General features: G+C 47.1%; 1 protein-coding gene, 1 long non-coding RNA gene and 1 pseudogene across 2 annotated transcripts; 2 read left to right on the plus strand and 1 right to left on the minus strand.

The window, feature by feature from the left end:
• Window positions 1–32835: 32835 nt before the first annotated feature.
• LOC149450329 (forkhead activin signal transducer 3-like) lies at window positions 32836–35795 on the plus strand (annotated as a pseudogene).
• An 18550-nt stretch (window positions 35796–54345) lies between these two features.
• LOC149450330 (beta-1-syntrophin-like) lies at window positions 54346–73147 on the plus strand. Its single transcript, XM_089691997.1, has 4 exons — window positions 54346–54736; window positions 64908–64989; window positions 69831–70038; window positions 72914–73147. The coding sequence occupies exons 1-4, from the start codon at window positions 54346–54348 to the stop codon at window positions 73145–73147; spliced, it is 915 nt and encodes a 304-aa protein (XP_089548123.1).
• A 32396-nt stretch (window positions 73148–105543) lies between these two features.
• LOC149450331 (uncharacterized) lies at window positions 105544–109734 on the minus strand. Its single transcript, XR_016315260.1, has 3 exons — window positions 109643–109734; window positions 107770–107844; window positions 105544–105833 (listed from the first exon to the last, which is right to left on the minus strand). It is a non-coding gene; the product is annotated as an uncharacterized LOC149450331 (long non-coding RNA).
• Between the last annotated feature and the right edge of the window lie 34445 nt (window positions 109735–144179).

The following is a 144179-nucleotide window of genomic DNA, read 5'->3' on the forward strand; positions in this document are numbered from 1 at the left end:
GTCCAGGGGGAACAAGATATAGTGAATTCAGGGTCAGGAGAGAGCAGATATTGTGAATGCGGGTCCGGGGAGAGCGGATATAGTGAATGCTGGGTCTGGGGAGATCGAATATAGTGAATGCAGGGTCCGGGGAGACCAGATATAGGGAATGCAGGGTCCTGGGAAAGCGGCTATTTTGAATGCAGGGTCCACGAAGACCAGATATAGTGAATGCTTGGTCCGGGGAGACCCGATATAGTGAATGCTGGGTCCTGGAAGAGTGGATATTATTAATGCAGGGTCCGTGAGAAGGGATATAGTGCATACAAGGTCTGGGGAAACTGGATATAGTGAATGCAGGGTCCAGGGAGACAGGATATAGTGAATGCAGGGTTCAGCGAGACCAGATATAGTGAATGCTCGGTCCAGGGAGACCAGATATAGTGAATGAAGGGTCGAAGGACACCAGATATAGTGCATGCAAGGTCTGGGGAAACTGGATATTGTGAATGCAGGGTACGGGGAGAATGGATATAGTGAATTCAGGGTCTGGTGAGAGCAGGTATAGTTAATGCAGGGTCCTGTGTCCTATGAGACCAGATATTGTGATTGCAGGGTCCCGGGAGAGGGGATATAGTGAATGCAGGGTCCGGGGAGACAGATATAGTGAATGCAGGGTCCTGGGGGACCAGATATAGTGAATGAAGGGTTTTAGGGGAGCAGATATAGTGAATGCAGATTCCTTGGAGAGCGGATATTGTGAATGCTCGGTCCGGTGGAGACCAGATATAGTGAATGCATGGTTCGGGGATACCAGATATAGTGAATGCAGGGTCCGGGGAGACCAGATATAGTGAATGCAGGGACCGGGGATAGCGGACATAGTGAATGCGGGGTCCGGGGAGAGCGAATATAGTGAATGCTGGGTACAGGGAGACCAGATATAGTAAATGCAGGTTCCTGGGAGACCAGATATAGTGAATTGGGGGGTCCTGGGATAGCAGATATAGTGAATGCGGGGTCTGTGGAGAGTGGATATAGTGAATGCAGGGTCTGAGGAGAGCAAAAATAGTGAATGCAGGGTCCAGGGAGACAAGATATAGTGAATGCAGGGTCAGGGGATAGCAGATATAGTGAATGCGGGGTCCAGGGAGAGCGGATATAGTGAATGCAGGGTCTGGGGAGAGTGGTTATAGTGCATGCAAGGTTCGGAGAGACAGGATATAGTGAATGCAGGGTTCGGAGAGACAGGATATAGTGAATGCAGAGTCCAGGGAGACCAGATATAGTGAATGCAGAGTCCAGGGAGACCAGATACAGTGAATGAAGGGTCCAAGGACACAAGATATAGTGCATTCAAGGTCTGGGGAAACTGGATATTGTGAATGCAGGGTAGAGGGTGAATGGATATAGTGAATGCAGGGTCTGGTGAGAGCATGTATAGTTAATGCAGGGTCCTGTGAGACCAGATATAGTGAATGCAGGGTCTCGGGAGAGGGGATATAGTGAATTCAGGGTCCAGGGAGACCAGATATAGTGAATGCAGGGTCTTAGGAGAGCAGATATAGTGAATGCAAGGTACTGGAAGAGCGGATATTGTGAATGCTGGGTCCGGGCAGACCAGATATGGTGAATGCATGGTCCGGGGATACCAGATATAGTGAATGCATGGTCAGGGGAGACTGGATATAGTGAATGCAAGGTCCGGAGAGACTGGATATAGTGAATGCAGGGTCAGGGGAGAGTGGATATAGTAAAAGCAGGGTCCAGGGGGAGCGGATATAGTGAATGCAGGGTCCGGGGAGAGCAGGATATTGTCAATGCAGGGTCCGGGGAGACTGGATATAGTGAATGCAGGGTCAGGGGAGACAGGATATAGTCAATGCAGGGTCCGGGGAGAGCAGATATAGTGAATGAAGGGTCCAGGGAGAGCAGATATAATGAATGCAGGGTACAGGGAGGAGTGTACGGATGACGTCACAACGTTACCATTCATCGGGCCAGCAGTTATAGTACTCTGTATGCGGCTCCTGGAACGACATTCCAGCAGGCAATAGCATTCATTAAGTGGCCCCGTGCTTTGCCTGGCATTACATTACAGATGGGGTCTGGTTTGAGCATGTACAGGACTCTGCTGCTGAGATGATACTGCCATCTAGTGTCTAATCAGTACATCACTGGATGTTCATCATACCTGGTGCAATATACACCTCCGGAACGTGAGTGCATTTCTTATGTTTAATTGATGAATAAAAGTGTAAAAGGATAAAGCACTATGTGGAGTTCTTTGTAATGAGGAATACGGCTGATACAAAGACGCTTATCAGGAGGGAGATTACTTTGGAGTCCTCATTCAGCAAGCTGATCTTCTGAGTCCAAATGGGACCAAAAGTGCAGTTAGACGTAACATTGTATAATGTGCGGTCACACTGCGTGAGGTGAGCAGATATATGGTGGAGGATGTCTTTGCACGGGAATTGATGACAGATGCACATATTTTTCTTTATCCAGATGAGGGTTCAAAGAAGTACACTTTATTGATTGAACTTGAGATTTTGAATGACTTTTGCTTGATTCATACTTAAAAAATACTTTTTGATTTTTTTTTTGTGGTCCTTGTTTATATATATATATATAGTTTTATTTACTTAATTCTTTTTCAATAATTTTTATTTTATTATTTATTTTTTCACTTTGCTTTTTGATATATAGGAATTGGGCAATTGTTTCATGTAGCGCAGCATTTTTTTCACTTTATAATATGATAGTGAATGGAGGGTCTGGGGGGACCAGATATAGTGAATGCAGGGTCCGGGGAGAGCAGATATAGTGAATGCAGGGTCAAGGGAGACAGATATAGTGAATGCAGGGTCCGGGGAGAGCAGATTTAGTGAATGCATGGTCCTGTGAGACCAGATATTTTGAATGCAGGGTCTCGGGAGAGGGGATATTGAGAATGCAGGGTCCGGGGTGAATGTATATAGTGAATTCAGGATCCGGGGAGAGCGGATTTAGTGAATGCAGGGTACGGGGAGAGTGGATATAGTGAAAGCAGGGTCTGGGGAGAGCAGATACAGTGAATGCAGGGTCCTGTGAGACCAGATATAGTGAATGCAAGGCCCTGGGAGAGGGTATATAGTGAATGCAGGGTCTTAGGAGAGTGGATATAGTGAATGCAGGGTCCTGGGAGAGGGGATATATGAATGCAGGGTCCAGGGAGACCAGATATAGTGAATGCATGGTCTTAAGAGACCAGATATAGTGAATGCAGGGTCCTGGTAGGGGGGATATATGAATGCAGGGTCTGGGAAGACCAGATATAGTGAATGCAGGGTCCGGGTAGACCAGATATAGTGAATGCAGTGTCCTGGAAGACCAGATATAGTGAGTGCAGGGTCTTAGGAGAGTAGATATAGTGAATTCAGGGTCCTTGGAGAGTTGATTTTGTTAATGCAGGGTCCGGGGAGACTAGATATAGTGAATGCATGGTACGGGGATACCAGATATAGTGAATGCTGGGTCCAGGGAGACCAGATATAGTGAATGAAGGGTCCAAGGACACCAGATATAGTGCATGCAAAGTCTGCGGAAACTGGATATTGTGAATGCAGGGTACGGAGAGAATGGATATAGTGAATGCAGGGTCTGGTGAGAGCAGGTATAGTTAATGTAGGGTCCTGTGAGACCAGATATTGTGAATGCAAGGTCCTGGGAGAGGGGATAAAGTGAATGAAGGGTCCGGGGAGACCAGATATAGTGATTGAAGGGTTTTAGGAGAGCGGATATAGTGAATGCAGGGTCCTGGAAGAGCGGATATTGTGAATGCAGGGTCCGGAGAGACAGGATATAGTGAATGCAAGGTCCAGGGAGACCAGATATAGTGAATGCTGGGTCCAGGGAAACCAGATATAGTGAATGAAGGGTCCAAGGACACCAGATATAGTGCATGCAAGGTCTGGGGAAACTGGATATTGTGAATGCAGGGTACGGGGAGAGTGTATATAGTGAATGTTGGGTAGGGGGAGAATGGATATAGTGAATGCAGGGTCTGGTGAGAGCAGGTATAGTTAATGCAGGGTCCTATGAGACCAGATATAGTGAATGCAGGGTCTCGGGAGAGGGGATATAGTGAATGCAGCGTCCGGGGAGAGCGGATATAGTGAATGCAGGGTCCGGGGAGACCAGATATAGTGAATGCAGGGTCCGGGGAGACCAGATATAGTAAATGCAGGGTCCGGGGATACCAGATATAGTGAATGCAGGGTCTTAGGAGAGCGGATATAGTGAATGCAGGGTCCTGGAAGAGCGGATATTGTGAATGCAGGGTCCGGGGATACCAGATATAGTGCATGCATGGTCAAGGGAGACTGGATATAGTGAATGCAGGGTCCGGAGAGACTGGATATAGTGAACGCAGGGTCAGGGGAGAGTGGATATAGTGAAAGCAGGGTCCGGGGAGACTGGATATAGTGAATGCAAGGTCTGGGGAGACAGGATATAGTGAATGCAGGGTCCAGGGAGAGCAGATATAGTGAATGCAGGGTCCTGTGAGACCAGATATAGTGAATGCAGGGTCTCGGGAGGGGATATAGTGAATGCAGGGTCCGGTGAGCCTTGATATAGTGAATGCAGGGTCCGGTGAGCCTTGATATAGTGAATGCAGGGTCCTTGGTGAATGGATATAGTGAATGCCGAGTCCGGGGAGTGCGGATATAGTGAATGCAGGGTACGGGGAGAGCAGATATTGTGAATGCAGGGTCTGGGGAGAGCAGATATTGTGAATGCAGGGTCCTGGGATACCAGATATAGTGAATGCAGGGTCTTAGGAGAGCGGATATAGTGAATGATGGGTCCGGGAAGATCGGATATAGTGAATGCATGGTCCGGGGATACCAGATATAGTGAATGCATGGTCAAGGGAGACTGGATATAGTGAATGCAGTGTCCGGAGAGACTGGATATAGTGAATGTAGGGTCTGGGGAGACTGGATATAGTGAATGCAGGGTCAGGGGAGAGTGGATTTAGTGAAAGCAGGGTCCGGGGAGACTGGATATAGTGAATGCAGGGTCCTGTGAGACCAGATATAGTGAATGCAGGGTCTCGGGAGGGGATATTGTGAATGCAGGGTCTGGGGAGCCTGGATATAGTGAATGCATTGTCCTGGGTGAATGAATATAGTGAATGCAGAGTCCGGGAAGAGTGGATATAGTGAATGCAGGGTCTAGGGAGAGCAGATATTGTGAATGCAGGGTCCTGTGAGACCAGATATAGTAAATGCAGGGTCCTGGAAGAGCGGATATATGAATTCAGGGTCCAGGGAGACCAGATATAGTGAATGAAGGGTCCGAGGACACCAGATATAGTGCATGCAAGGTCTGGTGAAAATGGATATAGTGAATGCAGGGTACGGGGAGAGTGGATATAGTGAATGCAGGGTACGGGGAGAGTGGATATAGTGAATGCAGGTTCTTGGGAGAGCAGATATAGTGAATGCACGGCCCAGGGAGAGAAGATACAGTGAATGCAGGGTCCTGTGAGACCAGATATAGTGAATGCAGGGTGTCGGGAGTGGATATTGTGAATGCAGGGTCCGGTGAGAGTGGATATAGGGAATGCAGGGTCCTGGGTGAATGGATATAGTGAATGCAGGGTTCGGGGAGAGCGGATATAGTGAATGCAGGGTCTGGGGAGAGCAGATATTGTGAATGAAGGGTCTGGGGAGACTAGATATAGTAAATGCAGGGTCCTGGGAGAGTGGATATATGAATGCAGGGTCCAGGGAGACCAAATATAGTGAATGAATTGTCCGAGGACACCAGATATAGTGCATGCAAGGTCTGGGGAAAATGGATATAGTGAATGCAGGGTACGGGGAGAGTGGATATTGTGAATGCAGGGTACAGGGAGAGTGGATATAGTGAATGCAGGGTATGGGGAGAGTGGATATTGTGAATGCAGGGTACAGGGAGAGTGGATATAGTGAATGCAGGGTACGGGGAGAGCAGATATAGTGAATGCAGGGTCCGGGGAGACCTGATATAGTGAATGCAGGGTCCTGGGAGAGGGGATATATGAATGCAGGTTCCGGGGAGACTAGATATAGTGAATGCAGGGTCCAGGCAGACCAGATATAGTGAATACAGGGTCTGGGGAGAGCAGATATAGTGAATGCAGTGTCCTGGGAGACTGGATATAGTGAATGCAGGGTACGGGGAGAGCAGATATAGTGAATGCAGGGTCTGGGGAGAGCAGATATAGTGAATGCAGGGTCCGAGTAGAGCGGATATAGTTAATGCAGGGTCTGAGGAGTGCGTATATACTGAATGCAGGGTCCGGGGAGGAGTGTGCGGACTTTAGCATTCATCGGGACAGTGGTTATATTACTCTGTAAGCGGCTCCTGGAACGACATTACAGCAGGCAATAGCATTCATTAAGTGGCCCCGTGCTTTGCCTGGCATTACATTACGGATGGGGTCTGGTTTGAGCATGTACAGGACTCTGCTGCTGAGATGATACTGCCATCTAGTGTCTAATCAGTACATCACTGGATGTTCATCATACCTGGTGCAATATACACCTCCGGAACGTGAGTGTATTTCTTATGTTTAATTGATGAATGAAAGTGTAAAAGGATAAAGCACTATGTGGAGTTCTTTTAAATGAGGAATACGGCTGATACAAAGACGCTTATCAGGAGGGAGATTACTTTGGAATCTTCATTCAACACGCTGATCTTCTGAGTCCATATGGGACCAAAAGTGCAGTTATAGAGAAGAACACTTTAATGATTGAACTTGAGTTTTTTAATGACTTTTGCTTGATTCATACTTAAAAAATACTTTTTGATTTTTTTGTGGTCCTTGTTTATATATATATATATAGTTTTATTTACTTAATTCTTTTTTCAATAATTTTTATTTTATTATTTATTTTTTCACTTTGATTTTTGATATATAGGAATTGTGCAATTGTTTCATGTAGCGCAGCATTTTTTTCACTTCATAATATGATAGTGAATGCAGGGTCTGGGGGGACCAGATATAGTGAATGCAGGGCCCTGGGAGAGCGGATACTGTGAATTCAGGGTCCGGGGATAGCGGATATAGTGAATGCAGGGTCCGGGGAGACAGATATAGTGAATGCAGGGTCCGGGGAGATCAGATATAGTGAATGTAGTGAATGAGGAAAGACAAAACAGAGGGCGCACAGGCCTAGTGCATTACCATATAAAATGTTTATTAAAAAATAAAGTAGGTGTTGTACTCACAAACGACAATATAGTCAAGGCACATCATAAAGAACAGCTGGGTCAACACCGCGCTGAGTAACAGTCCGCAATAGGGAGTTTAGACATCCAAAACTGACGCGTTTCGAGGACTTGCCTCTTCCTCAGAGCCACTCCCCGGTCCATTTGAGGGCAGCAAGGTGTGCATGTTCCAGGACATTCTTAATGTGGTTGTAGCCTGCATCGAGTCCATCCCCAAGCGCAGGAGCATTTGTGTTTGATAGTGAATGTAGTGTTCGGGGAGACCAGATATAGCAAATTCAGGGTCCGGGGAGAGCAGATATAGTGAATGCGGAGTCTGAGGAGAGCGAATATAGTGAATCCAGGGTATGGGGAGACCAGATATAGTGAATAGGGGGGTCCTGGGAGACTAGATATAGTGAATGCAGAGTCCGGGGAGAGCGGATATAGTGAATGCAGGCTCTTCGGGGACCAGATATAGTGAATGCATTGTCCTTGGATAGTGGATAAAGTGAATGGAGGGTCCTGGGAGAGCAGATATAGTGAATGCAGAGCACAGGGAGACCAGATATAGTGAATGCAGGGTCCTGTGAGACCAGATATAGTGAATGCAGGGTCTCAGGAGAGGGGATATTGTGAATGCAGGGTCCGGGGAGAGTGGATATAGTGAATGCAGGGTCCGGGGTGAATGGATATAGTGAATGCAGGGTTCGGGGAGAGCGGATATAGTGAATGCAGGGTACAGGGAAAGTGGATATAGTGAATGCAGGGTCTGGGGAGAGCGGATATTGTGAATGCAGGGTCTGGGGAGAGTGGATATAGTGCATGCAAGGTCTGGGGAAACTGGATATAGTGAGTGCAGGGCCCGGGGAGGAGTGTGCGCATGACGTCAAGACATTACCATTCATTGGGACAGCGGTTATAGTACTCTGTAAGCAGCTCTTGGAACAACATTACAGCAGCAATAGCATTCATTAAGTGGCCCCGTGCTTTGCCTGGCATTACATTACGGATGGGGTCTGGTTTGAGCATGTACAGGACTCTGCTGCTGAGATGATACTGCCATCTAGTGTCTAATCAGTAAATCACTGGATGTTCATCATACCTGGTGCAATATACACCTCCGGAACGTGAGTGCATTTCTTATGTTTGATGAAGAAAAGTGTAAAAGGATAAAGCACTATGTGGAGTTCTTTGTAATGAGGAATACGGCTGATACAAAGACGCTTATCAGGAGGGAGATTACTTTGGAGTCCTCATTCAGCAAACTGATCTTCTGAGTCCAAATGGGACCAAAAGTGCAGTTAGACGTAACATTGTATAATGTGCGGTCACACTGCGTGAGGTGAGCAGATATATGGTGGAGGATGTCTTTGCACGGGAATTGATGACAGATGCACATATTTTTCATTATCCAAAGAAGGGTTCACATAAGAACACTTTATTGATTGAACTTGAGATTTTGAATGACTTTTGCTTGATTCATACTTAAAAAATACTTTTTGATTTTTTTGTGGTCCTTGTTTATTTATATATATATAGTTTTCTTTACTTAATTCTTTTTTCAATAATTTTTATTTTATTATTTATTTTTTCACTTTGCTTCTTGATATATAGGAATTGTGCAATTTTTTCATGTAGCGCAGCATTTTTTTCACTTTATAATATGATAGTGAATGCAGGGTCCGGGGAGACAAGATATAGTGAATGTAGCGTCCGGGGAGACCAGATTTAGTGAATGCAGGGTCTGGGGAGAGCGGATATAGTGAATGCAGGGTTTGGGGAGAGCGGATATAGTGAATGTAGGGTCCTGTGAGACCAGATATAGTGAATGCAGGGTCTGGGGAGATCAGATATAGTGAATGCATGGTCCGGGGAGACCAGATACAGTGAATGCAGGGTCTTAGGAGAGCGGATTTAGTGAATGCAGGGTCCTGGGAGAGTGGATATTGTGAATGCTGTGTCCAAGGAGACCAGATACAGTGAATGCAGGGTCCTGGAAGAGCGGATATTATGAATGCAGGGTCCAGGGAGAGCAGATGTAGTGCATGCAAGGTCTGCGGAAACTGGATATAGTGAATGCAGGGTCCGGGGAGACAGGATATAGTGAATGCTGGGTCCAGGGAGACCAGATATAGTGAATGAAAGGTCCAAGGACACCAGATATAGTGCATGCAAGGTCTGGGGAGAGTGGATATAGTGAATGCAGGGTACGGGGAGAGTGGATATAGTGAATTCAGGGTCCGGGGAGACTAGATATAGTGAATGCAGGGTCTTAGGAGAGCGGATATAGTGAATGCAGGGTTCTGGGAGAGCGGATATTGTGAATGCTGGTTCCGGGGAGACAAGATATAGTGAATGCACGGTCCGGGGATAGCAGATATGGTTAATGCAGGGTCCTGTGAGACCAGATATAGTGAATGCAGGGTCTCCGGAGAAGGGATATTGTGAATGCAGGGTTCTTGGGATAGTGTATATAGTGAATGCAGGGTCCGGAGTGAATGGATATAGTGAATTCAGGGTTCGGGGAGAGTCGATATAGTGAATGCAGGGTACGAGGAGAGTGGATATAGTGAGTGCAGGGTCCGGGGAGAGCAGATATAGTGAATGCAGGGTCCTGGGAGAGGGGATATATGAATGCAGGGTCCAGGGAGACCAGATATAGTGAATGAAGGATCCGAGGACACCAGATATAGTGCATGCAAGGTCTGGAGAAACTGGATATAGTGAATGCCGGGTCCGGGGAGAGCAGATATAGTGATTGCTGGGTCTGGGGAGAGAGAATATAGTGAATGCGGAGTTCGGGGAGAGTCGATATAGTGAATGCAGGGTCCGGAGATAGTGGATATAATGAATGCAGGGTGTGGGGAGAGCGGGTATAGTGAATGCATGGTCCAGGGATAGCAGATATAGTGAATGCAGGGTCCGGGGAGAGCAGATATAGTGAATGCAGGGTCCGGGGAGAGTGGATATAGTGAATGCAGGGTCCAGGGAGAGAGGATATAGTGAATGTAGGTTCCGGGGAGACCGGATATAGTGAATGCAGGGTCCGGGGAGACAGTATATATTGAATGCAGGGTCTGGGGAGAGCAGATATAGTGAATGCAGGGTCCGGGGAGAGCAGATATAGTGAATGCAGGGTCCAGGGAAGGCAGATATAGTGAATGCAGTGTCCGGGGAGACTGTATATAGTGAATGCGGGGTCCGGGGAGAGCAGATATAGTGAATGCAGGGTCCGGGGAGAGCAGATATAGTGAATGTAGGCTTTGGGGAGTCCAGATATAGTGAATTCTGGGTCCGGGGAGAGCGAATATAGTGAATGCAGGGTCTGGGGAGAGCAAATATAGTGAATGCAGGCTTTGGGGAGTCCAGATATAGTGAATTCTGGGTCCGGGGAGAGCGAATATAGTGAATGCGGGGTCCGGGGAGAGCTGATATAGTGAATGGAGGGTCTGTGGAGAGCGGATATAGTGAATGCAGGGTCCAGGGTTTAGTAACACTTTCACACCTGTGCGTTTTCCATTGTGCTTTGCAGAAATGCACAGCAGTCCATTGAACATGATTTCCTATAGGACACGTTCACATCTCTGCATTTTCACCCGAAGCATTTTTTGAAAAGGTTCAGGGACTTTTTTTAAAATGCTGCATTTTTGGTTCTATAGATTTCAATGGAGACGCTGCAGAAAAAAGTAAAGTTTGGTGGAGGGGAATTATGGTGTGGGTTTGTTCCTCAGGGATTGGTCTTGGCCCCCTAATTCCAGTGAAGGGAACCCTTAAGGTGACATTTTGGACAATTTCATACTCCCAACTTTGTGGGAGGAGTTTGAGGATGGCCCCTTCCTGTTCCAACATGACTGCACACCAGTGCACAAAGCAAGGTCCATAAAGACATGGAGGAGCCAGTTTGGGGTGGAGGAACTTGACTGTCCTGCACAGAGTCCTGACCTCAACCCCATAGAACACCTTTGGGATGAATTACAGAGGAGACTGCGAGCCAGGCCTCCTCCCCCGACATCAGTGCCTGACCTGACAAATGTGCTTCTGGAAGAATGGTCAAACCCAGTGGCGTGGTTAGGGGATTCTGCAGCAGACCTGGTGGTCCCATAGTGGATGAGGCTTCTGGGGGAGGTTGAGGTGTAATGTGGGTCACCTGGTCCTACAGTAGAGATTGGGGGCACTATGGAGGGCTGGGAGCTCTACAGCAGGCTGGGGGGCACTGTAGACACTGTGGGCTCTTGGGGGGGCACTGTGTGCCTCAATAGAAGGTTGTGGGTAGCAATGGGAGCTGGGAGACACGAGGATCTACAGCTGGCCGGAGGCCCGGGAGAGGGGAGGCCGTGGTTCGGCAGTGGGACACAGCCTATTGGTTGAGAACTACGGAATTGTGCGACCAAATTGCTTTGTTTTTCCAAACGGTACATGGCTGATATATATATATATTCCTCGTCACCTGCAATTAATGAACGTGTCCCACAGAGCTTTCATATAACCCCTTTTCAGCCCCCGCTCCCCCTACAATCCCCCTATCTCACATAGATACACATACTGGAGCCAATTACCCACCCAGCATGGCATGGGTGTGGGGAGAAACTCATGCAAGCACCAGGAGACCAGGCAAACTCCATGCTGGAAATGTGAACCAAGGACCCCAGCGCTGCAGGGCAGAAGTGCTAACCACTATGCCACTGTGAATATGGGGCCCCTTACAATGATATATGTGTGCTTTCCTGTACGGTGTGCAAGGGACAATTCAGCTGTTTATATTTGTGCTCTGCCTTCTATGGAATGGCTTGCCACAGGTATGGCAGCCTCTTTGCAATGGTGGTGGTGGTGGGGGGGGGTTAGATTTTTGCAGGATTTATGCAGGACGCTGCAACAACACCCAGGAATCATGATGGATACTCTACACAGCGTGTTCACAGATTACATAGTAATTACATAGTTGGTCTGGCTGAAAAAAGACAAAAGTCCATCCAGTTCAACCATTAAAAAAAAAAAAGTGATAATCCTACACCCACAGTTGATCCAGAGGAAGGTAAAAAACCCAGCAAAGCATGATCCCATTTTTCATTTTAAAATTTCTAAAACAAATATTTTATATTGATGGGGAATGAAAACATAAAACAGTTTAATATGTATATAAAAAAAACAAATGTGAGATTACAATCGGCCCGAAACCATTCAAATCTCCTTTAATTTCCATTAAAAAGTGCAGCATCTCAAACCTCCACTAGGTGTCTCCCTACTACAGGTTATACCATACACTATATTGCCCCAAATATTGGTCGGCCGGGGGCTCCATTCACAGCCGGGCGTTTTGAATAGGCAGAAGCGCCGTGACGCCGCCTGCGATTTCATACTCTGCTGGAAGGACAAACCGCACCACTCAGAAGCCATTCTTTTTGATGGCACCTAAAATCGCAGTGTGGTCCTGCCGCGATCGTCGCATGGTAAATCGAGGCAAATCGCATCACACGAGGCCTGTCTCCCAATAGAAGCTCCTGCTCCTTTTTTGAACAACAGGCTTCACGTTGATGCGGTTTGCCACAATTGTAGCACAATGTATCGCATGACAATCGCGGCAGGACCGCAAGCCCGATTTTGGGTGCCATTAAATGAATGGCATCTGATATTTGAGTTGTGCGATTTGTCCTTTGGGCCGAGCGTTTTGAAATCGCAGGAAGAATCGAGGCAAATCTGCCCGTTAATCAAAATGCCCGGGTATGAATGGAGCCTTAGTACCGGTCACACCGCCATGATTTGGGAATTAAAATCTCAACTGAAATCGCACCTAATGGATGTGAATATCGGTGTCTTACACCCCAATCACATCGGGTGTAATTTGCATGACATGCGACTTGCAAATCGTATGCCAAGTCGCACCCTATTGTCCGCAATTGGAGCGGTCATATCCGTGCGATTCCGACTTGGTCGGAGCCGCATCTAAAGTAGTACATGCACTACTGTTGGTGCGATTTGTATAGATATCTGTGTCAGATGTCTTGCAAGTCGCACCAGAAGTTGGCAATTCACCTGACTTCACTGTAAGTCGCACGATTTCAAAGTCAGGCTTGATGTGACCGGGGGCTTAACGTGTGCGATTTGCTGCGGCGTGATTTCCAAAGTAGTTTATCACATGACTTTTTCTGCAGTTTTGTTGCGATTTCACCTACACAGAATAGAATGGAAATCGCTCTGCAAATCGCAAGAAATTGTTGAACATCTTCACAAGTAGCAATAGTGCCCGGTCACACCGGTGCGATTTCAGGTGCGATTTGGGAATTGAAATCCCATCTAATGAATGTGAATGTCGGTGTCTTAACATTTGCAATTTGCTGCGGCGCGATTTCTAAAGTAGTTCTTGAATTACTTTTTCTGCAGTTTTGTTGCGATTTCACCTACATAGAATAGAATGGAAATCGCTCTGCAAAAGTCGCAATAAAGTCTTCAGAATTTGCACACAAATTGCATGATTTCAAATCGCAGCCGTGTGACCGAAAATCACTAATGACTGAAAGGAAAGCTTGCCTGGCTGGTATGGTCAGGGATTTTTTCCTCAGAAAATAGGTGCAGGTGCCCCTCCCCCCACTTCCTTTCACATCACTCCTTGTCTCCGCCCCCTACCCACCTCCAAGCACCGTCTCTATTGTTACTGGTAACAAGAAAAGCAGTAAAATAGATACACTATAGCCAGGAACAATAGACCCCCAGCAACAATAGATCCCCAAAAACAAAATACCCCTTCCTCCAACAACAACAATCCCTGGCAACAATAGATCCCCAACAACAAATACCCCCTGCCTCAGCAACAATAGATCCCCAACAACAAATACCCCCTGCCTTAGCAACAATAGATTCCCAACAACAAATACCCCCTGCCTCAGCAACAACAGATCCCCAACAACAAATACCCCCTGCCTCAGCAACAATAGATCCCCAACAACAAATACCCCCTGCCTCAGCAACAATAGATCCCCAACAACAAATACCCCCTGCCTCAGCAACAATAGATCCCCAACAACAAATACCCCCTGCCTCAGCAATAATAGATCCCCAACAACAAATACCCCCTGCCTCAGCAACAATAGATCCCCAACAACAAATACCCCCTGCCTCAGCAACAATAGATCCCCAACAACAAATACCCCCTGCCTCAGCAATAATAGATCCCCAACAACAAATACCCCCTGCCTCAGCAACAATAGATCCCCACCAACAAATACCCCCTGCCTCAGCAACAATAGATCCCCAACAACAAATATTCCCTGCCTCAGCAACAATAGACCTCATACAGCAACAATATATCACCTGCAACAAAATACCCCCTTCCCCCAGAAGCAATAGATCTTTCACAAGAAAATACCCCCTTCCCTCAGCAACAGTAGACCTCCCATGGTAACAATTGATCCCCAGCAAAAAAATACCCCCCTCCCCCAGCAACAATTGACCTCCCACAGCAACAATAGATCCATTGCAACATAATACCCTTCCTCCAGCAACAATAGATCCACCACAACAAAATACCCCCTGTATCAGCAACAATAGATCTCCCACAGCAGCAATAGATCTTCGTCAACAAAATACATCTTTTCCCCAGCAACAATAGATCCACAGCAACAAAATACCCCCTCCCCAGCAACAATTGACCTCCCACAGCAACAATATATCTCCTGCAACAACAGATACACCACAACAAAATACACCCTTCCCCCAGCAACAATAGATCCCCAACAACAAAATGCCCCCTCCCTCAACAACAATAGACCTCCCACATCAACACTTTTCTAACTGCATTGTGCCAAGTGTAAAGTTTGGTGGAGGGGGGATTATGTGGGGGGAATGTTTCTCAGGGGTTGGACTTGGCCCCCTAGTTTCAGTGAAGGGAACTCTTAAGGCGACATTTTGGATAATTTCATGCTCCCAACTTTGTGGGAGGAGTTTGGGGATGGCCCCTTCCTGTTCCAACATGACTGCGCACCAGTGCACAAAGCAAGGTCCATAAAGACATGGAGGAGCCAGTTTGGGGTGGAGGAACTTGACTGACCTGCACAGAGTCCTGACCTCAACCCCATAGAACACCTTTGGGATGAATTAGAGCGGAGACTGAGAGCGACCCATTCTTTCACCAATGTTTGTAGAAGCCGTCTGCATGCCTAGGGGCTTGATTGTATACACCTGTGTCCATGGAGGGGATTGGAACACCTGAATCCAATTATTTGGAGGGCGGGCCCAATACCTTTGGCAAAAGTGTGTGTGTGTGTGTGTGTTCATGACCAACCAAAAGTGATCCAAGAAAGGAAAACCAGAGGACCGGTGCCAGGGTCATGGATGACAAGACTCATCTATGTGGGGAGCAAAGGTTGGCCTGTGTAGACTGATCCAATTAGTTCTAATTGCTGAAATCCTTAATACTGGTTCAGACAGAAAAGTGTCCGAACACCCAGAGTGCATCACACCTTGTTGTGTATGGGGTTGTGTAGCTGCAGACTGATCAGGGTGCCCATGCTGACCCGTGACCACAGACAAAAGTGCCTACAATGGGCACATGGGCATCAAAACAGGACCACAGAGCAATAGAAGAAGGCGTCTTCGAGGTTGACTTGGCCTTCAAATTCTTCAGATCTCAACCCAATCATACATCTGAGGGATGTGTTGGAAAAACAAGTCCAATCCATGGAGGCCCCACCTTGCAGTTTATAAGACTTAAGGGATCTACTACTGAGGGCTTGGTGCCATATACCATAGCATACCTTCAGAGGTCTAGTGGAGTCCATGCGGCAATATGTTAGTGCTGTTTTGTTGGCAAAAGGGCTGTTCTGGCAACAAAAGAGAACCTCCTCAATATTAGCTGGGTGGTCATTATGTTATGGCTTACAAATTATTATGTAACCAGACAGTTTTAGACCACATAGAAGTTACACCATCTATACTATTATATATAACTTATAGCCGACCATACAATTGCTATGGGGGTCCAAAAGGGTCTGGTTATATAGTGATCTGTGCAAGTAGCAAAGCATTTGGGAAATCCATTTGGATACAATAAATATATTTATAGTTTGGAACCCTCGCTATGATTGCTATGCAAGCAATTATTATCCAGCAAGAACGCAGTGACCTGACATCATACTAGCAGGGAGGTTCCAGAATATCCTTCACAAGGGTTATACTGGAGAAAGAGTAGTAAATGCTTGGAATGGACTTCCAGCGGGGGTAGATAGTCAACAGGAAGTGAATTTTGAAGACTGGTGAAGTAAAGGAGGCCTTTAGGGTCCATTCACAGAATTCCACCCTTATGGACAGCTAGAAAGATAATTTGTGTCATGCAGCTGACTCTTCCAAGTTGCCTTGACGCTGAAACTCTATAGGCACCATCAAATGAAAGGTCAGTCAGTCCACAACTCAAGGAACCCCTAGCAACCTCTGAAGGAACCCTAGTAAGTGCTTGGAATGGACTTCCAGCGGGGGTAGTCAGTCAACAGGAAGTGAATTTAAACATTCTTGGGATATACATAGATCTATACTTGCCATCTCTCTTCTATATAGTCTAGATCAGCCTTTCTCAACCTTTTTACCCTCAGAGGAACCCTTGGACATATTTTCAGGTCTTCGGGAACCCTTTCTAAAACCAATTCTTTGGTGGCCAATGGGAAAAATGTCCCCCATACAGTAGCGGTCAGAATGTCTCCCTCAGACAACAAAAAAGATAATTGGTGTCATGCTTTTGACTGTGTCAAGTGGCCTTGACCATGGAACTCTGTGGGCACCATCAAATGAGAGGTCAGTCAGTCCACAGTTCAAGGAACCTCTAGCAACCTCTGAAGGAACCTTAGGGTTCCATGGAACCCTGGTTGAGAATGGCTGTTCTAGATAAACTGCCCTTGAGTTGAAGACTGGAGAAGCAAGGGGGGCCTTTAGAACCCATTCACACCATTTCGATGCAGCATAGTGGTGGTCAGAATGTCGTCCTTATGGACAGCTAAAAAAGATCAATGGTGTCATGCAGCTGACTCTGCCAAGTGGCCTTGATCCTAAAACTCTGTGGGCACCATAAAATGAGAGGTCAATTAGTCTACAGCTCAAGGAACCCCTAGCAACCTCTGAAGGAACCCTAGTTGAGAATGGCTGTTCTAGACAAACTGTCTTTGAGTTGAAGACTGGAGAAGAAAGGAGGCCTTTAGGGTCCATTCACAGAATGTCACCCTTATGGGCAGCTAGAAAGATAATTTGTGTCATGCAGCTGACTCTGCTAAGTTGCCTTGACGCTGGAACTCTATGGGCGCCATCAAATGAAAGGTCAGTCAGTCCACAGCTCAAGGAACCCCTAGCCACCACTGAAGGAACCGTAGGGTTCCACGTAACTCTGTTGAGAATGGCTGTTTTAGATAAACTGCCTTTTTGTTGAAGACTGGAAAAGCAAAGGGGGCATTTATGGCCCATTCTCACCATTCTGGTACATTAATGTGTGGTGCCTAGGGCAGGTTATTCATTTTGAATAGGCTGCCTAACCCAACAAAATGGTGTCTGTAATATTTCTGGCAGTGATCAACACAGCAACTCACATTAGAGCATTGTACTGGGCTTCAACATCAGTCAGAAGGGTTACCATCCAGAAAGCATGGCACCGCATTTCCCCAATGCATGTAATGTGCAATGCGTGCCTTAAAGCAAAGCAATAATGTGAATGGGCCCTTATGATTCTGTTATGGGTCCCCAAAACATGTAGTTATATCCCTTGTGTAAATTATTACCAACATTTTCTGCTAATTAAAAACAGTTTTTATAGGTTGGCAATTTTATGCTTAATTTTGAGTTTTTGTACATATATAATACATTATTTCTTGGGATTATTGTTACTAATTATATATTGAAGTTAATGTAGTGGATACATAGTGTATTCTGCAGATATAAAATGTACTTCACGGTATTACTTTATATCAGGGGTCTCCAAACCACGGCCCGCGGGCCACATGCTGCTGGCTACAAGATGTTATCTGACCCATAGCGGATGTGCACAGTCTCTGCTCTGATGGGGTCCCTGATGTAAGGGGGGACTGCTCTGTAAGGGGCCATTCTGATGGACGCTCTGATGTAAGAGTAGCTATGATGGGGGCCCTAATGTAAGAAGGGACTCTGTTGGGGACTTTGATGTAGAGGGGACACAGATGGAGACTAAGTGGGAATCTGATGGGGGCTCTAATAGGGACTTTGATATAAGGGGGCTATGATGGGGCCCCTGATGAAAGGGGGAATCTGATGGGAAATGTAACGTAAGAAGGGGATCTGATGGGGACCCTGAAGTGAGAGGGGACTCTGATGAGGACCCTGGTGTAAAAGGAACCCTGAGGGAACCCTGATGTATGTAAAACTCTGATTGGGACCCTGATGTAAGATGGGGCTCTGATGGGGACCCTGATGTAAGGGGGGACTCTGATAGAAAATTTGATGTAAGAGGGGGCTCTGATGAGAGAGGGGACTCTGATGAGGACACTGATGTAAACGGAACTCTGAGGGAACCCTGATGTAAGGGAAAACTCTGATGGGGACCCTGGTGTAAGGGGAAACTTTGATGGGTACCCTGGTGTAAGGGGAAACTCTGATGGGGGCCCTAATGTAAGAGGGGACCCTGATGGGGACTTTGATGTAAGAGGAGACTCTGATGGGGATTAAGAGGGGAATCTGATTGGGGCTCTAATAGGGACTTTGATACAAGAAGGGCTTTGATGGGAACCCTGATGTAAGCGGGGACTCTGATGGGAACTTCGATAAAAGAGGGTGCTCTGATGGGAACTTTGATATAAGAGGGGGCTCTGATGGGAACCCGGATGTAAAAGAAACTCTTATGGGGACCCTGATGCAAAGGGGACTTTGATGAGAAAAGTGCAGAATGAGTGTATTTTTGTTTGACCTTTATTAATGGCTCAGGTTTAGTTGAAATGTCTTTGCTTTGCTTTAGTGAAGTTCTTTCTCTGTTGTGAATCATATTGTGCCAATTACAAAAAAATAGTCAAAGGAAAACATATTCATTCTCTTGTAAATCATATATTTTTTAGCCCGCAGATATTGGCCCTCATACTGAAAAGTTCAGAGATCCCTTTATATGGTTTGGACATTGATAGCTCAGTAACTATTTCCTGACATTTCTATTGGTTAGCGGTGAGATGAACTATTATTCTCCTGTATGGTATATATACTACTGAGTTGTCTTCACACATTGAAGTCTATATTGCTCACAATCTATAAGGGGAAAGCACATATTAAATTCATGAGATTTGTCATAAAATAATAATAAAAAAAGAATAAATATTGAAATAAAATATCAATTTCCACATTTATAAAGATTCCTGCAGGTGTATTATTTGTATTTTGAATTCCTGGGATATTCTCTCCTGACAATGAGATGTTGTGATGATTGTACACATTGAGTAGAGGTATACCTAGTGGGAGAGGAAAGAAGAAAAAAAAAGGGGGGGGGGAGGGGAGTAAGGGGGAGCGAAAGGGGAAGGGATGGTTTGTCTTGTGCAGGTGGGGTGGGGACTGATCTAGCCTGAATTCCATACTAACTTATAGGCCTTCTATGTTCATCTAGAGATAATAACTCCTTTCTGGGGGGCTCAGCAGAGAATACTTGTGTCCATCAGTCAATTTCCACCTTTAGAAAAATTCCTGCAGGTGAATTATTTGTATTTTGAATTCCTGGGATCTCCTCTCCTGACAATGGGATGTTGTGATGGTTGCACACATTGAGATACATGGCAATCTGCATAACAGGCACTGTTTATGAACAAGGCTCCAGGCCTCCCTCACCATGGTTGGGGCTGTTGAGTTGTAAATGAAGGTTGGAGGCAGACAGGGAGTGAAGACTATTCATGGAGGGGGAGGAGTGTGTGTTTCCCCCTGATGGGATACATCAGGAGAACATTGGGGCTTTGATGAATTACTTTAGACTTCTGGCATGTACTATTTACTGTAAACAAGATTCAGGCTGAGAAGTGAGACTCCTCAAGGCACATTATGGAAAGTCACTTTCATAAAAGTCATGGAACTGATCACAGGAATGGTGTCAGAATTGTCAAATTAGCAATCAATATTCCGTGTTCTTGTGTAAATGGTAAACTGAGAATACTGACATTATGCCTCAACACATTTGTATCTGATTGTACTATCTTCTTTAGATCTACTAACAACTATGTAGTGCAAGGGGCTTGCCTGATTGGATACAAATTGAATGGATAGAGAAGGTAGGTCCTAACATTATAGAGTTTTGGTAAATATGAAGTTGATTCTACAATGCCCCAAACTCTTTCCGGCCCTGCTTGCTATGGACATGGAGCCTGTTGTGGAGGCACCTCATGTCTCGCTCAACATTAGGAGTCATTTGATTGGTTGGCTGGAGGTCCTGTATGCGGACTATTTCCTGCTCTTCCTAAATGACCTGGGCCTTTCCCTTCAAGGAGACCTGCAAGGCTTACAAGTCTTTTAACAGAAGTTAGGAGCCTCCAGGTCAATCAGACTAAGTACCTGTTGTTCCCTGTAGACCCCAGCACCTCCAAAGCCCCAAACACCCAATGGGAATATTGGACGAATGATTGTCTGGTTTTTTTTGCAAGCTAGCCTCCATATAAAAAAATGAAGAGGTTATGAAAACTCTCCTAAGACAAGACAGGATCCTTTAGAGATACTACATCTAAGAGATGTGGACTATTATCTTACAATGTGGTGTGAAATATAACACCGAAACTCCATTAATGGTATCCTTGCACCTTTTGATATTACATTTAGGAACTGTTCAAAGCTTTTTGAAAATTTTCCTACCATACTTCTCTGCTCCTGACTGTCCAGGGACATCCTTATTTTAAAAAGATTTTTGATACAACATTCTATACCTGTGGGCTACCATAGCTTTCAAAAAGGGTTCTTTTAAGTGCGACTCTTTAACGTTTATGCAATTTTAATTGACGATGATCTTTTTTGCAATACAAAATAAAGATTTTTTTCCCTTTTTATATATATTTTTTTCATTTTAGATATGTGGTCATAATACTTTCTAAACAAGAATGAAGGTAAAAAAATCCAAAATGTTAAATTGTCACCTGGACAGGTACAGAGGGAAATCATCATCCAATGGGACAAGCTGTTCTAATGACAACTGTCTAAAGCTGGCCGTACTCTAGTGGATTTTCAAACTAATGTTTGTATGAACATTCGTTTGATACATTCAATATGTTGAAGAATGCCATTCAAAGATACTTCAACATTTCTTTTGCTTTTAATAGTTGATTTTGGAATTAATACATTTTCCTGAACAAAAAAAAAAACACATACACTGTTAGAAATTAGGTTTTTTTTAAAAAAAACCTTTTCCATCCTGCTCCTTTCAGTTTTGTAGTCACTGCGGGCAAAAACAAATGTTGCTTTTACCCCACTAAAACTAGCCATAGATGGGTAGAATTTAAATAACAATTCTTGGGAAAAGAAGGTTCTAAAGTTCATTTGTTTCTCTAATCATTAGTGGGGACAAATTGATGTTCATTTTTGACTGCAGTGAGGAGAAAATTCGAAGGAGCAGGATGGAAATTTTTCTCGAACAAACAAAATTCCTAACGCCTAGTATACATGAAAATCGGACAAACAAAAACCAACGATTGTCCGACAATCTGATCGTTAGTACTCAGCTTTCGAGAGCCGATCACGACAGCTCATGCAAAATTGTTTGAAGGGACGAACATGAAAAAGCTTTATTGTAAGATAACAGAATAAATGATTTTTGTTTAATCAGTACAGTATTTGTCCTGGAGTGACCGAGAATGTACATGATGGGAAACCTGAAAACAATCCGGAAGGAAAAAAGGGCAATAAAAACAATCTTCGTATATTTATTTATTTCAGGAACTTATATAGTGCCGTCAATTTACACAGCACTTTACATATATATTGTACATTCACATCAGTCCCTAACCCTCAAGGGGCGTACAATCTAAGGTCCCTAACTCACATCCATACATACACATACTAGGGACAATTTGGACAGGAGCCAATTCACCTACCAGCATGTCTTTGGAGTGTGGGAGGAAACCCGAGTAACCGGAGGAAACCCACACAAATATGCCGCGACGCTCTGAACAGGTATAGCCAAAGGCGTAGTAAACAGAGGAGGTCACAAGTACATGACATCCCTTCTGATTACACACGGGTACATGACTACACACATGGGAAGTTGTACTGGGTTCAAAGAGAATTTCGGTATGCTTAGTAGCACTCTCATATTCGATGTGAGAGTAGCATGCAAAACACCACGAACGGTCGCTCGCCTGATTTTCTCATGGTGCGTACTAGGCATAACACTGTGTGTGGTTTGCATTCAGTAAAGTCCATTCCTTTTGAACCGCTTGCCCACCGCCCTATAGCAGAAATACTGCCACAGTACTTACGTGATTTCAAATTTCCCGGGTAGGGAGCACGCACACCGTACCCACGCCGCCATCGCTGGCCTCAGCTTTTGATCATTGGGTCCTGGCCGGTGATTCCCCTACCGGCACCCGGCGATCGCCTAGTATCACTGATGGGGGAGAGGTCTGTATGCAAACAATATAGATCTCTCCCCTGTCAGCTCCTGCACACTGCTTTGTATTGCAAGAGCAGAGCCATACAAAGCAATGTGCTGACACAAGCACACACATGGTGCACAGTTAACCCTTTGATCTCCACAGATCTTAACCCCTTCCTGCCCAGTTCCATTAGTACAGTGTCAGTGCTTTTTATTAACACTGATCACTGTATTGGTGTCACTGGGGATGTCAGTGGCAGTTAGTCAGTCCCCCCCCCCCCCCAGTGTCAGAATGCCGTCACAGTCTCACTATAAGTTGCTGATCGCCGCCATTACTAGTATAAAAAAAGAAATATCAGTATATATACCGCCATTGTAAATGCTATAACTTTCACGTAAATTATTTAACTTACACGTATTGGGATTTTTTTTAGCAAAGACATTTATGATGAAATTTGATTTTTAATTTTTTTTACTGGATATTTTAATAGCAAAAAATCAAAAATATTGTTTTTTTTTCTCAAAATTGAAGGTCTTTTTTTGTTTACAGCACAAAAAATAAAAAACCACAGAGGTGATCAAATACCACCGAAGAAAGCTTCATTTATGGGGTAAAAAAACATAAATTTCATTTGGGTGCAGCGTTGCATGACGGCACAATTGTCAGTTCAAGTAAGGCAGCGCTTCATCGCAAAAAATGGCCTGGTCAGGAGGGGGGGGGGGGGGAATCCTCTGGAGGGCAAGTGGTTAAAATCAAGCAGACTAATTTGCTCCTGCCTGACTTTTCCATGGTTCCCCCCCCCCCTTTTTTTCTCTCTCTTTCCCTTTCTCACTCCTCCTCTTTCTCTCCTGTGCTTTTGGACTTATTGCTCTTTCCTATCTCTTTGTCTTTCTTTTTTTTTGTTTAAACTACAGGGGGGTTGTGACATTTGTGTGCACTGAGTTGCCCTGTACACTGCCTTGGGATTGCATTTTTCCCTGTACTATTTTGGAATTTACACATTCTTGTATCGCTTTTGATACCTTTCTTCTGTATTTTGTGTATGTTTATATGGATACATGATACGTGTCTTCTGCTGTTCTGTTGTTTTAAATAAAAATCGAATTTGAAAAAAAATAAAATCAAGCAAACTAAATCTTTCGAATGACAAACACATTTTCTGAGAATTTTCATACAAAGTTCCTATTCCTAGTCTTCCTATTCCTTCTGTACTGAAATGTATTGTAATTGTATTGTCTCCCTTCTATTGTAAAGTGCTGAGCAAACTGTTGGCGCTATATAAATCCTGGATTAATAAAAAAGTTGTTGAATAATTTTTGCTCAGAATTCTATTCATTTATGGTCAGCCTAAAAAACAATTCAGAACACAACATTTTTGAATTAAGTTCTAAATAGAAACATAGAAAAATGTCAGAAGAAATAAGTCTGAGTGGTCCATCGAGTCTGCCTGTTTTTTTTGTTTTTATTTAAACTAGCTTTTTAATTTTTTTCGTGTTTTTTTTTTTCTCTTTTTTTGTTAACATTCTTTGTCTGAGTATAGATCTATGCTTGTCTCAAGCATGTTTGAAGCCATTTACTGTTGACTGGTTCACTACCTAGAAAAGTGAGGGTAGAAAAGGACTGAGTGGTCCATCAGGTCTGACCAGTTTTTTTTGTTTGTTTTTTGGGAGGGGGGGTTGTTTTGGTTTTGCCCCAAGCATGTTTAAGCCATTTACTGTTGACTGGCTCACTATCTCTTTTGGGAGTTTCTTTTAAGCATCAACTACCCTTTCAGTAAAATAATACTTTCTAAGGTTAGTTTTGAACTTTCCTCCTCCAGTTGAAGGTCATGTCCCGTGTTCTTGATCTTGGCTCCATAATAAAAATCCTGCCCTCCTGAGCCGTATTCACCCCTTTCATGTGTTTAAAGGTTTCAATCATGTCTCCTCTTTCCCTTCTTTCCTCCAGACAGACTGTACATATTAAGTTCCTGAAGTTGCTCTTGATATGTTTTATCTCCCAGACCTTTCACAACTTGTTTTACCCATCTCTGGACTCGTTCTATCTTATCAATATCTTTTTGTAAGTGAGGTCTCCAGAAATGGACACATGGGGGGGATATTTACTAAAACTGGAGCACTCTGAATCTGGTGCAGCTGTGCATGGTAGCCAATCAGCTTCTAACTTCAGCTTGTTCAATTAGGCTGAATTCATAATGTAAATGGGGTATGTAGCGCTAAAGAACAGATAACAAGCAAGGAGGGTGTCACCATATATAGTAACAATAAAATAGTTCATATAATGTAGCAGGAAGGAAGATGGATATGATCCAATGAAGGAGCAACAAGGACACCTTTGAACAGCAGCCACTGTTCAAAGGTGTCCTTGTTGCTCCTTCATCCAGGATGGAGACACCCTAAGTGGCCAGATCACCAGTGCTGCTGACCTCCTGCAGCATCTTTTCATCAACAGAGCAATGGAGTTGCATACCAGACCCTTAACCAAGACCGCGGTGGAGTTCATATGAGGAGTGAGTGGAATCATCTAGCCCTGCAAAGCGATTTAGGAGTTCTGGAGGATATAAAGGGGGTTTAGGATCCCTTTAAATTCTAAAAGGCGCATAACTCACCAACATCTGTAAAATCCATTTATTGGAGTTCATTGAGGGCTCACCTCAGAAACTGGATTGGGAGAAGATCAATTTGAGAGGAGTATCAGGAAGATGACCATACTTACCAGCATATCCCCTTGGGAGAGAAAATGCTTATCTAGACCTAATAACTCATGTTTTAGGTCCAATTTCTGAGGCAAGCGCATAGGAGCTTTGCAAGGTGGTGATCTGGATTTAAGAGCCAGAGAGGGCCTGGACAGCGTTAGACCTGTTGACCCAGATGTCCTCATATGACCAGATGTTGCCCATGCTGCTGACCAGACCGTGATGCCCGGTTGCTGTTTATTTGCATACAATGCTCACATTGTGTGTACTTGTGGTAAGCGCACAACCTCACTAATTTTTTCTCACTCCATTGAACGGGATTTGGAACATCATTGGATCATATCTTCCTTCCTGCTACATTATATGAACTATTTTATTGTTACTATATATGGTGACACCCTCCTTGCTTGTTATCTGTTCTTTAGCGCTACATACCCCATTTACATTTTACATTCTAAGGTATTGAGGATTACCCTGTATGTTAGCTGCTTACCTGATCTGTTTGCGCTCACTTACCCACCCCCTACATATAGGCTGAATTCATACTTGAGCGTTTTGTAGTTCGAAGCTCCAAAAAAGCTCAAACTTAGAAAAAATCAATTGTTCTCTATGGTGCCTGTCTGCAAAATCAGGTGTGAACAGGCACCATAGAGAATAATTGATTTTTGAAAGGTTTGAGCTTCTTTGGAGCTTTGAGTTTCAAGCTACAAAATGTTCAAGTGTGAATGCAGCCTTAAGCTTAGGCAATAAAACCTGGAAGCGGATTGGTTACCATGCAGAGTTCTGGTGAGGTTCTATAAGTGTATGGCCAGCTTAAGAGTAGATTTCCATCTGTTCTGAAAGATGTCCTGTGTTGTCTAGATTATGGGTCTCCAAACTATGAACCTCCACATGTTGATGTACTACAAGTCCCATGAGGCCTTGCAAAACTTTGACAGCCACAGGCAAGACTTGCAGTCAGAGGCATGATGGAACTTGTAGTACTTCAACAGCTGGAGGGCCATAGTTTGGAGACCCCTGGTCTATAGTATAGGAAGTGAAAAGAAATCTTTTCACCATTTTCTACTCTATCCAAATTTTTTTTTTTTTTTACTTTTTATACATTTTTATATAAGGTTTTGGACAAAGTGTGGAAGATCTTCCATTAATGAAGGCAGACAGTAAGACATCTGGACATAGGTTTGCTATATGGTGTGAATCCTTGTGAGCTATTATGAATCCAATAGGTGTTTTAAATACTAATTATATGCTAATCTTTAATGTGTGGTGCGCTGGCACTTGCACAAACTCACTTAGTGGTGTCAAATCAATATAAATGGTATTTAAAGTGCCGCGCTCCTATTATTGTGCATATGTATCTCTAAATCCACTCTACGCTTGTTAAACTCAATCAATGAATATATAAATCATATATAAATCATAATAATAATCATGAGTGATAAACCATAAATTAATCAATTCAATGAAATTATTACCAGTGAATTACCAATACACACATCATAACCTAGATGTGTGTAATGAAAAATGTTGAACCTTAATATAATGTGAATATTAAGTGAATATTGAAAATACATATAATTAGTGCCATTCTAATTATATAAACAATCCAGTAATAATTGTGCAACTATACACTCCCATGTGCACGTGCATAAGTGTGATGAAAATAATTTAAATAAAAGTCTTTATAAAGAAGTGCCAAAGTGAGGGTGATTCCTTGTTTCCTCTCGCCAGGTGTCTTATGATCTTCCTATGCGCTCACCTTTATGTTTGCCTGAAAGAATTCAGGCAAATACGCTTTTTGATCCTTCCAGGATCGATGAATAAAGGCTCTGTATTATAGATGTGCCAAGGTGTGGATGTAGGTACTCCTGTACTCTCCTCTTTCTCCTTTATTCCACTGCTCATATATCAATTGTGAGACCAGCTTTATCTCCTTATTCCCCTCCAGGGGTCATCTCCTTCTCATTTTCCTCCTTAGACGCCGCTCCACATCCGGCTTTTATATCCCGTTATACCGGGTGACGTTCCTCTACTAGAGGAACGTCACCCGGTATAACGGGATATAAAAGCCGGATGTGGAGCGGCGTCTAAGGAGGAAAATGAGAAGGAGATGACCCCTGGAGGGGAATAAGGAGATAAAGCTGGTCTCACAATTGATATATGAGCAGTGGAATAAAGGAGAAAGAGGAGAGTACAGGAGTACCTACATCCACACCTTGGCACATCTATAATACAGAGCCTTTATTCATCGATCCTGGAAGGATCAAAAAGCGTATTTGCCTGAATTCTTTCAGGCAAACATAAAGGTGAGCGCATAGGAAGATCATAAGACACCTGGCGAGAGGAAACAAGGAATCACCCTCACTTTGGCACTTCTTTATAAAGACTTTTATTTAAATTATTTTCATCACACTTATGCACGTGCACATGGGAGTGTATAGTTGCACAATTATTACTGGATTGTTTATATAATTAGAATGGCACTAATTATATGTATTTTCAATATTCACTTAATATTCACATTATATTAAGGTTCAACATTTTTCATTACACACATCTAGGTTATGATGTGTGTATTGGTAATTCACTGGTAATAATTTCATTGAATTGATTAATTTATGGTTTATCACTCATGATTATTATTATGATTTATATATGATTTATATATTCATTGATTGAGTTTAACAAGCGTAGAGTGGATTTAGAGATACATATGCACAATAATAGGAGCGCGGCACTTTAAATACCATTTATATCTGGACATAGGTTGTACCCCGATCCCACTCCATCCAAAACTCTGCTTCCTCTTCAGACTAAATTCATTTTCCACTTTTACATAAAACAGTTTTGGCCGGAGTTACTTGACTTGGTTTATTAAAGGCAAATAGGCTGTTCACTTTGCAGGATAATATACTCCAAGTGTGATGAGTGAGGTGAACTGGATGGACTTTTGTCTTTTTCAGCCAGACTAAGGCTAGCCATACATTATACAATTTTCTTACACTTTTCTGTCCAATTTCTGCCCAAATTCCTATAGATTTACCTTCAACTATGTAGTGCAAGGGCTTGCTTAATTGGATACAATTGAAAGTGTTGTTTAGGTTTGACCTCATATTATATAGCTTTTGGTGAGTCTAAAGCAAAATTCTCCAGAACATTGTATAATGTATGGCCAGCCTTTGGCTGGCCATATATTATACAATTTTCTTCAGGATTTTGGTTTAGATTTACCAAAAACCATTTAATAGGAGATTACACCTAAACACTTTCAATTGTATCCAATTAGGCAGGCCCTTGCACCACATAGTTGATGGTAAATCTAAAGGAAATTGGGCAGAAATTGAACAGGAAATTGTAAGAAAATGGTATAGTGTATACAATATTAGGCTGGCCATACATTTTACAATTTCCTTGAGATTTTTGGTTTAGATTTACCAAAAATAATAAATATAATCGAAGGTCAAACGTAACAACACTTTCAATTGTATCCAATTAGAAAAGCCCTTACACTACATAGTTTCAGGTAAATATAAAGGAAATTGGGCAGAAATTGGACAGAAAATTGTAAGAAAATTTATAGTGTATGGCCAGTCTAAGGCTGGCCATACACTATACAATTTTCTTTAAAAAATTGCTTTAGATGTACCTAAAACCATATAATATGAGGTCAAACCTAAACAATACTTTCAGTTGTATCCAAGTAGGTGGGCTCTTGCACTACACAGTTGAAAAAAAAACTAAAGAAAATTGGGCAGAAATTGGACAGAAAATTATATAATGTATGGCCATCCTATCTATGTAGCTATGAATCTCTGGACTTCCATCATTCAATCATGTGTATGCGAAAATACAGTTTTTTAAAAATATTATTCTTACACATGGTTGGGTTTTTTTTTTTAAAGTGAATATTTACCATATTCACTAAGTTAAAGGAAAATTCCCTTGCAAAGTGACCAACTGTTTGCCTTCAGCAAGTCAACCCCCACTGCGCCCAGTTCTGGAGACCTCACTTACAAAAAGATACAGATAAGACAGATGGAGTCCAGAGATGGGCAACAAAAATGGTGAAAGATCTGAAGGACCAAACATATCAGGAGAGACTTCAGGAACTTAATATGTCCTGCCTGGAGGAAATAATGGAAAGGTTGGACATGACTGAAACCTTTAAATCCATGAAGGGGGTGAATAAGGTTCAGGAGGGCAGGAATTTTCAATATGAAGGCAAGATCAAGAACAGGAGGACATGGACTGAAACTAGAGGAGGAAAGTTTTGTGTAAATCTTAGAAAGTATTATTGTACAGAAAAAGTACAGAACAGACTTCCAGCGGAGGTAGAGATCTATACAATTTGAAAAAAGGAAAAGAAAAAAATTCAAAAAAAAAAACAAAACAAAAAATAGAAAGGTGCACACTTGCTAGGTTGCTTTGTCTTTCACGGTTTCTTTGTTTCTACCCTTTCAACTTGTAATAAGTAGGATCAGTGAGGTTTATTGACTAAAGCTGGTTCACTCAGAATCTCCTGCACTTCTGCATAGAAACCAATCAGCTTCCAGTTTTTATTTCTAAAGCCTAATTGAACAAGCTGAGGTTAGAAGCTGATTGGCTGCCATGCACAGATGCACCAACCAGTTGAACCAGCTTTAGTAGATCAACCCCACAGTCACTATAGCCTAATAATGGTCAGTTTTATATAATTCAATTTAATATGTGGCCTTTGTTATTTTCCTTCATTTATATAATAGCACACAACACATTACATCAGGGTTCCTCAACCATGGATCCCCCAGAGGTTGCTAAGGGTTCCTTGAGCAATGAGCAATTTCTGCCTCTCAGATAAGTTCACTCTGACACCAATGATCTTTTTATCTGTAAGGGGGGGGGGGTTCTTCCCAATGATCACAAGAGTATAGAGCGGGGGTCTCCAAACTATGGCCCTCCAGGTGTTGAGGAACTGCGAATCCCATGAGGCCTTGCAAGACCCAGACAGCCACTGGCAAGACTCCCAGAGGCAGAGGCATGATGGGACTTGTAGTACTTCAACAGCTGGAGAACCATAGCTTGGAGAACATTCTTCCGACTGACCTAATGTATCAGGAGTTGTATATATAGTAATTATTAGCAAGAGTTCCCTGAGACCACAACATTATTTCAAGGGTTCCTCTGCATTGAAAAGGTTCAGAAAGGCTGCATTCCTGAACAAAATGTAACTTTTCAGGAGCTGAGCTCCACTTGGAATCTATCCATTAATAATAGATTATATTATCTGAAATGTGGCACCTAATGGTTACAATTGTGCCATGCCAGCAGCTCCAAAATTAATTTCCCCGTATTTATAAACTGACATAAGAATTTTAATATACATTTTGCTTGAGACAGTATATTTATCATTGCTGGGTATATAATTCCATAGATTTTTTCCCCTGCTCCGCGTTCTTTCTCCACTGTGTTCACCAATTGCAGATTGTTCTGGGAAATATTGAGCTGCAATACATGTCCTTAATTATAACATATAAGATAGAAAATTCAAGGTATGTCTATCATAGATATAAAATGGCCATTTTGTTACTGGGGTGTCAAATGTTTTGAAAACATTTCTGCTACAAGCAAGAGAAATAAAGTAGCTTCAAAACTGATCCCCATAACCCCTAAACCAATAAGTAATATGGATTAATTAACTCTCATTAATAATACATATGTAATGACCATTAAGTAAGAATTATTAATATTAATCAATTATTATGTACATAGTTACATAGTTAGTCTGATTGAAAAAAGACAAAAGTCCATCCAGTTCAATCATTAAAAAACAAAACAAAAACTATGTAGTCATAGTTACCCATTCAGTGTTAATTTGGTTATTAGTAATACACCTCCCATGTTTAAAAGTCCAAAATATTGTAAAATAATAAATCAAACAAACAGAAAACAATTGCAAATTTGTGTAAAAAGGCCAATTCTAATTTAATGAATGTACTCCCTAAAGTTACCTTTCCAAGTTTAAAAAATAAAAGTAATTACCAAATGCAATGTGCTTGTAAATGTGAAATGGATAGTTAAAATGATTTAAAAAATAAATATAAAACAGTTTAATTCAGGGTTGAAATCTTTAACAGAGTTTGATGGATAAAAAGTAGCTTTGAAATAAAGTCAACTTTAAGATTAGGTATGTATGCCAAAAAAAGTCATTCTAAGCTTGGTAACTTTTAAAAATCTAAAGTTAAAACAAATATATAAATATATTTTAATTAGTAACCAATCTAAATTATTCAAGTGATATACAAAATCTGAAACACTATATCCACAAGTATGCACACCCTATATACAAGGTGAACTAGGTATATGCAAATAATATACATGCCAGCAGCAAAGGATATACACACCAGCAGCAAATAGTCTACACAACATATACATAACAATCATACCACACCACAGCCCTGAAATTTCTATAACCTCCACTGAATGGAGGGATGGGGACCCTCTACAGAAAGCTAGGTGTTGCCCTATTCTCCTAAAGGGGACATTTACATCATAAAACCAGGGTGGGGGTCCCAGCCTTATGTATATCTGGCAACCCCCAGACTTCCAACACACTTGACAAAACATTGAGTTATCCACATCCCCTCTACATGCCTGTCTCTGACCCCAACAACTTGGACAGAATGCTGCCCGACCTCGAGAACTGCCCTGGAGAGGCCAGTGGAGACCCCAAAGCCCCCGACTCAAATGACCAGCACGGCAAGAAGAGCAAAAAGAAGAATTATCAAAGATATGCCAAACCACCATACTCCTACATGGCCATGATTGCCATGGTCGTCCAGAGCGCCCCCGGGAGGAAGCTCAAACTTTCCCAGGTAACTAACCCCCATTACGGGGTTTCTTTGGGCTTTACTGCAAATAAGGGCAGGGGAAGGGGGTGACATTGAGACCAGCTCAGAATAAGGACCAGTCAGAGGGAAAGTCTTTATTTTCAGAAAAAAATAGTTTAAGGAGAAAATTAATCTCTGGTAGACTTATGAAGGCTGAAACAAAACATACCAAATAGTAAAAATAGAAGTAGGGTGAATTTTCTGTTTTTATTACTGATGGGCTTTAAAGGAAACATTTCTGGGCAAAAAACATGGAGGCTTTCAACGTCAAACCTCTTCAGAAAATTGCTGGTTTCAAGCCAAAATCAATGCATGCATGTACAAAGAGTTCTGTCTTTACCATGACTTCAATTGCTATATGCCCATATTAGAAAGTATTGTATGATAGATGGGCTCCTGGCATATTCAGAAGGTCTGCAGAGGTGTCCTCCTAAGTGTTTCAGTGCAGGTTTCCTGGTGAGGGTCAAAGTCACAAATGGAGCTAAGTATTACTTATATAATGTGATAGATATTACGTATCTGGGTTTATGGTTATGCTCATTCGCTTATGACTATATTTTTTCCTTGCAGATCCTCCAAGAGCTCAGCAGCATCTTCCCTTTCTTTAAGGGGGATTATCAGGGCTGGAAGGACTCTGTCCGACACAACCTCTCCTCCAATGATTGCTTCAGAAAGGTAAGGACTTGGTGCTCCTGTGATGTGATGGTGGTGGTGGGCTCTTAAGGTTCTAATCCTGCAGAATAGTCCTTGTATTAAAATGTGAATGTGATAATATGAGAGTGTGCCCAGAGCCCTGTTGCCTCTCAACTTCCCACATCCCCCTCCCCCCCCCAAGACTCCTTGAGAGCTCTCCTGCCTCAATAGTGTTGACTTGCCAACCTCCAACAGTGTCCCCCAAGCTCCTAAGGTGAACCCCAGGCCCTGCAAAGCTCCCAGTCTCCTGGAGAGACCATCAACCCTCCCATCTACTCCCAACTCCCTCCAAAAGCCTCATCCCCTACAAGGGCATCAGATCTGCTCTAATTCCCTCCAGAACCCCCAGTCCCCCACAGTGACATCCAGCCCCAGCCAAAGCTTTCCAGCATTTTTTGTATTCCCATAATTTAATTGTGTGACTATAGACTTTTTGTTTCTACTGTTTGGTCATAGAAAATTCTGGAAGAATTTACCAGGCCCTGGTCTCAGTACGGTTGTGAACACTTTTTGTATGGTAGCTTGGAATATTTTCTGTATCCCGTACTCTGGATTTGTTCCATTTCTGTTGGGGGTCTGTCAATTGTCTATTTATAACTAATTGTATATTTATGGTTTGATGTATATTGGTAATTGTCTATTTATAGAGCTGTTGAGGAATTTTATTTTTTCTGGCCATATTTTTACAATTTATGAAGACCTCCAAGCAGGAGGGGAACTTCATTTAAATTGTTCTTTTCATGTTCAAAAGTCTTTGTTTTTTTTAAATTTAAAGTTTTTTTTCTTTACACTAATGTTTTTATACATCATCGCTGGAACTTTCTGCTTTAAATGTTTGTGAAATTGACAATGGCAGCATTGTGAAATACTGTCATAGGGAAAGTAACAATTTTTTCCTGCTCATTATAAATCATCCCGCAGACTCAAGGAGAGTAATATTTTACCCAAACATAAACATAATTTTACCGATTATTTTTATAATTTCTCCTACTGTGGGCTCAGCGCCTCCAGCACTGCTGAGTGACACAATGGGAATCTGGTGTCACTGGGTGATGTTTGGGATTGTTTGGAGTCCCATGTGCTACAGACATTGTCCCAGGATGACACACCCAGTATGACCCAGTGAAGGGAGCTTCATTTGCAATGTCTTCAAATACAACTCAGATACCCAAAACAGAGCAACTATTGTATCTACTCCATGGGGGGGATTTACTAAAGCAGGTGCACTCAGAATCTGGTGCAGCTGCGCATGGTAGTCACTCAGCTTCTTACCTCTGCTTGCTCACTTAGGCTTTGTCAGTAAAACCTGGAAGCTGATTGGTTTTTATGCAGAAGTGAACTTGATTTTGCACTCTCTAGCTTTAGTAAATAAACCCCGGTATGTGTAGATGTCCACTCTGCTTCATTACTCTACCTTGTGTTTTTACCCTCCCTCATCCTCCCACTACCAAACACTAATTCTACCTATTGCATCATTATATTCTTCATATGGCCACCCCAGGGCATTGTCTCCTCCACCCCAGGGCATTGTCTCCTCCACCCCAGGGCATTGTCTCCTCCACCCCAGGGTATTGTCTCCTCCACCCCAGGGCATTGTCTCCTCCACCACAGGGCATTGCCTCCTCCACCCCAGGGCATTGTCTCCTCCACCCCAGGGCATTGTCTCCTCCACCCCAGGGCATTGTCTCCTCCACCCCAGGGTATTGTCTCCTCCACCCCAGGGCATTGTCTCCTTCAGCACAGGGCAATGCCACCACCTCTACTGCAGGTCTGACCCCCTTCCTTTCAGCTCAGGGTATTGTCTCCCCCCCCCCCCCCCCCAGCGCTAGGCATTGCTCTATCTTCTGGTGCAGGGAATTTGCAGATTGCCAGAAACATCACAGGAGGGGCAGAGACGACACTCCAATAGGCTGATTTTTGTATTTTGTATATTTGTGTATACTTAGATTTATATTATCCATGTAAAATATAACCATTTATGATAATAGGAGCAGATCCGGGGAAATTATTTGTCTGTATTATAAATAGGCCGTAAGGATCGGTTCCCCTGACCCGTAATAGATTTGTGTGAATTTGCTGTGCCGGCCTACGCCTCTAATGTCTTCTCACTCTTTGCAGGTCCTAAAAGATCCACTAAAGCCGCAGGCTAAGGGCAACTGCTGGACGGTGGATGTGAGCCGAATTCCCGAGGATGCCATGAAGCTGCAGCATAAGAGAGGCACCCAGCAAGAAGCCTACCCTCCTGACCTGGCTCCTTATATCCTGCATGGACAGCCCTACAGATCTGTAGACTTTTACCACCCCCATCTTTCAAATGACAATATTGCGGTCAGATCAGATGCAGAGGCTGGTCCCTCAGTAGAAACCCAACCCCCAAATATAAATCCTGCCGCAACATTCCCAGCGATCTTATGGAACCTTCCCACATCTTATTCAACATTTGTAGCCCCTAATGTTGTGGCCCCTCCCAGCATACACCCTCTCCTGCTTTACCCCAACTTCCCCTCTTCCTCTCGGTATACCTACATGCCTACCCCATACTCAAGCTCCATCCATGCAGAGCGGAGGGATGTTTACACTCCCAGTCTGATGCCCTCAATGCCTCCCCCGCCCAGAACCTCCTCTTCAGATTTCCCTCCCAATAATCCAGTCTTTGACATCCCCGAGTATCCACAACATGGGGGCTACATGCATACTCAAAATGTCTATGGCCAGCAATTTACTCAGGGTGGGGTGTACCCAGGGTACAGACCCAATGGTTTCTGATTGGCCGGTTGCTGAGACAAGGCTGGTCTTGGGCTAGTCACTTTTGCCTCAAGGACTAGCTGCACTTCAAGCCTTACCCAGTGATGTTGGCACCCATCGTGGCACATGGCCTGGTGAGGTGGCATCAAACATGACCTACAGTCCAAAGGCATTAGTCTACAATATATATATCAGTCATTTTCTGTCTTGTCTGTCTCTTTTTACTTCAAATAAATTTGAATTTGTTTTTTAATCTCAAGTGATATCAACGCTTCGTTTTTGTTTTGTTTTTTTAAATAACAAACATGTCATACTTACCTTCTTTGTGCAGTGGTTTTGCACAGAGCAGCCCGGATCCTGTTCTTCTCAGGTCCCCCACTGGTGTTCATGGCTCCTCCCCCTTGATCAGTGCCCCCAATAGTAAGCCTCTTGCTATGGGGGCACTGGGGCGTGCTCACTCCTGAGCCCCATACTGTGCATTCATAAGATACATAGAGCCGCGATTTGGTCCCGCCCTGGACTCTCTCCTCATTGACTCCCTGGCTGTGATTGAAAGCAGTGGGAGACAATGGCTCCAGCTTCTGTGTTTCAGCCAATGAGAATAGAGACCTGGGACCCGTGCACATAGCTGGATCAAGAGGGGGTTCAGGTGAGTATTGGGGGGGGGCTGAGGGGGAGCAGCACAGAAGGCTTTTTACCTTCAAGCATAGAATGCATAAAGGTGCAAATCCTTCAGCCTTTACAACCACTTTAACTTTTTCTAGTTATATACTCTGTAAAAAGTACTTTGGAAGATAAGATCGGTACTTTATTGTCACTGTAACGGAAATCACAATGAAATTCTAAAAAAACAAAAAAAAAAAAACAAAACAAAAATTCCACACACATGTGAACATATAACATTCTCAACATACACACATGTGAACATATAACATTCTCAACATACACACACGTGAACATTGCCCCCCTCCCCCCCATATAAAAGCCTAAAAGACACCCCGACCACAACATCAAGCCAAGTCACTTGGAGCGAGATAATATTACTCAGAGTGACCATTTAGGGCCTTGATAGCTCTTGGAAAGAAACCTTCCTCGAGTCGTTCTGTCCTCACCTTTTTCTTTTTTGAACCTCCTGCCAGACGGTTTCCAGGTTTAGTTTATATTTACTAAAATAATTGCATTTCCTTGTTCTGTGTACTGTGGGAGACCAGATATAGTGAATGCGGGGTCCAGGGAGAGCGGATATAGTGAATGCGGGGTCCGGGGAGAGCGGATATAGTGAATGCGGGGTCCAGGGAGAGAGGATATAGTGAATGCGGGGTCCGGGGAGAGCGGATATAGTGAATGCGGGGTCCGGGGAGAGCGGATATAGTGAATGCGGGGTCTGGGGAGAGCGGATATAGTGAATGCGGGGTCCGGGGAGAGCGGATATAGTGAATGCGGGGTCCGGGGAGAGCGGATATAGTGAATGCGGGGTCCGGGGAGAGCGGATATAGTGAATGCGGGGTCCTGGGAGAGCGGATATAGTGAATGCGGGGTCCGGGGAGAGCGGATATAGTGAATGCGGGGTCCGGGGAGAGCGGGTATAGTGAATGCGGGGTCCGGGGAGAGCGGGTATAGTGAATGCGGGGTCCTGGGAGAGCGGGTATAGTGAATGCGGGGTCCTGGGAGAGCGGGTATAGTGAATGCGGGGTCCGGGGAGAGCGGGTATAGTGAATGCGGGGTCCGAGGAGAGCGGATATAGTGAATGCGGGGTCCGGGGAGAGCGGATATAGTGAATGCGGGGTCCGGGGAGACCGGATATAGTGAATGCGGGGTCCGGGGAGAGCGGGTATAGTGAATGCGGGGTCCTGGGAGAGCGGGTATAGTGAATGCGGGGTCCTGGGAGAGCGGGTATAGTGAATGCGGAGTCCGGGGAGAGCGGGTATAGTGAATGCGGGGTCCGGGGAGAGCGGGTATAGTGAATGCGGGGTCCGGGGAGAGTGGGTATAGTGAATGCGGGGTCCGGGGAGACCGGGTATAGTGAATGCGGGGTCCGGGGAGAGCGGGTATAGTGAATGCGGGGTCCGGGGAGAGTGGATATAGTGAATGCGGGGTCCGGGGAGAGCGGATATAGTGAATGCGGGGTCCGGGGAGAGCGGATATAGTGAATGCGGGGTCCGGGGAGAGCGGATATAGTGAATGCGGGGTCCGGGGAGAGCGGATATAGTGAATGCGGGGTCCGGGGAGAGCGGGTATAGTGAATGCGGGGTCCGGGGAGACCGGGTATAGTGAATGCGGGGTCCGGGGAGAGCGCGTATAGTGAATGCGGGGTCCGGGGAGAGCGGGTATAGTGAATGCGGGGTCCGGGGAGAGCGGGAGCTGATATTGACAGATTTAAATGCCTGATGCACCTCGTGTTCCTGTACCACAGGTGCGGCATCACCCATGTAGGAGCTGAAGAAATTGTGTTTGCCGGGGTACTGCATCCTCAAAGTGTGAGAAAAATCTGTTGAATTCCTCAGCCCGTTGGATATTAAAATGTGCACCCTGGTGAGTGTTCTCTCTGTGGTTTAGGATATCCTGTATCCCTCTCCAACCTTCCCGTACATCATTCCCTCTGCAGTATTCTGCAATTTTATTTTTATAAACTAATTTGGCCTCTTTTATGCCCCTCTTTAGGTTTGCTCTAGCAACACTATACTTCACCGTATCCCCATTCCTAAAGGCACCATCCCGTTCTCTCAAGAGACAACGCACTCTCTTGGTCATCCAGGGCTTCTGATTAGGAAAATCCTTGATATGCTTCCTAACCAGGGGCGTAATTACCACAAGGCAAACAAGGCACTTGCCTAGGGTGGCATTTTTCAAGGGTGCAGCACCTCCCCCCAGAAGAAAGGATGGAAGAAGGGATGGACACGCGCACTGTGGGAACCAATTGGGATCCGAGAGAAACTGCTTGATGGTGTATGTAGAGCCAGACTTTTGTTCTCAGAGATGTCTGGAGCTGTGAAGATGAGTGTCTCTCTATCACTGGGGGGGTAGTGGAAGGCTCTTCCCGGTGGGGGGCAGAGGTGTTGGTCAATGTCAGGCTCTCTCCCTGGGAGGGGGAAGGGGGGGTTGTGTTGGTCGGTGTCCCTGGGGGCAGATGGTTGTGTTGCCTAGGGCAGCATGAAACCTAAATACAGGACTGCTCCTAACTGTAACAAAGTCTACACAAGTGCTGATGTAACTCAGTATTGTATCAGTGTACGTATTTAGGTCTAGTGATGGGCTGAACACCTCCCCTGTTCGGTTCGCGATTGAACATCCAAACCTACAGAATGTTTGACCGCGAACAATTTACGGAGCGGTATCTTACCACCTCTGAGTATGTGGAAGGATCCCGCTCAGTTACTAATATCCGGCATGAGTTATATTATGAAGTCACGCGGTATTATAGTAGTGAGACATTCCATTATTAGTATAAAAAAAATAATAAAATCCCAGTATCTTTCCCGCCATTTGTAAACGCTATAACTTTCACGTAAACCAATTAATTTACACGTATTGGGTTTTTTTTTTTTTTAGCAAAGACATGTCGCAGAATACATTTTGGCCGAAATTTATGATGAGATTTGATTTTTACATTTTTTTTTTACTGGACATGTTTTATAGCAAAAAGTCCAAAATATTGTTTTTTTTCCTCAAAATTGTCAGCCTTTTTTTTTATAGCGCAAAAAAAAAACAAAAAACAGGCGATCAAATACCACCGAAAGAAAGCTCAATTTGTGGGGGAAAAAAAGGATGTAAATTTCATTTATGTACCGTATTGCATGACCGCGCAATTGTCCGTTAAACTAGCACAGCGCTGTATAGCAAAAAAAATGGCGTAAATTGCAGAATCTATACCATAGTTTATAAAACAAAATGAATGAGCGCAACTGGATTAGTTAGGTAGAAAAAATGAAAATAAAATGACAAGCTGCTAGCATAAAAGGTATACCTCAGCACCTCAGTAACAGATTTAAAACATTGAATATGCAGCGCTAGATGTTATATGAAACCATGATTCATTTATAATAAAACGAGATTAATATAGTCCCAGATAAAGAGTCCTCCAAAAACAAAATTAGTATATATCAGAAATGCTCCATAAGGTGATCAAGAAGTCCACCAAGTAGCCAAACTGGTCAGGTGAGAAAATAGCAAATTCCTTGTAGTAATGGTTTTATAATGTGCTTACCAGAACTTCATACAAACTGCGCGTTGTATGTATATAATCTGTAGAAAACATCAGGGTCTGGTCACCTGTATGATGTCATCAGAACGCCTTGGCGGACTCTCAGAGATGATATTTAGTCACGCTCCCGGTCCACCTCAGGACTCACCAATGGGTCCACCGTCGCTCAGACACTAGATGTTGATCCACCTTAAGGAGGCTCGTGTAATAACAAGCCAGGGAAGCAAGATGGTGCTAATAGTGTGATATAGCCTTTATTAAGTAAAATCCAAAAATATTCAAAAAGAAGCAATCACATCAGAGCATAATATCCTGTAGGTAATCCATAAGCATCAAAAAGCAAGGTCAGCGTCGCATTGAGGGATTCCCCTGACATGTTTTGTGTAAATCACAGGTTTTCAAAGGGGTGCAGCATTGCATGACCGCGCAATTATCAGTTGAATTAGTGCAGCGCCGAGTAGCAAAAAGAGGCGTGGTCATTAAGGGGGGTAAATCCTCAGGAGGGCAAGTGGTTAAACCGGCATGGGGTTCTCCCTCCCATCCATACCAAGCCCTTTGGGTCTGGTATGGATTTTGAGGGGAACCCCCACACCAAAATTTTTTTAAAAATGGCGTAGGGGTCCCCCCTAAAATCCATACCAGACCCTTATCTGAGTATGCAGCCCAGCAGATCAGGAAAGGGGGGGGGGTACAAGTGAGCACCCCCCTGAATCATACCAGGATACATGCCCTCAACATGGGGGAGGTGCTTTGGGGCAGGGGGGCTCTCCTTCCCCCAAATAACCTTGCCCCCATGTTGATGGGGACAAGGGCTTCCTCCCCACAACCCTGGGCTGTGGTTGTGGGGGGGGGCTTATTAAAATCTTGAAGCCCCCACCAAATCCCCCCCCATGTGAATGAGTATGTGGTACATGGTACTTACTCATTTACAAAAAAAAGTGTAGTGTAAAAAAACCAGGAGAAAAATCCTTTTTTTTTTTTTTTAACTTTTTTATTTTTAATAAATGTCCCCCGAAGTAGATCCAACATCAGTCACAATGCTCGCTGCCGCTACCCCAAAAAAAGAAATTTCTTTCCATGGTAACTACTTTGGGTGCTATCAGAATGCCCACCCAGTTTGAACCTGCTTCTGGTTTGTCCCCTTGGGTTCTCGTGGAGTCATCCTTCCACAGCTCCCGGGTGAGACTCCCCTGGTCATCACCATTTGGAAATACTGTCATATATTTTCAGCTGATTTGTTAGTATTAGGGTCCCTCTGGTGACTCTTGAGATTGGAACGACTTCAAATATTACAAGATCCCACTAGGTTGTTATATACTTGATGATTTACCTTGCAGATATTATACCTGCATCTACTCCTGAAGAAGTGAACTAAGAGTCACGAAACACGGCGAGTTTTTGGATGCAATTTTAATGTAATTCTGTATTGACATCTGGATTGTATAGAGACAATTGTATATCCAATGATGTATGGAATGCATTAATGTGGATTTATTACAAATCAGCTTGTTACCATTTTATCCTTTTGTGAGCGATGAGAAGTTTGCTCGTTGGTCGTGTGTGTTGTTCCTCATTTAAAGTCCCAGGACAAATAAATTGGTTGTATGGATATATTAAGGGATGGAGGCACATCACCGGGTGCATCAGGTCACATTCTATTTTTGTTACATTAATTTGGGTGGACACCCCGGTCCATAGTGGCCTCTTGCACCATGCAGATGTACAATAATGACATTGTGAGATACTGACCAGAATTTATTGTATTACTACACAGATTATGTAAACTTCCTAGTATGACATTTCTGGTTTGGGATTGATGGCCAGGGTCTGCCTCATCCTCCAGATGTGATGCATTGAGGAGGCTTTTGCCTCTTTTTGCTGCCCAAGCCTGCTTATACAGGCGGGGTCTGGGCCGCATCGGCACCATGTCTGCGCTTGATGTGTGATGTCAGCGTCATTGCGGTGTCATCACACCAGTGCGCTTTGTTCCATCTTGCTGCAGCCTCGAGGGGTATGGTGCTCACGTCACCATAGTGCCTGCATGGGGGTGGATTCCTCTTTGTTGAGCGCTTCCCCTTTTAGACTGTTGGGAGGGACCAGCGCCTAGCCCCTGGGGACAAATGGTGGAAGCAGATGAAGATTTTTTTTTTGTTTGTTTTCCTATGAGGACACTGAGAAGCCACATTTGTTGTTGAGTGCCTCCCCTCTTTGATTGCACACACAATGTTGGGAGGGACAACTGATTAGCCCCCCTCCCGGGATAAATAGCTGTAGCTTATGGGGGTGGTTTGCCTCATGAGGATACTGAGAAGTAACACTTTGATGTATAGTGCTTGAGTCATGGTGGGTCATGGGGGGTCATGGGTTGGCTGCTTATATGTTTGTTTTTGCATATGGCCTTGGTGGTCTATTTTTCATTGGCATATTCTTTTATCTTTGGACTGGATGCTGTGATTTGGGTCTTTTCTTTCTTTTTCATACCACCAGGTGCAGTACATTTCATAAAGTGATCTTGTTTCCTTTTATTACTGCAAAATTACAGCCAGGGCTGCATTCCATTTTTGTTGTATTGTGACTCAAATATCTATTCAGTATTACAATGACCGCTTCTGATCCATGGTGGTTTATGCTTTTGGCTGCCTACATTTTGTCTTTATTCGGCTCTGGCTACTTGGTGGTCTCTTTATTTCCACATGGAAGAAAAATATATTTTAAAAATATTCTTCCCATATATATTGACATATTTGAAATACTAGAACTTTGGCTGTATTTAAAATAAATAAAACATATATAATATATACTGTATGTTGAAATGTCTTTATATATTTCCAAATATATGAACATTTTTTTAAAAATACATTTTCAAATATATTGTGTCTTTAAAAATACATTTAATCTACATTTTTGGAATGCATTTACAAATATTTGCAAAAATGACTTTATGTTAAGCAAAATCTAAAAGGATATATTTTAAAATATTTTTCATATTTTGTAATATATAAAAAACACATTTCCCCCCTGACTGAATGGTTAGACACACTGTTGTAGTAGAGAACGCCCTGTCCACTGTAGACACATTTGGATGGACTGAGACTTGACATCGTAGCCTGCATTTTGGCTTCTGGACCCACGTGTTACCCCCTTGATTGATCTTGCAAGTATTGCATCTTAATCCATAGGACTATATTTTTGGCTTGCACTAAATGATGTGCACTATTTTATCCAAATCTATTCACTTTAACGTCCCCGTTACAACCTACCCATTCTCCTCCCTTTTTTTTTGTCTTTTACCCCTCCTCCCCCCACTACCTCACTCTATATCTTTTTCTCTAACTATTCTCCTTTCTGACTTTTTCCTCTCTCACACCTTCTACACGCCTTCATTGTTGATATATTCTATACAATTATTGCATTTAATCTCCCATATAGGTGTGACTGATCTCACATGGCTCACACGTCCCTGCAATGGACGCACATACCATATCATATATATTATCCTGTGCTAGCACTACCCAACACATCGCTCCCCCTTAACTTAGGGGCTCACAAATACATAGGTCGTTAAACAATATGCCCGCTTTGATTTATCTATTATACTCTTGGTATATACGGGTTTGCTATATGCAATAAGGATATATTTCATACCGATGTGTATTCTGGTTTAAACCCATGGCCCGTCTGCGTAACGGGATGCTACATGTTGTGTCTATGTTCGGACTGTGATCATATTTGTATGTACACTGTATGCCCTGCTTTTCTTCTAATAAAAATATTTTTGGAAACACATTTCAATATACAGTGTGTGTGTAAAATATATACTTTTTAATATATATTTAATATGGCCAAAATTGTAGTATTTCAAATATATGCCAATATATTTGGGAAGAATATTTTTCTTCCATGTGTGTTGGCACACCTTTCTGTGGACTAGACTGGGACCTAGATGTCTTTCCATTTTTTTACCACTAGGTGCAGTCTTGCACCTTTCATATAATCGCTCACTATGTCTCCCTACTCACTTCTATACTGCAGCCAGCATTACAAGTTGTTTTTGTCGTTTCTCACTCATCTTGATTTTGTCATTCATTTTATTACTACAGTGTATATCCAAATTTCTTTCCATAGTAACTACTTTGGGTGCTATCAGAATTGCCCACCCACTTTGAATCTGTTTCTGGCTTGTCCCCTTGGGTTCTCATGGAGTCATCCTTCCACAGCTCCCAGGTGAGACTCCCCTGGCCATCACCATTTGGAAATACTGTCATATATTTTCAGCTGATTTGTAAGTATTAGGGTCCCTCTTGTGACTCTTGAGATCGGAACGACTTCAAATATTACAAGATCCCACTAGGTTGTTATATACTTGATGATTTACCTTGCAGATATTATACCTGCATCTACTCCTGAAGAAGTGAACTAAGAGTCACGAAACACGGCGAGTTTTTGGAAGCAATTTTATTGTAATTCTGGATTGACATCTGGATTGTATAGAGACAATTGTATATCCAATGATGTATGGAATGCATTAATATGGATTTATTACAAATCAGCTTGTTACCATTTTATCCTTTTTGTAAGCAATGTCACGATCAGGGGTCAGGTTCAAAGACCAGTTGCTATAGCAGTGGAAAGGCTTACCTGAAACCAGCAGGATAGGTACACAGGCAGGTCACTGTGGCAGAGGAGTGGGATCACCCGAGGTGTGGAGTCTGAGTACCAACTGGTGTTCACCAGAGCTCCTAATGGTGGGGATGGATTTGGCTGTGTGTTGGTACCAGGTCATAGATCTCAGGATCACCCCACCAGGGAATGAGCAAGCCGGAAACCAGTAGCAGATTGAACAAGTTAGGGATCAAGCAGAAGCGGAGTCAGTCAACAAGCCAAGGGTCGGTCACAAACAGTAGTAGATGAGGATGAGGCAGAATCGTAGTCCAGGAACAAGCCAAAGGTCGGTAGCGAAGGTATAGACGGCAGTAGGAGAGACAAGCGGGATATTGGCTGGTGAAGGCACAATAATCTGGCAAAGAGGAAATGCAGAGACATGGCTTTTATCAGGAAGTTCATGGGAGGAGCAAGGGGTTCAAGGTTCAAGACAAACAGGGCCAAGGCAGGATCATCCAAACCGTTCTCAAGGGCACTGTCCAGCATTCCAGGTGGCTCAGCAAGTAGAGACATTGCCTCTCACTGCAGAAGGCCCAGGTTTGATCCCAGGCTCTGACAGTCCAAGAGCAAGCCTGCCCTCCGAGGTCAAGATAAATATATGATGGAAGTAATGCCGGGGCAATTTAGACAAGAATCGGGACACGTGGTTGGGGGAGTGATAAAAACAATGGTGGTTGACCTGGATTTACTGACCTCCCCAAGCTGCAAAGGTAGCTTAGCATGTATTTTTGCACGGAAGTAATTGTCTCTGTTGAGTTTGGAAGGCAGTTGCGGTGAGGGATGTTAGGAGTTCAAATAGGCAATAGGGAGGTGATGTAATGTCAACTCACTGCCTTTCAATAGTCCTCTGAAAAGTGATCCACCACAGATTGCTTTTTCAGAGGGCAACACAAGGGTAAATGAGAGTAGAGAGAAGTACAGAGAGTTTGTTGGGTGAACTATGTGCAGGAGAGGAGTGTGGAGGGTATGACGGGGCAGTATGTGCAGGAGAGGAGTGTGGAGGGTATGACAGGGAAGTATGTGCAGAAGAGGAGTGTGGAGGGTATGACGGGGCAGTATGTGCAGGAGAGGAGTGTGGAGGGTATGACAGGGCAGTATGTGCAGGAGAGGAGTGTGGAGGGTATGACTGGGCAGTATGTGCAGGAGAGGAGTGTGGAGGGTATGATGGGGCAGTATGTGCAGGAGAAGAGTGTGGAGGGTATGACGGGGCAGTATACTCTGGAGAGGAGTGTGGAGGGCATGACAGGGGGACGTATGTGCAGGAGAGGAGTGTGGAGGGTATGACAGGGGGACCTATGTGCAGGAGAGGAGTGTGGAGGGTATGACGGGGCAGTATGTGCAGGAGAGGAGTGTGGAGGGTATGACGGGGCAGTATACTCAGGAGAGGAGTGCGGAGGGTATGACAGGGCAGTATGTGCAGGAGAGGAGTGTGGAGGGTATGACAGGGGAAGTATGTGCAGGAGAGGAGTGTGGAGGGTATGACGGGGCAGTATGTGGAGGGTATGACAGGGGGACGTATGTGCAGGAGAGGAGTGTGGAGGGTATGACAGGGGGACCTATGTGCAGGAGAGGAGAGTGGAGGGTATGACGGGGCAGTATGTGCAGGAGAGGAGTGTGGAGGGTATGACGGGGCAGTATGTGCAGGAGAGGAGTGTGGAGGGTATGATTGGGCAGTATGTGCAGGAGAGGAGTGTGGAGGGTATGATTGGGCAGTATGTGCAGGAGAGGAGTGTGGAGGGTATGATGGGGAAGTATGTGCAGGAGAGGAGTGTGTCCTCATGACGGGGCGTGGCAGGGGTGGTGCTCTTTACCTGCATTGGGAGGTATGGTGACATCACCACCAACAGTAACTCTACCCCTGGAATTCATAAAGAGGGTCATAAATGTAGCCCCCCCCCCTAGTGTAGGATACTGGGTAAATTTTGTTTTTGGCTCCTCCTTTTATCAAGATAGCAGTGATCACTTGTCTTGGTCTTTTTAGGGGTTTCACAGGCTGGTTCGCTTTCCCTGCCTCTAGAAGAAGCTTCCAGAGCTTAGGGAAGGAGATGCAAATAGCCAGTTTGGATATTTATGATACTCCAACCAATCCCCGGAGAGGAGTGTCCAGTAGGGGGCTGGAAAGGTGATAAGTAGTCTGAAGCGCCAGAGAGCTGGGTGTCTCTCAGGTAAATTCTAGAGCCGGAGGGGCTGCTGCCCTCAGCCAGCTCATGGACTGTGTAGCTGCTGAGGGTCTGGTTGGATTTTCTTAGGAAGTGATTGTAGGACCTCCCCACAAGGGATCTGCTCTGGACAAGGACTGTCTCACTCCCTGGACTGTGTTTGGAGTTAGCTGGAATGTGGCAGCTGTCCTGGGGACTTGTGAGTAAAGACCCTAAATTGATCCCTGTGACTGTGCTGTGTTCTGGATGAGACATTGGCTACAAGTAGTTGTATGTAGGCACAAGGTAGCCAGAAGCCAAAGAAACTTGCCGCATGTTCCCCAGCTGTGAGGCTTTAGACTGTCCAATACTCCCAAGCCTGTCCTCTAATTGCTGTGCGCCATTCGTGTTGCAGTCCCCCACCCCCGAACCCTCTCCTGTTAAAGTTTCTTCACCCAGTAAATCTTAAAAAGCCGTCCCCTAGACCAACGGTCAGTAAATGGTGAGCTGCGAACAGCCCCAGCAGTGCTGCCGCCCGGACCACCAGCCCTCAATGAGAGATCCGCCACTGAGCAGGGCGGTCATCATGGCAACATGACATCACGTGTGCGCCCCGCCCTTTCATCACACTGTCTCTACGGCTCCCTCTTCCTGCCTGTACACAAGAGTCCAGCAAGGATCCCGGTACAGCTCCTGTCTGCCCTCAAGGTAGGGTGTAGTCTTACAAGGGCACTCTGATGGGCACAACATAGAATATGTCCATCAGAGTGCCCCTTTACATAACATGTGCCCAGCAGTGCCCCTTTACATAACACGTACCCATCAGAGTGCCCCTTAATATAATGTGCCCATCAGAGTGCCCCTTTACATAACATGTATCCATCAGAGTGCCCCTTTACATAACATGTACCCATCAGAGTGCCCCTTTACATAACATGTGCCCATCAGAGTGCCCCTTTACATAACATGTACCCATCAGAGTGCCCCTTTACATAACATGTACCCATCAGTGCCCCTTAACATAACGTGCCCATCAGAGTGCCCCTTTACATAACATGTATCCATCAGAGTGCCCCTTTACATAACATGTATCCATCAGACTGCCCCTTTACATAACATGTATCCATCAGAGTGCCCCTTTACATAACATGTATCCATCAGTGTACCCCTTTACATAACATGTATCCATCAGAGTGTCCCTTTACATAACATCTATCCATCAGAGTGCCCCTTTACATAACATGTGCCCATCAGAGTGCCCCTTTACATAACACGTACCCATCAGAGTGCCCCTTTACATAACATGTGCCCATCAGAGTGCCCCTTTACATAACATGTACCCATCAGAGTGCCCCTTTACATAACATGTGCCCATCAGAGTGGCCCTTTACATAACATGTGCCCATCAGAGTGCCCCTTTACATAACATGTACCCATCAGAGTGCCCCTTTACATAACATGTGCCCATCAGAGTGCCCCTTTACATAACATCTATCCATCAGAGTGCCCCTTTACATAACATCTATCCATCAGAGTGCCCCTTTACATAACATGTACCCATCAGAGTGCCCCTTTACATAACATGTATCCATCAGAGTGCCCCTTTACATAACATCTATCCATCAGAGTGCCCCTTTACATAACATCTATCCATCAGAGTGCATACAAAAGGAGAAGTTGTGAAAAGAGATTCACAAGAAAGCGGCTACATTTTGGACAGAATACGATACTCAGAATAATTTCCAAAAATGATGCTTTATTAAACATTAATAGCAGACAATAGGGTAATTACCCCGGTTCACCATCACCTCAGTATGAGATATTACTCTCAGACCTAAAACCACATCAAGACCAGTATAAATATGGATGTGCTGCAAAGACAATGACAAATACCTGTCTAATGCATTTGCAGCACTGTCACATTGGTTACACTACCAGTAGGAGGTATTTAAAAAAATTGTACCATCAGGTATTATGATAACACGCTAAGCAAAATGGCTAATATAGTCACCATATGGTCCTGACGAAGCTGAGTGAGAGCCCATCGGCGAAACGCGTTGACGTCATACGTCAGATACGTCACTTCCGGTCATGCGCATTGACGTTACACACGCCGACCAGCAAGGAGGCGGCCATTTCTACATGCCATGAGCTATGCAAGGCTGTATTGGCGCCAGGGAGAGAGCGGAGCCCGCGAGATATCGACTGATGTAAGCAGGTGTCCCCTGGATCAACACGTTGCAGCAATTACGGAGGATATCTCCACTATACATCACCCATGGCACAGGTGGTCAGTGGACTGTTACAAGGTTAATGAAGAAGGTTTCTTGTTACTCTCTTCATATATTTAAGCAGGAGTACCCAGATTGACTGTCCATTTATTATTTGTTTTATTCCAGGATGGGGACATTATGATGTATCATCTAGGTGCAAGGCATCCATTATATATTACAACCAATGGAAAATTCACCAGGCCTTACTTCATCACGTCTATTACAGTGGTTCATAGTCCACACGTTGTGGTGAAGAAACCATGTAAAGCAGGGCCTTGCTACCTACATCATTTACTTCATCAAGGACATCTACAGGGACTCCTTCACATATAATTTGCAGATTTGCATTTGCCTAGTGTGGATGTGTACCACTCACATGTGCCTAAGAGGGGTTGTATTGTATGAGTCTATATAGATATCATTGGGGCTCTAATCCTCCCTATATCTAATAATAATAATAATATTTTACCCACATTGCCTTTCATGGGCTAAGGGTTATATCTCTTCCATATGGTGACTATATTAGCCATTTTGCTTAGCGTGTTATCATAATACCTGATGGTACAATTTTTTGAAATACCTCCTACTGGTAGTGTAACCAATGTGACAGTGCTGCAAATGCATTAGACAGGTATTTGTCATTGTCTATGCAGCACATCCATATTTAGACCGGTCTTGAAGTGGTTTTAATGTGGTTTTAGGTCTGAGTAATATCTCATACTGAGGTGATGGTGAACCGGGGTAATTACCCTATTGTCTGCTATTAATGTTTAATAAAGCATCATTTTTGGAAATTATTCTGAGTATCGTATTCTGTCCAAAATGTAGCCGCTTTCTTGTGAATCTCTTTTCACAACTTCTCCTTTTCTATGCATATTTTTTGGCTACTGAACAGAAGCCATCTATTGGGTGATACAATAAATATCTATATGAACCTCTACCCCTTATTTTTCATTACCCATCAGAGTGCCCCTTTACATAACATGTACCCATCAGAGTGCCCCTTTACATAACATGTATCCATCAGAGTGCCCCTTTACATAACATGTACCCATCAGAGTGCCCCTTTACATAACATGTACCCATCAGAGTGCCCTTTACATAACATGTACCCATCAGAGTGCCCCTTTACATAACATGTACCCATCAGAGTGCCCCTTTACATAACATGTATCCATCAGAGTGCCCCTTAATATAACATGTACCCATCAGAGTGCCCCTTTACATAACATGTATCCATCAGAGTGCCCCTTTACATAACATGTATCCATCAGAGTGCCCTTTACATAACATGTACCCATCAGAGTGCCCTTTACATAACATGTATCCATCAGAGTGCCCCTTTACATAACATGTATCCATCAGACTGCCCCTTTACATAACATGTGCCCATCAGAGTGCCCCTTATTTTATGATAATGGGGCACAAATGGGCACATACAGTGCAAAGGGGAACTCTGATGGGCACATGTGATGTAAAGGAGCACTCTGATGGGGAAATATGATATGAAGGGGTACTTTGAGTGTAAAGGGGCACTCTGACGGGAATACCTGATGTAAGGTGGCAATGTGATGGGGATACCTGATGTAAAGGGGCACTCTGATGGGGAATATGATGTAAAGGGGCACTCTGATGGGGAATACGATGTAAAGGGGCACTCTGATGGGGAAATATGATAGAAAGGGGTACTTTGTAATGGGGCACTCTGACGGGAATACCTTATGTAAGGTGGCAATGTGATGGGGATGCCTGATGTAAAGGGGCACTCTGATGGGAACTGATGTAAAGGGGCACTCTGATGGGAACTGATGTAAAGGGGCACTCTGATGGGAACAACTGATGTAAAAGAGCACTCTGATGGGCACACCTGATGTGATGGGAATACATGATGTAAAGTCGCACTCTGATGGTGACCCCTAATATAAGGGGGCACACTGATGGGACTAATGTTGGGGGTTGTTATTGCAATTACTGGCACCAATGTTGGCGTTTATTATTGCATCGACTGACACCAATGCTGGGGGTTATTATTGCAGCTACTGACACCAATTACTGTCACACAAAGCAATCAATATACACAGATTGGGATTTTTCTACCAAAAACATGGAGCACAAAATATTTTGGCCTAAATTTATGGCTAACTTTGAGCTTACTATATATTTTTTTAGCTGAACGTAAAAAAATATTGTTTTTCTTCAAAATTTCTGGTCTTTTTTTGTTTATACTATACTATAGTGCGAAAAATAAAAATTGCACAGGTGATAAAATACCACCAAAAGTGTGAGTGAAAAAAAGGACATAAATTTTGTTTGGGTGCAGCACTGCATGACCGCGCAATTCTCAGTTGAAATAGTGCAGCTCCGAATAGCAAAAAGAGGCGTGGTCATTAAAGTGGAGTTCCACTCACTCTGTAAAAAAAAGAAGTCAGCAGCTACAAAAACAGCCACTCCCCTGTCCCCGTTTCACCGGCCGTCGGGTATTCCAGGCGCCGGCATCTTCAGTGTGGGCACCCGGCAGTGACAGCTTGCGGCTTCACAGCCGGGTGCCCACTGTGCATGCGCGAGTACCGCTGCACTTCCTGAATGGCCCCGTCGTCTTCTGGGATCTGTCACGTGTCCCACAAGACTTCAGGGAGGGAGGGTAGGAGGACAACTTCCGTTTCTGATCGCCTAGGCTAGGGGTAGGAAACCTGCGGCTCTCTAGCTGTTGTGGAACTACATTTCCCATGAGACATTGCAAAATTGACAGTTACAGCTATGACTTGCAGAGGCATGATGGAACTTGTAGTCCTGTAACAGTTGGCGGGCCGCAGGTTGCCTACCCCTGGCCTAGGCGATCGCAGTGGAAGTGGCAGCGGGTACCTGTCAAATTCGAATACCCGTTCCCCCCGCCGCTCCCCAAAGGTGCCAATCCTTAATGGGGAGCGGGGGACCAATCTATAAAGCGGGACTTCCCCTTTTGGGTGGAACTCCGCTTTAAGGGGGGTAAATCCTCTGGAGGGCAAGTGGTTAAAAAAAATAAAATGTATTTTGCACCGTTTTTCCTCCTTGTTTCATATCATCATTGCTGGTCTCCTGCAGCCTCCTTGCCGGCACTTCGTGTTTCCATCTGGGATCTAGATCTGTGCAGGACAAAGACATGCTTTACTTTCTATCCATTGCTGAACCGCTTGCCTACCTTTACCCCCTCTAAGCACCTGCCTCCCCCCATTGGCCTGGGCAGGAAGGGGGCACTTTTACCTCCTTCCTGCCCAGGACAATCGTCAGCTTTCAGCGCTTTCGCACTTTGAATGACAATTGCACAGTCATGCAACACTGTACCCATATGACATTTGTATCATTGTTTTCCCACAAGCAGAGCTTTCTTCTGGAAGTATTTATTCCCCACTGGGGGGTTTATTTATTGCACTATAAACGAAAAAAGAGAGAAAATTCTGGAAAAAAAAGGTTTTCTTTGTTTCTATGATAAAAATTTTGCAAACAGGTAATTTTTCTCCTTCACTGATGTGCATTGATGAGGCTGCACTGATAGGCAGCACTGGTGGCCATTGATGAGGAGGCACTGATGATGCTACACTGATAGGGAGCACTGATAGGCTGCACTGATGGGCACTGATAGGCTGCACTGATGAGGCGGCACTGACAAGGCAGCACTGGTGGCCATTGATGAGGAGGCACTGATGATGCTACACTGATAGGCAGTAATGATGGGCACTATTAGGTAGCACTGAAAGGCACCGACTGGCAGCACTGGCTGATTGGCTCTGACGGGCACAGATTGGCAGCACTGTTGGGAACTGATGAGCAGCATTGTTGAGCACTAATAGGCTGCACTGATATGCAGCACCGATAGGCAGAAATGATGGGTTTTATTAGGTAGCACTGACTGACTGGCACTGACTGATTGGCACTGATAGGCGGCACTGACTGATTAGCACTGATAGGTAGCACTGACAAGCACAGGTTGGCAGCACTGCTGGGCACTGATGAGCACTTTTGGGGCTGCACTGATAATCAGTGCCCTGACTATGAGTGCAGATGTCTGCTTTGACAGTTGCCTGTTATGGGCAGTACTTTCCTCACACTGTGACAGCATAAGGAAAGTACTGCTGATAATGTTTTAGTGTTGAAAAAATAAAGACAAACAATGTTTTTGTGTTAAAAAAAAAAGTTTTAGTATTAAAAAATAGAAATAAAAAAGGTTTTACTGTTAAAAGATCAAAATAAAAAATATTTAATGTTATGAAAATAACAACTATTTTAGTGTTATTAGATAAAATTATTTTTGTTAAAAAATAAAAAAGTTTTAGTATTAAAGATATAAAAATATTTTATCGTTAAGAAAAATTTTAGTGCTAAAAAAATAAAGATAAAAATTATTTTGTGCTAAAAAATAAAAAGTTTTGGTGTAAAAAAAGTTTTACTGTTAAAAGATAAAATAAAAAAATATTTATTGTTATTAAAATAACAAATATGTTAATAAATACAATTTTTTTTGTTAAAAAAATAAAATTTGTTTAGTGTTTAAAGAATAAAAAGGTTAAGTTTTCAAAAATAAAAAAAGTTTTACTGCTAAAAATGTTTTAGTTTTACACAAAACAGTTTGTGTTAAAAAAATAAATAAAACAAAAAATGGTTTATGTGCTAAAAAAGAAAAAATATTTTTTGTTAATAAAAAAAGTGTTAAAAAATAAAAAATGTGTAGTGTTAAAATAATTTTTTTAAGTGTTGGGGTTAAAAATAAACAATTTTAGTGTTAAAAACTAAATAAAAACAAAAAATGTTTTTGTGTTAAAAAATAGAAAATGTTTTAATGTTATTTTTTTTAACTTGTAGTGTTAAAAAAAATTACAAAAAGTTTTAGTGTTAAAAAAAAATAAAACATTATTATGTTAAAAATTTTTTTTTAAAAAGTTTAGTGTTAAGTAAAAAAGAAAGTTTTAGTGTTAAAAGAAATACAAATAAAAACGTTTTAGTGTAAAAAAAAAGTTTCGTGTGTCCTGTGTTGTGTATGGATTGGTGCAGGTCAGGACTACAATCCCCTCCCCCCTCCATACGATGACAGGTGTGTGCTGTGGGTGGGGAGTTGTAATTCCAGCGCACGCCTGCAGTACCCATGTTCTCACACTAGAGGTCTCCCCCGCTCAGCCCCGCTCCGCCGGCTCTCCATCCCCAGCTGTCCTCATTAACCCCTGTGTGTTCGGCGGGCGGGGTGCCGGTGGGGTGTCGGTGTCCGTCCATCCTCCCCGGTGTGTCTCCTCCTCCGTGCTGGTCGTCGGTGTGCTCAGTATGGAGGGATGGCGGTAGAAGGCGGGGTGGAGGTGCTGCTTCGGGACGGTTGGTACACAGTTGCGGGGAAGTTGTCGGAGGTCTCCCCGGTGCTGAGCGCGGACCGGTCCGGGGACAACGGGGTGACCAATGGATCGTTCCGGGGCCCCTCCGAGCCCCCCCAGCCCGAGGCCATCGCCAACCAGAAGCGGACGGTGCGGGTGGTGGAGCCGGGCGGGCTGGGGATCCATGAAGGGGGGCCGGGAGAACAAGATGCCCGTCCTCATCTCCAACATCTTCCGCGGGCTGGCCGCCGACCTCACCCACTCCCTCTGTCGGGGGCGCCATCCTCTCCGTCACTGGCACCGACCTCCGGGATGACACACGTGACGAGGGCGGGCAGGGAGGTCACCCTGGAGGGTAAGTACCACCTGTGACATGGGATGGGGGGCATGTATGTGTAGGGGACATGGGGGGGGTAAGTACCACCTGTGGCATGGGATGGGGGGCATGTATGTGTAGGGGATAAGGGGGGGTAACTACCACCTGTGGCATGGGATGGGGGGTGTCATGTATGTGTAGGGGACATGGGGGGGTAAGTACCACCGATTGGATGGGAGGCATGTATGTGTAGGGGACATGGGGGGATAAGTACCACCTGTGGCATGAGATGGGGGGTGTCATGTATGTGTAGGGGACATGGGGGGGTAAGTACCACCGATTGGATGAGGGGCATGTATGTGTAGGGGACATGGGGGGGTAACTACCACCTGTGGCATGGGATGGGGGGTGTCATGTATGTGTAGGGGACATGGGGGGGGGGAAGTACCATCTGTGGAATGGGATGGGGGTGTCATGTATGTGTAGGGGACATGGGGGGTAAGTGCCACCGATTGGATGGGGGGCATGTATGTGTAGGGGACATGGGGGGGTAAGTACCACCTGTGGCATGGGATGGGGGGCATGTATGTGTAGGGGACATGGGGGGGTAAGTACCACCTGTGGCATGGGATGGGGGCATGTATGTGTAGGGGACATGGGGGGGGTAAGTACCACCTGTGGCATGAGATGGGGGGTGTCATGTATGTGTAGGGGACATGGGGGGGTAAGTACCACCGATTGGATGAGGGGCATGTATGTGTAGGGGACATGGGGGGGTAACTACCACCTGTGGCATGGGATGGGGGGTGTCATGTATGTGTAGGGGACATGGGGGGGGGAAGTACCATCTGTGGCATGGGATGGGGGTGTCATGTATGTGTAGGGGACATGGGGGGTAAGTGCCACCGATTGGATGGGGGGCATGTATGTGTAGGGGACATGGGGGGGTAAGTACCACCTGTGGCATGGGATGGGGGGCATGTATGTGTAGGGGACATGGGGGGGTAAGTACCACCTGTGGCATGGGATGGGGGCATGTATGTGTAGGGGACATGGGGGGGGTAAGTACCACCTGTGGCATGGGATGGGGGGTGTCATGTATGTGTAGGGGACATTGGGGGGGGGGTAAGTACCACCGATTGGATGGGTGGCATGTATGTGTAGGGGACATGGGGGGGTAAGTACCACCAATTGGATGGGAGGCATGTATGTGTAGGGGACATGGGGGGATAAGTACCACCTGTGGCATGGGATGGGGGGTGTCATGTATGTATAGGGGACATGGGGGGGTAAGTACCACCGATTGGATGAGGGGCATGTATGTGTAGGGGACATGGGGGGGGTAAGTACCACCGATTGGATGGGGGGCATGTATGTGTAGGGGACATGGGGGGGTAAGTACCACCTGTGGCATGGGATGGGGGGCATGTATGTGTAGGGGACATGGAGGGGATAAGTGCCACCGATTGGATGGGGGGCCTGTATGTGTAGGAGACATGGGGGGTAAGTACCACCTGTGGCATGGGATGGGGGGTGTCATGTATGTGTAGGGGACATGGGGGGTAAGTACCACCGATTTGGATGGGGGGTGTCATGTATGTGTAGGGGACATGGGGGGGTAAGTGCCACCAATTGGATGGGGGCATGTATGTGTAGGGGACATGGGGGGCTAAGTACCACCTGTAGCATGGGATGGGGGGTGTCATGTATGTGTAGGGGACATGGGGGGTAAGTACCACCGATTGGATGGGGGCATGTATGTGTAGGGGACATGGGGTGGTAAGTACCACCTGTGGCATGGGATGGGGGGCATATATGTGTAGGGGACATGGGGGGTAAGTACCACCGATTGGATGGGGGGCATGTATGTGTAGGGGACATGGGGGGGGGTAAGTACCACCTGTGGCATGGGATGGGGGGGGGCATGTATGTGTAGGGGACATGGGGGGGTAAGTACCACCTGTGGCATGGGATGGGGGGTGTAATGTATGTGTAGGGGACATGGGGGGGTAAGTACCACCGATTGGATGGGGGGCATGTATGTGTATGGGACATGGGGGGTAAGTACCACCGATTGGATGGGGGGCATGTATGTGTAGGGGACATGGGGGGGTAAGTGCCACCTGTGGCATTAGATGGGGGAGGTGCCATGTATGTGTAGGGGGCATGGGGGGTAAGTACCACCTGTGGCATGGGATGATGGGGTTCCTTGTATGTGTAGGGGACATGGGGGGTAAGTACCACCTATGGTAAGGGATGGGAGAGGTGCCATGTATGTGTAGGGGACATGGGGGGGGGGGGGTAAGTACCACCTGTGGCATGGGATGGGGGAGGTGCCATGTATGTGTAGGGGGCATGGGGGGGATAAGTACCACCTGTGGCATTGGATGGGAGAGGTGTCATGTATGTGTAGGGGGCATGGGGGGTAAGTACCACCTGTGGCAAGGGATGGGAGAGGTGCCATGTATGTGTAGGGGACTTGGGGGGTAAGTACCACCTGTGGCATGGGATGAGGGGGTTCCTTGTATGTGTAGGGGACATGGGGGGGTAAGTACCACCTGTGGCATGGGATGAGGGGGTTCCATGTATGTGTAGGGGACATGGGGGGGTAAGTACCACCTGTGGCATGGGATGAGGGGGTTCCATGTATGTGTAGGGGACATGGGGGGGTAAGTACCACCTGTGGCATGGGATGAGGGGGTTCCATGTATGTGTAGGGGACATGGGGGGGTAAGTACTACCTGTGGCATGGGATGAGGGGGTTCCTTGTATGTGTAGGGGACATGGGGGGGGTAAGTACCACCTGTGGCATGGGATGAGGGGGTTCCATGTATGTGTAGGGGACATGGGGGGGTAAGTACCACCTGTGGCATGGGATGAGGAGGTTCCATGTATGTGTAGGGGACATGGGGGGGGTAAGTACCACCTGTGGCATGGGATGAGGGGGTTCCATGTATGTGTAGGGGACATGGGGGGGTAAGTGCCACCTGCAGATAATTATACAATTAGTTTCCTGTTCTTTTAATTCATCTTGAAGCTCATTGTAATACAATTTTGATAAATGACATCATTCATTCATTATAATAGTGTTTGAACTTTTGTGTTTGATAATAAGCTGTTCATTGGAAAGTCTCATTTTGTAAAATAAAAAAAGTGTGTTATGTTTCCTTTTTTAGGTCAATTAAGAAAAAGCAAACCATTGACCCGATCTTCCCTGTTTTTATTCCATATTTAGATTCTGTTTTTGAAGTGGTTGTAAACCCTTACATACACCCAGTGATACACAGAGATGAAACAAATCCTCCTACATACGTTGTACTTGTTTATCTGCAGCTCCCTCTTCTCTACAGCTGTTCATAGTGCAGAATTAATAAAGCTTGTTTGAGATTTCAGAAAACAGGGGGCATGGAGCTGAAGTTACTCTTCAGAGCTCAGTGAGAAGAGCTGTGAGAGCTGATTGTAGGGAAGGGAAGGGACCCCCCCCCCCCTTCACACAGAACACAAGAACAGAGCTGAGGCTGTCAATCACAGGCTGTGTGCTGAAGCTCTCTCCCCATCACCATTTTTGTATTGGTGGCAGGAACACCTGTCAGAAGTAACTCAGAAGTGGTCATTTCTGGCAGTAGAACCATTTTATGAATTTCAGCGATTTCTCAAACAAAAAAAGAAACTAAGCAAATTAGCAAAAAGCAGAAGTTATTTAGGGGCACTGAAGGGTTATTTTTGTATTTTTTTTTTTTTTCTTTTGAGAACTTTATATATTTTTGCTGAAAGTTTTGATCAATGACTTATTTTTATCCTGTAACCGTATGTGCTAAACTCAACCCCCCCCCCCCCCCCCCCGTTGTGGCTCCGTTATTTTTTTCTCCTGTAGTTCATCTGCGGCCATTCCGGGTTCTACAACCTCCTCCGCTTGTCTATGTCAGTCACTTGGGTTGAATGTTCCCTTTTCCTGACTTGTCCAGGCTGTGATTGATATCCTTTCTTATAATGCAAATATTTGATGAATTTGGGTGTTTTCTCAGAACATGTTTCAAAGTAGTAAAAAGGAAATGAAATAAAATAGGAAAAAGCAGAAGTTTTTTGGGGGCACTGAAGGTTATTTTTGGACCGTGAGAGCAATTTTATGTAGGGGGGTTTCAAGACTCCAAGTCCCATTGATAAGTGGCGTATCCCAGTATTTCTTGACGTTGTTTCAGTCGCGGCTCCCTTTAAAACTATGCAGAATGTCGGCATCTCAGTGTAAAAATGTACTGTAAGTGTTATTTATCAATGTGACATCCATGCCTGGGATGATGCAGACAACCACCTTGATGATATGAACTTCACAGTTCCCCCATCACATCAGAGCCCCCCATCACATCAGAGACCCCCATCACATCAGAGCCCCCCATCACATCAGGGTTCCCAAATCAAGTCAGAAGTTATCCCATCACATCAGAGTCACCTTTTCACATCAGAGACCCCCATCATGTCAGAAGTCCCCCTATCACATCAGAGTCACCGCTTTTCATCAGAGACCCCCATCACATAAGAGTGCCCCCATCATGTCATATGTCCCCCCCTATCACACCCCTGCCCTCATCTCATCAGAGTCACCCCTTCACATCAGAGAACCCCATTATATCAGAATTCCCCAATCATGTCAAATGCCCCCTCATCACATCAAAGTCACTCCTTCACATCTGAGACCCCCCCCATCTCATCAGAGACCCTCTCCATCTCATCATAGTCACTTCTTCACATCAAGGGACCCCCCCATCTCATAAGAGTCATCCCTTCACATCAGAGACCCCCAATATATCAGAATTCTCCAATCATGTCAAATGCCCCCTCATCACATCAAAGTCACCCCTTCACATCTGAGACCCCCCCCATCTCATCAGAGACCCTCTCCATCTCATCATAGTCACTTCTTCACATCTGAGACCCCCTCCCCATCTCATCATAGTCACCCCTTCACATCAGAGACCCCCAATATATCAGAATTCCCCAATCATGTCAAATGCCCCCTCATCACATCAAAGTCACCCCTTCCTTAATGCTAGAGGTCCCTGTCATGTCAGGGCCCCCCATACATCAGAGGCCCCCTATTCACAAGAGCCCCCATAAAAGCATTGTCACTCTTGTGCATAAAAGACCCCCTATACATGAATCCCCCATCACGCAGCCCTCCCAATCAGAGAACCCCTCCCAGTCACACAGTCCCCTCTTCACTTCAGAGCCCTACCTTTTTGCTCCAGTAGCACAGCCGAGAGCAGAAAGTGGAGGAGACTGACTTCCATCTTCTCCTGAAAGCTGGGGGTGGCCCTGCATGGTGCCTGCCATAGGTCAGAGTCATGGTTTGCTGGCAGGCTGGCTGCCACCACCATAATAATGAATGGTGCCGTGCATCCTGGCCCTAGAGTGCCATTGGTTGTTATTGGGCTGGTGGCCAGTTCATCTGCACCATGACAGCTTATGACACTGATCCAGGACAAAGTGGGTCCAATGTTTGTGACATCCTGGGGAGCCCAGATGGCACCCTGGGTGCCAAACACTGGTACAGTATATCATAAATAGGCAACATGGGTTTAAAAGCCTGTAAAGATGTATTCACTCATGAAACAATCAAACCCCAAACAAGAAAAATGGTATACCAGATCTTTAGTTTACAAATGAAGAAGCAATATATATTTTTAAATAGTACTGAGTCCTCCTTTGAGATTGCTAACTGATATCACTGTCCAAATAGACAATTTGTCAGACTGTCACCATCTCCCTCCTCATCTTTTCTGACTGTTTTTCACTACTGGTAGCATGAGGCGATACCAGGAACCTACAGAGGTTGCACAGGCAGTCCAGTTCCTCCAGGATGGCACATGAATACGTTCCATTGCCAGAAGGTTTGCTTTGTCTCCCAGCACAGTCTGAAGAGCATAGAGGCACCATAGAGCTCGATTGGCATTTGCCATTGAACACCAGAATTGGCAGGTCTGCCACTGGCGCCCTGTGCTTTTCACAGATGAGAGCAGGTTCACCCTGTGATAGATGTGAAAGGGCCTGGAGAAGCCGTGGAGAACATTATGCTGCCTGTAACATCGTTCAACATGACCATCTTGGTGGTGTGTCAGTGATGGTCTGGGGAAGCATATCCATGGAGGGACGCACAGACCTCTACAGGTTAGACAATGACACCCTGACTGCCATTTGGTATCGGCATGCAATCCTTGGACCCATTGTCAGACCCTACGCTGGTGCAGTGGGTCCTGGGTTCCTCCTGGTGCACGACAATGCCCGGCATCATGTGGTGAGGGTATGCAGGCAGTTCCTGGAGGATGAAGGAATTGATGGCATTGAATGGCCCCCATGCTCACCTGACCTAAATCCAATATAAAACTTCTGGGTTATCATGTTTCGGTCCATCTGACGCCGCCAGGTTGCACCTCAGACTGTCCAGGAGCTCAGTGATGCCCGGGTCCAGATCTGGGAGGAAATACACCTGGACACCATCATCGGCTCATTAGAAGCCTCCCCTGACGTTGTCAGACATACATACGAGCACGTGGGGGCCATACAAACTACTGAGGACCGTTTCGAGTTGCTGCAATGAAATTTTAGCAAAATGGACTAGTCTGCTGCATCATTTTGTCACTTTGATTTTCAGGGTATCTTTGAATTCAGTCCTCTGTAGGTCGATCATTTTCATTTCCATCAAACGATGGGGCATCCTTACGTTCCTAACACATTACCTAGTCCATGTCAATATAGATATCCAGCAGGAGATTTTTCTCCATTGAGAACTGATGTGTTTTCAAAGTGTAACTTTCATTTTTTTGAGCAGTGTATATGCGTCAGACCCGCCTCATGGCACTTCTGCTATTTGCTCTTGTACGCCTGGGCCTCTTTGAAGTGAACCTGTGTTTGTCCATGCAGGACACAGCAACATGTTCACTTTGGCTTCATACATATGGCTGTACAAGAGCCGTACATCGTGATGTCACCACCTCACCCCTCCAGTTGTCCAATCATAGAACACATTGCATTCATTCAGAAAATGCAAAGCATTCTCTGAATGGTGCCCATGCTAAGTGACTTACCTCCTGTGTTCACAATGCATAAGGCTGGATACCCTGAATGGGACCCAGAAGAAAGTGGGGTACTGGTGTGTACCTCAGTGATTTCCAGCTTCTAGGAGGATTGTCCAGGTAATGTATGCATAGATACACTGATCCAAGCTGGAACTTTGTATAAAATAGCAATACCTGGAATCCTATTTAAAAGAGAAGTATTGGAAACTTTTTTTTTACATCATACTTCCAGTACGTAGGTGTACCTAGAAAGTGCAGAACAAACTGCAGTCCTGTGATCCATAGGTGAAGTGCAGCCAAAAGAGCTTTGGCTGTAGTTCTCCTTTAACCACCTGAAGACCAAGCCTATTCTGACACTTCTCTCCAACATCTAAAAATCTGTAATGTTTGCCAGAAAAATAATTAGAACCACCAGATATTTTCTATATTTTGAAACCGAAGCCCTAGAGAATAAAATGGTGGTTGTTGCAATTGTTTATGTCACACAGTATTTACACAGAGGTTTTTGGAAACATTTTTTTTTAGTAATGCCCATGTTGAGGGTTAGGTCCCAAAAAAATTTTAATTCGGAAACCGTAATGAGTTTCCCTGCGAATGGTCTGGCAAGGTTTGAATTTGGGTTGGCGGCGATAAATTTTTGTGCATATAATATGCTTTGTTCCACAATCAATGCATACAGATCTTCTGTGAAAAACAGCTCCAAAAAATAAAGGGGAGTAGTTAAATTTGCAATTTCCACCTGAATTCCAGGTTGGGTAGTGAATGGGGGAAGTGCGGGTGCTGCAGAATTTGTGGGCTGCCAATCTGGATTTGCAAGCACGTCTGGAAGGATACTAGGGGCTCTACGGGCCTGTGTGCAAATCCCGGGCTAATCCCGTTAACGCTGCATTTTTTGGGGATGCTTTACTAATGTGAATGCTGGTTAAGTGCTGATCTGATCAAAGATGTTGATCCGTTCAGACACTATACTAACAATGGAGGTTTGTGTATGAGCGTGTTCCTGGCAATCAAGGGGTTAAATGTGATGACTGGTGTACTGATGGGCAATCTGATGCTATCTGGGAGGGGCGTGAAAACCACGGGAGTACAAATCATATGTGTGTATATATATGTGATTTTGCGTACCCATGCCGCCCTGTAGCAGTATTTATGCTATAGGGCGGTCAGGAAGCAGCTACATAAGCGGTTTGTGTTATGGTGCTGCATCACTTTAACTGACAATTGCACGGTCATGCAACGCTGCACCAAAATGAAATTTACATCCTTTTTCCCCCCATGAATTGGGCTTTCTTTCGGTAGTATTGATCGCCTGTGCATTTTTTGTGTTTTGCGTTAAAAAAAAAAACAACAATTTTGAGAAAAAAAACAATATTTTGGACTCTTTGCTATAAAACATGTCTAGTAAAAAAATTAAAATCAAATTTCATCATACATTTATGCCAAAATGTATTCTGCGACATGTCTTTGCTAAAACAAAATTCCAATACGTGTAAATTAATTGGTTTACGTGAAAGTTATAGCGTTTACAAATGGCGGTACAGAACTGAATTTTTTTTTTGTATACTAATAATAGTGGCAATCAGTAACTTATGGCGGCAATCAGTGACCTATGGCGGGACTGCGGCGGACATTCTGACACTGGGGGGAAATGACTTGGGGTCACTGACATCCCCAGTGACACCAATACAGTGATCAGTGCAAAAAAAAAAGCACTGACACTGTAGTAATGGCACTGGGGAGGAAGGGGTTAACATTTTTAGGCAATCAAAGCGTTAACTGTGTGAAGGGAGTGTTTTAGTAGTGGGCGGGGGGGGGGGTGTTCTTCACAGGAACACACTGTCCTGGAAAGCTAAGCTCTGCTCTCCGGAACAGTGTGCTGAAAACTGACAGGGAGCAGAGCTGCATTGAAAACACTGCAGCTGTGCTTCGTGTCAGTGTTTGCCGGTAATTGCCGGGATCCGGTGGCTAATCACCGGCCGGGACCCAGTAATTGACACCCGCGGCCGCGATCGGTGCCGCGGGCAGGGCGGTCGCACACGCCCCTTACCATGTAAATAGGATGATGTTTATAAACGTCATCGTGCCTTCAGGGGCCACTTTGCCGCAGTAAATGTACTGTGGGCGGTCCCCTGGTGGTTAAGCCGGCATGTTGCCGATCCCAAATAAATGGACAACCTTGACTTGCCCTCATGTGGAAGCGCCTCTGTGAAGGATTTGGAAAACATTTCAGGCTGTTTTCTGCCTGGCCAAGTACATGACATGCCGAGAACGAGACGGTCCGTTTGTGTCTCCCCGTCACCAACAACTGTTCTCAGATGCAGCGAACATACTAATCAGAGAACGCCGGAGGTCTTATGTCTGAAGCCCCGAAATAGCGATCCATTCGTGCTCTCTAGCAATCAATTGGGAGAAATTCTCTGCGGTTCTCTGTTCTCTAGGCTGGTGATGGGAGCTGCTCGGCGGCAGCTATCTGGGATCACAGCTATTACCTGGGACACAGTAAAAACTCCCATAGACTGTAATGACATCTGGCAGATGAGGTCTGGGAATGCATACAACTCGGGGATTACCTGGACCATTTCTTTTTAATATGAAGACGCAGGAAAGTCATATCGCTGAAATTCAGAGATCGCAGGCGGGAGGGGTCAGAGGGACGTGGAGGTGGAATTAGTGAGAAATCGTCTATTATTGGATTTGGAGAAATACGCTATTTATTGCAGACTGGATCCTTTTCACTTTCATGATAATTAAAGGAAAGTTGTACGGAGTTTCTCTAAAATTGCAAGTCACCTGATTGTTCTACTGATCTGTTGTCTTCAGTACTCTAAAATTAGAATCCCTGATCTGCATAAAAGTTCAAAGTGGAACTAAACTGTATCTGAGCACCATAAACTGAGAGCGCGATTTCATCCATTTTTAATATTCACCGCAAGCCCCCCCCATCCATCTATGTCTCCGTGCTTTATTTTGTTGAGAAATCACTTTTGAGAAACACCTTTTTAGATTTCCAGCTGTGGCCATCTTGAGTAAGTGCAGAAGATTCATGTAGCTTCTACTTCCTGGAATCCATCTGCCATTAGCTCAGGCATGCAAACAGGAGGATGTGCTTGGGTGAGAAAGTCCCCACTCCTCTTCTCCAGATGAAAGGAAAAAAATGCCCATGAAGACTCCTGGGATCTATGACATCACAATGGCCCAGAAACCGGAAGCAACTCAAGAAATGTAAACAAAAAAGTTTAAAACAAGTAAATAGAATATATCTTCCTATCTATCTAGCAGTAAAAGGATTAAAAATAGGAAATGTTGATTAAGAGAGAGAGGTTAGCTTCACTTTAATTTTGGGCTAAAGTTTTATTTGTAAAAATGCAGTCTGCATCTCTTGTATCATGTCCGCAGTCTCTGATCATCTCTTGTATCATGTCCGCAGTCTCTGATCATCGCTTGCATCATGTCCGCAGTCTCTGACCATCTCTTGTATCATGTCCGCAGTCTCTGACCATCTCTTGTATCATGTCCGCAGTCTTTGACCATCTCTTGTATCCTGTCCGCAGTCTCTGATCATCTCTTGTATCATGTCCGCAGTCTCTGACCATCTCTTGCATCATGTCTGCAGTCTCTGACCATCTCTTGTATCATGTCCGCAGTCTCTGACCATCTCTTGTATCATGTCCGCAGTCTCTGATCATCTCTTGTATCATGTCCGCAGTCTCTGATCATCTCTTGTATCATGTCCGCAGTCTCTGATCATCTCTTGTATCATGTCCGCAGTCTCTGATCATCTCTTGTATCATGTCCGCAGTCTCTGATCATGTCTTGTTTCATGTCCGCAGTCTCTGACCATCTCTTGTATCCTGTCCGCAGTCTCTGACCATCTCTTGTATCCTGTCCACAGTCTCTGACCATCTCTTGCATCATGTCTGCAGTCTCTGACCATCTCTTGTATCCTGTCCGCAGTCTCTGACCATCTCTTGTATCCTGTCCACAGTCTCTGACCATCTCTTGCATCATGTCTGCAGTCTCTGATCATCTCTTGTATCATGTCCACAGTCTCTGATCATGTCTGCAGTCTCTGATCATGTCTTGCTTCATGTCCACAGTCTCTGACCATCTTTTGTATCATGTCCGCACTCTCTGACCATCTCACAGCCACCCCCTGACAACAAAACAAGAGGTCTTTACAAAATCTTTATTGTCATTTTACCAGCTTGACCTCCGTGGTCCTGTCACATATTAATAAATGGCTGCCTTGCCTATTCCTGAGACAGGACCTTGGAGCTTACAGCTACAATCCATAACCCACTTTTACTTAAAGAAGAACTCTGGGCAAAACCTTCATTACATGTCCTTGCTGATTTCCTACCTTCACTGAATATGTCTTCCATCTTCTGGTTCATTCAGTAGTTGCTGTGAAATAATCTTTTCATTTTCAATTCAAACCGTTAATGTTCCTTGGTTTCCTGTTTGTAAGAGCGGTGGCTGCTATGCCACTGGTCTTGGCACATCCCTTCTGTAGTTCTTTCTCCAGGACGCAGTGATGTAATTCAGCCCCACTTGCAGTGGTGGGAAGACCGAGACTATCAGACACATTCAACATGTACAGACCCGCCCACATTCACTACAATTCCCTGTGGTTGATGGGAACTGTAGTTTCCTTTTACTGCAGAGAGAGGAGAGGATATGATGTCATCCCGGCTGTTACTCCTCCTCCTTGGTACAGAAGATACTGTTAGCTTTTGAATTACAGAGATGAGGTCATGAAAATTCAATCAGACTTTTCTCCTAAATGGTAAATCTTCTCAGCATTTTATTATCTGTTTAGTGTTTTGTGTAGGGTGGTGTACTAATGGGTGATTTTTATGCCTATCCCGGAGTTCTTCTTTAAGTGCGGCCCTTTTAAAATGTCAAGGACTGCACTTGAGGCTCTTCATAATAAACATGTTGACCACCACCGGAATAAATGGGTCCACATGGAGTAACTACTTCAAGTGTTTGTTCACCTTCTCATTCTGTTCATTCTTTCTGGAAAGGTGAAGCAACCCTTTAAGGAGCCTGTAGCAGCAATCAGTCTGGTAGGATTGCACATTGCTCCATCCATGTGTGCTATGATCCATTGCTTTGGAATACCGATAGCTATTGGTGGAGCTCACCACCAAGCAAACCATCGTAAACGAGATGGTGAATGCATCTGGCCGTACACCAGGATGTTCGTTGGAAAATGTTCTTTTTGGGTGTTGATTTGAATTTCCAAAGGGTAGTGGGTTCAAATCGATGTTTGTTTTCAAATGTAGTGATGAGAAAATTCGAAGGATCAGGATGGAAGATTGCTTTAAATAAATGACCTTCTAACAGAGAATGCAGATTTTGTTCAGGAAATTACATTTCATTCCAAAACTGAGTGTTAAAAGGAAGAGAAATTTTGAAGTCGGATGTTCACACGGTCAACACATGTACAAAGGATTTGCAGATGAACGTTTGACAATCTACTAGTGTATAGCCAGCTTTACTGCTCTCCAGCCAACCAGGTTGGATGGGTTGACTGCCTTCTTCCTCATCTCAAACAATGGTTCTTCCCACCACGCTGGCTATGATGTGGCTGCAGGATGCCTGGACCACCATTTCCAAATATATATATAAAACAATGCCTTCAGTTATGACTGCGATGTCTTCTACAGGAGGAGGGATGCCCGCCCCCCTCCCCCGCCACCAATTCCTTTCCTGGGCTCTCTCATTCCATTGGGGATCCTGGGACCGCTCCAACTGGCAGCACCGACTTCAATACACACAGAGAAAGGAGCTGATGTAGTTCCTCCCTCTCTGTGGGATCACAAAGTGGAAGCAACGAGGATTTTGTCACTTTTGGTTCTGGTTCTGTGTTTACTGGGCAGTTGCCGACCAGCTACTGTGCTGACCCATATGTGTCTGATCAGCTGCATTGGAGGCCAGAGGAGAGATCTGGGGTCTGATAGAGCCAGATGTCTCCATAAAGAGGACCTGTCATAGCCCATGCTGTCACAAGGGATGTTGTACATCCCTTGTGATAGCAATAAAGTTAATTTATAAAAAAAAAAGGGAGAGTTAAAAAAAAGTTTAAAATAAATAAATAATTAAAAACACATTTTAAAGTGTCCTCTCCCCCCCCCCGTGCTCATGTGCAAATACATACACATACGTAAATCCAGCAGCCATATGTAAATGGTGATCACACCATACATGTGAGGTATCGCCACGAACGTCAGAACAAGAACAATAATTCCAGCACCAGACCTCCTGCATCACTCTAAACTAGTAACCTGTAGAGGCTTTTAAAGTGTCACCTGTGGAGATTTGTAGGTCCCGTAGTTTGTAGATGTTCCACGAGTGTACTGCACAGTCTATTCCAAATCAAAACAAAACGAAAAATGTTTCAAATTTGTTATTACTTTACAAAAAGTGAAGAAAAAGGAATATTTGGCTGTTCAAAAAAAAAAACATGACTTGTTGAAGTATTTGGATGTGTTCAATCTGATCCATGATCCCTTGTATGCGATAAATAGGCCCAACACCGTAGTATGAGACATATCCCCATATCATGATGCTTGCACCACCATGCTTCACTGTCTTCACAGTGTACTGTGGCTTGAATTCAGTGTTTGGGGGTCGTCTGACAAACTGTCTGCAGCAGATCCAAAAAGAACAATCTTGCTTCCATCAGTCTACAAAATGTTGCTCCATTTCTCTTTTGCCAGTCAATATGTTCTTTGGTAAATTGTAAGCTCTTCAGCACCAGTCGTTTTTCCAACAATGGGACTTGCGGGGGCTTCTTGCCGATAAATAATATATAGTTGCAAGTGCACTAAAAGCTGCTAAGCACTCAGGTAACCAATAAAACCTCAAACAGACAAATTATATTATAGTGCAGCGGTAAAATATATAGACAAAAATGACCAATAAAATGCAATCACTGTATAAAATAGTTCATATGATAGCTGGTGTCATAAAACGTGAATCCTGTATTCAACTGGAAGTTGGTGCTTGTGCAGTCAAAAATGATAAGAATGCGCACTCACCAGAGCGCATGATAAAATGCGCATTTATATGTAAATATCCTGATGTCACCGAAGGTTATCAAGGTCTGGTCAGGAATGGAGTAGAATCCCTCACTGAGTGTTCCTGGATCTTGTAGCCTCTGGTGTGTGATGGAAAGGTAACCGGGGTCCCTGTAAGGGATGGACAGGTCAGCTCACCAGGTATATGGAAATCCTACTGCGAGTCCTGCAAATATGTAAAGTAATCCATTAATAAAATAGATCGGGAACGTATTCAAAACAGAAGCCAGGTCTTGGATGCCAGAGCGGGTTACCAGAAGATCCAGAGTTAGGAAATACAGTGGTGTCCTCTGTTCACCCCCAGCCGTCTGATTGGATGGTGAAACAACAGCAGCAGACTGATTAGGTCATCTCTTTGCTCTCTTCTCCTATCAGTATGTTCTATGTTGGTACATGTGCATGCAGCACACCTGATTGGCTCTCGGTTCTGCCCCTTCTTCTTCCAGTGCTGCTGCATAGTAAGAGGCTGATACCAAATCAATTTCAGGCACTTCCACTAGTGGCATTAAAAAACACACATTTCCAGATGTATTAACCCCTTCCTGTTGGATGTATGTATATATGTGGCAGCACAGAGATTGGCCGTATTCTGTGCCTCCACGTATACACATACCTGTTTTGTGTTGGCAGCATGCCCCCAGCACTCTGACAGCACCGTCACTGACAATTGGAAGCTGGTAGGATGGGCTTCCAATTATCTAATCATCCAATCACAGTGATCACATGGTGCGGAAGCTGAGCAAGCAGGTAATGATGCTCCGGTGTTACTATCTCTTAAAAGGCTGGGAAGAAGGGGTTAATGAATACAGAGTTGCATTCATTTGTGTCTGTTATATCTGTCTGGAGATTAGTCCAAAGATGTACAGTTTTTATTCAACTGTGTGTGGCAAAATATCCTAAAAATCCAGAGCTATGAACGGGGGATTATAAGAAGATCCTGGGATTTGCCGCTGTAAACGCATGTGTTCTGTATTGCAGACATCTAGAACTGCATTCACCTGATGCCAAGCATACTGCGGTGCTGCGAGCAAAAGATCCTGCGGTGGCCCAGACCTGGTTCAACGCAATTCATGGGGCGGTGACGGAACTTCTTCCCAAGGTGATGGCCGAAGTCCAAACTCAGCTGAGAAAAAGCGGAATCTCTGGAAGTCATGAAATTCGGCACATGGGCTGGCTAGCAGAAAAGGTCAGTTTGTTGTGTCTTTGGCTTTATATTGTTTATCTCACGAGCTAAATGACCACAAAAATGTCTCATCTGAAGTCCCTTTAACCCTTTTCCGCCTACTCCGGTGTCCTTGTACAAAGTTCTGAGTGCCTGGGGGGCGGGAAGATTTTCGATCATGTGACTACTGTGTTTGGCTGTCATAGTGGTCACATGATCAGGAGTCGTTCCACCGGCTATGGATTATTAGTGAGGGCCGAGAGCTGTCTGTGACAGCCCAGTGTCTGTGCTGGGAGCTTGCAGTGAGCTTGTTCTCAGCACAGAAACATTGGCTGCCCAACAACGCACATGTGTGGGTGTTAAAGCCTGCCCTTGCGGCTGCAAATATGTGTTATTTGGGTGACAACAGGTTAAAGTGGAACTTAACCCCCCCAGGTTTAATTTTACTGTAAACCCCCTCCTCCCTTGTGTGCTGGGGGGAACTTAAATAACATACCCAGCCATCAACTGCAGCATTGCCCTGCAGTAATCTGCTGACAGCGGAACCCACAGGGCCTTGTGCCGCCATCATTGGAGCCAGCTTTCTCTTCCAGGTCCTAGCAAGCAGCTCCCGATGACACTCCACTGCGCATAGACAATATTCGTAGTCCTCCTGCGCTTAGGTGAACCTGTGGCTAAAGCTGCTAGTACCTAACCATATACCAGAAATGGTCAATCCAAAGTGTAAAGTGAGGTGCTGCGCTAATAACTAAACTATATGTAAATCCCAATGTGAATAAGTGGTGAACAGTAAATAAATGAGTGAACAATACTATAATACCCAGTGACTATATTAACAGCATAAGTGACATCAACCCCAAACTAAACATCTACACCGCCTCTCCTAAATGGGTTAAATCAACATAAAAAAATATATTTTTTCTGTTCACTTATCCCCAGTAGGGGGGTCACAATTGTGTACATTTAGTGATTGTTAGTGATTTACAGGCAGTGAGCCTGACTTCTCTCTTTTTTCACAAGTACCACAATTTGTGGTTTCACGGATTCACTTTGTTTGTCCCTTAGTGGGATCACTGCTATTGTTCTTATTCACCAGTTATCCTTGAGCATGTAGGTATACATGCGTTTATAATCTGATTCCTCTTCCCTTTTTGTACGTTTACCACAAGGAGCGGTTTCACTGATTCACTTTGTTTCTTATCCCTTAGTGGGATCACTGCCATTTCTTTCACATCAGTTGGTTTTGGGAATGTAAAGCATACATGCGTTTATGTCACCACATGATATGTATTTCCTGGTGTTGTGTAATAGGCGCATATTCAGTACCACGGCATTCATTATATGTATGTGTATTTAATTATTGTATTTATAGATTTTTTTATGTTGATTTCACCCATTTAGGAGAGGCGGTGTAGAGGTTTAGTTTGGGGTTTATGTCACTTATGCTGTTAATATAGTCACTGGGTATTATAGTATTGTTCACTCATCTATTTACTGTTCACCACTTATTCACATTGGGATTTACATATAGTTTAGTTATTAGCGCAGCACCTCACTTTACACTCCACTGCACATGCACAGCGTATTGTACATAGCCCCAAAGCCACCTGGGACACAGGATGTTGGTATCCTAGGGGGTTTCAGGTGGGGTGGGGAGGATGTCATTCTTACCTAAGCGGGGAAGGCAGAAGCATGGGGTGTGTTCTCCTAAAGAAAAAAAATTTAAAAAGAAAGAAGTACAGGACTTGGATAAAAATATGGAAACACTACATGATTTGCAGGTGTGAAAGTGACGACACGGTTTGCGTTGAAAGCAGAAGTGACGTAACATTCTTTTACTTCCGCTGTGTGATGAGACACCTAGCTAACAGGTGGAAAGCCTCACGTCCGTCATTTACTGCGTGCGCAGCTAGTAATATGGAGTCATGTCACAGCTTACTGAGCTTCAAAGAGGGCAAATTGTTGGTGCCACTTAGCTGGTGCCTCTGTGACTGAAGTTGCCAATTTATTTGCCGTGTCACGAGGTACAATATCAAAGGTTATGGCGGCATATACAGTTTCTGGGAAAACGATGTCTGGGCAGCCATATCTTGGTATTCTGCAGGTCCCATTGTCACCTTGAAAGATAGAGTCACTGCCAGTGACTATGTACAAATTTTGGCCGACTATGTGCACCCCATGGTGCAGACATTGTTTCCCGAAGACCGCGCCATTTACCAAGCTGACAATGCTCTGAATTCACACAGCTGGCGTTGTCAAATCACGGTTTGGCGAGGATGCAGACAAAGTCTCACACCTTCCCTGGGCGCCACAGTCGCCGGACCTCCATATCATAGAGCCATTATGGTCAACGAGATTTGGGCTCATTCTCCGCCTCTGGCATCTCTGCGAGAACTGGAATGATTTGTGCATGAAGAGTGGTATCAGATTCCATTATCCACCACCCAAGACTTATATTTGTCAATTCCCAGGAGAATTCAGACCGTCTTGGATGCTAAAGGCAGTCCAACACTATAGGAGCTAATGATTTTGTTCTTTTACCTAGTGTTTCCATAATTTTGTCCAACCCCTGTAACTGGGACTGAAGGTTCGTGTTAAAATTTTAGTAGTTTGACGTCATCGTGTTCTTGCTCTATCTGTTTAATGTACTGATTGTCTGCTTGTTATTTGGGTCCACTTTAAACTATGATCAGTTACTTAGGCGGAGACCTTTCTCTGCCACCTACTGGAATTTGTCATTTCTGTGCAATGTATGCGATTAAAGAGGGGACTCCGTATGCAGCTTTCATTGAATGTTGCCACTTAACAGCAAGCACTGAACACATCAAATATGCCACAGTCTCCTGGGAAGTGTAATTAGTCGGTTTGTTTGAATTTGGGGTTTTACTGTTACACTTAGGAATCGGGGGAGGCTGAGGATAGGGCCACTGTAGCTGACAAGCCCCCTTTGCCAGTCACACTTCGTGAACAGGGGATTGTGGCAGCTATGCTGTGTCTGAGATCAATGTTAGTGACGCCCACTAATTGGGCGTTCGTCGGGGAGGAGCAGAGAAGCTGGAAATTAAGGAACCAAAAAGAGATTTACTTCACATTTCAATACTGTTTCATTGGAGAAGTGAATACAGGCATTTAGACATTCAAGGATGGATCTGTATTTATGTTTTTAATTCCTTCAGGAGTTAATTTTTTAAGGCCCAACACTGGAAACCCTTTTTAGTCGGTTATTGTGTACCGAGAATACTATCTCTACAGTCACTGACCTTACATTTTCCAAAATACAATATTTTCCCCTAAAGCGGGCCTTTAACGTCTTAAGGGGCCATGCACGGTGCTTACAAGAAGGTGTCCGTTCCGATATTGGGAGCACGTGTAAAGGTAAAGGTACTCTGGGCTCTGATTTGGGTCACGCCGTGTACATCGTTCTCTGGGGAGGTACAGTAGTAAGTGTAGATGGTGAGACGACTTGTTCAGCTGAGCCAATGCAGATTTAATGAGCATCACACTTGTTAGCGTTGGCGGTTGGATTGGCTGGATGTCCGTAAAGACAGATGGATCCAGTGAATGCTTCCTGTTAATATGGAGGATGGACAGTCTAGGTGTTGATAGACATCATTTATGTATTTACTTTGTACAGTTATTGTCATTTGCTTTTTATGAACACGTAATTTCCAAAGGTTTTGCCCATTTATGACAGTCCCTGAGCGATTTCTCTGCTCCTTTTTTGTTATGTTTCCACAGAAGTTGAAGCGTATCTAAACCCGAGAACAAAATCTTTTCCAGTTTACCAATCTTTAGATTTGGTGGCTGCCATTGTTTTATGTTTATTAGGATTATCTAGTTTTTATGTTAATCTGTTAATCATGTTCACTTCCTGTCCTAGGGTGACAACACTCAATGTACTATATCTATTGTAATGTTTGGGGGTTGTTTAGCTCAGGGTAGCGCTCACCAGCAAGTAGAATCCACACCAGAAATTGTTGTTTTAGAGTTTCTTGGCCCACTTTTATTAAAGAAAAAAAAAAGTCCATACAATGTATGTTTGCCACATCAACAGAAAACAACCAATCCAGCCTCCTGGCTTGCACTTGTAAAAAAATAGTTCTTCAGCCTCCTGGCTTATGTACAGCAGTTCTGCTCAGGCCTTCCACTATAGACCCTCGTCAGTCCCCCATAGACCACTTCCTCACCAACACTGTCCACACAGCTGGCAGCCCCTTGCTGCCCTGATCCTCAGGCTCTGGACTCTGTCCTTTCCAATGCACATATGCACTCCTCTGGATTCTCCCTTGCACATACCTGGATTCCTCGGGAGGATAGATCCCAGAACCCTGGTCCTGTCTCTACAAAAAGCCCAGAACCCACCTGCATAATCAGTGTTCTGGCTATTCCTAAAATCTAGTCCCAGGATTGCAGAATTCTTCCCACCAAGATCACTTTGAAATTTCCAGGCTCCAGGTCCCAAAATGGACCTTTATGAAACAATGAAGAAACTGAAAAGCCAGTTTCCTCTGCATTACACAAACTCCCTGGAGCCCCTTAACCTGCCTTGTTGAGGATCCTGGGTAGCATAATATCCTTTTACCAACATGACAGATCACCGCACTGTCACACTATGGAGAGCAGCATTGTCACCCCAGGACAAGAAGTGTGTCAGGGCTACAGAACAAACACGTGTCGGCTTGTGAGCTGCTATGTGAGTAATAAATCTTACCAAGTGCTGATTGTGAATCGCCTGCACCTAACACATGCTCATACTAGTGTGTAAAAAAACAAAAACCCACAATGTGCCGCGCTTCACTTCAACAATAATATGTGTATCCAATCACTAATATTTCTAATGCATATCCAAATATATAAATGAATATAAATATATGTAATTGTGCATCCAGTTACTATTAGTTATATATCAAAATAAATGAAAAAGTGAATGAACCAATGATGATTGTCAACAACAGTGTCCATATGATTGTTATATGCAGTCAAAAGAAAAATCCAAATATGAGTTCCTTCAAACGTGCAAACTTTGTTTTATCGTATAATATCCCGTGCTTCTTAAAAAGTATTTGGTGCAAATAACTTGCATAAACGTGCTCCCCCCCCGGTTGTGCTCTCACCTCCAATATATGAACAAACCGTTAAGTAAGGTCATATAGCGCTTGTGTCCCTTTAAATGGACCAAAGTGTGGATGGGACGGTATCCTGCTGTTTGGGGTCCTTCTCCACTCAGACGATAAACTCCCCTTCCACGGTGGTTATTATAGAGGAATACATCAAATCATAGTGTATTACCCTTTAAAAATCATTTTTATTAATAAAAGTAATGCACTCACATTTACTCTATGTTAAAACTGCTTTGTGCACAAAATGTGTCCTCCAGAACTTTTTCCCAGGTGAAAATCCTAAAATTGCCAGCTGGTGTCAGTATGGTACCATCGAGCGTTGTGAGGAGCTTTGACGTCATGACGCTGGATGGAGCACGTTTATGCAAGTTATTCGCACCAAATACTTTTTAAGAAGCACGGGATATTATACGATAAAGCAAAGTTTGCACGTTTGAAGGAACTCATATTTGGATTTTTCTTTTGACTGCTTATAACAATCATATGGACACGGTTGTTGACAATCATCATTGGTTCATTCACTTTTTCATTTATTTTGATATATAACTAATAGTAACTGGATGCACAATTACATATATTTATATTCATTTATATATTTGGATATGCATTAGAAATATTAGTGATTGGATACACATATTATTTTTGAAGTGAAGCGCAGCACATTGTGGGGTTTAGGACTACAGAACACCTCCCCCTTTCTCCATATATACAAGGCTAGGTTCACACCCTCTCTATGCTCTTTCTCTAAAAAGTTATTCCCTATATCGTATGGATGTATGTATATTAGAAGCCATAGGAATGACCGTTTCTGGCATTCCCGCCCCTTTCTCATGCTCAATGCACATTTGAAATTGTGAAAGGGCAGGGATTCCCAAAACTCAAGAAGCGGCTGATTAGGCGGTCGCCTAATGCCTCACCCTCACAGGGGCTTTGCGGCAGCATAATTTTCCTACGGCTAGGTTCACACATGTCTGGTGTGAATTTCCTTGTCATTTTCACTGCCAATTTCCAATGCAGCTATTCAGCGGTTCAGCTGCGGTTTTCAAATATGGTTCAGATGCAGATTTATGGCGCTGCTGACCACTGGCGTCTTTAACAATACCTGGTCCACTTCAGGTCCAGACACTTGCACCCCCTTCCAGTCTAGGGCAATTTTCACCTTTCAGCACTATCACACTTTGAGTGACAATTACTCAGTCATGCAACACTATACCCATATTACATTTTTATCTTTTTATTGTGACAGATAGAACTTTCTTTTGGTGGTATTTGATCACCTCGGGTTTTTTTTATTTTTTGCTATATAAACGAAAAAATACTGACAATTTTGAAAAAAAAAAACATTTTTTGCTTAGTTTTTGTTATATAATTTTGCAAATATATCATTTTTCTTCATAAATTTAGGCCAAAATGTATTCTGCTACATTTTTGGGATAAAAATAACCCAAAACAGTTTATATTATTTAGTCTGTGTGAAAGCTATAGAGTCTATAAACTATGGGATGTATATTTGAAATATATGGCATAATGTCATATGGCAGTGATCAGGACGGTGGTATGGCAGTAGCCAAGATGCTGTTATGTGGTATGGGGGTGATTAGGAAGCTGTTATGGGGTGTGGCTGTGATCAGGATGCTGGTATGGGGTGTGGCTGTGATCAGGATGCTGGTATGGGGTGTGGCTGTGATCAGGATGCTGGTATGGGGTGTGGCTGTGATCAGGATGCTGGTATGGGGTGTGGCTGTGATCAGGACGCTGATATGGGGTGTGGCTGTGATCAGGACGCTGATATGGGGTGTGGCTGTGATCAGGATGCTGGTATGGGGTGTGGCTGTGATCAGGGCTCTGGTATGGGGTGTGGCTGTGATCAGGATGCTGGTATGGGGTTTGGCTGTGATCAGGATAGTATGGTGGTATGGGGTGTGGCGGTGATCAGGATGCTGGTATAGGGTGTGGCTGTGATCAGGATGCTGGTATTGGGTGTGGCTGTGATCAGGATGCTGGTATAGGGTGTGGCTGTGATCAGGATGCTGGTATGGGGTGTGGCTGTGATCAGGATGCTGGTATAGGGTGTGGCTGTGATCTGGATGCTGGTATGGGGTGTGGCTGTGATCAGGATGCTGGTATGGGGTGTGGCTGTGATCAGGATGCTGGTATGGGGTGTGGCTGTGATCAGGATGCTGGTATAGGGTGTGGCTGTGATCAGGATGCTGGTATTGGGTGTGGCTGTGATCAGGATGCTGGTATGGGGTGTGGCTGTGATCAGGATGCTGGTATAGGGTGTGGCTGTGATCTGGATGCTGGTATGGGGTGTGGCTGTGATGAGGATGCTGGTATGGGGTGTGGCTGTGATCAGGATGCTGGTATTGGGTGTGGCTGTGATCAGGATGTTGGTATTGGGTGTGGCTGTGATCAGGATGCTGGTATGGGATGTGGCTGTGATCAGGATGCTGGTATGGGGTGTGGCTGTAATCAGGATGCTGGTATGGGGTGTGGCTGTGATCAGGATGCTGGTATGGGGTGTGGCTGTGATCAGGATGCTGGTATGGGGTGTGGCTGTGATCAGGATGCTGGTATGGGGTGTGGCTGTGATCAGGATGCTGGTATGGGGTGTGGCTGTGATCAGGATGCCGGTATTGGGTGTGGCTGTGATCAGGATGCCGGTATGGGGTGTGGCTGTGATCAGGATGCCGGTATGGGGTGTGGCTGTGATCAGGATTCTGGTATGGGGTGTGGCTGTGATCAGGATGCTGGTATGGGGTGTGGCTGTGATCAGGATGCCGGTATGGGGTGTGGCTGTGATCAGGATGCCGGTATTGGGTGTGGCTGTGATCAGGATGCCGGTATGGGGTGTGGCTGTGATCAGGATTCTGGTATGGGGTGTGGCTGTGATCAGGATGCTGGTATGGGGTGTGGCTGTGATCAGGACGCTGGTATGGGGTGTGGCTGTGATCAGGATGCTGGTATGGGGTGTGGCTGTGATCAGGACGCTGGTATTGGGTGTGGCGGTGATCAGGACATTGGTATGGTGTATGGGCGGTGTTTTGTTTGCACTGGGACAGGTGACAAGGCCTCCTGAATGATGTATTATTGATATTGTGGGGCAGTGATCAGGGACACAGGGGAACTAAACTGGGGCACTGGGGAGGCTGGCAGTGCAGTGTGTGAGGGTACAAGCAGCCTGACATTCAGTGTAAACTCACACACTGCAGGATCGTTCACACTGAGAGCAGAGAGAAGCGATTGGTCACAGCAGTCACATGTGATACACCACGTGATCGCCCTAACACAGCGGTAATGTCATCCACTGTGTCCGGGCGACACACCGATCACCGGGTTTCGTGGTGAGCGCTCTGTGAGCCGCACACGAGCCATCGATGCAGCCTAACGTACAGGAACATTAGCCCGCATCGGCGCTGCTTCCCGTCTGCCGTCTATGTAGAATGGGCAGACGGGAAGAGGGTAAGGAGGGGGCCAGGTAGCTGGCTGCTTGTCCTGGTTTGGTATGGATTTTGAGGGTAACCCCATGCCAAAAAGAAAAACCTTATCAGAGCATGTGACCGGGCTGGCCAGTAAAGGGGGCAGACCCCCAGATCCTGCCAACCCAACCCCCCCCCATGTGAATGACTATGGGGTACATTGGGCATTTTTTTGCTATCCCTCACTTCACTTTATCTGGCAATAGCACGGTCATGCAACGCTGCACACGAATGACATTTTTCATTTTTTTCCCACAAAAATAGAGCTTTCTTTTGGTGATATATGAACACCACGAGGTATTTATTATATAAATGAACATTTTGAAACAAAAAAAACTATTTTTAACTTTTTGTTATAAAACATATCCAATAAAAAAAAAAGAATATATGTTGGCCTTAATTTATGAAGAAATTTTTTTGTTACATGTTTTAGGTAAAAAAAAAAACGCAAATCAGTAAATGTGTATTAATTGGTTTGTGTGAAAGTTGCAGCGTCTACAAACAATGGGATAAATAATAAATACTGGAATTTTCTTTATCTTTTACATTTATTTATGTTTATACTATTAATGGCGATGATAAGTGACTGTATAAATGACACTGACTGGGAAGGGGTAACATCTAGGGGCAATCAAAGGGTTAGCGGTGTGTACTGTGTGTAGTATGGGCTGCTTTTACTAATCCAATTGGCTGTTTTTACTCTCTGCTTTGCAGGGAGAAAAAAATAGACACATCGCTGCTGTTTGTACAGAGGTCTGTGTTGCTTGTCAACACAGAGCTCTGCTAAGTCATTCGCTCAGCCATTCAGCAGGTCCCAGCCATAAATCATTTGGCTGAACCTGCTGATTGGCTGTAGCGAATGGCAGCACAGATGGGGGTAACGGGCACACAAGCCCCCTACCTAGAAATGAAAGATCACATACATGTACGTGATCTGGTGCAGAGGAGACCCCAGGCTGCTGTATATCTCTATGTTGTGGTGAGATGTCTGGAATCGGGATCCCAGATCTTCACATCCAGTGCAGCCATGACTAGAGGGTCCAACTCTTCTAGATGTGGGATTCATTTTATTGGATGGTCCATGCAGCAGAATTAGTGGGAACAGATGATACTATGAGAGACAGAAGAGGCCAGAGGGTGACTAAGCCCCGTAGACTCCACTGGGAACTAAAATATCACTTTTGGGTGGACTGACCCTTTAACTGTACAGGATATGGTGGTGGTACACAAATGAAAGGAGTGCGGGACACACGGAATGATAGAAATGCCAGTCACCACAGACTTGGAATTACACTGTATCTGAGCACCACAAAGAGAAAATGATCATTTATTCATTTGTAATAATCAAAGAAAACTCCCCCATCCATCCATGTTTCCATGCTTTATTTTACTGAGAAATCACTTTGAACAACTCTTGTCTAGCATTTCTGGCTGTGACCACCTTGAGTAAGGGCAGATGACTGATGTAGCATTTACTTCCTAGAATCCATCTGCCCTTAGCTCAGGCATGATGGTGTGCTTTGCTGAGAAAGCCCCTGCTCCACTCCTTAACACTCCTGGGATGTATGAGTTTATTTACCTAGTCTAGAAACCAGGAAGTAACTGAGGAATTGTTAATAAAAAAGAATATGTTTAAAACAAGTAAATGTGACCTACGTTCCTAAATACACTGCTCAAAAAAATTAAAGGAACGCTTTTTAATCAGAGTATAGTGTCAAGTCAGTTAAACTTCTGGGATATTTATCTGGTCAGTTAAGTAGCAGAGGGGGTTGTTAATCAGTTTCAGCTGCTTTGGTATTAATGAAATTAACAACAGTTGTATTAGATCGGCAACAATGAGACAACCCCCAACACAGGAATGGTTTTACAGGTGGAGGCCACTGACATTTTTTCCCTACTCATCTTTTCTGACTGTTTTTCACTAGTTTTGTATCATATGACGCCCTCCCAGAACTGGACAACCGCGCTCTATCCGTTATTCGGCTATAGCGCGCTTGGCAAGTGGTTAAATAGATATCCCAGCATCCTCTGGGATACCATGTTTCAGTCCATCTGATGCTGCCATGTTGCACCTCAGACTGTCCAGGAGCTCAGTGGTGACCTGGTCCAGATCTGGGAGGAAATCCTCCAGGACACCATCCGTCGTCTAATTAGAAGCATGCCCTGACGTTGTCAGACATACATACAATCACGTGGGGGCCACACAAACTACTGAGGACCATTCTGAGTTGCTGCAATACAATTTTAGTAAAATGGACTCGTCTGCTGCATTTTTTTTTTTCACTTTGATTTTCGGGGTGTCTTTGAATTCAGTCCTCTGTTGGTTGATAATTTTCATGAAATGATGGGGGGCGTCCTTATGTTCCTAACACATCACCCCGTCCATATCAGTATAGAGACCCAACATGAGATTTTCCCCATTGAGATCTGATGTGTTCTCAAAGTGTTCCTTTATTTTTTGAGCCGTGTATTTGCTGAGGATAGCAGCAGAAGGATTGAAAATAGCTCATGTTTATTGAGATTGAAGTGTATTTTATTTATTATTTATTTCAGGTACTTCTATATCGCCGTCAATTTACACAGCACTTTACATATATATTGTACATTCACATCAGTCCCTAACCCTCAAGGGGCGTCCAATCTAAGGTCCCTAACTCACATCCATACATACACTATCTATCTATCCATCTATCTATCTATCTATCTATCTATCTATCTATCTATCTATCTATCTATCCATCTATCCAACCCTTGGCGATTGCATGGACTGTCACTCGTAAGCGACTTTTTCCATGAATTCTCTTACCAGTTATTTTACAGGGTAGGTTGCCAGGTCTTTCTCCAACCCCCACCATGCAGGAGATCCCACATGGCCAGGGATGAAACTAGGACAATTTAGACAGGAGCCAATTCACCTACCAGCATGTCTTTGGAGTGTGGGAGGAAACCGGAGTACCCAGAGGAAACCCACACAGGCACAGGGAGAACATGCAAACTCCAGGCAGGTGGTGCCGTGGTTGGGATTCAAACCAACGACCGAAGTACTGCCAGGCGAAGGTGCATTTAGCCACTGTGCTGCCCAAGTTGTGCATTCAAGTTTTTCTGTTGCCTGAAGTTGCCCCTCCTCTGATCAATTTATTGTGTTCCATTGAACGGGCTGCCGACACACGCCAGAATAGACCAAATATCGGACACGCATCGTTTCTTCTGACTGGATGTGCAGTGTGGTGCGCTGCAATGCATGTTTGTCAGATGTGCGTTCGGTTCCTATTGACAATGGATGGCACTGCAACACGCTAATGCATGGACCATGTGTCGTCCTATGTTGCAGGAATGCATCTTACCGCAACACAAAAGTGTGATTGGATGCTTCATGTAAGGTGCGCATAGGCAGGGCAATTCACAGAACGTTCCAATACACAGAGTCCTCCAGCATACTTACCAGCCAGCAAAATTGGAAAAAGCCTAAAATGTTTCAGCAATTTGTGTTCAGTTTGTTGGATACATTTGCAAATATATGTGAAGCCGCACTGCCACGTCAAGGCTCCTCTGTACAGTGCGGTCCCTAACTCCACTCTAATGTCATTTCCAAATTGTGACATACAGAGCAAGAAATACATTCAGAATGTAAACTAGATCAACAAAAATTACATCAAAAACAGAGGTTTTGGTTGCATATATTTGCAATTATATACGAAACTACCATCTATAGACGTCTGAAACATGAGTGAAAAAAATACTGGCCTCCAACCTCCCCTTATAGCCAGTCCAACACACGCCTTTAAAAAAGAATACCGGCCTCCAACCTCCCCTTATAGCCGGTCCAACACACACCTGGAAAAAATATTGTAGCTCTCTTGTGGGTGAAGAGAGCTGGTGTAATTGCTTTCTTGGAGGCAGGTGCTGATGAAAATCCTTCAATAGAGCGAAGACGGAGTCTCCACGTGAATGTCACATGCTGACGAAGCCTCCACGTGAATCACATGCTGACGGAGCCTCCACGTAAATATCACATTCTGACGGAGCCTCCACGTGCTCGGCACATTCTGACGGAGCCTCCACGTGCTCGGCACAAGCCGTCGGAGCCTCCACGTGCTCGGCACAAGCCGTCGGAGCCTCCACGTGCTCGGCACAAGCCGTCGGAGCCTCCACGTGCTCGGCACAAGCCGTCGGAGCCTCCACGTGCTCGGCACAAGCCGTCGGAGCCTCCACGTGCTCGGCACAAGCCGTCGGAGCCCCAACGTGCTCTGCACAAGCCGTCGGAGCCTCCACGTGCTCGGCACAAGCCGTCGGAGCCTCCACGTGCTCGGCACAAGCCGTCGGAGCCTCCACGTGCTCGGCACAAGCCGTCGGAGCCCCAACGTGCTCGGCACAAGCCGTCGGAGCCTCCACGTGCTCGGCACAAGCCGTCGGAGCCTCCACGTGCTCGGCACAAGCCGTCGGAGCCTCCACGTGCTCGGCACAAGCCGTCGGAACCCCAACGTGCTCGGCACAAGCCGTCGGAACCCCAACGTGCTCGGCACAAGCCGTCGGAGCCTCCACGTGCTCGGCACAAGCCGTCGGAGCCTCCACGTGCTCGGCACAAGCCGTCGGAGCCTCCACGTGCTCGGCACAAGCCGTCGGAGCCTCCAATTGCTCGGCACAAGCCGTCGGAGCCTCCAATTGCTCGGCACAAGCCGTCGGAGCCTCCACGTGCTCGGCACAAGCCGTCGGAGCCTCCACGTGCTCGGCACAAGCCGTCGGAGCCTCCACGGGCTCGGCACAAGCCGTCGGAGCCTCCACGGGCTCGGCACAAGCCGTCGGAGCCCCCACGGGCTCGGCACAAGCCGTCGGAGCCCCCACGGGCTCGGCACAAGCCGTCGGAGCCTCCACGGGCTCGGCACAAGCCGTCGGAGCCTCCACGGGCTCGGCACAAGCCGTCGGAGCCCCCACGGGCTCGGCACAAGCCGTCGGAGCCCCCACGGGCTCGGCACAAGCCGTCGGAGCCCCCACGTGCTCGGCACAAGCCGTCGGAGCCCCCACGTGCTCGGCACAAGCCGTCGGAGCCTCCACGTGCTCGGCACAAGCCGTCGGAGCCTCCACGTGCTCGGCCCATGCTGTTGGAGCCTTCCAGGCGGAAGTGCTAACCATTTAGCCAATGTGCTGCCTCCAACCATTTAGCTACCGGCCTCCAACCTCCCCTTATAGCCGGTCCAACACACACCTGGATAAAAAATATTGTAGCTCTCTTGTGGGTGAAGAGAGCTGGTGTAATTGCTTTCTTGGAGGCAGGTGCTGATGACAATCCTTCAATAGAGCGATGACATAGGGGACTTTCCGATGATGAAGATCCTCCTCTGCTTCACCTCCTAGTGTAAAATTTCTTCCAACTTCTTGGCCATCTTAACTCCCAGAACAGTCGCACCCTGGCCATTTAAGTGCAGTCCGTCCCTGCTGTAGAGCTGGTAACTGAACGAAAAGTCTGCCCAGTTCTCCATGAACTCAAACCCCTCCTCTCTGCACCAGTTCTTCAGCCACTTGTTAAGCTCTCTAATCTCATTCTGCCTCACTGGTGTGGCTCGAGGTACAGGCAGTATTTCTGAAAATACTGCCTTGGAGGTTCTTTTCTTCAATATAGCTCCCAAGTCTCTGAAATCTTTTTGTAGGGCGTTCCATCTTCCTCTGACTTTGTCGTTGGTACCGACATGTACGATGACAGCTGGGTCCTCCCCAGCCCCTTTCAGCAATCTGTCCATGCGATCTGCAATGTCCCGAACCCGAGCGCCTGGTAAACTACAGACTGTTCGGCAATGACGGTCTTTGTGACAGATTGCTCTCTCTGTACCTCTAAGAATGGAGTCCCCTACCACCAGTATATGTCTATCCTTTCTTGTATCCTTGCCCCCATCTTCACTGGAGGAGATGTTCCCCTGGCATTTTGGTAGGGTCTTGTCATTAACGTCGCATTCTGTCGGAGTCTCCACGTGAATGTCACATGCTGATGGAGCCTCCACGTGAATGTCAACTACTGACGGAGCCTCCACGTGCTCGGCACATGCTGTCGGAGTCTCCACGTGCTGGGCACTTGCTGTCGGAGCCTCCACGTGCTGGGCACATGCTGTCGGAGCCTCCACGTGCTGGGCACATGCTGTCGGAGCCTCCACGTGCTGGGCACATGCTGTCGGAGCCTCCACGTGCTGGGCACATGCTGTCGGAGCCTCCACGTGCTGGGCACATTCTGTCGGGGCCTCCACGTGCTGGGCACATTCTGTCGGGGCCTCCACGTGCTGGGCACATGCTGTCGGAGCCTCCACGTGCTCGGCACATTCTGTCGGGGTTTCCACGTGCTCGGCACATTCTGTCGGGGCCTCCACGTGCTGGGCACATTCTGTCGGAGCCTCCACGTGCTGGGCACATTCTGTCGGAGCCTCCACGTGCTGGGCACATTGTGTCGGAGCCTCCACGTGCTGGGCACATTGTGTCGGAGCCTCCACGTGCTGGGCACATTGTGTCGGAGCCTCCACGTGCTGGGCACATTCTGTCGGAGCCTCCACGTGCTCGGCACATGCTGTCGGAGCCTCCACGTGCTCGGCACATGCTGTCGGAGCCTCCTCGTGCTCGGCACATTCTGTCGGAGCCTCCACGTGCTCGGCACATTCTGTCGGAGCCTCCACGTGCTCGGCACATGCTGTCGGAGCCTCCTCGTGCTCGGCACATTCTGTCGGAGCCTCCACGTGCTGGGCACATGCTGTCGGAGCCTCCACGTGCTGGGCACATGCTGTCGGAGCCTCCACGTGCTGGGCACATGCTGTCGGAGCCTCCACGTGCTGGGCACATGCTGTCGGAGCCTCCACGTGCTGGGCACATGCTGTCGGAGCCTCCACGTGCTGGGCACATTCTGTCGGAGCCTCCACGTGCTGGGCACATGCTGTCGGAGCCTCCACGTGCTGGGCACATGCTGACGGAGCCTCCATGTCGATATCATATCTCTTCTCACTCACTGTGGCAAGCCTGCCGGGTGAGCTGTGTTTGCAGTAAATATTGTTTACATCTACAATAAAAAAGAATTGAATTTAGCACCTTAATCTACATTTTATATATTTTTCTTTATACAAAATCAAATTACAGAGAATAAAGTTAGAAACACCTGTGCCAGGGACAGTAAGGAGACCTGACATGATAGGGACACAGGGATGACTATAGTGGCCTTCATATAAAAATGCTAGTTGGGTGGCAGTTGTGCCGAGCCTCTACAATTAAATGACTAAAGAAACCGGCAAGTTAAATGAGTGGGCGGGTCACAAGGGAAGTGGCAGTAGGAAGTAGTGGTGTCACCCGCCTGGCTCTGCATTGTGGCTGGGGTTTGTGAATCATTGGGCCAGCTAAGCACAGCCTTTTTTACTGGCAGTTTTGCCCATAAAGTGTGTCATTTATCAGCCCTGAGGTCAGACAGGATACGGGTCACCCACTATGGGGGGGTCATACACCAGCCTGACAACAGCTGATTGTTTGCATTGGCAGGGAGAGTAAACACGTGACTAATGTAGTAGGAATATTTATGTCTAGTCATATGTTTTTATCAATGTTATATGGATATTCATACTTTTGCTGGTGGAGTTGCAATGTGAGCGTCACGTGTATTCATGACCATCCCTATACATGTGTGCATATGGGAATGTCAGCCGTCATCAGTGTCTATGACCATCTCTATACATGTGTGCATATGGGAATGTCAGCCGTCATCAGTGTCTATGACCATCCCTATACATGTGTGCATATGGGAATGTCAGCTGTCATCAGTGTCTATGACCATCCGTATACATGTGTGCATATGGGAACGTCAGCCGTCATCAGTGTCTATGGCGTTCCCTGTACATGGATACATATGGGAATGTCAGCCGTCATCAGTGTCTATGGTGATCCCTGTACATGGATACATATGGGAATGTCAGCCGTCATCAGTGTCTATGACCATCCCTATACATGTGTGCATATGGGAATGTCAGCCGTCATCAGTGTCTATGGCCATCCCTATACATGTGTGCATATGGGAATGTCAGCCGTCATCAGTGTCTATGACCATCCCTATACATGTGTGCATATGGGAATGTCAGCCGTCATCAGTGTCTATGGTGATCCCTGTACATGGATACATATGGGAATCCGAGCCGTCATCAGTGTCTATGGCCCAGGGATGTTGAAATCCTATCGCCCAACACCTTTTGCTGCGGGCAAATTTTGATGAGGGAAATTTTTTTCCCTCATTTTTTTAAATGTAAAAAATGAAAGGTACACCCAAGTACATATCATCCAATCCCCCCCCCCCCCCCAGACATATACACATGTACAAACGTAAAAGCACACGCTGGGGCGCCTACACATGAAAACGTTGATTACAATACACGTTACATATCGCCGCACACGCCAGAATGAGCGCAATAATTCTAGCAGCAGACCCCCTCCATACACTATACTGATCACCTAGAAGGGGCTGTAAAAGCGTCAACTACAGAAAATGTCGGACTGTTACAGCCCCTTCTAGGTGATCAGTATAGTGTATGGAGGGGGTCTGCTGCTAGAATTATTGCGCTCATTCTGGCGTGTGCGGCGATATGTAACGTGTATTGTAATCAATGTTTTCATGTGTAGGAGCCCCAGCGTGTGCTTTTACGTTTGTACGTGCGTATATGTCTAAGGGGGGGGGTGTAATGTGATTGGTTGTTACTTTAATTTTTTCAATTAAAAAAAATATATATTTTGTTTCTGAATTTGTTTCCATGACATAGGGAACAATGTGCCGTCTGTGATGTATTTTGGTGACAGGTTCTCTTTATGGAGACATCTGAGGTGTAATAGACCCCGGATGTCTCCCCTGTACTACACTGGATGGACTGCAATGCACATCGGATTCCATATGTCCCGCCCTCGGTGGGCGGGGATCTCTGACCGGTAACCAGGAAGTGACATCACACCATCACTTCCTGGTCAGGACCAGACGGGGACAGGCGCTCTCCTCCTTCCTCTCCTGCTGAGGGCGGTGAGCCGGCCCCGGGGCCCGCAGGTGAGGGAGTGGAGCCCGGGAGATAGTGGGTGGGGGGAGGGTCACACGGGGCTGGGGGTGGATCACAAGGGGCAGGGGGGCCGGCACTGTGTGGAAGCGGCTGCCCCACCCCCGAGACGTGTCCGGACATGCCCGGCCATATGAATTCCCCATCCCTGCTGGAATGTCAGCTCTCCTCAGTGTCTATGGGGATCCCTGTACATGTGTCCATATGGGAATGTCAGCCGGGAAAAAGGGGAAAAAAGGGTCCAGTGAGAGGAGGTGAGTTCCCTCGTCTCTCTCTAGATCCACAATACATACCATTTTGGTGTTCTGCCTTGTGGTGGCGCCCATTGACTTTACTGCCGGCGCCTAAACATCCAGCAACGGCTCTGAAGCAGCCGCGCAGAAAAGCCCGAGTCCTCTTCATGGTGGTGGGCCTCTTGGTGGTGGGATCTGCAGACTGCTCAGTGATCCCTCCTTCCATAGGGGGCTTTCCTTCCCCCGATTCCTCTTTGGTGGTTTTCTGAGAAATAAACGTTTTAATCTTCAATTGTCTCATTACGGAAAATAATGAAACCCGCTTCAACCTGTGTGAGAGAGGAAGTGCAGCCAATCGGATCAAATCCGAACCGATGAGACTGCAAGCCAAACTCAGGAGAAGGAACAATCACGTCTGCTCTGTACCGGGTACAAGGAGCGACTGAAGGGACTCTGGCAGAGCTGGCTTAGGGGGGAGAAAGGGGGGGGGAAGGGGGAGGAGTCAGGCGATGACATCACGGTGCTGGAGAGCCTTTTTTTTTTTCTTTTCAAAGTTTTCTTAAAGGGGCCACGTCCTTTTAAAATTCAGCCACCTGCAAGTTTAATTCAAAAACAAGGACGTGGCCCCTTTAAGAACTCTAGGTGACTGTTTTTTTTTTTTTTTTTTCAAATCTCCTGGTACTCAGACAAACACAACTGACGATTATTCCTAAAGGGGCGGCAGTTATGTGAATGCAGCCTCAGTATATAGATCTCATATACCAGGAGAAGAGGTTTTTTTTCTTTTTTTTTTCTTTAAGTGAGTTATTTTGATTGATATTTCAACCTTACAGTCCCACGGCTTAAAATAAAGGTCTTTATTCCTATGAGAACTCTGTGATTGGAGCCTTATCGCTGAATAGAAAGATTTCCTGCCCAACAAATATTTTCATTTCTGTCTTGCTTTTTTTATTTTTTTTGTCTTTTATCGTTATTTCCCTAAATTATGGACTTTTTTTTTTCTCAATGCGAAAACGCCTCCCATAGACTTTAATGCAAAATCCCCTCCCATAGACTTCAATGTGAAATCCCCTCCCTTAGACTTCAATGCAAAAACACCTTTCAGCAGCCATCCTATGTGAACACTTCTCTTCTCTTGAGGCTCTGCTCTATCACTTGTGATTCTGGAACGCACCGCAACAAACTCGCACGGAACCCTTTCCATAATGGCACTCAAAGCACAATGCGTGTGGGTGGCATCTGTGTGAACCTCCTCAATAGGAGCACATAATATCTCGCCTGTCATGTCAATCTATGAGTTTGAAAATGCATCCAGAATGGCATATGTGTGAACCAGGGCTGCTCCTTTCACATTTGGGCATTTTGGGATTGCGGCAGAATCGCTGTGATGGCAAAACGCAGGTTCAGGCGCCATTATTTATTATTAGGGTCATGTACACGGGGCGTTTGGAAAACTCTTCTGACCGCTGGAAACTAACTGCTAGAAAACGTAGGTTATAAAATGTCAGTTTAGCCGCGTTTGCATACCGCGTTTATGCGCGTTTGCGTTTAGAAGCGTTTTTAAACAATAGCGTCAGGAGACCTTCCAAATGCCCAGAATGCACTGAAAAATAGTCAATCATGAAATATTTCAGACATTTTGTCAGACATTTTGAGAGGAATAGAGAGAGCAGAAGCAGAGAGAGCAGTATGTGTGGAGATGACCCGTCTATTCTGGTTGTAGTCACTATGGATCCCATCATAATGCGACACGTTTTACCATTTTTTCCTTCATGCGAAACCTGGACCTGACTGCGCTGGTGTACCGGGTCCATTGGAATACATGGAAAACGCTTTGCATGCATTTTTGATGAAGAAAATAGTCTCTGGACAGCATCTGGATATGGATCTGTCAAAGAACGCGTCTAAACGCAAACGCTTGTAAAGGCGGTTAACAGCGTTCATAAACGTTTGGCGTTTGAAATGGCGGTAAAATCTAATCCTGAATGCAATTTTGGGGCGTTAAAAAAAAGCCGACTAAACTGATCTGCCTGTAAACGTCTGTAAACGCCTGTGTGTACATGGACACAGGGAGACATAAAGGGGAGTTCAGGGGCTGCTGAAAAATCTGCTCCACAGTTCCTGACCGTCAGTGTAGCAGCTGCAGTGTACATGAGCCCTGAAAACGTTTCAGTTTTGCCGTGATTGTCGTGCGGTAAGTCACATGGTGTGAAGCTTGTCCCCCAAAAGTCGCCTTGCCCCAGGAGCTGACAATCCACGCTACTCTTTACAAAAATAAGTCCGTTGGGTTGAATGAAAACAAAGCTTGTAGTGTGTACCCGGCTACAGCGCCCTCTGCTGGAGGTAGTGAGTAAACAGATGAAGGACTCCATCTCTTCCACTCTCTGCCCCTGATAACAGTCAGGTCTGCGATGGTTGAACAGTGACTGATGAAAGGTTATAGCCTGTGATAGCCGGGTGTGAAGAAGGGCAATAAACTCACAAATGATAATGTGTTCATTTCCAGGTCTTATCCCAGAGAGGTGCCTCTATGTCTGTACCACAGGGTGTTGCAGTTCATCTGCTCAGCCGGGATCAACTCTGTTGTCTCTCTTGTTACAAACTATTCATGACCACTGTGGTTCTGGGTATGGTGCCGTGTGGTTCTGGGTATGGTGCTGTGTGGTTCTGGGTATGGTGCTGTGTGGTTCTGGGTATGGTGCTGTGTGGTTCTGGGTATGGTGCCGTGTGGTTCTGGGTATGGTGCTGTGTGGTTGTGGGTATGGTGCCGTGTGGTTGTGGGTATGGTGCTGTGTGGTTCTGGGTATGGTGCTGTGTGGTTCTGGGTATGGTGCCGTGCGGTTCTGGGTACGGTGCCGTGTGGTTCTGGGTATGGTGCCGTGCGGTTCTGGGTATGGCTCCGTGCGGTTCTGGGTATGGCGCCGTGCGGTTCTATTTATGGTGCCGTGCGGTTCTGGGTATGGTGTCGTGCGGTTCTGGGTATGGGGCTGTGTGTGTGGCTCCTGGGTATCGGGCTGTGTGTGGCTCCTGGGTATCGGGCTGTGTGTGGCTCCTGGGTATCGGGCTGTGTGTGGCTCCTGGGTATTGGGCTGTGTGTGTGGCTCCTGGGTATCGGGCTGTGTGTGGCTCCTGGGTATCGGGCTGTGTGTGTGGCTCCTGGGTATGGTGCTGTGTGTGGCTCCTGGGTATCGGGCTGTGTGTGGCTCCTGGGTATCGGGATGTGTGTGGCTCCTGCGTGTCCTGACCCGGAAGTGACGTGATGATATGACTTCTGGGGCCCCATTGACAGACTCCTGACCATGGAGGCCAGGATAGAATGTAATGCAGTGCACTGTATTCCTGTCAGTGTAGTACAGGGGACACACCCGGGGCTTTTAGAACTTTGATGTCTCAATAAAGAGAACCTGTCACACAGAAAAAAAGTAAAACAAAATAAAAGTAATAAATGAAAGTTACCCCCAAGCACATCTCCTCCCCCCTCCTCCAAAAGATAAAAATTGAGACCCCCCCACATATATGCATGTTGAAACGTCAAAGCACACAGTGGGGCCCCTGCACATGAAGATGTGGATTGCGATACATGTTACATATCAGCGCACACGCCAGAATGAGGCAATAATTCCAGCACCAGACCTCCTCCATACACTACACTGATGACCTTTAAGGGGCTCTAACCCCTCCCACCTGACCAATGTACATAAACGGCCAGCTGGGAGCTCCCCCGTTCTGATTGGACGTTCCTGTACGTCCCTCAGAACATGCGCTTGTGTGCGGCCCCGGGGCCACGCAACAGCGCGAATCTGTGATGGCCGCGCCCGTCGGACTCAGCCCTTTACGGATCGGGATATGGGCTCTCTAATTGGAACTTCCAATGGTGATAGCAGTGTCCAATCACAGCCATCTCTGAATGTCAGCTGACACGTGTCTCTGTAGCTGTTCCCTCAGCTGAGGTCTGTGAGAGCTCAGTGAGGGGGGGAGGGGGGGATGCTGCAAATTGTGACAGTTGATGTGTGTAGCTGATGATTTTATTCCTCCATTACACAGCTCTGCAGCCCCCCCACACCAGGACACCAAGCAGCATCTGTCCCTGTCCACATGTCAGCGTCTGTCAGTGTCCCACATACATGTCATCACCTGTCAGTGTCCCACACACATGTCATCACCTGTCAGTGTCCCAGACACACGTCATCACCTGTCAGTGTCCCACAAACATGTCATCGCCTGTCAGTGTCCCACAAACATGTCTTCCCCTGTCAGTGTCCCACAAACATGTCATCACCTGTCGGTGTCCCACAAACATGTCACCACCTGTCAGTGTCCCACAAACATGTCAGCGTCTGTCAGTGTCCCACAAACATGTCAGCGTCTGTCAGTGTCCCACAAACATGTCAGCGTCTGTCAGTGTCCCACATACATGTCATCACCTGTCAGTGTCCCACAAACATGTCATCCCGTCAGTGTCCCACAAACATGTCAGCGTCTGTCAGTGTCCCACATACATGTCATCACCTGTCAGTGTCCCACAAACATGTCATCCCGTCAGTGTCCCACAAACATGTCATCACCTGTCAGTGTCCCACAAACATGTCATCACCTGTCAGTGTCCCACAAACATGTCATCACCTGTCAGTGTCCCACAAACATGTCATCACCTGTCAGTGTCCCACATACATGTCATCACCTGTCACAGTGTACAGGACACAAAACAAATAAATAATAAAAAACAATGTAAAGTGCCCCCACCCCCCCCTCGCTGAAGTGTAAAGGTGAACGCAGGCATTGGTGTCATACACATACATGACCAGTGATCACACCACACATGTGAGGTATCGCGGTGAATGTTGGAGGAGAGCAATAATTCTATCACCTGACCTCCTCTGTAACTCTAAACTGGTAACCTGGAACGGCTTATAAAGTGTCTCCTATAAAGATTTGTAAATCACGTAGTTTGGCGCCATTCCATAATCGTGACAATTATAAAGCGTGACGGGTTTTATCTATTACTTGGTGCAACACCAGATTTTCTATTTTACCAAAAATGTGGGTATTATATAGTGTTTGTGCATCAAAATTCTTTAACCGCTTCCCCCCCGACCACTGCACATAATCGGCCAGGTGGGATCATCGCTGTTCTGATTGGACGTTCCTGAACGTCACTCAGAACGTGGCCACACAGCTGTGCGCTCTCCGTGTGCCTGTGTCCCATGGACACAGCACAACGCCGCACGGCAGAAAGGCTCTCTGATTGGCCCTTCTGATCACATGATGTCTGTGTCCAATCACAGCCATCATGTGATGGCAATAAAGCCGCCAGTCTGTTGATTGGCTCTGCCTCTCCTCACGCAGAGCCGCTAGTGAGAAGCGGAGCCGATCTGTGTAAAACACACACATCACCCCATAGTGTCCCCCACACAGCTGTCAGTGCACCAGTGGTCCACATCTGTCACACAGTACCAGTGGTCATCCACATCTGTACCAGTGATCCACATCTGTCACGGCCTATCAGTGTCAAATACACATCTGTCAGTTTAGCAGTGCTCAATATCTGTCACACAGCACTAGTGTAAAATCCACATCATACCAGAGATAGACATCTGTACCAGTGATAGACGTCTGTACCAGTGATAGACATCTGTACCAGAGATACACATCTGTACCAGTGATACACATCTGTACCAGAGATACACATCTGTACCAGAGATAGACATCTGTACCAGTGATACACATCTGTACCAGAGATAGACATCTGTACCAGTGATAGACATCTGTACCAGTGATAGACATCTGTACCAGTGATAGACATCTGTACCAGAGATACACATCTGTACCAGTGATAGACATCTGTACCAGTGATAGACATCTGTACCAGAGATAGACGTCTGTACCAGTGATAGACATCTGTACCAGTGATAGACGTCTGTACCAGAGATAGACATCTGTACCAGTGATAGACATCTGTACCAGAGATAGATATCTGTACCAGTGATAGACATCTGTACCAGAGATAGACATCTGTACCAGTGATAGACATCTGTACCAGTGATAGACATCTGTACCAGTGATAGACATCTGTACCAGAGATACACATCTGTACCAGAGATAGACATCTGTACCAGAGATAGACATCTGTACCAGAGATAGACATCTGTACCAGAGATACACATCTGTACCAGAGATAGACATCTGTACCAGTGATAGACATCTGTACCAGAGATAGACATCTGTACCAGAGATAGACATCTGTACCAGAGATAGACATCTGTACCAGAGATACACATCTGTACCAGAGATAGACATCTGTACCAGAGATACACATCTGTACCAGAGATAGACATCTGTACCAGTGATAGACATCTGTACCAGAGATAGACATCTGTACCAGAGATACACATCTGTACCAGAGATAGACATCTGTACCAGAGATAGACATCTGTACCAGAGATAGACATCTGTACCAGAGATAGACATCTGTACCAGAGATACACATCTGTACCAGCGATACACATCTGTACCAGTGAACATCAGCAATGCAGCATAAACTTGTGTAAACAATGATACACCAGCGAGGAGGCTTTCCAGATCCTGAGTATGACGGAGGAGAGTAGCGGGGATCTCTCTCTGTCAGACTCAGATTCTGAGTATGAGGCAGTTAAAAGTAGTGGGTGAGCAGCGGAAAAGAAAGAAGGGCTTCCCCCATCCACACATTGGAGGTGGATTGGGGAATCCTCCCTGCTGCCGTATTGTATTGTGACAGCGGGGGGTCGGAGAGCCGGCTCACTCCCAGCCCAGCAACTCTCAGTTGTCACAAACAACTCCCAATCTCTGTTTATGTTCAGGAGACGGAGGGATGGGATCCCTATCATGTGATCATTGTGGTAGCCAATCACCGTGATCACATGATTAGTGATCACCTCCCGGTGTTAGGACCCAGCTAAAGGACTGCCAGGAGGGGAGGGGGGGGGGGAGGGGTTATCAGGTTTTAGAGGTTGGGTTTGGATCTAATGTAACCCTCGTCATTGATAGATTGTATTTGATGTCCTTTATAAATACACAAATGTGATATTCCCGCCGTGAGGTCCCCCAGCCATCGTCCTCTGTCCTATAACATCATTTCTGCCGGTTCCAGCCACTCGCATTAAAATATCAGCGGAGAAAGAATGCGAAGTCAATGAGAATGGCCTCAGTGGGACGATGCGATTTAATATTAGAAGGACCCGGCCGCACAGAGGGAGCTGAAGATTTCAGCAATGTTCATGGAACTCATGCTGCTTCCCTCTCCGGAGTCTCTGCTGTGATAAGTAGGTGGAGGTCATTACAAATGCAGCCATGATTACCTCCACGGTATAAGTGCCACACACTACGCCGGGAAAGAGAGCGCCGTCCCCGAGACTTAGGAGACACTTCTGGGGGTCAGCCCACCTAAACGGATCTTGTAGTTTTAGGTGGTTATAGGAAGACTGACTCTCCCGCGTACTTATTTTACCGCCCACTTCCTTCATGGACGTCTGTGCTCAGACTATGCAGGGCAAAGCAACAACAAGTTCCCTTTAATGCACTTCTCCCCAGCAGCATACTCCATACTGACTTTCCTTGTACCTCTCCGCCGCTTCGTTCAGCTGCTGATAGGAAAGTCCAGTATAAGCTTCAAGTCATGGGAATTGTAGATGACACATTGCTGATTGGCCCAGCACGGTCACATGGGGTAAGTCACATGCTTCTTCATACCTGGGGCTACCTAGTATTGCCTTTGTATCCCAGCACAGAAGTGAAGGAAATGGCAGTGGGTGGGATTAACCTGGATATGTTTCTTCTATGGTCTCTTTCAGGTGGGTGGTTTGGGGGTGTTAAAAACAAATAGTTGAGCTGCAGTTTTACTGCCCACTCAGCTTGGCACAATACAGCCAGCTGGGGCTGTACGCATGCATGGCTGCAATGTTTTGACATTTTTACTGTGGGGAGCAGATTTTGACAGGCGGTACCTTCTGCCAAACTCACCCATTGAGTTCAGTGCATGCAATTGCAGGGCTGGGGTGCAGCATTACAGGGTCATATCAGGCAGTGAGGAGGTGATATCTCGCCTCCTCACTGCCTTTCAAATGTCCTCTGAAAATATGGATTGCTCTTCAGATGGCACTGCAGTTCTCCTTAAAGTGGTTGTAAAGTCTGAAGGATTGTTACCTTCATGCATTCTATGGATGAATGTAAAAAGCCTTCTTTGTGCAGCAGTGCCCCCTCCCCCCAATACTTAGCTGAGCCCCATCGAGATCCAGCAATATGAATGACAGCCTTGCTGTCCCAGGTCTCTGCCTCCTCATTGGCTGAGACAGCAAGCAGGAGCCATTGAATCCTATTGCTATCAATCACAGCCAGTCAGCCAATGAGGAGATAGAGAGGGTGGGACTAAGCCGTGGCTCCGTGTGTGAATGGACACACGGAGCAGTGGGTGCCCCCATAGCAAGCTGTTTTCTGTGAGGGCACCCGACAGGATGAGCCAGGAGAGCCTGCGGGGGACCCGAGAAGAGGAGGATCCGGGCTGCTCTGTGCAAAACCACTGCACACCGCAGGTAAGTATAGACCTGTTTATTATTTATCCACTTGCCTGCTGGGCCAATTCTGACATTCCTCTCCTACATGGAAACATTCTCTTTTTTTTTTTCTGCTAGATAATTACTTAGAACCCCCAAACATTATATTTTTTTAAGCAGAGGCCCTAGAGAATAAAATGACGGGGGTTACAATATTTTATGTCGCGTGGTATTTGCACAGTGGTTTTTCAAAAGCATATTTTTGGGGAAAAAAAACACTTTAATGAATTTTAGTGAACACAAACACAATATAATACCCAATTTCTTTGTAAAATATAAAAGATGATTTTATGCTGAGTAAATAGATACCACACAAGACATGCTTTAAAACTGCGCACACCAATGAAATGGCGGCAAACCGGTACTTTAGTTTATCCATAGGCAACGGTTTAAAAGGAGGGGCTCTGACATCACGACGCTGTTAGGAATCACACGGCGAGTACAGATAGTGTGCAGAGCACACACAGAGGATGGTTACTATTTCAGAAACACATTTAACCACTTCCCGACCGGCCGTTGCATATAAACGGCCGGACGGTGGCACTGCAGGGTCGGGTGGCCGTTTATAAATGGCCTCCCCACACCCTACTTGTGCGCGCTCCCTGGGAGCGCGCAGCACCGCGATCCGGTGCCCGCTGTGTCCTCCAGACACAGTGAAACACCGATCGTCGGACGGGACCTCTGTACGAGGTCCCGATCATGTGATCACTGATTGGCCAATCAGTGATCACATGCAAAGTAGTAAGCAAGATGTCACTTGTGACAGCATTGCTTACTACGTGTGAAATCTGTGAATGATCACAGAGATCACATGGTACAGGGCTATTCACAACTGCCTTGTACCATGTGACAAGCTGTGACCAATCACAGCTCACTCAGTACTTCTCAATGAGTGCAAGAATGCAGACAGAGAGAAAGAGAAATGATTGCTTTTACATCCTATATGGGTGTAAAAGCAATCAGTGTAAAAAAAAAAAAAAAAATGTCATCACCCCCCACAAGTAGTACAGTGTCCCCATGGTGACACTGTACTGCTAGGGTGACAGTATGTAAAAAAAAATAATATAAAAATATAAAATAAAAATGTAAAAAAAAATGTTTAAAAATTATAATTTTTGGTTATAAACTAATTTGGATTTTTTTTTTTTTTACTAAAAAGATAACGGAATACATTTTGGCAAAGATTTATGATGAAATATTATTTATTTGCAAAATTTTATTTTATAAAACACTTTTTTTCAAAATTTTTGGACTTTTTCATTTACATAGCAAAAAAATAAAAATCCCAGCGGTGAATAAATACCACCAAAATAAAGCTTTATCTGTGTCAAAAATATGGTAAAAATTAATATGGGTACAGCGTTGCATGACCGCGCAATTGTCATTCAAAGTGTGATAGCGCTGAAAGCTGAAAATTGCCCTGGTCAGGAAGGGGGGGAAAGTGTCCGGACTGGAAGGGGGGGAAAGTGTCCGGACTGGAAGGGGGGGAAAGTGTCCGGTCTGGAAGGGGTTAATATATAGATATGTGAGTGAAGGACTTATGCAGTATAAATAAACCTTTTACAGAAAGATAAGGCACTATATTTATTCTTTTTTTCATGGTAACCAACAATATGGAGGAATACAGAGGAGAGGTGGAGGAAGTGGAGAGCCCCCTGGAGGACAGAGGGAGAAATCCATCCATCCATATTACAGACAGGGATCAGCAAGCCTAAGAGCCCCCCTGAGGGAAAAGTGAATGATTACATCCAGCTACCCAACGGATTACAAGTCTTTACAGGTCACCAAATGAGAGTTCCAGAGGAGATTTGGTGCTGGAATTATTGGTGTGACGTTGGCGGTGATACCTCGCATGTGTCGTGCGATCGCTGTGTACATGTGCATGCAGGGCCGACACGTGTGTTCACCTTTGCATGTAAGCACGAGGGGGATGGGGGTTGTTTTATTTTTATTATTTCTTTTTTTCACTTTCATTGCTATCAGAAGGGATGAACAACATCCTTTATGATCACATGGGCCATGACAGGTCCTCTTCTATCAGACCCCAGATCTCTCCACAGATTGGTCTGATTGGCTGCTTCCCCGGCTGGCAGGCGGAGAGTAAACCCAGAGCTGGAAGTGACAGAATCCTTGTTGCTTCCAGTTTCTCATTTCACATAGTGGGAAGAACAACATCAGTTCCTCCCATTGTGTCTGGGGGAGCCGATGCCACCGGTCGCATCTTTGCCGGGCTTCCCGATTGCACAAGAGACACGGGAAAGGTGGTGGGGGGAGGGGATGAGACCCCCTTCTGCCACCTGAAAAGTGATCCAACGGCGCATAGTCGCTCAGATGACTTTTACATAAAAGAGAATCGTTGGCACTGAAAAATGATACGTGATCATGGTTGTGGCCTCAGCCATTGTCCCGGTATAACCACGTCAGTGCCAGGCTGTGTATATATACGTGCATCCGTATTGAAGCCGTTAAAGAGACCCTGTCACCACCTTCAACAAATGACAGGTCAGAGCACACAGTATTTATATGCCTACTTCTGGTGTTTTTACTTTCTGTGAATTATTTTTTATTCACCTGCAATGTGTCTTTGAAGCTAAAAAATGTGATTAGCACAGCCCCCTCCCTTCTTGCATACCATAGCCCTCCCCTCTACTGCGAGTGTCTAATTACTATGTGTGCTGGCCCAGCTCCTCTGCCCCTCCCCTCACTATATAACCTTTTATGGAGGAGACAGGGATTACTATAGTGTGTCACTTGAGTTACAGCTTGAAGTCAACATCCAAGATGGTGGCGACCAGCAGCCGATGCTCAGTTTGGTGTGTATTGATAGAGAGGTTTTTTTTTTTTGTTGGGAGAGTGCATGTGATCAGCATTGTCCAGACAGAGGGTCAGGGGTCCTGTAGTCTCATAGGACAGTCGGAGGAGAATGAAAACTCCTCCTACAAGCTTTAACCACTGCTGGGTTAGACACTGAGAGAAGTCATAACACTGCTATATATTGCTGATGAGAAAAGGTATTTAGCAGTTTATATTTAGTAAAATAATTGCATTTCAATGTTCTGTGTACTGTGGGAGAGCGGATATAGTGAATGCGGGGTCCGGGGAGAGCGGATATAGTGAATGCAGGGTCCTGGGAGAGCGGATATAGTGAATGCAGGGTCCAGGGAGAGCGGATATAGTGAATGCAGGGTCTGGGGGGACCGGATATAGTGAATGCAGGGTCCGGGGAGAGCGGGTATAGTGAATGCAGGGTCTGGGGGGACCGGATATAGTGAATGCAGGGTCCTGGGGAGAGCGGATATAGTGAATGCGGGGTATTGGGAGAGCGGATATAGTGGATGCGGGTTCCGGGGAGAACGGATATAGTTAATGCGGGTTCCGGGGAGAGCAGATATAGTGAATGCAGGGTCCAGGGAGAGCGGATATAGTGAATGCAGGGTCTGGGGGGACCGGATATAGTGAATACAGGGTCCGGGGAGAGCGGATATAGTGAATGCGGGGTCCTGGGAGAGCGGATATAGTGAATGCAGGGTCCAGGGAGACCGGATATAGTGAATGCAGGGTCCGGGGAGAGCGGATATAGTGGATGCAGGGTCCGGGGAGAGCGGATATAGTGAATGCAGGGTCCGGGGAGACCAGATATAGTGGATGCGGGGTCCGGGGAGAGCGGATATAGTGGATGCGGGGTCCGGGGAGAGCGGATATAGTGAATGCGGGGTCCTGGGAGAGCGGATATAGTGGATGCGGGGTCCGGGGAGAGCAGATATAGTGAATGCGGGGTCCGGGGAGAGCGGATATAGTGAATGCGGGGTCCAGGGAGAGCGGATATAGTGAATGCGGGGTCCAGGGAGGGCGGATATGGTGAATGCGGGGTCCGGGGAGACCGGATATGGTGAATGCAGGGTCCGGGGAGACTGGATATAGTGAATGCGGGGTCCGGGGAGAGCGGATATAGTGAATGCGGGGTCCGAGGAGAGCGGATATAGTGAATGCAGGGTCCGGGGAGACTGGATATAGTGAATGCGGGGTCTGGGGAGAATGGATATAGTGAATGCGGGGTCCGTGGAGAGCGTATATAGTGAATGCGGGGTCCGGGGAGACTGGATATAGTGAATGCGGGGTCCGGGGAGACCAGATATAGTGAATGCAGGGTCCGGGGAGAGCGGATATAGTGAATGCAGGGTCCAGGGAGAGCGGATATAGTGAATGCAGGGTCCGGGGAGACCGGATATAGTGAATGCAGGGTCCGGGGAGAGCGGATATAGAGAATGCAGGGTCCGGGGAGAGCGGATATAGTGAATGCAGGGTCCTGGGAGAGCGGATATAGTGAATGCAGGGTCCAGGGAGAGCGGATATAGTGAATGCAGGGTCTGGGGGGACCGGATATAGTGAATGCAGGGTCCGGGGAGAGCAGATATAGTGAATGCGGGGTCCGGGGAGAGCGGATATAGTTAATGCGGGTTCCGGGGAGAGCAGATATAGTGAATGCAGGGTCCAGGGAGAGCGGATATAGTGAATGCAGGGTCCGGGGAGAGCGGGTATAGTGAATGCAGGGTCCAGGGAGACCGGATATAGTGAATGCAGGGTCCGGGGAGAGCGGATATAGTGGATGCAGGGTCCGGGGAGAGCGGATATAGTGAATGCGGGGTCCGGGGAGAGCGGATATAGTGAATGCGGGGTCCGGGGAGAGCGGATATAGTGAATGCGGGGTCCGGGGAGAGCGGATATAGTGAATGCGGGGTCCAGGGAGGGCGGATATTTTGAATGCGTGGTCCGGGGAGACCGGATATGGTGAATGCGGGGTCCGGGGAGACCAGATATAGTGAATGCGGGGTCTGGGGAGAGCGGACATAGGGAATGCGGGGTCCGGGGAGAGCGGATAGTGAATGCAGGGTCCGGGGAGAGCGGATATAGTGAATGCGGGGTCCGGGGAGAGCGGATATAGTGAATGCGGGGTCCGGGGAGAGCGGATATAGTGAATGCCGGGTCCGGGGTTTAGTAACACTTGAACTCCACTCTTATCGTCAGTCTTGCACAGTTGTAAAACGCTCAGCTCCTCTATGGAAATATCTAACTCTGATGCTGCTGCACTCTTTGAGATTCATACAGTTTGTATTAAAAGCTGCAGAAAGTTAAACCGAGCCTTCCTCATTTCCTGGCTGGAGGACATCCGGCATCATCTAGCACTTTTCTCCCCAACCTTACTGTCCCTGGCCCACTGCTTTCATTCATTGGATTTCAGTTCTTTCAGGCATAGAATCTCCACATCACATGTCAGCGTTACCTAGAGACATCTGCATAGGAATGTTCACTACACCAGACTGACACCCACACAGCCAGGCAGATTGGTATTTCCAGAACTCCCTCAGGAGCCAGCCCACTGATGTCATCAGGGCTGAGGACTCTTGGGGGGAGTACTGAGGAGGGGCCCTGATGTTTTCTGGGAACTATGTACAGCACCCTGCTAGCCCCTCCCACCCGCCATGACAGATGTTACCAGTGATGACATTTCCATTCCCCCAACACGTGCAGTACGGCCGGATTCACACTCTGCATTGTGACAATAGACGTGGTTTTGTGCGCCGTTAGCGGTGCGTTCTCATTGGTTGATGTGGTTTCCCGGTAACAATAAAACATGAAATCTAGTTGTGCTCGTCATGCAGAATGCGCTATAACACCTAAACAACACAGCACACCTTGCAGCCAGTAACTGGAATAAGTACAGAACATGTAGAAGATGAAAGCTTGCTCTGGGATCAGAGGATTTATTAATGCCTCCTGATGGTCTTTGTGATGAGTGTAACTAGACTCGGCCCAAGTCCCAACTATGAGCGGCTTACTGGACAGATGGCCCAAAATATGTAAGTGGTGGCAGCACAGGGGGGTCTAATGGTCCTGAATACTGTTCCTTGTGCTGTCATCCAGGGAGCCGGTTACATTACTGACTTTGAGTGGCTTGGGCATACTAGGTCCTCTCTGCCTCCATGAAGATGAGTGAGTCTGGTGATGGAAGGACCATCCCCAAGACCATGGAGATGTATTATGGAGCCCTTTGAGCCCATGGCTTTGTGTCATGTTTGGTGTTGTGTAGCTGCATGTATTACAGTTACTGTGTGCTCTGTTCCTTTGTTAGCATGCTCTCCTTCCTGAGATTATTGCAGAGCTGCAATGAGAGGTGCCATGCCCTGTAGACCAGCCTTTCTCACCTTTTTTCAACAGTGGAACCCTTGAAATCATTTTCAGACGTCGAGGAACCCCTGCTAAAAACAGTTCATTGGGGATCAATTTGTAAAATGCCCCATTTGCAGTGCTGATTGCCCCCCTTACAGACAGCTAAAACATCATTGGTATCATGCCAGTGGCCCTTCAAAGTGACGTTGGCCCCAGAACTGTGCAGGCACCATCAAATGGGAGCCAAGCAGCTATAGCTAAGGGGTCCCCTGCCATGGCTAGAGGGAGCTGAAAATGTCCCGGAGTCAGTGGGAGCAAACAATGTCCTATCTTTGGTAATAGGGGAACTATTAGTGCCCCATTGTTAGTGTCAGTGGGAGATATAGTGTCCGATCATTGGTGTCTGTGGAGGGAATAGTGCTCCATCATTGATGTCTGTGGAAGGAATAGTGCTCCATCATTGATGTCTGTGGAGGGAATAGTGCTCCATCATTGGTGTCTGTGGAGGGAATAGTGCTCCATCATTGATGTCTGTGGAGGGAATAGTGCTCCATCATCGATGTCTGTGGAGGGAATAGTGCTCCATCATTGGTGTCTGTGGAGGGAATAGTGCTCCATCATTGGTGTCTGTGGAGGGAATAGTGCTCCATCATTGATGTCTGTGGAGGGAATAGTGCTCCATCATCGATGTCTGTGGAGGGAATAGTGCTCCATCATCGATGTCTGTGGAGGGAATAGTGCTCCATCATCGATGTCTGTGGAGGGAATAGTGCTCCATCATCGATGTCTGTGGAGGGAATAGTGCTCCATCATCGATGTCTGTGGAGGGAATAGTGCTCCATCATCGATGTCTGTGGAGGGAATAGTGCTCCATCATTTGATGTCTGTGGAGGGAATAGTGCTCCACCATCGATGTCTGTGGAGGGTATAGTGCTCCATCATTGATGTCTGTGGAGGGAATAGTGCTCCATCACTGTTGTCTGTGGAGGGAATAGTGCCACATTATTGGTGTCTGGAGGGAATAGTGCTCCATCATTGGTGTCTGTGGAGGGAATAGTGCTCCATCATTGGTGTCTGTGGAGGGAATAGTGCTCCATCATTGGTGTCTGTGGAGGGAATAGTGCTCCATCATTGGTGTCTGTGGAGGGAATAGTGCTCCATCATTGGTGTCTGTGGAGGGAATAGTGCTCCATCATCGATGTCTGTGGAGGGAATAGTGCTCCATCATCGATGTCTGTGGAGGGAATAGTGCTCTATCATCGATGTCTGTGGAGGGAATAGTGCTCCATCATTTGATGTCTGTGGAGGGAATAATGCTCCACCATCGATGTCTGTGGAGGGAATAGTGCTCCATCATTGATGTCTGTGGAGGGAATAGTGCTCCATCACTGTTGTCTGTGGAGGGAATAGTGCCACATCATTGGTGTCTGTGGAGGGAATAGTGCTCCATCATTGATGTCTGTGGAGGGAATAGTGCTCCATCATTTGATGTCTGTGGAGGGAATAGTGCTCCACCATCGATGTCTGTGGAGGGAATAGTGCTCCATCATTGGTGTCTGTGGAGGGAATAGTGCTCCATCATTGATGTCTGTGGAGGGAATAGTGCTCCATCATTGATGTCTGTGGAGGGAATAGTGCTCCATCATTGATGTCTGTGGAGGGAATAGTGCTCCATCATTGATGTCTGTGGAAGGAATAGTGCTCCATCATTGGTGTCTGTGGAGGGAATAGTGCTCCATCATTGGTGTCTGTGGAGGGAATAGTGCTCCATCATTGATGTCTGTGGAGGGAATAGTGCTCCATCATTGTTGTCTGTGGAGGGAATAGTGCTCCATCATTGTTGTCTGTGGAAGGAATAGTGCTCCATCATTGATGTCTGTGGAGGGAATAGTGCTCCATCATTGATGTCTGTGGAGGGAATAGTGCTCCATCATTGATGTCTGTGGAGGGAATAGTGCTCCATCATTGGTGTCTGTGGAGGGAATAGTGCTCCATCATTGATGTCTGTGGAGGGAATAGTGCTCCATCACTGTTGTCTGTGGAGGGAATAGTGCTCCATCACTGTTGTCTGTGGAGGGAATAGTGCTCCATCATCGATGTCTGTGGAGGGAATAGTGCTCTATCATCAATGTCTGTGGAGGGAATAGTGCTCCATCATTGGTGTCTGTGGAGGGAATAGTGCTCCATCATTGATGTCTGTGGAGGGAATAGTGCTCCATCATTGATGTCTGTGGAGGGAATAGTGCTCCATCATTGGTGTCTGTGGAGGGAATAGTGCTCCATCATTGGTGTCTGTGGAGGGAATAGTGCTCCATCATTGGTGTCTGTGGAGGGAATAGTGCTCCATCATTGATGTCTGTGGAGGGAATAGTGCTCCATCATTGATTCCCCCCCAGTGTCAGAATGCCCACCGCAGTCCCGCTATAAGTTGCTGATCGCCACCATTACTAGTATTAATATTTTTTTTTAGAAAATTCCAGAATATATCCCGCCATTTGTAGACGCTGTAACTGTCACGTAAACCAATGAATTCACAGGTATTGGGATTCTTATTAGCAAAGACACGGAGCGGAATACATTTTGGCCTAAATTCATGAAAAAATTTGATTTTTTACAGCTTTATTGGATATGTTTTATAGCAAAATTGTCGGTCTTTTTGTTTATAGCGCAAAAAAAAAAAAAAAAGTAAATTGCAAAGGTGATCACATACCACTGAAAGAAAGCTCTACTTGTGGGGGAGGGACACATTTCATTTGTGTACAGTGTTGCATGACCGAGCAATTGTCTGTTAAAGTAGTGCAGTGCCGTATAGCAGAAATGGCCTGGTCAGGTGGGGGAATCCTCTGCAGGACAAGTGGTTAACAGTAACATCCCCCCCCAAAAAAAAGTCAAAATACTTCCTTTAAAAAGACATTTTATTCAGTGATGTCACAAGCTGTTCACATGTCAAATACACAAATGGATGTTCCTGGCTGTATTTTACATCTGCTGAAAGGGAAGCCCCCCCCCCTCCCCCGACATTCAATGTTTTCTGAAAGTAAATCACCAGCATTTCTCTAGTTGATCCTCAAAGGCCAGATCTTGTTTTTTCCAAAAAATGTGCCCCCTGACCTGGATGGAGATCAGAAACGGAGGCAGCAGACAGCACTGTGGATACAGCCGTAGTCAGGGAGCTGCTTGACGACACCTAGATGGAGACAGAAATTGGATGAGAATTAGAAGACAGTTGCTGGAAATCGCCGGCATTCATTATCAACATTTAACAATTAACAATGAACATGGGAACATTTTGTTCTTTGGATGAAGTGCGGATGCACTTTGATTGCTCGCCATGTCTGCATTGGGAAGGATGACACTAACCCTAACATACATAACCACAAAGTCTATAAGGACAGAGGCGCCCTCAGCCCAGATCCCTCAATATAGACGGACGGAGCACTCAGTATAGACGGACGGAGCCCTCAGTATAGACGGACGGAGCCCTCAGTATAGACGGACGGAGCCCTCAGCACAGATCCCTCAGTATAGACGGACGGAGCACTCAGTATAGACGGACGGAGCCCTCAGTATAGACGGACGGAGCACTCAGTATAGACGGACGGCGCCCTCAGCACAGATCCCTCAGTATAGACGGACGGCGCCCTCAGCACAGATCCCTCAGTATAGACGGACGGCGCCCTCAGCACAGATCCCTCAGTATAGACGGACGGAGCCCTCAGCACAGAGCCCTCAGTATAGACGGACGGAGCACTCAGTATAGACGGACGGAGCCCTCAGTATAGACGGACGGAGCCCTCAGCACAGATCCCTCAGTATAGACGGACGGAGCACTCAGCACAGATCCCTCAGTATAGACGGACGGAGCCCTCAGCCCAGATCCCTCAGTATAGACGGACGGAGCACTCAGTATAGACGGACGGAGCCCTCAGTATAGACGGACGGAGCCCTCAGCCCCGATCCCTCAGTATAGACGGACGGAGCACTCAGTATAGACGGACGGAGCCCTCAGCCCCGATCCCTCAGTATAGACGGACGGCGCCCTCAGCCCAGATCCCTCAGTATAGACGGACGGCGCCCTCAGCCCAGATCCCTCAGTATAGACAGACGGCGCCCTCAGCCCAGAGCCCTCAGTATAGACGGACGGTGCCCTCAGCACAGAGCCCTCAGTATAGACGGACGGTGCCCTCAGCCCAGAGCCCTCAGTATAGACGGACGGTGCCCTCAGCCCAGATCCCTCAGTATAGACGGACGGTGCCCTCAGCAAAGAGCCCTCAGTATAGATGGACGGTACCCTCAGCCCAGATCCCTCAGTATAGACGGACGGTGCCCTCAGCACAGAGCCCTCAGTATAGACGGACGGCGCCCTCAGCCCAGATCCCTCAGTATAGACGGACGGAGCCCTCAGTATAGACGGACGGTGCCCTCAGCACAGATCCCTCAGTATAGACGGACGGCGCCCTCAGCCCAGAGCCCTCAGTATAGACGGACGGCGCCCTCAGCACAGAGCCCTCAGTATAGACGGATGGTGCCCTCAGCACAGAGCCCTCAGTATAGACGGATGGCGCCCTCAGCACAGAGCCCTCAGTATAGACGGACGGCACCCTCAGCACAGAGCCCTCAGTATAGACGGACGGCGCCCTCAGCACAGAGCCCTCAGTATAGACGGACGGCACCCTCAGCACAGAGCCCTCAGTATAGACGGACGGTACCCTCAGCCCAGAGCCCTCAGTATAGACGGACGGTGCCCTCAGCCCAGAGCCCTCAGTATAGACGGACGGCGCCCTCAGCACAGAGCCCTCAGTATAGACGGACGGTGCCCTCAGCCCAGAGCCCTCAGTATAGACGGACGGTGCCCTCAGCACGGAGCCCTCAGTATAGACGGACGGCGCCCTCAGCACAGATGCCTCAGTATAGACAGATGGTCCCCGCCCAGCACAAACCCCCAGTCAGTATAGACGTACAGTCCATGATACCACTTGAAGCTGCTGAAGTAAATGTACGTAAGGAGGTCTTCAAGTGGTCAGTAACACTTTAACCACCAAACTAAAACAACGTTTGGAGGGAATAACCTTCGGGATGAAAGTCACAACTACAGGAAAGGCTTTAAATTACAAACGACCCACCATGTGCAGCTCCAGCAGACACTTGTCATAGATGTACTTTCAGCCGACGTTCCTCAATGTTTCAGCACCGATGGCCTGCCGAGAGAAAACAAAAACCTTCAGCATTTCACACATTTGTGGTCATACATACACATTACACAACACAGCTATTCTCTCATTAGTACACAGGGGGGGCGGCAGAGACAGGAGTGACACGTCTTTCATGCCTTTACAGAAGACGCTCAGCCCAAGCAGGACGCCTTGCGATTATCTAGAGAGTTTATTTAATACTTTCACTGCCAAAGTCGCTTGTGTTGCCGGCACAAATGCTTAAAATAAATATCATTTTAGGCCTGAAGATCACATAAAAGCCCCAAACATTAGAAATATTTTCTGAAAGCAGACACCCTAGTCTCAAAAAAATTTTTTTTTTTTTTAAAGGGTGGGGGTGGGATATTTTGTGTTTGGGTGCAACTAATTTTTTTTACTATTAAAAACCTTTTTTTTACATGACATAGGGCACATAAAGTCCCCATGTGATGACTTTTTGGGAAACAGATCATGGTTAATGAGACACTCGGGGTGTAATAGACCGGCATGAATCCCCTGAATGTAATGCAGTGCAGATCGCATTGCATTCCATTATTTCCTGGTCATGCTGGTTGGGGACACAGAGGCTGACCTGACAGTGACATCATACACATGGCTTTCTGGGTGTGTCTGGTCTTGCTCTGTACTCCTGACATTCCTCCTCACATTGACTGTTTCTACCATCCCAGCTACCACCCTCCTACCCAGACAGATCCTCCCCTCACCCTGCACCCCGCCTGCAGTGACCAAACACCAGACTTCTGTGGAATTCTAACTAAGAAGCCCAGGGAAGGAGGTCTGACAAACTTCCCTATAGGGGGTGCCGGACAAACGCCCTGTAGGTGATGCCGGACAAACGCCTGGAAGGGGTTGCCAGACGAGCACCCTGTAGGGGGTACCAGACAACGCGCTGTAGTGGGTCTCGGACAAACGCCCTGTTGCGGGTGCCGCACAAACGCCTTGTAGCAGGTGCCGCACAAACGCCCTGTAGCGGTGCCGGACAAACGTAATGTAGGGGGTGCCGGACAGCAACCTGTAGGGGGTACCAAACAAACGCCATGTGCTGGACAAACGCGCTGTAGGGGGTGCCCAACAAATGCAGTGAAGGGTGTGCCAAACAACCGCCTTGAAAGGAGTGCCGGAAAAACACCCTGTAGGGGGTACCGAACAAACACCTTCTCGGTGGTGCCAGACAAAGCCCTTTAGGGGGTGCCGGAACACGTCCAAGTACACCCCCTCCATCCAAGTACACCCCAGCCGTCCAAGTACACCACCGGCGCCCCTCCGTCCAATTACACCACCGGCGCCCCTCCGTCCAAGTACACCACCGGCGCCCCTCCGTCCAATTACACCACCGGCGCCCCTCCGTACAAGTACACCACCGGCGCCCCTCCGTACAAGTACACCACCGGCGCCCCTCCGACTTATGACTTCAGAGTTTGACCTTCTTGCTGCCAAAGCCATTTTTGTGTTTTCTTGCACACATGCTGAAAAGGAGAAATCATGCTGGCCGGGACACGGAGGTTGACCTGGAAGTGTTGTCACACATTTCCGGGTCAGAAACAAGGAAGAGAGAAGAGAGGACATGTGTCCGCTCTCCTCCCTCCCCTTTACCCAGCAGCACCTGCCATGTTGTGTGGAAGCCATCGGGCGCAGCCTCCCGAATGCTCCATCTGACAGAAAGGAGTCCACCTGTCACATTTACACACAATCCCGGGGTGGGAAGCCGCCAGGAATGTATGTAACAGGTTGGGTCATTAACCTCTGCAGGAAAACAGAACTGACAATCAGCGAGGTGACTTACCTTTATGTTGGCGGTTCGTTCCTCCGGAGAAACACGCCGACCACAAGCCAGGACTTGGCCCCCAATGTCCTCACACACACGGCTTGTGCCTAAGATACAAAATCACAACACTTAGAATCGGTCCTTTTGATGCACACATTTCTCTCTGACCAATCACATCTCGGTGAGCCACTACAGCACGTTTCTCTGCCGTCTGTGCCGGGACCAGTTTGCTGTCTTACAAAAGACTCATCCTGCGAATTTAACCACTTGTGTCCCGCCAGCCATGTACTGGGGGGGGGAGGGGGCCGCGCAGGCAAAGCGACGTACTGTACACCCCTGCCTGCTTCTGGGCTCAGGTATGTCCCCCCCCCCCCCCCGTGCTGACACTTGATGTGATTGTACACAGCAGGAGTCTGTCAGCAAGTCCCAGCCAATGAATCACGCCCGGGACCTGCTGATCAGCTGTGTCCACTCACAGCCCAGAACCCTGTGTTGACAATCAACACAGAGCTATGTACAGAGGGAACGGTGTTTCTGTTTCTTATCCTAGCAAAGCAAGAATAGGAGGCAAAGACCGGGAGTCAAAAGAAACACATTCATCATTGTTAGGGACACATTTAACCCCTTGAATACCCAAGATGTTAACCCCTTCCCAGCCAGTGTCATTAGTACAGTAACTGTGTATAGTATTACTGATCACTGTGTTAGTGTCACTGATGTCAGTGGCAGTTAGTGTCAGATTGCCCACCGCACTATCGCAGTCCCACCATAAATTAGCGATCACTGCCATTAGCTTAAAAAAAATTAATAAAAAAAAATGTGTGTGTATATATATATATATATACATACACATACCCATACACATATACACACACACATATGTACACACACATACATACACACATATATATATATACACACACACACACATATGTACACACACACACATATATATACCCCCCCAACACACATATATATACACACACACACATATATATATACACACATACACACACACACATATGTACACACACACACATACATGTACACACACACATACATGTACACACACACATACATGTACACACACACATACATGTACACACACATACATGTACACACACACACACACACACACACACACACACACACATACATGTACACACACATACATGTACACACACACACATACATGTACACACACACACATACATGTACACACACATACATGTACACACACACATACATGTACACACACACATACATGTACACACACCACATAGTCTGTAGATGTTATACCTTTCATACAAACCATCACTACACACTGATTGGATGTTATTTTCTTACCACAGACAAGCAGCAGAATACATTTTGCCCAACATTTCTGAAGAACATTTATTTATTGGATGTTTTGTAGCAGAAGATACATTTTTTTCCCCCCAAAAAAAGGTTCATATTTTTTCAGTTTATATCACAAAAAATAAACATCCCAGTGGGGATCAAATACCACCTAAACAAAGCTCTATGTGTGTGAAATAATACTATAAATCTCATTTTGGTAAAGTTGCATGACCGTATAATTTTCAGTTAAAAGTAGCGCAGTGCTGAAAAGCAAATAAAAAGCCCTGGTCATAAAAGAGCTAAGCGCTAGTGCACACTAGATGCAATCCAGAGGGCTTTTTTCTGCATCAAAGATGCATGCACGGCGGATTCCATGTATTCCAATGTCCCTGATGATACGCACTGATGGTGGGCAGCACTGATGTGGGGCACTGATGGTAGGCGGCAGTGATGTGGGGCACTGATGGTAGGCGGAACTGATGTGGGGCACTGCTGGTAGGTGGCACTGATGATAGGTGGCACTGATGTGGGGCACTGATGGTAGGCGGAACTGATGTGGGGCACTGATGGTAGGCGGCACTGATGTGGGGCACTGATGGTAGGCGGCACTGATGGGCGGCACTGATGGTGGGCGGCACTGATGTGGGGCACTGATGGTAGGCAGCACTGATGTGGGGCACTGATGGTAGGCGGCAGTGATGTGGGGCACTGATGGTAGGCGGAACTGATGTGGGGCACTGCTGGTAGGTGGCACTGATGATAGGCGGCACTGATGTGGGGCACTGATGGTAGGCGGAACTGATGTGGGGCACTGATGGTAGGCGGCACTGATGTGGGGCACTGATGGTAGGCGGCACTGATGGGCGGCACTGATGGTGGGCGGCACTGATGTGGGGCACTGATGGTAGGCAGCACTGATGTGGGGCACTGATGGTAGGCGGCACTGATGTGGGGCACTGATGGTAGGCGGCACTGATGATGGGCACTGATGGTAGGCGGCACTGAAAGTAAGCTGTACTGATTGGCATTGATGGTGGGCAGCACTGATGTGGGGCACTGATGGTAGGCGGCACTGATGATGGGCACTTATGTGGGGCACTGATGGTAGGCGGCACTGATCTGGGGCACTGATGGTAGGCGGCACTTATGTGGGGCACTGATGGTAGGCGGCACTGATGTGGGGCACTGATGGTAGGCGGCACTGATGTGGGGCACTGATGGTAGGCGGCACTGATGTGGGGCACTGATGGTAGGCGGCACCGATGGTAGGCGGCACTGATGGGGGGCGGCACTGATGGTAGGCGGCACTGATGTGGGCACTGAAAGTAGGCTGTACTGATGATAGGCACTGATGGTGGGCGGCACTGATGTGGGGCACTGATGGTAGGCGGCACTGATGGTAGGCGGCACTGATGGGGCGCGGCACTGATGGGCACTGATGGTGGGCAGCACTGATGTGGGGCACTGATGGTAGGCGGCACTGATGTGGGGCACTGATGGTAGGCGGCATTGATGGTAGGCGGCACTGATGGGGGGCGGCACTAAAAGTAGGCTGTACTGATGGTGGGCAGCACTGATGTGGGGCACTGATGATAGGTGGCACTGATGGTAGGCGGCATTGATGTGGGGTACTGATGGCAGGCAGCACTGATGTAGGGCACTGATGGTAGGCTGTACTGATGTGGGGCACTGATGGTAGGCGGCACCGATGTGGGGCACTGATGGTAGGCGGCACTGATGTGGGGCACTGATGGTAGGCGGCACTGAAAGTAGGCTGTACTGATGTGGGGCACTGATGATACATACTGATGGTGGGCGGCACTGATGGGCACTGATGGTGGGCAGCACTGATGTGGGGCACTGATGGTGGGTGGCACTGATGTGGGGCACTGATGGTAGGCGGCACTGATGGGCACTGATGGTAGGCGGCACTGAAAGTAGGCTGTACTGATGATGGGCACTGATGGTGGGCGGCACTGATGTGGGGCACTGATGGTAGGCGGCACTGAAAGTAGGCTGTACTGATGATGGGCACTGATGGTGGGCGGCACTGATGTGGGGCACTGATGTGGGGCACTGTTGGTAGGCGGAACTGATGATGGGCACTGATGGTAGGTGGCACTGACAGTAGGCTGTACTGATGGGCACTGATGGTGGGCGGCACTGATGTGGGGCACTGATGGTAGGTGGCACTGATGTGGGGCACTGATGGTAGGTGGCACTGATGTGGGGCACTGATGGTAGGCGGCACTGATGTGGGGCACTGAAAGTAGGCTGTACTGATGATAGGCACTGATGGTGGGCAGCACTGATGTGGGGCACTGATGGTAGGCGGCACTGATGTGGGGCACTGATGGTAGGCGGCACTGATGGTAGGCGGCACTGATGGTAGGTGGCACTGATGGTAGGTGGCACTGATGGTAGGCGGCACTGATGTGGGGCACTGATGCTGGGCACTGATGGTGGGCGGCACTGATGTGGGGCACTGATGGTGGGCGGCACTGATGTGGGGCACTGATGGTAGGCGACACTGATGTGGGGCACTGATGGTAGGCGGCACTGATGGGGGGCACTGATGATGGGCACTGATGGTGGGTGGCACTGATGGGGGGCACTGATGATGGGCACTGATGGTAGGCGGAACTGATGTGGGGCACTGATGGTAGGCAGCACTGAAAGTGGGCTGTACTGATGGGCACTGATGGTGGGCAGCACTGATGTGGGGCACTGATGGTAGGCGGCACTGATGTGGGGCACTGATGGTAGGCGGCACCGATGTGGGGCACTGATGGTAGGCGGCATTGATGTGGGGCACTGATGGTAGGCGGCACTGATGGTAGGAGGCACTGATGGTAGGCGGCACCGATGTGGGGCACTGATGGTAGTCGGCACTGATGTGGGGCACTGATGGTAGGCGGCACTGATGTGCGGCACTGATGGTAGGCGGCACCAATGGTAGGCGGCACTGATGTGGGGCACTGATGGTAGGCGGCACTGATGTGGGGCACCGATGGTAGGCGGCACTGATGATGGGCACTGATGGTAGGCGGCACTGAAAGTAGGCTGTACTGATGGGCACTGATGGTGGGCGGCACTGATGTGGGGCACTGATGGTAGGTGGCACTGATGTGGGGCACTGATGGTAGGCGGCACTGATGGTAGGCGGCACTGATGTGGGGCACTGAAAGTAGGCTGTACTGATGATAGGCACTGATGGTGGGCAGCACTGATGTGGGGCACTGATGTGGGGCACTGATAGTAGGTGGCACTGATGTGGGGCACTGATGGTAGGCAGCACTGATGTGGGGCACTGATGGTAGGCGGCACTGATGTGGGGCACTGAAAGTAGGCTGTACTGATGATAGGCACTGATGGTGGGCAGCACTGATGTGGGGCACTGATGTGGGGCACTGATGGTAGGTGGCACTGATGTGGGGCACTGATGGTAGGCAGCACTGATGTGGGGCACTGATGATGGGCACTGATGGTAGGCGGCACTGATGTGGGGCACTGATGGTAGGCGGCACTGATGTGGGGCACCGATGGTAGGCGGCACTGATGATGGGCACTGATGGTAGGCGGCACTGAAAGTAGGCTGTACTGATGGGCACTGATGGTGGGCGGCACTGATGTGGGGCACTGATGGTAGGTGGCACTGATGTGGGGCACTGATGGTAGGTGGCACTGATGTGGGGCACTGATGGTAGGCAGCACTGATGTGGGGCACTGATGGTAGGCGGCACTGATGTGGGGCACTGAAAGTAGGCTGTACTGATGATAGGCACTGATGGTGGGCAGCACTGATGTGGGGCACTGATGTGGGGCACTGATGGTAGGTGGCACTGATGTGGGGCACTGATGGTAGGCAGCACTGATGTGGGGCACTGATGGTAGGCGGCACTGATGTGGGGCACTGAAAGTAGGCTGTACTGATGATAGGCACTGATGGTGGGCAGCACTGATGTGGGGCACTGATGATGGGCACTGATGGTAGGCGGAGCTGATGTGGGGCACTGATGGTAGGCGGCACCGATGGTAGGCGGCACTGATGTGGGGCACTGATGGTAGGCGGCACCGATGGTAGGCGGCACTGATGTGGGGCACTGATGGTAGGCGGCACTGATGTGGGGCACCGATGGTAGGTGGCACTGATGATGGGCACTGATGGTAGGCGGCACTGAAAGTAGGCTGTACTGATGGGCACTGATGGTGGGCGGCACTGATGTGGGGCACTGATGGTAGGTGGCACTGATGTGGGGCACTGATGGTAGGCGGCACTGATGTGGGGCACTGATGGTAGGCGGCACTGATATGGGGTACTGAATGTAGGCTGTACTGATGATAGGCACTGATGGTGGGCAGCACTGATGTGGGGCACTGATGGTAGGCGGCACTGATGTGGGGCACTGATGGTAGGTGGCACTGATGGTAGGCGGCACTGATGTGGGGCACTGATGGTAGGCGGCACTGATGTGGGGCACTGAAAGTAGGCTGTACTGATGATAGGCACTGATGGTGGGCAGCACTGATGTGGGGCACTGATGGTAGGCGGAACTGATGTGGGGCACTGATGGTAGGCGGTACTGATGATGGGCACTGATGGTAGGCGGAACTGATGTGGGGCACTGATGGTAGGAAGCACTGATGTGGGGCACTGATGGTAGGTGGCACTGATGTGGGGCACTGATGGTAGGCGGCACTGATGGCAGGCGGCACTGATGTGGGGCACTGATGGTAGGCGGCACTGATGTGGGGCACTGATGGTAGGCGGCACTGATGATGGGCACTGATGGTAGATGGCACTGATGTGGGGCACTGATGGTAGGTGGCACTGATGTGGGGCACTGATGGTGGGGGGCACTGATGGTAGGCGGCACTGATGTGGGGCACTGATGGTAGGCGGCACTGATGTGGGTCACTGATGGTAGGTGGCACTGATGTGGGGCACTGATGGTAGGCGGCACTGATGTGGGGCACTGATGGTAGATGGCACTGATGTGGGGCACTGATGGTAGGTGGCACTGATGTGGGGCACTGATGGTAGGTGGCACTGATGGTAGGCGGCACTGATGTGGGGCACTGATGGTAGGCGGCACTGATGTGGGGCACTGATGGTAGGCGGCACTGATGGTAGGCGGCACTGATGTGGGGAACTGATGGTAGGCGGCACTGATGGTAGGCGGAGCTGATGTGGGGCACTGATGGTAGGCGGCACTGATGTGGGGCACTGATGGTAGGCGGAATTGATGTGGGGCACTGATGGTAGGCGGCACTGATGGGGGGCACTGATGATGGGCACTGATGGTAGGCAGAACTGATGTGGGGCACTGATGGTAGGCGGCACTGATGATGGGCACTGATGGTAGGCAGCACTGAAAGTAGGCTGTACTGATGGGCACTGATGGTGGGCAGCACTGATGTGGGGCACTGATGGTGGGAGGCACTGATGTGGGGCACTGATGGTAGGCGGCACTGATGGTAGGCGGCACCGATGTTGGGCACTGATGGTAGGCGGCACTGATGGTGGGCGGCGCTGATGGTGGGCGGCACTTAAAGTAGGCTGTACTGATGGGCACTGATGGTGGGCGGCACTGATGTGGGGCACTGATGGTAGGCGGAACTGATGGGCACTGATGGTAGGCAGCACTGATGAAGGGCACTGATGGTAGGTGGCACTTATGTGGGGCACTGAAAGTAGGCTGTACTGATGATAGGCACTGATGGTGGGCGGCACTGATGGTAGGCGGCACTGATGGGGGGCGGCACTAAAAGTAGGCTGTAGTGATGATGGGCACTGATGTGGTGCACTGATGGTAGGCGGAACTGATGTGGGGCACTGATGGTAGGCGGCACCGATGGTAGGCGGCACTGATGGGGGGCGGCACTAAAAGTAGGCTGTAGTGATGATGGGCACTGATGTGGTGCACTGATGGTAGGCGGAACTGATGTGGGGCACTGATGGTAGGCGGCACCAAATGTGGGGCACTGATGGTAGGCGGCACTGATGTGGGGCACTGATGGTAGGCGGCACTGATGTGGGGCACTGATGTGGGGCACTGAAAGTAGGCTGTACTGATGATAGGCACTGATGGTGGGCGGCACTGATGGTAGGCGGAACTGATGTGGGGCACTGATGGTAGGCGGCACTGATGTGGGGCACTGATGGTAGGCGGCACTGATGTGGGGCACTGATGGGGGACGGCACTGAAAGTAGGCTGTACTGATGGGCACTGATGGTGGGCGGCACTGATGTGGGGCACTGATGGTAGGCGGCACTGATGTGGGGCACTGATGGTAGGCGGCACTGATGTGGGGCACTGATGGTAGGCGGCACTGATGATGGGCACTGATGGTAGGCATTGACATCCCGGGGGGGGGGGGTGGGCAGTGAAATCCCGGGGGGGGGGGTAGTGTCCGGTAGGCAGTGACATCCCGGGGGGGGGGGGGGGTAGTGTCCGGTAGGTAGTGACATCCCGGGGGGGGGGGCAGTGAAATCCCGGGGGGGGGTAGTGTCCGGTAGGTAGTGACATCCCGGGGGGAGGGGGGGGTAGTGTGCGGTACGTAGTGACATCCCGGGGGGGAGGGGGGCTGCACTGGCTCCGCGGACAGGTAAGTTGTACAGCCGCCGATCCCCCAAGACGAAGAGCGGACAGCGACGCTTAGAAGCTGGAGGTGGAACTGCAATTGGAATCGGCTCCTCCGGGGCGCACAGCAGGCACAGCGCGGATGCGGTTTTTGACTGCATTTGAATTCCAGCTGCCTGGCACGGGTACCGGTGTGCTCAGTATGGAGGGATGGCGGTAGAAGGCGGGGTGCCGGTGGGGTGTCGGTCCCTCCTCCCCGGTGTGCTCAGTATGGAGGGATGGCGGTAGAAGGCGGGGTGCCAGTGGGGTGTCGGTCCCTCCTCCCCGGTGTGCTCAGTATGGAGGGATGGCGGTAGAAGGCGGGGTGCCGGTGGGGTGTCGGTCCCTCCTCCCCGGTGTGCTCAGTATGGAGGGATGGCGGTAGAAGGCGGGGTGCCGGTGGGGTGTCGGTCCCTCCTCCCCGGTGTGCTCAGTATGGAGGGATGGCGGTAGAAGGCGGGGTGGAGGTGCTGCTCCGGGACGGTTGGTACACAGTTGCGGGGAAGTTGTCGGAGGTCTCCCCGGTGCTGAGCGCGGACCGTTCCGGGGACAACGGGGTGACCAATGGATCGTTCCGGGGCCCCTCCGAGCCCGAGGCCATCGCCAACCAGAAGCGGACGGTGCGGGTGGTGGAGCCGGACGGGCTGGGGATCCATGAAGGGGGGCCGGGAGAACAAGATGCCCGTCCTCATCTCCAACATCTTCCGCGGGCTGGCCGCCGACCTCACCCACTCCCTCTGTCGGGGGCGCCATCCTCTCCGTCACTGGCACCGACCTCCGGGATGACACACGTGACGAGGGCGGGCAGGGAGGTCACCCTGGAGGGTAAGTACCACCTGTGACATGGGATGGGGGGGCATGTATGTGTAGGGGACATGGGGGGGTAAGTACCACCTGTGACATGGGATGGGGGGGCATGTATGTGTAGGGGACATGGGGGGGTAAGTACCACCTGTGACATGGGATGGGGGGGCATGTATGTGTAGGGGACAAGGGGGGGTAAGTACCACCTGTGACATGGGATGGTGGGGCATGTATGTGTAGGGGACATGGGGGGTAAGTACCACCTGTGGCATGGGATGGGGGGGCATGTATGTGTAGGGGACATGGGGGGGTAAGTACCACCTGTGACATGGGATGGTGGGGCATGTATGTGTAGGGGACATGGGGGGTAAGTACCACCTGTGGCATGGGATGGGGGGGCATGTATGTGTAGAGGACATGGGGGGGTAAGTACCACCTGTGACATGGGATGGAGGGGCATGTATGTGTAGGGGACATGGGGGGGTAAGTATCCCCTGTCACATGGGATGGGGGGGCATATATGTGTAGGGGACATGGGGGAGTAAGTACCACCTGTGTCATTGGACGGGGGGGCATGTATGTGTAGGGGACAAGGGGGGGTAAGTGCCACCTGTGCATGCGATGGGGGGCATGTATGTGTAGGGGACATGGGGGGGGGGTAAGTACCACCTGTGACATGGGATGGGGGTGCCATATATGTGTAGGAGACATGGGGGGGTAAGTACCACCTGTGCATGTGATGGGGGTCATGTATGTGTAGGGGGCATGGGGGGGTAAGTACCACCTGTGACATGGGATGGGGGTGCCATGTATGTGTAGGGGACTTAGGGGGTACGTACCACCTGTGACATGGGATAGGGGGGCATGTATGTGTAGGGACATGGGGGGGAAGTACCGCCTGTGACATGGGATGGAGGGGTGCCATGTATGTGTAGGGGACATGGGTGGTAAATACCACCTGTGACATGGGATGGGGGGGCATGTATGTGTAGGGGTCATGGCGGGGTAAGTACCACCAATGGGATGGGGGTGTCATGTATGCGTGGAGGACATGGGGGGTAAGTACCACCTGTGGCATGGGATGGGGGGTGCCATGTATGTGTAGGGGACATGGGGGGTTAAGTACCGCCTGTGACATGGGATGGAGGGGTGCCATGTATGTGTAGGGGACATGGTGGGGTAAGTACCACCTATGGCATGGGATGGGGGGAATATATGTGTAGGGGGCATGAAAATGGGGGGCATGGGGGTAAGTACCATGTATGATAGGGGGGTGCCATGGTATTGGGGGCTCTGCCATGGCAGAGTCCTATTCTGCTGCCATTGGAGGGGGGAGGGTTGCCACAGCAATGGAAAAGTTTTATGAGGGGGAGTGGCCCCTCAGTCTACTGTGAATACTGTATACCATGGGGGGGGGGACCTGGTATGGCAGAATCTTTTTGGGGGTCTTGCCATGGCATTGGGGAAGTCTTACCCAGACGGTTCTGCCATGGTAAAGTCTTATTATGTATGTCATCCGGGGGGGGGGGGCTACCATGGTGATAGGAGAGTCGTACTGGGGGGTCCTGCCCTGGGAAAGTCTTGTTCTGGTTCCATTGTAATGGGAGAGTCTTGCTGGGAGGGGTCCTGCCATGGCAAAGTCTGCTTTGAATAACATACACCAGTGGAGGATTTGGGGTCCTACCATTGTAATGGAAGAGCCTTGCTGGGTGGCCCTTCCATGGGAAAGTCATCTTCTGGTACCTTTGGGGGGGGGGGTGCCATGTCATTGAGGTGGGGGACCTGCCATCAGCATTGGGAAAGTGTTATTGGACTGGGGGCCCTGCCATGGCAAAATCGTATTCTATATACCATTGGAGGTCTGGCTGTGCCAATGAGAGAGTTCCCTTTGGAGGCTCCGCCATGGAAAGTCTTATCCTGTATGTCATTGGAGGTTGGAGTCCTACCATGGTAATGAGAAAGTCTTATTGGGAGGTTCTGCCATGGAAAAATCTCTTTCTGGTGCTGCTGGGGGTCTTATTTTGGGGGTCCTGCTATGGGAAAGGCTTGTTCTGTATACCTTTGGGGGGGCCGGGTACCTACCATGGCAATTGGAGAGTCTTATGTGGGGTCCTGCCATAGCAAAGTCTATTTTGAATACTGCATACCATGGGGGGGGGGGACCTGTCATGGTAAAACGGTCAACACATGTACAAAGGATTTGCAGATGAACGTTTGACAATCTACTAGTGTATAGCCAGCTTTACTGCTCTCCAGCCAACCAGGTTGGATGGGTTGGCTGCCTTCTTCCTCATCTCAAACAATGGTTCTTCCCACCACGCTGGCTATGATGTGGCTGCAGGATGCCTGGACCACCATTTCCAAATATATATATAAAACAATGCCTTCAGTTATGACTGGGATCTCTTCTACAGGAGGAGGGATGCCCGCCCCCCTCCCCCACCACCAATTCCTTTCCTGGGCTCTCTCATTCCATTGGGGATCCTGGGACCGCTCCAACCGGCAGCACCGACTTCAATACACACAGAGAAAGGAGCTGATGTAGTTCCTCCCTCTCTGTGGGATCACAAAATGGAAGCAACAAGGATTTTGTCACTTTTGGTTCTGGTTCTGTGTTTACTGGGCAGTTGGCGACCAGCTACTGTGCTGACCCATATGTGTCTGATCAGCTGCATTGGAGGCCAGAGGAGAGATCTGGGGTCTGATAGAGCCAGATGTCTCCATAAAGAGGACCTGTCATAGCCCATGCTGTCACAAGGGATGTTGTACATCTCTTGTGATAGCAATAAAGTTGATTTATAAAAAAAAAAAAAAGGGACAGTTAAAAAAAAAAGTTTAAAATAAAATAAATTATTAAAAAAATGTCGTGCTCATGTGCAAATACATACACATACGTAAATCCAGCACACATATGTAAATGATGATCACACCATACATGTGAGGTATCGCCACGAACGTCAGAACAAGAACAATAATTCCAGCACCAGACCTCCTGCATCACTCTAAACTAGTAACCTGTAGAGGCTTTTAAAGTGTCACCTGTGGAGATTTGTAGGTCCCGTAGTTTGTAGATGTTCCACGAGTGTACTGCACAGTCTATTCCAAATCAAAACAGAAAGAAAAATGTTTCAAATTTGTTATTACTTTACAAAAAGTGAAGAAAAAGGAATATTTGGCTGTTCAAAAAAAAAAAACATGACCTCTTCAAGTATTTGGATGTGTTCAATCTGATCCATGATCCCTGGTATGCGATAAATAGGCCCAACACCGTAGTATGAGAAACATCCCCATATCATGATGCTTGCACCACCATGCTTCACAGTCTTCACAGTGTACTGTGGCTTGAATTCAGTGTTTGGGGGTCGTCTGATAAACTGTCTGCAGATCCAAAAAGAACAATCTTACTTTCATCAGTCTACAAAATGTTGCACCATTTCTCTTTTGCCAGTCAATGTGCTCTTTGGCAGATTGTAACCTCTTCAGCACACGTCGTTTTTCCAACAGTGGGACTTTGCGGGGACTTCTTGCAGATAGCTTGGCTTCACATCGGCGTCTTCTAATTGTAACAGTCCTCACAGGGAACGTCACACCTTCTTTCATCACCCCGGAGCTGATCATTGGCTGTGTCTTTGCCATTTTGGCTATTATTCGATCCATTCAAATGGCAGTTTTCTGTTTACTTTCACGTTTTGGTTTCCATTTTACAGCATTTGAGATCATTTTAGCTGAGCAGCCTATCAGTTTCTGCACTTCTTTATATATTTTCTCCTCTCCAATGAACTTTTTAATCAAAGTACGCTGTTTTTCTACACTTTGTCTGGAATGAGCCGTTCCTCAGATTTGTAGAGATATATTATATATAGAGGTATATTCCTTTCAGCAACACTGGCTATATCCATATGAACGTCCAACCTCCAGGAGCCACAATATACCGGGCAGAAAACAAACCTTCCTCACAAATTCACTATTCAGTGTCTCTCCAAAGAAAAGCCAAAGGGATCTGCAATAATGTTCTGCCATAAAAAATGTTCTTTATTAAAACCCGACCGGTACTTACATAATAGGAAGAAAGAAGAGCGACAATCATACAAAACGCACTCATATCTACATCTCATTGGTTGGTTTGTATTCCCACAGATGGGGGGCCCCGTTTTTATTTCTGGGGCCTGTTTGTTGCCACCTTAGGCAGACTGTAATGGTTATTATATGGGATTTATTTTGTTATTATATACAGTACATGTTGTTCCTTAAAGCAGTTAGGGTGGATCCTGTCATCTCTAGGTGCATGGAGTACACTCACAGTCCTAGAAAGCTGGACTCTAAATACAGATATGAGAAATGTTTTTCCTGTCAGAAGATTTTTATATCTGTTCATCCATTGCTGGGATTTACACAGCTCTGCCAGACAGCACAGCCAAGCAGACAAGACTACTTACAGTTAGGAAATACAGTGGTGTCCTCTGTCCACCCCCAACCGTCTGATTGGATGGTGAAACAACAGCAGCAGACTGATTAGGTCATCTCTTTGCTCTCTTCTCCTATCAGTATGTTCTATGTTGGTACATGTGCATGCAGCACACCTGATTGGCTCTCGGTTCTGCCCCTTCTTCTTCCAGTGCTGCTGCATAGTAAGAGGCTGATACCAAATCAATTTCAGGCACTTCCAATGGTGGCATTAAAAAAACACACATTTCCAGATGTATTAACCCCTTCCTGTCGGATGTATATACCGTATTTTTCGCTCCATAAGACGCACTTTTTCCCCCCCCAAAAAAGGGGGGAAAATGTCAGTGTGTCTTATGGAGCGAATGTAAAGCGGCCAGTCCGGTATTTCTGCCGTCACCATGTCAGAATATCGGGCCGGCCGCTCAGCTCTTCTCTCCTGCAGGACCTTACCTATTCCTCGCTCTAGCGCTGCAGTCTTCCCGCGGCAGCTTCTGTGACAGCCGGGTGCCCACTGCGCATGCGCGAGAAGCGCCGTGCTTTGTGAATGGTCCGGTGTCTTCTGGAACTCATGGCAGGTCCAAGAAGGCTCCGGGCCATTCACAAAGCGCAGCGCTTCTTGCGCATGCGCAGTGGGCACCCGGCTGTCACAGAAGCCGCCGCGGGAAGAAGAAGGAAGGACAACTCCGCGGAAGTGGGAGCGGGTACCTGTCAAATTCAGATACCCGCTCCCCCTCCCTCCCCAAAGGTATGCAGTCTCTGGTCATCTCCTTTACTGTCTGCAGTCTCTGGTCATTCCCTGTACTGTGTCCGCAGTCTCTGGTCATTCCCTGTACTGTGTCCGCAGTCTCTGGTCATTCCCTGTACTGTGTCCGCAGTCTCTGGTCATCCCCTGTAATGTGTCCGCAGTCTCTGGTCATTCCCTGTACTGTGTCCGCAGTCTCTGGTCATTCCCTGTACTATGTCCGCAGTCTCTGGTCATTCCCTGTACTGTGTCCGCAGTCTCTGGTCATCTCCTGTACTATGTCCGCAGTCTCTGGTCATCTCCTGTACTATGTCCGCAGTCTCTGGTCATCTCCTGTACTGTGTCCGCAGTCTCTGGTCATCTCCTGTACTGTGTCCGCAGTCTCTGGTCATCTCCTGTACTGTGTCTGCAGTCTCTGGTCATCTCCTGTACTGTGTCTGCAGTCTCTGGTCATCTCCTGTACTGTGTCTGCAGTCTCTGGTCATCTCCTGTACTGTGTCTGCAGTCTCTGGTCATCTCCTGTACTGTGTCTGCAGTCTCTGGTCATCTCCTGTACTGTGTCTGCAGTCTCTGGTCATCTCCTGTACTGTGTCTGCAGTCTCTGGTCATCTCCTGTACTGTGTCTGCAGTCTCTGGTCATCTCCTGTACTGTGTCTGCAGTCTCTGGTCATCCCCTGTACTGTGTCCGCAGTCTCTGGTCATCCCCTGCACTGTCCGCAGTCTCTGGTCATCCCCTGTACTGTGTCCGCAGTCTCTGGTCGTCCCCTGTACTGTGTCCGCAGTCTCTGGTCATCTCCTGTACTGTGTCCGCAGTCTCTGGTCATCCCCTGTACTGTGTCCGCAGTCCTTGATCATCCCCTGTACTGTGTCTGCAGTCTCTGGTCATCTCCTGTCCTATATCCGCAGTCTCTGGTCATCCCCTGTACCGTGTCCGCAGTCTCTGGTCTTCTCCTGTCCTATGTCCGCAGTCTCTGGTCATCCCCTGTACTGTGTCTGCAGTCTCTGGTCATCTCCTGTCCTATGTCCGCAGTCTCTGGTCATCTCCTGTCCTATATCCGCAGTCTCTGGTCATCTCCTGTCCTATATCCGCAGTCTCTGGTCATCCCCTGTACTGTGTCTGCAGTCCATTGGTTCAGAATATTTTTTTTCTTGTTTTTCTCCTCTAAAACCTAGGTGCGTCTTATGGAGCGAAAAATACGGTATGTGGCAGCACAGAGATTGGCCGTATTCTGTGCCTCCACGTATACACATACCTGTTTTGTGTTGGCAGCATGCCCCCAGCACTCTGACAGCACCGTCACTGACAATTGGAAGCTGGTAGGATGGGCTTCCAATTATCTAATCATCCAATCACAGTGATCACATGGTGCGGAAGCTGAGCAAGCAGGTAACGATGCTCCGGTGTTGCGATCTCTTAAAAGGCTGGGAAGAAGGGGTTAATGAATACAGAGTTGCATTCATTTGTGTCTGTTATATCTGTCTGGAGATTAGTCCAAAGATGTACAGTTTTTATTCAACTGTGTGTGGCAAAATATCCTAAAAATCCAGAGCTATGAACAGGGGATTCTAAGAAGATCCTGGGATTTCCCGCTGTAAACGCATGTGTTCTGTATTGCAGACATCTAGAACTGCATTCACCTGATGCCAAGCATACTGCGGTGCTGCGAGCAAAAGATCCTGCGGCGGCCCAGACCGGGTTCAACGCAATTCACGGGGCGGTGACGGAACTACTTCCCAAGGTGATGGCCGAAGTCCAAACTCAGCTGGGAAAAAACGGAATCTCTGGAAGTCATGAAATTCGGCACATGGGCTGGCTAGCAGAAAAGGTCAGTTTGTTGTGTCTTTGGCTTTATATTGTTTATCTCACGAGCTAAATGACCACAAAAATGTCTCATCTGAAGTCCCTTTAACCCTTTTCCGCCTACTCCGGTGTCCTTGTACAAAGTTCTGAGTGCCTGGGGGGCGGGAAGATTTTCGATCATGTGACTACTGTGTTTTGCTGTCATAGTGGTCACATGATCAGGAGTCGTTCCTCTGGCTATGGATTATTAGTGAGGGCCGAGAGCTGTCTGTGACAGCTCAGTGTCTGTGCTGGGAGCTTGCAGTGAGCTTGTTCTCAGCACAGAAACATTGGCTGCCCAACAACGCACATGTGTGGGTGTTAAAGCCTGCCCTTGCGGCTGCAAATATGTGTTATTTGGGTGACAACAGGTTAAAGTGGAACTTAACCCCCCCAGGTTTAATTTTACTCTAAACCCCCTCCTACCTTGTGTGCTGGGGGGAACTTAAATAACATACCCAGCCATCAACTGCAGCATTGCCCTGCAGTAATCTGCTGAAAGCGGAACCCACAGGCCCTTGTGCCGCCATCATTGGAGCCAGCTTTCTCTTCCAGGTCCTAGCAAGCAGCTCCCGATGACACTCCACTGCGCATGCACAGCGTATTGCACATAGCCCCAAAGCCACGTGAGATACATGATGTTGGTATCCTAGGGGGCTTCAGGTGGGGTTGGGAGGATGTCATTGTTACCTAAGCGAGGAAGGCAGAAGCATGGGGTGTGTTCTCTGAAAGAAAGAAAGAAAGAAGTACAGGAGTTGGACAAAAATATGGAAACACTACATGATTTGCAGGTGTGAATTGACGACATGGTTTGCGTTGAAAGCGGAAGTGACGTAGCATTCTTTTACTTCCGCTGTGTGATGAGACACCTAACTAACAGGTGGAAAGCCTCACTTCCGTCTTTTACTGCGTGCGCAGCTAGTAATATGGAGTCATGTCAGAGCTTACTGAGCTTCAAAGAGGGCAAATTGTTGGTGCCACTCAGCTGGTGCCTCTGTGACTGAAGTTGCCAATTTATTTGCCGTGTCACGAGGTACAATATCAAAGGTTATGGCGGCATATACAGTTTCTGGGAAAACGATGTCTGGGCAGCCATATCTTGGTATTCTGCAGGTCCCGTAGTCACCTTTTAAGATAGAGTCACTGCCAGTGACTATGTACAAATTTTGGCAGACTATGTGCACCCCATGGAGCAGACAATGTTTCTCGAAGAACGCGCCATTTACCAAGCTGACAATGCTCTGAATTCACACAGCTGGCGTTGTCAAATCACGGTTTGGCGAGGATGTAGACAAAGTCTCACACCTTCCCTGGGCGCCACAGTCACCGGACCTCCATATCATAGATCCATTATGGTCAACGAGATTTGGGCTCATTTTCCGCCTCTGGCATCTCTGCGAGAACTGGAACGATTGTTGTATGAAGAGTAGTATCAGATTCCATTATCCACCACCCAAGACTTATATTTGTCAATTCCCAGGAGAATTCAGACCGTCTTGGATGCTAAAAGGCAGTCCAACACTATAGGAGCTAATGATTTTGTTCTTTTACATAGTGTTTCCATAATTTTGTCCAACCCCTGTAACTGGGACTGAAGGTTCGTGTTAAAATCTTAGTAGTCTGACGTCATCGTGTTCTTGCTCTATCTGTTTAATGTGCTGATTGTCTGCTTGTTATTTGGGTCCACTTTAAACTATGATCAGTTACTTAGGCGGAGACCTTTCTCTGCCACCTACTGGAATTTGTCATTTCTGTGCAATGTATGCGATTAAAGAGGGGACTCCGTATGCAGCTTTCATTGAATGTTGCCACCTAACAGCAAGCACTGAACACATCAAATATGCCACAGTCTCCTGGGAAGTGTAATTAGTCGGTTTGTTTGAATTTGGGGTTTTACTGTTACACTTAGGAATCGGGGGAGGCTGAGGATAGGGCCACTGTAGCTGACAAGCCCCCTTTGCCAGTCACACTCCGTGAACAGGGGATTGTGGCAGCTATGCTGTGTCTGAGATCAATGTTAGTGACGCCCACTAATTGGGCATTCGTCGGGGAGGAGCAGAGAAGCTGGAAATTAAGGGACCAAAAAGAGATTTACTTCACATTTCAATACTGTTTCATTGGAGAAGTGAATACAGGCATTTAGACATGCAAGGATGGATCTGTATTTATGTTTTTAATTCCTTCAGGAGTTAATTTTTTAAGGCCCAACACTGGAAACACTTTTTAGTCGGTTATTGTGTACCGAGAATACTATCTCTACAGTCACTGACCTTACATTTTCCAAAATACAATATTTTTCCCTAAAGCGGGCCTTTAACGTCTTAAGGGGCCATGCACGGTGCTTACAAGAAGGTGTCCGTTCCGATATTGGGGGCACGTGTAAAGGTAAAGGTACTCTGGGCTCTGATTTGGGTCACGCCGTGTACATCGTTCTCTGGGGAGGTACAGTAGTAAGTGTAGATGGTGAGACGACTTGTTCAGCTGAGCCAATGCAGATTTAATGAGCATCACACTTGTTAGCGTTGGCGGTTGGATTGGCTGGATGTCCGTAAAGACAGATGGATCCAGTGAATGCTTCCTGTTAATATGGAAGATGGACAGTCTAGGTGTTGATAGACATCATTTATGTATTTACTTTGTACAGTTATTGTCATTTGCTTTTTACGAACACGTAATTTCCAAAGGTTTTGCCCATTTATAACAGTCCCTGAGCGATTTCTCTGCTCCTTTTTGTTATGTTTCCACAGAAGTTGAAGCGAATCTAAACCCGAGAACAAAATCTTTTCCAGTTTACCGATCTTTAGATTTGGTGGCTGCCATTGTTTTATGTTTATTAGGATTATCTAGTTTTTATGTTAAGCTGGTAATCATGTTCACTTCCTGTCCTAGGGTGACAACACTCAATGTACTATATCTATTGTAATGTTTGGGGGTTGTTTAGCTCAGGGTAGCGCTCACCAGCAAGTAGAATCCGCACCAGAAATTGTTGTTTTAGCGTTTCTTGGCCCACTTTTATTAAAGAAAAAAAAAAAGTCCATGCAATGTATGTTTGCCACATCAACAGAAAACAACCAATCCAGCCTCCTGGCTTGCACTTGCAACAAAATAGTTCTTCAGCCTCCTGGCTTATGTACAGCAGTTCTGCTCAGGCCTTCCACTATAGACCCTCGTCAGTCCCCCATAGACCACTTCCTCGCCAACACTGTCCACACAGCTGGCAGCCCCTTGCTGCCCTGATCCTCAGGCTCTGGACTCTGTCCTTTCCAATGCACATATGCACTCCTCTGGATTCTCCCTTGCACATACCTGGATTCCTCGGGAGGATAGAGCCCAGAACCCTGGTCCTGTCTCTACAAAAAGCCCAGAACCCACCTGCATAATCAGTGTTCTGGCTATTCCTAAAATCTAGTCCCGGGATTGCAGATTTCTTCCCACCAAGATCACTTTGAAATTTCCAGGCTCCAGGTCCCAAAATGGACCTTTATGGAACAATGAAGAAACTGAAAAGCCGGTTTCCTCTGCATTACACAAACCCCCTGGAGCCCCTTAACCTGCCTTGTTGAGGATCCTGGGTAGCATAATATCCTTTTACCAACATGACAGATCACCGCACTGTCACACTATGGAGAGCAGCATTGTCACCCTAGGACAAGAAGTGTGTCAGGGCTACAGAACAAACACGTGTCGGCTTGTGAGCTGCTGTCAGGAATCTAGGAGTGACCAGAAAGGTGTGGACTGACACAGGGAAACGCAGGCCTCAGGTACAGTATAATACAGTTTATTAGCCACCCAGATATATATATATATATATATATATATATATATAAACGCACAGTGAGCAAACCAACCTTCCACTAATATTAGGAGGTGCAGGAACACAGGCGTAGTCAGGGCTGGAGAGGTGGAACGGTCAGGCCGGCCGTAGGGTTCTGTAATGACCGTTTGGTGGTACCTCTAGCGGTCCTCAGGACAGGATTCCCCAGGGCGCGGAGTCTAAGTCCCAGTCTGCTTATTCACCAGGGCCCCTGATGGTGGGGATGGACTTGGAGCAGACAGGAACCAGGTCGCGGCCCCTGAGTACACCTGCTAGTGGTAGAGGGATCCGCCAGAGGTATGTGCAGGTACGGCTGGATCCGTGCAGGATGGATGGATGGCAGAGTAGTTAGCGTGGTCAGACGGGCCAAGTCAGCAACATGCGGGCAGCAAGGTACCAAAGGAGCAGGCAGAGAATGGTCAAGGTCACAAGCCGGGTTCAGTAACTCACGGGCAGCACGGTACAGGTGATCAGGCAGAAGAATGGTCAGGCAAGCCAGGGGTTCAACAGGAGACGGTCAGCAGAGGTCAGGATCAAGCCGGGTCAGCAACGAAGCAGGAACACAAGATACCAGGTACAGAGGCTCATGGGAAAACATACACCAAGGCCCAGATCACAGGCCTGGTCATGCCTTAAATACACCCTTCTGCAATCAGCCCCAGGTTTGGCTGATTGCACGTGTGAGCTTCTGGCTGCTGAGAGCACCCGCTGGTCAGCTCTGGTACTGCAGCCCACACGGCAGATGAGTCCCACCACCAGTGCTGAGTCCATTCCTGACAGCTGCTATGTGAGTAATAAATCTTACCAAGTGCTGATTGTGAATCGCCTGCACCTAACACATGCTCATACTAGTGTGTAAAAAAACAAAAAAACACAATGTGCCGCGCTTCACTTCAACAATAATATGTGTATCCAATCACTAATATTTCTAATGCATAACCAAATATATAAATGAATATAAATATATGTAATTGTGCATCCAGTTACTATTAGTTATATATCAAAATAAATGAAAAAGTGAATAAACCAATGATGATTGTCAACAACAGTGTCCATATGATTGTTATAAGCAGTCAAAAGAAAAATCCATATATGAGTTCCTTCAAACGTGCAAACTTTGCTTTACCGTATAATATCCCGTGCTTCTTAAAAAGTATTTGGTGCGAATAACTTGCATAAACGTGCCCCCCCCCCGTTGTGCTCTCACCTCCAATATATGAACAAACCGTTAAGTAAAGTCATATAGCGCTTGTGTCCCTTTAAATGGACCAAAGTGTGGATGGGACGGTATCCTGCTGTTTGGGGTCCTTCTCCACTCAGACGATAAACTCCCCTTCCATGGTGGTTATTATAGAGGAATACATCAAATCATAGTGTATTACCCTTTAAAAATCAATTTTATCAATAAAAGTAATGCACTCACATGTACTCTATGTTAAAACTGCTTTGTGCACAAAATGTGTCCTCCAGAACTTTTTCCCAGGTGAAAATCCTAAAATTGCCAGCTGGTGTCAGTATGGTACCATCGAGCATCGTGAGGGGCTTTGACGTCATGACGCTGGATGGAGCACATTTATGCAAGTTATTCGCACCAAATACTTTTTAAGAAGCACGGGATATTATACGGTAAAGCAAAGTTTGCACGTTTGAAGGAACTCATATATGGATTTTTCTTTTGACTGCTTATAACAATCATATGGACACTGTTGTTGACAATCATCATTGGTTTATTCAGTTTTTCATTTATTTTGATATATCACTAATAGTAACTGGATGCACAATTACATATATTTATATTCATTTATATATTTGAATATGCATTAGAAATATTAGTGACTGGATACACATATTATTTTTGAAGTGAAGCGCGGCACATTGTGGGGTTTTAGGACTACAGAACACCTCCCCCTTTCTCCATCTATACAAGGCTAGGTTCACACCCTCTCTATGCTCTTTCTCTAAAAAGTTATTCCCTATGTCGTATGGATGTATGTATATTAGAAGTCATAGGAATGACCGTTTCTGGCATTCCCACCCCTTTCTCAAGCTCAATGCACATTTGAAATTGTGAAAGGGCAGGGATTCCCAAAACTCAAGAAGCGGCTGATTAGGCGGTCTCCTAATGCCTCACCCTCACAGGGGCTTTGCGGCGCCTAATTTTCCTACGGCTAGGTTCACACATGTCTGGTGTGAATTTCCTGGTAATTTTCACTGCCAATTTCCAATGCAGCTATTCAGCGGTTCAGCTGCGGTTTTCAAATATGGTTCAGATGCAGATTTATGGAGCTGCTGGCCACTGGCGTCTTTAACAATACCTGGTCCACTTCAGGTCCAGACACTTGCACCCCCTTCCAGTCTCGGACAATTTTCAGCTTTCAGCACTATCACACTTTGAGTGACAATTACTCAGTCATGCAACACTATACCCATATTACTTTCTTTTGGTGGTATTTGATCACCACGGGGTTTTTCATTTTTTGCTATATAAACCACAAAATACTGAAAGGTTTGAAAAAAATAAAACATTTTTGCTTGGTTTTTGTTATATAATTTTGCAAGTAGATCATTTTTCTTCATAAATTTATGCCAAAATGTATTCTGCTACATTTTTGGTATAAAAATAACCCAAAACAGTTTATATTATTTAGTCTGTGTGAAAGTTATAGAGTCTATAAACTATGGGATATATATTTGAAATATATGGCATATGGCTGTGATCAGGATGCTGGTATGGGGTGTGGCGGTGATCAGGATGCTGGTATGGGGTGTGGCGGTGATCAGGATGCTGGTATGGGCTGTGGCTGCGATCAGGATGCTGGTATGGGGTGTGGCTGCGGTCAGGATGCTGGTATGGGGTGTGGCTGCGATCAGGATGCTGGTATGGGGTGTGGCTGTGATCAGGGCTCTGGTATGGGGTGTGGCTGCAATCAGGATGCCGGTATGGGGTGTGGCTGTGATCAGGATGCCGGTATGGGGTGTGGCTGTAATCAGGATGCCGGTATGGGGTGTGGCTGTAATCAGGATGCCGGTATGGGGTGTGGCTGTGATCAGGATGCTGGTATGGGGTGTGGCTGTGATCAGGATACTGGTATGGGGTGTGGCTGTTATCAGGATGCTGGTATGGGGTATGGCTGTGATCAGGATGCTGGTATGGGGTGTGGCTGTTATCAGGATGCTGGTATGGGGTGTGGCTGTGATCAGGACGCCGGTATGGGGTGTGGCTGTGATCAGGATGCCGGTATGGGGTGTGGCTGTGATCAGGACGCTGGTATTGGGTGTGGCTGTGATCAGGATGCCGGTATGGGGTATGGCTGTGATCAGGATGCTGGTATGGGGTGTGGCTGTGATCAGGATGCTGGTATGGGGTGTGGCTGTGATCAGGACGCCGGTATTTGGTGTGGCTGTGATCAGGATGCCGGTATTGGGTGTGGCTGTGATCAGGATGCTAGTATGGGGTGTGGCTGTGATCAGGACGCTGGTATGGGGTATGGCTGTGATCAGGATGCCGGTATGGGGTATGGCTGTGATCAGGATGCCGGTATGGGGTGTGGCTGTGATCAGGATGCCGGTATGGGGTGTGGCTGTGATCAGGATGCCGGTATGGGGTGTGGCTGTGATCAGGATGCCGGTATGGGGTGTGGCTGTGATCAGGATGCCGGTATGGGGTATGGCTGTGATCAGGATGCCGGTATGGGGTGTGGCTGTGATCAGGATGCCGGTATGGGGTGTGGCTGTGATCAGGATGCCGGTATGGGGTGTGGCTGTGATCAGGATGCCGGTATGGGGTGTGGCTGTGATCAGGATGCTGGTATGCGGTGTGGCTGTGATCAGGATGCCGGTATGGGGTGTGGCTGTGATCAGGATGCTGGTATGCGGTGTGGCTGTGATCAGGATGCTGGTATGGGGTGTGGCTGTGATCAGGATGCCGGTATGGGGTGTGGCTGTGATCAGGATGCCGGTATGGGATGTGGCTGTGATCAGGATGCTGGTATGGGGTGTGGCTGTGATCAGGATGCTGGTATGGGGTGTGGCTGTGATCAGGATGCTGGTATGGGGTGTGGCTGTGATCAGGACGCTGGTATGGGGTGTGGCTGTGATCAGGATGCCGGTATGGGATGTGGCTGTGATCAGGATGCTGGTATGGTGTGTGGCTGTGATCAGGATGCTGGTATGGGGTGTGGCGGTGATCAGGACATTGGTATGGTGTATGGGGGGTGTTTTGTTTGCACTGGGACAGGTGACAAGGCCTCCTGAATGATGTATTATTGATATTGTGGGGCAGTGGTCAGGGACACAGGGGAACTAAACTGGGGCACTGGGGAGGCTGGCAGTGCAGTGTGTGAGGGTACAAGCAGCCTGACATTCAGTGTAAACTCACACACTGCAGGATCGTTCACACTGAGAGCAGAGAGAAGCGATTGGTCACAGCAGTCACATGTGATACACCACGTGATCGCCCTAACACAGCGGTAATGTGATCCACTGTGTCCGGGCGACACACCGATCACCGGGTTTCGTGGTGAGCGCTCTGTGAGCCGCACACGAGCCATCGATGCAGCCTAACGTACAGGAACATTAGCCCGCATCGGCGCTGCTTCCCGTCTGCCGTCTATGTAGAATGGGCGGACGGGAAGAGGGTAAGGAGGGGGCCAGGTAGCTGGCTGCTTGTCCTGGTTTGGTATGGATTTTGAGGGTAACCCCATGCCAAAAAAAAACCCCTTATCCGAGCATGTGACCGGGCTGGCCAGTAAAGAGGGGAGACCCCCAGATCCTGCCAACTCAACCCCCCCCATCCATGTGAATGAGTATGGGGTACATTGGGCATTTTTTTGCTATCCGTCACTTCGCTTTATCTGGCAATAGCACGGTCATGCAACGCTGCACACGAATGATATTTTTTATTTTCTTCCCCACAAAAATAGAGCTTTCTTTTGGTGATATATGAACACCACGAGGTATTTATTATATAAATGAACATTTTTAAACAAAAAAAACTATATTTTTTTACTTTTTGTTATAAAACATATCAAATAAAAATGTAAACAAAAAAATCAAATTTCTTCATAAATTTAGGCCAACATATATTCTGTTACATGTTTTAGGTAAAAAAAAAACGCAAATCAGTAAATGTGTATTAATTGGTTTGTGTGAAAGTTGCAGCGTCTACAAACAATGGGATAAATAATAAATACTGGAATTTTCTTTATCTTTTACATTTATTTATATTTATACTATTAATGGCGATGATGAGTGGGGCTGTGATAGTGCGCCGAGCAATCTGATACTTTGTCACAACTGACACTGACATCTCCAGTGACACTGATACAGTGATCAGTGTTAATACTATACACTGTGACTGTATAAATGACACTGACTGGGAAGGGGTAACATCTAGGGGCAATCAAAGGGTTAGCGGTGTGTACTGTGTGTAGTATGGGCTGCTTTTACTAATCCATGTGGATGTTTTTACTCTCTGCTTTGCAGGGAGAAAAAAATAGACACATCGCTGCTGTTTGTACAGAGGTCTGTGTTGTTTGTCAACACAGAGCTCTGCTAAGTCATTCGCTCAGCCGTTCAGCAGGTCCCAGCCATAAATCATTTGGCTGAACCTGCTGATTGGCTTGGGCTGTAGCGAATGGCAGCACAGATGGGGGTAACGGGCAGACATGCCCCCTACCTAGAAATGAAAGATCACATACATGTACGTGATCTGGTGCAGAGGAGACCCCAGGCTGCTGTATATTTGCATGGGCCTGTCGGCAGCTGGTTAATTCATGGAACAGAGTTCTACTACCTAATAGTCTCTTATATGTTGTGGTGAGATGTCTGGAATCGGGATCCCAGATCTTCACATCCAGTGCAGCCATGACTAGAGGGTTCAACTCTTCTAGATGTGGGACTCATTTTATTGGATGGTCCATGCAGCAGAATTAGTGGGAACAGATGATACTATGAGAGACAGAAGAGGCCAGAGGGTGACTAAGCCCCGTAGACTCCACTGGGAACTAAAATATCACTTTTGGGTGGACTGACCCTTTAACTGTACAGGATATGGTGGTGGTACACAAATGAAAGGAGTACGGGACACACGGAATGATAGAAATGCCAGTCACCACAGACTTGGAATTACACTGTATCTGAGCACCACAAAGAGAAAATGATCATTTATTCATCTGTAATAATCAAAGAAAACTCCCCCATCCATCCATGTTTCCATGCTTTATTTTACTGAGAAATCACTTTGAAAAACTCTTGTCTAGATTTCTGGCTGTGACCACCTTGAGTAAGGGCAGATGACTGATGTAGCATTTACTTCCTGGAATCCATCTGCCCTTAGCTCAGGCACAAATGTGTGCTTAGCTGAGAAAGCCCCTGCTCCACTCCTGAATACTCCTGGGATGTATGACTTTATTTGCCTAGGCTGGAAACCAGGAAGTAACTGAGGAATTGTTAATAAAAAAGAATACGTTTAAAACAAGTAAATGTGATCTACGTTCCTAAATACACTGCTCAAAAAAATTAAAGGAACGCTTTTTAATCAGAATATAGTGTCAAGTCAATTAAACTTCTGGGATATTTATCTGGTCAGTTAAGTAGCAGAGGGGGTTGTAAATCAGTTTCAGCTGCTTTGGTATTAATGAAATTAACAGTTGCATTAGATGGGCAACAGTGAGACGACCCCCAACACAGGAATGGTTTTACAGGTGGAGGCCACTGAAATTTTTTTCTCTACTCATTTTTTCTGACTGTTTTTCACTAGTTTTGTATCATATGACGCCCTCCCAGAACTGGACAACCGCGCTCTATCCGTTATTCATCTATAGCGCGCTTGGCAAGTGGTTAAAAAGATATTCCAGCATCCTCTAGGATACCATGTTTCAGTCCATCTGATGCTGCCACGTTGCACCTCAGACTGTCCAGGAGCTCAGTGGTGACCTGGTCCAGATCTGGGAGGAAATCCTCCAGGACACCATCCGTCGTCTAATTAGAAGCATGCCCTGACGTTGTCAGACATACATACAATCACGTGGGGGCCATACAAACTACTGAGGACCATTCTGAGTTGCTGCAATACAATGTTAGCAAAATGGACTCGTCTGCTGCATTTTTTTTTTCATTTTTTATTTCCGGGGTGTCTTTGAATTCAGTCCTCTGTTGGTTGATGATTTTCATGAAATGATGGGGCGTCCTTATGTTCCTAACACATCACCCCGTCCATGTCAGTATAGAGACCCAACATGAGATTTTCCCCATTGAGATCTGATGTGTTCTCAAAGTGTTCCTTTATTTTTTGAGCCGTGTATTTGCTAAGGATAGCAGCAGAAGGATTGAAAATAGCTCATGTTTATTGAGATTGAAGTGTATTTTATTTATTATTTATTTCAGGTACTTCTATATCGCCGTCAATTTACACAGCACTTTACATATATATTGTACATTCACATCAGTCCCTAACCCTCAAGGGGCGTCCAATCTAAGGTCCCTAACTCACATCCATACATACACTATCTATCTATCTATCTATCTATCTATCTATCTATCTATCTATCTATCTATCTATCTATCTATCTATCCAGTTGTATCCATCCCTTGGCGATTGCATGGACCGTCACTCGTAAGCGACTTTTTCCATGAATTCTCTTAGCAGTTATTTTAAGGGTAGGTTGCCAGGTCTTTCTCCAACCCCCACCATGCAGGAGATCCCACATGGCCAGGGATGAAACTAGGACAATTTAGACAGGAACCAATTCACCTACCAGCATGTCTTTGGAGTGTGGGAGGAAACCGGAGTACCCAGAGGAAACCCACACAGGCACAGGGAGAACATGCAAACTCCAGGCAGGTGGTGCCGTGGTTGGGATTCGAACCAACGACCCAAGTACTGCCAGGCGGAAGTGCTAACCATTTAGCCACTGTGCTGCCCAAGTTGTGCATTAAAGTTTTTCTGTTGCCTGAAGTTGCCCCTCCTCCGATCAATTTATTGTGTTCCATTGAACGGGCTGCCGACACACGCCAGAATAGACCAAATATCGGACACGCATCGTTTCTTCTGACTAGATGTGCAGTGTGGTGCGCTGCAATGCATGTTTGTCAGATGTGCGTTCGGTTCCTATTGACAATGGATGGCACTGCAACACGCTAATGCATGGACCACGTGTCGTCCTATGTTGCAGTAATGCATCTTACCGCAACACAAAGTGTGATTGGATGCTTCATGTAAGGTGCGCATAGGCAGGGCAATTCACAGAACGTTACAATACACAGAGTCCTCCAGCATACTTACCAGCCAGCCAGCCAGAAAAATTGGAAAAAGCCTAAAATGTTTCAGCAATTTGTGTTCAGTTTGTTGGATACATTTGCAAATATATGTGAAGCCGCACTGCCACGTCAAGGCTCCTCTGTACAGTGCGGTCCCTAACTCCACTCTAATGTCATTTCCAAATTGTGACATACAGAGCAAGAAATACATTCAGAATGTAAACTAGTTCAACAAAAATTAAATCAAAAACAGAGGTTTTGGTTGCATATATTTGCAATCATATACGAAACTACCATCTATAGACGTCTAAAACATGAGAGAAAAAAAATACTGGCCTCCAACCTCCCCTTATAGCCAGTCCAACACACGCCTTTAAAAAAGAATACCGGCCTCCAACCTCCCCTTATAGCCGGTCCAACACACACCTGGAAAAAAAATATTGTAGCTCTCTTGTTGGTGAAGAGAGCTGGTGTAATTGCTTTCTTGGAGGCAGGTGCTGATGACAATCCTTCAATAGAGCGATGACGGAGCCTCCACGTGAATGTCACATGCTGACGGAGCCTCCATGTGAGTATCACATGCTGACGGAGCCTCCATGTGAGTATCACATGCTGACGGAGCCTCCACGTGCTCGGCACATTCTGACGGAGCCTCCACGTGCTTGGCACATGCTGTCGGAGCCCCCACGTGCTCGGCACAAGCCGTCGGAGCCTCCACGTGCTCGGCACAAGCCGTCGGAGCCTCCACGTGCTCGGCACAAGCCGTCGGAGCCTCCACGTGCTCGGCACAAGCCGTCGGAGCCCCAACGTGCTCGGCACAAGCCGTCGGAGCCCCAACGTGCTCGGCACAAGCCGTCGGAGCCCCAACGTGCTCGGCACAAGCCGTCGGAGCCCCAACGTGCTCGGCACAAGCCGTCGGAGCCCCAACGTGCTCGGCACAAGCCGTCGGAGCCCCAACGTGCTCGGCACAAGCCGTCGGAGCCCCAACGTGCTCGGCACAAGCCGTCGGAGCCCCAACGTGCTCGTTACAAGCCGTCGGAGCCTCCACGTGCTCGGCACAAGCCGTCGGAGCCTCCACGTGCTCGGCACAAGCCGTCGGAGCCTCCACGTGCTCGGCACAAGCCGTCGGAGCCCCAACGTGCTCGGCACAAGCCGTCGGAGCCCCAACGTGCTCGGCACAAGCCGTCGGAGCCCCAACGTGCTCGGCACAAGCCGTCGGAGCCCCAACGTGCTCGTTACAAGCCGTCGGAGCCTCCACGTGCTCGGCACAAGCCGTCGGAGCCTCCACAAGCTCGGCACAAGCCGTCGGAGCCTCCACGTGCTCGGCACAAGCCGTCGGAGCCTCCACGTGCTCGGCACAAGCCGTCGGAGCCTCCACGTGCTCGGCACAAGCCGTCGGAGCCTCCACGTGCTCGGCACAAGCTGTCGGAGCCTCCACGTGCTCGGCACAAGCCGTCGGAGCCCCAACGTGCTCGGCACAAGCCGTCGGAGCCTCCACGTGCTCGGCACAAGCCGTCGGAGCCTCCACGTGCTCGGGACAAGCCGTCGGAGCCCCAACGTGCTCGGCACAAGCCGTCAGAGCCCCAACGTGCTCGGCACAAGCCGTCGGAGCCCCAACGTGCTCGGCACAAGCCGTCGGAGCCTCCACGTGCTCGGCAGAAGCCGTCGGAGCCTCCACGTGCTCGGCACAAGCCGTCGGAGCCCCAACGTGCTCGGCACAAGCCGTCGGAGCCTCCACGTGCTCGGCACAAGCCGTCGGAGCCTCCATGTTCTCGGCACAAGCCGTCGGAGCCTCCACGTGCTCGGCACAAGCCGTCGGAGCCTCCACGTGCTCGGCCCATGCCGTCGGAGCCTCCACGTGCTCGGCCCATGCTGTCAGAGCCTTCCAGGCGGAAGTGCTAACCATTTAGCCAATGTGCTGCCTCCAACCATTTAGCTACCGGCCTCCAACCTCCCCTTATAGCCGGTCCAACACACACCTTGAAAAAAAATATTGTAACTCTCTTGTGGGTGAAGAGAGCTGGTGTAATTGCTTTCTTGGAGGCAGGTGCTGATGACAATCCTTCAATAGAGCGATGACATAGGGGACTTTCCGATGATGAAGATCCTCCTCTGCTTCACCTCCTAGTGTAATATTTCTTCCAACTTCTTGGCCATCTTAACTCCCAGAACAGTCGCACCCTGGCCATTTAAGTGCAGTCCGTCCCTGCTGTAGAGCTGGTAACTGAACGCAAAGTCTGCCCAGTTCTCCATGAACTCAAACCCCTCCTCTCTGCACCAGTTCTTCAGCCACTTGTTAAGCTCTCTAATCTCATTCTGCCTCACTGGTGTGGCTCGAGGTACAGGCAGTATTTCTGAAAATACTGCCTTGGAGGTTCTTTTCTTCAATATAGCTCCCAAGTCTCTGAAATCTTTTTGTAGGGCGTTCCATCTTCCTCTGACTTTGTCGTTGGTGCCGACATGTACGATGACAGCTGGGTCCTCCCCAGCCCCTTTCAGCAATCTGTCCATGCGATCTGCAATGTCCCGAACCCGAGCGCCTGGTAAACTACAGACTGTTCGGCAATGACGGTCTTTGTGACAGATTGCTCTCTCTGTACCTCTAAGAATGGAGTCCCCTACCACCAGTATATGTCTATCCTTTCTTGTATCCTTGTCCCCATCTTCACTGGAGGAGATGTTCCCCTGGCATTTTGGTAGGGTCTTGTCATTAACGTCGCGTTCTGTCGGAGTCTCCACGTGAATGTCACATGCTGATGGAGCCTCCACGCGAATGTCAACTACTGACGGAGCCTCCACGTGCTGGGCACATGCTGTCGGAGCCTCCACGTGCTGGGCACATGCTGTCGGAGCCTCCACGTGCTGGGCACATGCTGTCGGAGCCTCCACGTGCTGGGCACATGCTGTCGGAGCCTCCACGTGCTGGGCACATGCTGACGGAGCCTCCACGTGCTGGGCACATGCTGACGGAGCCTCCACGTGCTGGGCACATGCTGACGGAGCCTCCACGTGCTGGGCACATGCTGACGGAGCCTCCACGTGCTGGGCACATGCTGTCGGAGCCTCCACGTGCTGGGCACATGCTGTCGGAGCCTCCACGTGCTGGGCACATGCTGTCGGAGCCTCCACGTGCTGGGCACATGCTGTCGGAGCCTCCACGTGCTGGGCACATGCTGTCGGAGCCTCCACGTGCTGGGCACATGCTGTCGGAGCCTCCACGTGCTGGGCACATGCTGTCGGAGCCTCCACGTGCTGGGCACATGCTGTGGGAGCCCCCACGTGCTCGGCACATTCTGTCGGAGCCTCCACGTGAATGTCACATGCTATCTGAGCCTTTACGTGCTCGGCACATGCTGACGGAGTCTCCATGTCGATATCATATCTCTTCTCGCTCACTGTGGCAAGCCTGCCGGGTGAGCTGTGTTTGCAGTAAATATTGTTTACATCTACAATAAAAAAGAATTGAATTTAGCACCTTAATCTACATTTTATATATTTTTCTTTATACAAAATCAAATTACAGAGAATAAAGTTAGAAACACCTGTGCCAGGGACAGTAAGGAGACCTGACATGATAGGGACACAGGGATGACTATAGTGGCCTTCATATAAAAATGCTAGTTGGGTGGCAGTTAGGCCAAGCCTCTACAATTAAATGACTGAAGAAACCGGCAAGTTAAATGAGTGGGCGGGTCACAAGGGAAGTGGCAGTAGGAAGTAGTGGTGTCACCCGCCTGGCTCTGCATTGTGGCTGGGGTTTGTGAATCATTGGGCCAGCTAAGCACAGCCTTTTTTTACTGGAATTTTTGCCCAGAAAGTGTCATTTATCAGCCCTGAGGTCAGACAGGATACGGGTCACCCACTATGGGGGGGTCATACACCAGCCTGACAACAGCTGATTGTTTGCATTGGCAGGGAGAGTAAACATGTGACTAATGTAGTAGGAATATTTATGTCTAGTCATATGTTTTTATCAATGTTATATGGATATTCATACTTTTGCTGGTGGAGTTGCAATGTGAGCGTCACGTGTATTCATGACCATCCGTATACATGTGTGCATATGGGAATGTCAGCCGTCATCAGTGTCTATGACCATCCCTATACATGTGTGCATATGGGAATGTCAGCCGTCATCAGTGTCTATGGCCCAGGGATGATGAATTCCTATCGCCCTACACCTGGGACATCTTCAGTCCTGCTGCGGGCAAAATAAAAAAACAAAAAATTCTAATTTTTTTAGTTGTAAACCATGAAAGGTACACCCAACTACATATCATCCAATCCCCTCCCCCCAGACATATACGCACGTACAAACGTAAAAGCACACGCTGGGGCGCCTACACATGAAAACGTTGATTGCAATACACGTTACATATCGCCGCACACGCCAGAATGAGCGCAATAATTCTAGCAGCAGACCCCTCCATACACTATACTGATCACCTAGAAGGGGCTGTAAAAGCGTCAACTACAGAAAATGTCGGACTGTTACAGCCCCTTCTAGGTGATCAGTATAGTGTATGGAGGGGGTCTGCTGCTAGAATTATTGCGCTCATTCTGGCGTGTGCGGTGATATGTAACGTGTATTGTAATCAATGTTTTCATGTGTAGGCGCCCCAGCGTGTGCTTTTACATTTGTACATGCGTATATGTCTGGGGGGGGGGGGGTGTAATGTGATTGGGAGGAACTTTAATTTTTTCAATTACAAAAAATCTATTTTATTTTTCCTGAATTTGTTTCCATGACATAGGGAACAATGTGCCGTCTGGGATGTATTTTGGTGACAGGTTCTCTTTATGGAGACATCTGAGGTGTAATAGACCCCGGATGTCTCCCCTGTACTACACTGGATGGACTGCAATGCACATCAGATTCCATATGTCCCGCCCTCGGTGGGCGGGGATCTCTGACCTATAACCAGGAAGTGACATCACACCATCACTTCCTGGTCAGGACCAGACGGGGACGGGCGCTCTCCTCCTTCCTCTCCTGCTGAGGGCGGTGAGTCGGCCCCGGGGCCCGCAGGTGAGGGGGCGGAGCCCGGGAGATAGTGGGCGGGGGGAGGGTCACACGGGGGGGGGCGGCACTGTGTGAAAGCGGCTGAGCTGCCCCTCCAATGCTTCCACCTGACAGGTGAGCCCCGCAGCAGGGCTGAAGGGGAGAGGAAACTACCTGCCCCACCCCCGGGACGTGTCCGGACATGCCCGGCCATATGAATTCCCCATCCCTGCTGGAATGTCAGCTCTCCTCAGTGTCTATGGGGATCCCTGTACATGTGTCCATATGGGAATGTCAGCCGGGAAAAAGGGGAAAAAAGGGTCCAGTGAGAGGAGGTGAGTTCCCTCGTCTCTCTCTAGATCCACAATACATACCATTTTGGTGTTCTGCCTTGTGGTGGCGCCCATTGACTTTACTGCCGGCGCCTAAACATCCAGCAACGGCTCTGAAGCAGCCGCGCAGAAAAGCCCGAGTCCTCTTCATGGTGGTGGGCCTCTTGGTGGTGGGATCTGCAGACTGCTCAGTGATCCCTCCTTCCATAGGGGGCTTTCCTTCCCCCGATTCCTCTTTGGTGGTTTTCTGAGAAATAAACGTTTTGATCTTCAATTGTCTCATTACGGAAAATAATGAAACCCGCTTCAACCTGTGTGAGAGAGGAAGTGCAGCCAATCGGATCAAATCCGAACCGATGAGACTGCAAGCCAAACTCAGGAGAAGGAACAATCACGTCTGCTCTGTACCGGGTACAAGGAGCGACTGAAGGGACTCTGGCAGAGCTGGCTTAGGGGGAGAAAGGGGGGGGGGAGGGGGGGAGGGGGAGGGGCCAGGCGATGACATCACGGTGCTGGAGAGCCTTTTTTTTTTTTTCTTCAAAGTTTTCTTAAAGGGGCCACGTCCTTTTTAAATTCAGCCACCTGCAAGTTTAATTCAAAAACAAGGACGTGGCCCCTTTAAGAACTCTAGGTGACTGTTTTTTTTTTTGTTTTTTTTCAAATCTCCTGGTACTCAGACAAACACAACTGACGATTTTTCCTAAAGGGGCGGCAGTTATGTGAATGCAGCCTCAGTATATAGATCTCATATACCAGGAGAAGAGGTTTTTTCTTTTTTTTTTAATTTAAGTGAGTTATTTTGATTGATATTTCAACCTTACAGTCCCACGGCTTAAAATAAAGGTCTTTATTCCTATGAGAACTCTGTGATTGGAGCCTTATCGCTGAATAGAAAGATTTCCTGCAGAACAAATATTTTCATTTCTGTCTTGCTTTTTTTATTTATATTGTCTTTTATCGTTATTTCCCTAAATGGTGGAATTTTTTTTTTTTTTTCAATGCGAAAACGTCTCCCATAGACTTTAATGCAAAATCCCCTCCCATAGACTTCAATGTGAAATCCCCTCCCATAGACTTTAATGCGAAAACACCTTTCAGTAGCCATCCTATGTGAACACTTCTGTACTCTTGAGGCTCTGCTCTATCACTTGTGATTCTGGAACGCACCGCAACAAACTCGCACGGAACCCTTTCCATAATGGCACTCAAAGCACAATGCGTGTGGGTGGCATCTGTGTGAACCTCCTCAATAGGAGCACATAATATCTAGCCTGTCATGTCAATCTGTGAGTTTGAAAATGCATCCAGAATGGCATATGTGTGAACCAGGGCTGCTCCTTTCACATTTGGGC

This window comes from Staurois parvus, unplaced genomic scaffold (assembly GCF_062004578.1).
Source record: "Staurois parvus isolate SC_StPar_1 unplaced genomic scaffold, SC_StPar_1.0 ptg000575l, whole genome shotgun sequence".
NCBI classification, from domain to species: domain Eukaryota; kingdom Metazoa; phylum Chordata; class Amphibia; order Anura; family Ranidae; genus Staurois; species Staurois parvus.

What these genes read in the sequence shown, in the direction of transcription:
- LOC149450330 (XM_089691997.1), top strand. Translation starts at nt 54,346, where the DNA reads ATGGCGGTAGAAGGCGGGGTGGAGGTGCTGCTTCGGGACGGTTGGTAC. An exon ending in CCGGAAGCAACTCAAGAAAT is followed by an intron (nt 64,990 to 69,830) that starts GTAAACAAAAAA and finishes TCTGTATTGCAG; the next exon opens with ACATCTAGAACTGCATTCAC. An exon ending in TGGGCTGGCTAGCAGAAAAG is followed by an intron (nt 70,039 to 72,913) that starts GTCAGTTTGTTG and finishes TGTTACACTTAG; the next exon opens with GAATCGGGGGAGGCTGAGGA.